This window comes from Nelumbo nucifera, chromosome 1, assembly GCF_055504915.1.
Source record: "Nelumbo nucifera cultivar China Antique chromosome 1, China Antique-T2T, whole genome shotgun sequence".
NCBI classification, from domain to species: Eukaryota; Viridiplantae; Streptophyta; class Magnoliopsida; order Proteales; family Nelumbonaceae; genus Nelumbo; species Nelumbo nucifera.
In genome coordinates, this window is record NC_142649.1 from 65,349,511 (window position 1) to 65,484,101 (window position 134,591).

Here is a 134,591-nt window from a genome sequence, read left to right on the forward strand (position 1 = left end):
CCAAGGATGAAGAATGCTCTGTTAAATTTGTGCATATAATGCTTGTATAGGATCTTTTAGTCAATTAAAATTGTTTTTCTTGAACAGCAATTAAAATTGGGTTAAATATTTTTAGCATCCTCATTTGCTCAGTTGTGTGCAACCGGCCAATGAGTAACAGTTGACTCTAATTCCCCCCTCTCTCTCTGAGTCCGAATTCAGTTTTCATTCTCCCTAAGTAAGTCTGATTTAAGCTAAAGTGGAATCCTCAATATTAGTTCTCAGCGGGAACACCAGGCATTGCAGCAACAAATAGATGAGAAGTTTCAAGTTAGGTGCATGCCATGTCAGCTTATCTAATATATCCTCAAGAAAAGATATGCTGATGCAAAATCACTTGAAAAAAGGGGTGAGAGAACAGTATCTCCTCAAAAGAAGTTTGTTTTGTATGGTCCTTCGTTGACAAAAAAGAAAAAAAAAAGAAAACCAAGGAATTCACTGATGCTTAATCACCTATTTACCAAAAAGAAAAAACTGAGTTAGGATACGCATCAATATTGATTTTTATTGTAATATCCTCCTTTTGCTAAACCCCCTCCCCTCAAAGAATATACAACTAAGGACAATAAGCTGATAATTCAAGTTACAGTTTTGGCAACTCCAATATCCATGTGGCTTTATGCTTCTCATTTTTCTGAAAAAAATAGTAATGCATCAAGTTCTACAATTGAACTGCTTTACATTTTTGGTATATGAACAAAGAAAAAAGGAATCCGAGAGTCTTCAACTGATATGAAAAACAAGACAAGACTGTGTAAACTATCATGACTTAGTTGGAGATGTCAATCCTCCATATTGTCAATTGATCCCCTGTAAGTTCCTTGGTTTGGACCAGCATGCTTAGCTGATTGAGGGTACCAAAGAGAATCCCTTAACTGTACGACAAAGAACATAATCTTGAATGATCTGAAAGATCAGCATCACCAAAATTAGGAATTACTCCATTTAAGGAGATTTATGAACAATCAACTGCTTTAGTCCTCAACGGAATCCCATGGAGTTGTTTCACGTTGGTCATGGAGAAGCGCAATATCAGGTACCTCCTCTATATCCTTTGAAGGCTGGTAGAAAATAAAATGCAATACAGGATAGTTACCATGGAGAAATGAAGATACAATGAAAACCATTGTGAATCAATGAATATAACTTGGATGGACATGAACGGAGCCATGATTCAGTTGATTAGCAAATGGCATGGCAACCAAGAGGTAACATGTTCAAGTCCAACCTACTCAGCAAGATACAGAAGAATGGAGCTAACACAAACACAAATAAATAATTACCTGCCATAGTTGCAGTAATTTCCATAATAAAAAATTAATGATCATGACCAAACAAAATATCTTGCCTGCCCAAGCACCACATGTGAGGTACCTGTACAAAAATGTATCAAGTACTGCTAGCAATTAGTAAACATCTGACACTTTCTTTCTTTCTTTTTTTTTGAAAGGTAAGGTAAGAATTTATTGAAATAAAGAGAAGGGTACAACTCCTCGAAAAAGAGAGCTCGTTACAGACTCCAGACAGATTGAGAGTGAAGCATATGAAATACATTTTGATGCTTAAAACTCAGGTCTAACTGACAACCAAGATGCAATTTACAAACAGAAATCTGTATCAAGTCATCTATATTTTTTTATCTGTTAAAGAAAATGTGACTATTCCTCTCAGACCAAATGGTCACAATAATAGCCGTAGGTATAGTACTCCAGATCAGCTTCCCTTTTCTCTTAAGGCCCATCAATTTCCAGCAGTAGAGCAAGTCCTCGATGGAACTAGGCATGACCCAGCCGACCCCAGCAGCTTTAAGAAAATGAGCCCAAATCTTTGTAGCAAAGTGGCAGTGGAGAAAGAGGTGGTCACTTATCTCTGGTGCTAATCCACACATCACACAATTCAGATCAGGGATCTACAGCCCTCTCCTATCCAGATTGACTCTTGAAAGACCTTTTTTAAGAGTCAAAACCCACACTAGAAAGTTTGCCTTGGAAGGGCAGATTGGATTCCACACCTGTTTTCTTGGGAAGTCAGCCGCCCCAATCTGACTAAGTTTAGAGGCCATAGACTTAACAGAGAAAAAGCCATCCTTACTCCACTTCTAAATCCACTCATCCTCTAAATTGACTGAGATGCTTTGTCTTTGTAGAACTTGCATGAACTCCCCACAAATGGTTCCAGCTCCCAGTCGAAAAGATTTCTCCTAAATAAAGAACTCCAGGAGATAGAATTACCACTTAAATCATAGGAATCAGAAACTGAGATATCTTGGTCTGCAGCACACCGATAAAGCAGGGGAAAGGCTTCTGCAAGAGGGGTCTCCATGCACCAAGGGTCCTTCCAGAACTTGTCTGTTCCCTCTACCAATTTTGAAATCTAAACCAAAAGATTAATTCCTTTCCAAAGAGAACCCCAGTTCTGTAGAGGGTCCAAAGACATCCAATCACCCCAATCCACCCCAAACTTAGATGCAATTAGTCTCCTCCACCAAGCATTCCTCTCAGTTCCAAACCTCCACAACTATTTACTAAGAAGAGCAGTACTAAAAGTTTTTAATTTCCTTAAACCCAAGCCTCCTTCCTCTAGAGGCAAGCACACCTGGTCCCACTTCACAAGATGAATTTTCTTTTCGTCTTCCCACCCCCTCCAAAGGAAATTCCTCTGAAGTGTCACTCTACCACCAGCCGATAGGTATTTGGCCTTCCAAGAAGCCAACTTCCTTTCCATCCTTTCAATCACAGGTTCCAGATCGACACAGAATTACATTTAGATCCAAGGGGGAGCCCCAGATATTTTCCTTGGAGATAGCTAACCTGACAAGCCAACACTTCAGCCAAGGATTCCAGGTTATCAACCTGGCCAACTGGGAAGACAACTCTTTTTCCCAAATTTACTTTCAGCCCAGTCACTACTTCAAACCAGCAAAGAATACCAAGCATCACTTCCAACTGATTGGCTGCAACGTCAATAAAGCAAAGAGTGTCATCGGCAAACTGAAGCATATGAACCGTTTCCCCTCTCGGGCAAATTTCAAAACCATCCCAAAAACCTTCAGAGGCAGCTAGCTTACTGAATTGAGTGAGCACTTCCATCTGACAAACGAAAAGTAAGGGAGAGAACGGATCCCCCTGTCTAATTCCTCTGGAGCTCGCAAAGAAGCCCGCCACGTCCATTAATGAGGGCAGATAATTTTGGAGAGATGACACATACCTTTATCCAGTTCCTCCACTTTTGACCAAAATTCATCCTTGCCAAGACAACCCAAACATCTCCAGTTGACATGGTTACAAGCCTTCTCAATATCCAGTTTACATATCAGACCAGGTTTTCCATCCCTCCTTCTAGAGTCAATCAACTCGTTTGCAATCAAGACACTGTCCAACGTTTGTCTGCCAGGGACAAAAGCACACTGATTCTTGGAAATTACACTTGATAGAACTTTCTTAGGAATGAGAGAAATAAAAGTATTATTTAGGCTTCTCTGTAGGGATGCTGATCTGTGAAAGTTCTGAAACACATTCAGCAGATCTTGCTTTATAAAATCCCAGCATTTCAAGTAGAACATATTAGTCAAACCATCTGGTCCAGGAGACTTCTCTGACTCCAGACTTCAGATTGCTTCCTTAATCTCCTCCTCAGTGAAAGGTCTTTCTAAGAAGGAACTCTGCTCATCTGACAGTCTCTTGAAAGGAGTATGCAAAGGAAGAGGTCTAAAAGTCCAAGGCTCTTTATATAAGTTTTTATAAAAGGCTGTAGCAATGGCCTTGATATCTGCATCTGTTTCTCTTATTTTTCCTTCACATTCTAGTTTGCTGATCTCATTGAATCTAGATCGAACATTTGCCATTTTATGAAAAAAACTTGTGTTCCTATCCCCTACCTTCAGCCATGCGGTTTTGGCCCTCTGCCTCCAACTTATCTCATACTTGTAGGCAATTTTATCATAGGTTGCCTTTGCCATATCTCTCTTCAGCCTCATATCTTGAGAAATGGGACCCACCTCTTCTGCTCTATCAATTTCCTCAATTAAGCTTAAACAGGCCTTTTTTTCTGTCTCCAGAGACAGCTTGTTTTCCAGCTTCCATACTTTGACCTTCTCTTTAATTGCCCCCAGTTTTTTTTGCCAATCTATGGGAACTCGACCCAGTCACTTGGCACTCATTCCAGGCCCCTTTTAGCAATGGAATGAAACCCTCTTCTTCATACCAGGCATTTTCAAATTTAAAGGGAATCTTTTTCTTTTCTTGAGGGCCACAGATCAGTTGAATAGGACAGTGGTCTGAAACAGGCCTTGCAAGAGCAACTTGTCTGAATTCTGGGAAAATGTCACCCCATCCTGACGATACAAGAAATCTGTAGGTCTAACCAGAACAGGAGTCTCCTGATTATTGGACCAAGTAAACTGAGCACCAACCAAAGTTAAGTCCATCAGATCAAAACTGTTCATAAACTCAGCAAACATATTCATCAATCTTTTTTTTTTTTTATCAGTAACAGAATCAACTCATTAATGATAAAAGGATAGGTACAAGGCAGGGGAGATAAACTCTCTTAACTCCCCCAAAATTAAAATATAGAGATTACATGTAAGCCCAGAACAATTGATTTCTTCCCACCCCTTGTTTAGCTAGTACATCTGCAAATGAATTAGCGCTCCTCTTTACCCATTGAAGCCTCACTGTCATGTCTCGGGTCCACCATTTAAAGAATCTCTTCTTGTTTAGGTAATTCCACATTCTGCTTTCCTCTTTCTGCAACCAATCTATTAACAGTTTCAAGTCTCCCTCAATAATTAACCTCTTAAGTTGAGCTCCTTTGCCTTTTTGACACCTTCTAAAACAGCTAGAATCAGAGAGAGTCTCCTTCCCCAATTGGACCTGAGAACATAGCAATAATCTCACCCTCCTCATTCCTAAAGACCCCTCCAATGTCTGAAGGGCCAGGGTTTCCTTCGCTGCTACCATCAAAGTTTAGCTTTAAAAACCTATGAGTTGGAACATTCCATAATGGACGAAGAACATTCTTCTTGGGAGCTAACCAAACCACTTCTTTCCAATTATTCAGCAAAGTTGTTGTGGATACATCTTCAAATAGCTTCAAAGATTTTACCCATTGCAGCACCCTTGTGGTGATTAGTTCAATTAGTGCCCCTTGAGACCTTTCCTTGTCGTTAAAAATTCTGTTATTCCTTTCCTCCCAAACTGTCCAACAGACTGCTGCCCTTGTACTTCTCCATAACACCTTTCCCCTCTTCTTTGTCCAACTGCCAACAGCAGAGTCAAAGAGACCTTGAACATCTGGTGGGGGAGTCCATCTGCAACCATACAAAGAGAAAAACCATTCCCAAATAGAAGACACAAAAGAACGGGAAACTAATAAATGATAGTGGGACTCACTATCAACTTTACAAAGAACACACCAATTAGGAGATAAAGACCAAAAAGGCTTCTTCCTTTGAAGGAGATCGCCAGTGTTAATCCATCCCAAATAGGCTTCCCAACAGAAAGCCCCAATTCTAGGAGGAATTGATTTACCCCAAATTTCCTTAACTGGAAATGTTTGCCCAACATTATCAAAATCCAGAGTTAAAACATTGAAAAATGAGGCACAAGAAAAAAGCCCAGAAGGGGAGGGAGTCCAAATACGTAAATCCAACTTTGAAAGGTCCAAGCAAAGCCTTGTAATAAATGCGGAAGAGACAAAAGGCTGTTTAGATCTGAGCCCCTAGTTCCCCTTCTAAAACCCAAATCCCACGTAAGCTCAAGACCCTCAACGGGGAATGGAGGAAGGTGGAAACTGGTTCATTTTTGTAACCAGACAAGGCAAAGAGAGAGGGGAAACGATCTTTTAAAGATAAATCCCCCACCTACATGTGTTCCCAAAATTTTACCAAATTCCCAGAACAAAGATTATATTGGATAAGATGAAGGAATGAAGGAAGGACGGCATGGCCATGTATAGATTTCCATGGAGAGGCACTGGTAGCTCGAGCAAATACTCCCGCATCCCAGCCTTCAACCGTCAACCCATGTATACTGACAATCACCTTGGCCCACAACCTCTCCTTTTCTATTGGTAGCCTCCACAACCACTTCCCTAACAAAGCCACATTTCTTTTCTGAATATTACCAATTCCTAGACCTCCAGAGTTCATACTTTTGGTTACAATTTCCCAATTAACCATGATCTTTTCTTTCCTCCCCGGGCTCCCACAAAAAGTCCCTAATTGTTTTTTCTAGGCTCTTGGAAACCCCAACTGGAATTTTGAACACCGATAAGAAGTAAATAGGTAAATTGGCCAAGGTTGATTTGATTAATGTTATCCTCCTACCCAAGGATAGGTAATTCCTCTTCCACGATGCTAATCTCTTTGATACTCTGTCCACCACCGGGTTCCAAAAGTTTACATTTCTTGGATTGTCTCCCAAGGGGAGTCCCAAGTAACTCATGGGCCAATTTGATATTTCACAACCCAAGATAGTTGCACAGCCTGACATTTCTCTTTCATCCATATTCACTCCGACCCACAACTCTTTCCAAAATTGATTTTTAGGTTTGACATTTGCTCAAAAAGTTGGAGGAGACTCTCTTAGGGCTTAAATTCTTGCAGCCCTGGAAGGTATCCAAAGAGCAAGAGATTTGAACATTAGATGTTTGGTCCTTGAAGGTGACTCAGAGGTGGTGATTAGGTGGCTAAAGGAAGAAGACAGCGGTTTGTGGAGTTATAACAATGAGAAGAAAAAATTCAAATGGCTGAGTAGGGATATTGTGTTGCATTACAGCTGGTGAAGAGGACTGCTAACTCAGTTGCTGATGGGTTAGCCAAGCAAGGGGTGAATAGGGAATCTTTATTTTGGGCTAACTTTTGACTTTCTTCCAATGTATTTTTCTGGTGAGGAGTTAAGACATTTTACCTCCCCCCTTTGTACCTATTGTTTCACATAGTTTCATATCATTAATAAAGTTTCTTATTACAGATCAAAGAAAAAAAATGCATATTTCCCACCCAGCTAAGATCACCTCCTTCACATAATAAAATTATGTCATCAACAAATTGCAAGTGTGTGATAGGCACACTATCCCTTCCCACTCTCCATCCTTTTGCCATCCCTCTAGAATCTGCTTTTTGGATTAGTCTCTCCAGGACATTGGCTACCAAGGTAAAAAAAAGGGGGAAAGAGGGTTACCCTGCCTAATCCCTCTCAACGCTGGTAAGTGATCAACTACAGTTCCATTCACCAGGATTGAATAGTGACAAGTCTTCAAACATCCCCGAATCCAAGACGTTTCACCAGGTTCCTGATCATCTTCCACTTTAGGGTAAAAACACCCCACACTTGCACCCCACCAGTCCAATAGCACACAAGATCTCCAAAATGACCACGACCCATTTCTGAGGACCCACGCTGCTTCAGATCTAGAGGGAAGGATAAAGAGAAAAAGATCATCCACCAGATTTTTCACACTTACCCCTCCCACTTCTCTCCACATCTTAGTAACCCAAAGATCTACTTGTGAAAAATTTGTCCCCTTTGGAAATCTTCCGACCAAACAATTTTGCAGGAAGTGTCTTCTTGCCTCTACTCTCGCCTACTCCGTATTAACAACCCAATGACCATCGACTTTCATCAGGTCTGAATACCCAAACTCCGGCCATGCTCCTGCTGCCGCTGCTTTGCTGTAAGGAAACTCCTTTCTTACTCTTGAATCCACCCTCCCCTCTTGTACCAATTATCAGTTTCCCACCTTTTCGGACCTTTTCGACGATTTTTGGCGAACCCTCCTCTATGCATTTTTCCCTCATTAGAACAACACCCTCTTTTCAAACCTTCACATCAGATGAGAAGTTTGTAACTATTCTCTTGTAGCCAGCTTTCTTCAGTTGAAAGTTCATCCATCTCAGTAACATCTAACACTTTCTTACATATTTGCTGCTAGTCTTCCCTAGAAATCAAGATATACAGTTTTAATTGGTTATGAGCTAAATTAACTAATACAAATACAAAGGGTAGAGATGTTCCGTATTGCCTAATTGAAATTGAAAATCTAAGTGCAACCACCCATCATTTCTTCAAAACTATGCTCTGCATCACATCTAGAATTTCCTAGTGATCCATAAATCTAATCAATGACTAGCTAAATGTTGGTTGAGATAGTCACAACCAAGGTTCAAAGTATCAGGTTTGTTGTATCATATCTTTTGACTCTCTCGATGCACCTATTTAAAGGAGTCTTAGAAATGTTCTTTTAATAAATAAAGTATATAAAATATTATAGTTTTAGGAGATTTTGAAAAAAGAAACTAAGAAAATGTAAAGGCAGAAGGTTCAATGTATCGATACACCCCTTCCACCGTATTGGGGTGTATCAGTACTTTGAACCTTGGTCACAACTAGTATTGGAATGAACTAAATTGCCAAGAAATGTCCATTGCATGGACCACTGCCTTTAACATTTTCTTAACCACCAAAACAATGCAAAATGTTTAAATTGAAAAGACACAGCCCATTAACCTCAACACGTAATAATAATATGAAATGAGGTTTGATAGGTTAAATGACAGTTTAGAGGGTTCATCCATAAAAGACCTAGAAGTTTGGTTATTGCGCAAGACATTGCCACATTTAGCACTAGGATTGTAGGGATGTATATATTCTACCATCCTGGTTGGGTTCGGGTGGACAAGAGTAAATTTGTACTAGGCCTTGTTCTTTTACTTGTGTTCTTTTGTTGGAAAGTGTTTTCCCTCTGTTACCATTTTTACCCTTGGGTTTTGTATGTTGGTAGCAGCATTTTAGTCCCACTACACGTTGGGTAGCTTCTTTCCTCCAAGGGAAAGTGATTTACCCACCTGGGAGAAGGGTAAAACTAACCTGAGGAAGTGGCCCAAAATTCATCTGAGGGAAAATGCATTTTCTGTGGGCCCTACAGTTCTCTCTAAAAAACGTGGGGAAGTTGGTCAACTTCCCCTTTGACCAAATTTCCCCATCTTGTTCCCAACAAAAGAATGGGGCCTTATAGTAGCATACGCATAATTGCAATGTCTTGTTGCTTCAACTTGTAATTTTATTTTTATCTAATTAAGATTATCTATTGAAGTATACCGTGAAAGGCGCTCTAAAAGATCCTCAGTGGGGCATCTCAATGCACGGTCATATACAACTTCTGTTCTCCTGGCAACATCATGCCAACTGTACAAACTTTTCATCTGACAGCAGAAACACAATACAGTTAAGCACTATACATGTCAAAATAAAGAGGGGGGGGACCTATTGTTGTCCTGAAAAACTACTTACACGAAGGTGCATCACTTGTGGATCAATCTTTGGAAGTATGTGTATTGCCTTCTTAATTGCCTTAACCATATCACTGGGTCTTGGCTCTGCAAGGACAATCATGTCATCTGGTAGAACCTGACCAGGGCCCCCAAAAGAAAAGGGTTAAACTATAGAATGCTTTAAGTCCATAAGGATGACAATGAAATCATGCCTGTTTTGGAATTTGACACACAAACTTTGTCTACAGTTAGCTATAGACCATAAACTGAACCAATAGAAGTCAGTAACCAAATGAACAAGGCAGAGGGAAAAAACAGCATCAGGGTGCATACTTCTGGTACACCTCCTACTCGTGTACTGACAGTTAACAATCCGCAACTAGCAGCCTCCAATATAGCTATACAAAATGCTTCTGTCAAAGAACTGCAAAAGATAATAACAAGAAGATCAAACATATCATCAAACAAGTAGCTTTTCTTAAGGCTGTCTAACAGTGAAACATCTCCACAAATGGATACTGCATGCTTGCACACATTCAAATGTAGTAGATACAATTTAATGTAGCATGTGCATCTAACATTCACATATATGCATCTATTTGTATACCATATAGAAAATTAATAGGCATGGAATTTCCTACCATGAAGCAACTCTCCCCAATGGACGCCCTACTACATTCTACTAATGATAGGGCATCTTGTCGCCTAGGTGATGGGTTTTTTAAAATAAAAAATATATAAATCGTAGGGTAGATCTATAGGTTTCATACTTTCAGTAATAAGTAGTGGTCTTTAAGTAATTACCATAATTCTCATGAAATAAGTATAAACCCCACATCAAAAGATAGAAAATCAACATATTTATGTGAAGAAAAATAAGAAAGGAAATAAAACATACAAAACATAAGGGTTGAGAAGAAGAAACTAGTATAAGAATAATAATATTAATACTATAAACCCACAATATGAATAATTTAGTTTAATAATATCTATTATACTACTATTAATAACATAAAATAAAAATATAAAAATATTGTCTGGTATCTTACATATAAATATGTAGGCATTTGGGTGATGTGGCCCTCCAAGAATGCCTTATCGCCTAGGCGTCACCTTGATAACTATGCCACCTCTTGAATAGAGATACCAATAGAGTGAGATAATCAAGCAACAACCCCGCTTGGTCCCAGTGGAACGGGTTTTTGTAACTAACCCACCTGGCCCAAGTAGGAGAGGTTTTGGTATGCCCCTAAACAAGTGTCCTGTTGTGAATGTAAAACATCAATCTGTGATGGTTCAGGTTTGCTTCAGGTCATGATGTATCACATATTCACATTCTTAGATTACCATGCTCTATGCATTCCAAGTGTTTTTCCCATTACTTTTTTAATTCTCTTTCTTCCAGCCTCTTATCACACCCCACTTCATGTCCTAACACCACCCCATCCTACTCTATTCACAAGTGGACAGTGTTGCTGGATGCAGACACAGGGATCGGAATTGGAATTGGAATCTGATGCATGTCCAGGAGTCCAACCTGGTGAACCAAGAAAGTAAGATTCCTAGACATGTCTCACATAAATAATAATTTTGTCATATATATTAATTATTATATTTTTGATGTTTTTCTTAAAATTCATAGAACTATATAAGTATAACAACTCAAATAGTAAAATTTCAATTTTGATTTTTTTATCAAAAAAATAGTTAGATTTCAATTTACAATTGACAAGTTAAGCTCAAAGGAACCAAAGGTTTGCCATGTGGTCATACTAGTTATTGTCATTGTTTTCCCATTGGAAAAGGTCCAATAAAGAATGGTTATTAAGTTATTGCATAAATTGGCAAAATACAAATACTAGAGTCCCCCGTTGGACAGGTTAAATGGTTAGACCTTTGTTACAATAGAAGCATTTAAAGTGAGGATTTGTAACTTTGAAGAATCAATGCGGCAGGCATTTTGGTAAATCTGACTGATCTGTATTGTAGCTGAGTCCAACACATATTTTGCAGAGTTGGATATAATTCTACTCATTGACAGGTGTCAACTTGTGAGTCCCCTCCAAAGGCGGGGTGTCCATGCAAACTAGGGTGCGTCTAGTTGAGGTTGGGCTGTAGCCAATTGGGATTAGGGTGGGCCCGGTTGGGTTAAGCCCAACCAGTACAAACTACAAAGCCTAGTAGTTGAGATCATTAGTCTTAAATGGACAGAAGACCAAGAATCAAAAAATAACAATATGATCATATGACACCATGAGGAAAATGGACTGCATGTTTCCTATGATACTGCAAGGAAAGCATTAGATAGAAAAGTAATGATCATAACCTAAGATTCCCAAAATGCACAAAAAAGGGCCATCTTGATCCCAGTTATCAAAGGTGGACTGGATAAGGACCTAACCTTTGCCATTTGTTTAGCAAGGTTATCGTTCTCAGACTTCAACCTCTCTTGTCACACTTGTTAGCCCAAAATTTTACCATTGCACCAAGCAACGGTCCCTGATTCCCGAATGCATAAATACACTACACATACCCTTATCATCATGGTACAATATCAAAACTTGCGCTGGAAACCACAAGAGTACTATACAAGTTCCAACCTCTCAATACATGGGGACCATTACTTTTTTTTAGATAGATTCAATTTTGTGGATCACTGCATGTTTTCCAAAATCCCAATAAAGGAAGAGTAGAATCTGTTGAATTAAAAAATATAAAAGAAAAGTAGTTTCTTGAAAATAGAAGGAAGAGAGAAGGAGAAGAAGAGAAGTTGGAAAGAAAAGAGAGTAATGATTTGGCCGCTCCCTTCACTTATCATTTATACTAAAATAATAGAACAGTACAAAGACAACTATGCCCTTATAGGGCGGCAAAACATAAAACAGCATATACAACACTCAAAAACATAATAAAATTTGGACTCACATAACTAATGTGGTCCCCACCTCCTATCTAACAACTAACATAAAACATCTACTCAAAAAAACATCATAAAACTCATTAATCTTCAACACTCCCCCTCAAGTTGGGAGTAAATGTCACACATTCCCAACTTGCGTAGATCATGTTCAAGCTTGTTCTTTGCCACCCCTTTAGTGAGAACATCAGCCAGCTGCAACTCTGAAGAGACATAAGGAAAACAAACTTCTTCGGTTGTTACCCTTTCTCTTATAAAGTGTCTATCAACTTCAATGTGTTTTGTCTTATCATGCTGAATTGGATTGTGAGCAATATTGATTGCAGCCTAATTGTGACAGTATAACATCATAGGTTCCTCTGCTTTCACCCCAATCTCACTCAAAAGAGATCTTAACCCAAAGAAGTTCTGAGACACCATGAGCCATGGATCTATACTCAACCTCTGCACTTGACCTTGCCACAACCGCTTGCTTCTTACTCTTCTAGGAGATCAAGTTTCCACCTACAAAGGTACACACTCCTGATGTAGACCTCCTGTCATCTAAGCATCCTGCCCAGTCTGCATCTGTATAGGATTCTAGCTTCAGATTCTCATGATTTGAGAAAATAATGCCTCTGCCAGGGTGCTTTTTCATATATGCAAGTATTCTCTCAATAGCTTCCCAGTGCTGAACCCGAGGTGCATGCATGTATTGACTCACAATACTGACACCATAAGAAATATTTGGTCGTGTCATACACAAATACAGCAATTGACCCACCATTCTTTAATATCTCCCCACATCCTTTACCAACTCACCACCCACACCATTAATTATGTGATTTGGATCAATAGGAGTGTCTGCTGGTTTGGTCCCCAGTTTCCCAGTCTCCCACAGTAGGTCAAGTACATACTTTCTCTATGAAATGAAGATCCCATGCTTGGATCTTGCAACTTCAATCCCTAAGAAGTATTTGATCTCACCAAGATCTTTGATATCAAATTCTTGCTGCAATGATTTTTTGAGATCATCAATCTCCTCCAGATCATTTCCTGTCACCACTATATCACCCACATACTCAATCAGAATTGACACCAGAGCATCTCTCATTTTCACAAAGAGGGTGTGATCAGACTGTGTCTGTGTGTATCCAAAACGAATGAGTGCCCCTCTGAACCTGTCAAACCAAGCCCTAGGTGACTGTTTTAGTCCATACAGAGATTTTCTGAGTCTGCGCACCTTTCCTTTACCAACATTTTCATAAAAGCCTGTTGGAATGTCCATATATACCTCCTCCTGTAAATCATCATTGAGGAAGGCATTTTTGACATCAAGCTGGAACAAGGGCCATGAATAGGTGGATACTAGAGATAAAAGGATACAAACTGAACTCATCCTAGCTACTGGTGCAGAGGTTTCTAGATAATCAACACCATAGGTCTGAGTATACTCTTTTGCTACCAACCTTGCCTTGTACATCTCTATCTTGCCATCGGCCTTATACTTCACTATGAATACCCATCTATATCCGACTATCTCCTTGTTTGGGGGGAGATCAACTATTTCCCAAGTTTGGTTTTTGACCAAAGCATCCATCTCATCTTGCATGATTGTTTTCCACTCAGGTTTGGAGAGAGCCTCAGTAACATTCCTGGGTATAGACACAGAATCCAAGGAAGAAAGAAAAGCATAGTAGGAGGGTGATAAGGCACTGTAGGAAAAATGATGTGAAATGCAGTGGGTTGTACACTTTCTCTTCCCCTTACGAAGTGCAATGGGAAGATCAATGTCAGTGGGATCAGCTGCAACAATAGTGTTACGGACAGAAACATTATCATCGGAAAATATAGCAGGCTCAGGCTCAAGAGGAATACCTGGAACTGTATCTGTCGAATCTAGAGTTTCAGAAGGACTAACAGAGAGTGGTGTGGGCTGAGGATGTGTGGAGTCAACCATCATCTGTCGGTGTTGATATTTCTGTGAGGTTGCCCGTAGTGGCTCAGGTAATGAAACTGGAGGTGCAGATGCTGGCTGAACTGATGGAGGCACCATAGAAACAGGAAGAGGAACAGATTGAGTTCTCCCCCCAAAACTCTCCTCCTAAAGAAAACCACATTAGAAGAAGAATGCGGATTCAAAGAAGGTAACATCTATAATGACAAATCTGCCCCTCGACACTAGGTCATAACAGCAATGCCCCTTTTGGTTCTGGGCGTACCCAAGAAAAACACATTTCTTGGCCTTAGGATCCAATTTCTTGCGACAATGGCCAAGAATATGAACAAAAGAAACATAACCAAAAACCCTCAGAGGTATATGAAATATCTCTCCATTTGGAAAAAGAAGGCTAAATGGCACCTTAAACCCCAAAGTCCGTGAAGGAACACGGTTAATCAAATGCACGGCTGTAAGAATTGCATCTCCCCAGAACTGCACAGGAACTGAAGCACACACCATAAGACTCCTTGCCACCTCCACAATGTATCGGTTTTTCCTCTCAACAACTCCATTCTGTTGCGGTGTATATGCACAACTACTCTGATGAACTACACCATCTTCTAAGAGATACGTGATCAGGTCTTTCTCAAAGTACTCTCTGGCATTATCTGATCTAAAAGCCTTAGTTCTCAGTCCAAATTGTGTGAGAACCATCTGGTAGAATTGTCTTACATTTATTCTGATTTTTTTCTTATTTTTAATTCCGATTTATTATAAATTCTAATATATTTATTTCACACTAGTAAATAAAAATACATTTATTCTGATTTTTTAAATATTAAAGTTATAATACATTATATTTTATTATAAATTTAATAAACTGATTCTCCCCCTTTTTTAGTATTAAGATTCTAATAAATTCTGATTTCTTGTAAAACTTAATGAATTTATTCTGATTTTTAATACTAAATTTATAATAAATTATGATTTAGTATAAAATTTAATAAATTTAATACTAAATTTATAATACATTACATTTTATTGTTGTAAAACATTATTCTATTGTTGTACGTTAGTTGACATGTCTGTCGACATAATAGGAAAAATTGTCTTTTTCTTGGTTATTTGGACCGATTTGGTTGACATTTCCGAAATATAGGAAATGTCGACCAAAATAGTGTAATTTTTATATTACCACTCATTTTCATGTCGGTGAGCCTCGACACCGACATATGTCGGGCGACATTAGCGAAGTGTCGTGACATTTGAAACCATGCATTGCCTCTTGTATGGAGAATAACAACAAGATCAATCAATGAGGAAGTCATATGTACCTTTAGGCCAATATGTATAGGTTACATAACCAAATATTTTATCGAGAACCTCATTAATGCATAAAATTTTGCCACTCTGTCTGGATCTAATAAATATCATTACTAATTTCACTATTATCAAATAAGAAGGTTCCAAAAAGAAATCCAAACAGGCCTTGAATTACAATGGTATCATGTGAAATATCACTTAAGTTTCTTTTTTTTTTTTTTTTGATAATGGTGGAATTTTTCAAGAAGCCAAATTTCTACGAAAGTGAAGTTCAATAAGTGAAAGGAGAGTTAACATAAAGGAAACATTCCATTACTTTACCTGTTTAAGAATATATGACCAGAAATTAGGACAGACCGTACTTGAGCATGGGGAACAGCTCCCAACATTTCAACTCGATCCTGAAGTGAGTTCTTTTCTCTCATTTCTTCAATCCGCACTCTTTTTGGCCCATCACCTCCAATTATGAAACGGACCTTGACACAATTTTTAAAGTGAGACACTATGGGATACAAAGGTTTCCATTAGTGTCAACCATTAAATTGTTTCTTTCCAACAGAATATCTTCATGAAAAAGTAGAATATAACAACAAAAAACAAGTAATTAGAACTACTAAGTAAGTTCCAAGTAAACCTAGGCAAAATAAATGACATAGAACATTGGACTTTGCAACCTTGCGTCCTTGCCTCTACAATATCAGTACATAGGCAACTGGACTAATGGTCCCCAATTAAAGGGCATTGCCCAATGTTGGTCCCAGCTATCTGGGGTCTTGGGAGGGATGTACTGGACACAGTCCTATGTCTTAACCTTTGGCACTTTTTTTTTGCACAAAGTGGCTGCTCTCATACTTGAACTCTCATTTTCATGCTTGATGGCACAATAATTTACAACTACACTAAGTAATGGCCCCTATTAAATGGGCCAAAATGTTAATGAGACAAACACTTTAGACAATGAGATTATCTGTATCTAGTTACCATTTGACATGACCCTATCACATCAGGTTCGAGTCAGTATTAATCAAGTTTTGGGTCAGGTTTAGGTTCAGGCTGGCAGTCACCAAATCTGTCCTGTTGGCATGAAAAAACTGTAGACATAGTCTTTGCTAAGAATAATGGTTTGTGTGTGGGACATGTCAGGTTCAGTAAACCTATTATATTTAGTTAGGGCAGGCCAGGTTCAGTTTAGTGCTTTTGGTCGAGGTTGGGTTGAGAAGTCTCAACCAAAATCAACTTGTTGGCATCCTGAATTTTGAAGAGGTGGTTATGCAAAAGAACAAATCATAGATATGATGTCACATTTTTATGTCATATCATTCAACTATAATCCACAACTTGTCACTTTTACATAACATATTATAAATCCAACATTGTACAACAAAAAAGTTAAAACAGAAAGGCAGTCATATGGTTCAAATGACTCACATTTGGGTAAAAGCGGCAAACCTCAGGAATGACTTCAACAAGCAAATCTGCACCCTTCCGGTAAACCAATCGACTTATCACAACTATAACAATTTCATCACAACTGAGTCGTGTTTGGGCAGGTTTGAACATAGCTGTATCCACAGCATTTGGTATTACAAAGACCTTCTCTGGGGGTAATCCTGAACGCAATACTGTATTTTCCTTGCTTGTATGAGAAACACATATTGCCTGATTCACATCTGCCAAAGTAAATTGCAGAACCTTATTCATATGGATGCTTCCTACATCAGCAAATCCATAAAGAGAATGATCAGTAAATACAACTTTGTATCCCATAGTGCGAGCATGCATCAAAGCCTCATGACAAAGAGTTGAGAAGGCTTGATGTCCATGCACCAATGATATCCTTTCACGAATAAGAATTGTCCTTAAAATAGGAAGTGTCCCATAAAATGTCGGTAGCGTGTTCTGCATTAGAAATGGCCTCCACGGTATGTAGTAAACTTTCAAGCCACCAGTCATATATCTTACACCAGAACGATTACCATAGGCATGGGTCATAACCACCACCTGAAAACTATGCTTATAGTGAGAAAACTAGGCATATGCATATCAGACACAAAGTAACTAAAACAGTTACAAAAAGGAAATCTAAAGCTTTTAATCAGTAAGGATCATAAGATTCATAACAGAGTCCACCAACAGCACCTTGTTAACATAAGACATGTAAGATGGTGGCACATTGGATGGCCCCAATACATGAACTTCAATTCTGTATGGTTGTATTCATCATAGTTTTTCAGGGCACCAAGGCGAAGCGAGGCTAGGCGACAGGGGGAAGCCTTGTCGCCTAGTCACCTAGGCAATGAATTTTTTTTTAAGTAAAATACATATATCCTAGGGTAGTTCCCTAGGTTCTATAATCATAGTTCCTAAATAACTATCCATAATTTCCAAATAAAAGTATAAACTTCATGTTAAAGTATAGAAAACCAACATATTCATGAGAAGAAAAGGAGGAAAGACAAGGAAATTGAAAAAATATAGGGGCTGAACCCTTGTTTTTGTTATAGGAAGAAAATGTGTTGATTAGACAAAATTTTAAGTTCTTCCTTACTTATTGGTTAGGTTTTGAAGTCTTTGAGGGTTCAAAACAGAAGTTAGTAATGTCTGTGATGATTAAACCCTAACAAATAAGAAATTAATAAAAAGAAATTAGTATATAAACACACAAAATGAATATTTTAGTTCAATAATGTCTATTTTATAATTATAATCCCCAAAAATTAAAGATATAAAACTATTTTATAACACAACATACAAAACTGTTTGGTGATTAGGCAAGGCGAGCCTCCAAAGGCACCTTGTTGCCTAGGCGTCGCCTTGACAACTATGGTATTCATATATTGCAATTTTTGGATACCATAAAATGAAAATTATCCATAGAATACGTAAACAACAGAAAATAAATTGAGATAGTGAAATGACTGAGAAAGAAACTAAGATGAGCATATCATTTGGAACTTAAGTGTGGTGCTAGGATAATAGAAAGTTGATTTGAGATTGTTTGGCACGAGTTGAAGTAAGGACAAGGCTTCAGGTCATGGGAGATCTGGAAGCTCATTCTTCAAAAGACAATATTATCTAGATAGAGAAGGTCAAGCCACTCCATGTAGGTGGAATAAGACATATGATGAAGATAACAATTATTCTACAATAAATGATATGATCCATAGTAAAGTTAACAGCAACATCTAACCAATAATCACTTTACCATGAACACTTTACAAAAGTTCCCTTGTAAGGAAATGACACCAGACTCGGTCGTCTTTGGCAAACAGTCCAGTCCTAGCTTCTTGAATGCTCTCCCTAACCAATCAGGTATGATTGTCAGTTTATTTGTGGATACTAACCAGTGTGATATGCCTGAAACAGATGTACCAGCATCCCATCCAGAATGTACGACAAAAGTATGCTTAGAGGTGGAAGAAGGGAGAGTTGGGGAAGGCAATCTTGAAGAAAAAAGTAAAGAATTAGATGAAGCTTGGAGACTGATTTGCACAGAGTTTGAGTTACTCAAACAAAATGAAGAATATATGGATGGGTTCAATGAAGTGGTCATGGGTAGGGGAAAGGAAGGGGATGACCCTGTTAGAGGAGAACTTCAGACCTCATTAGTGGAGGTTTTTGGTGAGGGGGATCAGGCTGAAAAGAGTGAACAGGTGGAAACATTCAATAAGAGGAGAGAGGAAAAAAAGAAAAAAGAAAAGAAACAAAGGTCAGAGGTGGAAAGATTAATTTGTGACACAGAAGGGAACTTAGAGTTTAGTGGTAGAGGAGATAGGAGAAAGGGATTGAAGTAAGGAGTTGTGGTTTAAGGTTGAGGGTGTTCTATTGGTTTGTGCCTATGATGATAGTTAGCTGGCATGTTAGGGGTTTAGGGAGTGCAAGGAAAAGGAGGGTGATTAAGGACTTACTTAAAAGGGAAAGGCCTGACATTGTTATGTTGCAAGAAACAAAGTTGTCAGAGCTGGATAGAAGATGGGTGAGGAGTGTGTGGAGGTCTAGAGAAGTAGGATGGATTTCAGCCCCATCTTGGAGAGCCTCAAGGGGGATTGTCACACTTTGGAAAGATGATGTAGTAAAGGTAGTGGAGGAGTTAATAGGGAGATTCTCAGTTTCCATCAAATTTAAGAATGTAGAGGATGACTTCACTTGGGTGTTATACGGTCCCAATAATTATAGAGAAAGGAATGACATGTGGGAGGAACTGTATGCAATTCAAGGTTTATGGGAAGGTCCATGGTGTTTGGGAGGGGATTTTAATGTGATAAGATTTTCTGAAGAAACTAATAACTCCCAACAAACCATCACAACTAGCATGAGAAAGTTTAATAGCTTTATTGCTGATTGTGAGTTAAAGGAGATCCCACTAGTGCAAGCTCGATTTACTTGGTCTAACTTACAGGAAGTGCCCTTGTGGTCGAAGTTGGATAGATTTATCTTTAATGTTGACTGGGAGAACTATTGGGGAAACTTGGTGTCTAGAGCTTTGCCTAGGGTGACCTCGGATCATTGTCCTATAAGAATAGGTGTGGAAGATTTTATCAGTGGACTTAGACCCTTTAGGTTTGAAAACATGTGGCTAACCCACCCGGATTTTGTGAATAAAGTAAAGTTTTGGAGGAATGAAAAATTGAGGGGGACAAAATGGAAAGGGGTAAGATTTCACAAGAAACTACAGAGGATAAGAGTCAAAATAAAAGTTTGGAATAAGGAACATTTTGGAAGATTTGAGGAGCAAAAAGTGAATCTAATCTCTAGGATAGAATAGTTGGATGAAAGAGCGGCTCAATCTAGAATGGAGGGGGAGAGAGTTCTGAGGGAACAGTTGAAGAAGGACCTAGAAGAGGTCCTACTGAGGGAAGAAATAAGCTGGAGGCAAAAATCGAGGCGTAGATGGATTAAAGAAGGTGATGGGAATACTAAGTTTTTTCATGATGTAGCAAATGAGAGGAGGAGAAAAAATTGTGTCTAAGTTAGAGGTATGGAGGGAGGAATTCACTAACCAGGATGATATTGCTATGAAGTTTGTGGAACATTTCAAATTGATTTACAGAAGACCCTTGGAAGAGAGGAGGGAAATCGAAGGGATTGATTGGTCAAGGTTGGAGGAAGATCAGGTTAGGTGGTCGGAAAGAAACTTTAAGGAAGAAGAGATTAGGAAGGCAGTGTTTTTGATGGACAGGTCCAAAGCTCCAGGACCAGATGGTTTTACAACGGCTTTTTACCAGGATTGTTGGGAGGTGATAAAAGATGATCTTTGTGAGGTTTTTAATGAGTTCGCAGAGAAGCATATAGTAAGTCGAGGCATTAATTCCACATTCTTGGCCCTAGTTCCAAAGAAAGATGATGCTGTCCATCCTAAAGATTTTAGGCCAATTAGTTTGGTGACTAGTATTTATAAAATCCTAGCCAAGGTCTTGTCTTTAAGGATTAAAGAAATCCTCCCCTCCATTATTAGTCAGGCTCAAGGGGCTTTCATCCAAGGGCATCAGATAATTGATCAAATTTTGATTGCCAATGAATGTGCGGAAGAGATGAAGAGGTGTAGTTGAATAGTGTAATTGGATGACTGGTTGTGTTAGCTCTTATCACTATTCCATCCTAGTAAACGGGGTGGTGAGGGATTTTTTTTCCATCTAGTAGGGGAATCAGACAAGGGGACCCACTTTCACCCTTCCTCTTTACCTTGGTAGCTGATGTGTTTAGTCGAATTATCACTAGGTCTGATAGGGAAAATGTGATAAAGGGTTGGAGAGTAGGCACAAACCGAATTCCAGTCACTCACCTTCAGTTTGCAGATGACTTAATGATCTTCTGTGAGGGAGGTTTCGGTGAGAAGGTGGAAATTTTGAAAGAATTTATTACAGTTTTTGAAGGAGTCTCTAATTTGAAAATCAATCTAGGAAAAAGCTGCATAGCCGGAGTAAATTTAGTTTTTGAGGAGGTTGAGGTGATTGCAGGTTGTCTTGAATGCTCCATTTCCTCCTGGTCTTTGTCTTACTTAGGGCTTCCGTTGGGAGCAAACCCTAGGGAGAGTAGGTTCTGGACCCCAGTCTTGGAGAAGTTAGAAAAGAGACTAGCTGTTTGGAAGAAAAATTATATCTCTTTGGGTGGGAGGATCACTTTGATAAAAGCTACCCTCATGAATCTACCTACCTATTATCTCTTTGTCTTTAGGATACCGTCTAGGGAAGTGAAGAAGTTGGAAAAATTGATGAGAGATTTTCTGTGGGAACCGGGAGAAGGTAAAAAAGACCATTTAATTAAGTGGGGGTTGTGGGTAGAAGCAAAGAGGAGGGAGGATTAGGGCTCGGGAATGTGCTTAAAAAGAACTCAGCTTTGTTAGGGAAGTGGTTGTGGAGATGGCCTTTGGAGCGGGATAGACTCTGGCACGAAGTCGTGAAGAGTATTCATGGATGTTCAGAGAGTGGTTGGGATGTTGGTGCATCAAGGAGGGCTAACCTAGCCACACCTTGGAAGGCAATTCACAAAGTTCTTCCAAAGTTCCTTAGTTGTGTTAGGTATGATGCTTGTTCAGGTAATTCTATTCAGTTTTGGGAGGACATTTGGGTTGGAGATCTCCCTTTGAAAGCCCTTTTTCCTTCATTGTACTCTGTTTCCTTGTATAAAAATGAGGTGATCTCAAAATTCCTTTCGTCGAATTTATCCTTACCAACTTTGTCTTGGGATTTTGGTTTCCGTAGAGGATTAAGGGATGAGGAAATTGAGTGTTTGTCTACTCTTCTATGTCTCCTTGATAAGGTTTGGTTGGATCCTTGAAACCTGATAAAAGGATTTGGGCCATTCACCCCAAAGGGTCTTTTTCTTGTGGTTCCTTTTTCAAGTTCCTCTGCCAATCTCCCTCTCATCAGAGTTTCCCTTTCAAAGAAGCCTGGTGTAGGCCGGTCCCCCCAAGGTTAGGGCTTTGTGTTGGGAAGTGTGGCATTGTAAAGTAAACACGATGGTCAACCTACAAAAGAGAAGACCCGTCATTTGTATTTCACCAAACTGGTGCATTCTTTGCAGATCTCATGGTGAGGATTGTAATCATCTATTTTTATCTTGTAGTGTCACTGCAGAGCTCTAGGCTTGGCTTCTATCTTCGTTTGGGTCTAGTTGGGATATGCCAACAGAAGTAAGCACAATCTTTAACCCTTTGTTCTTCTCTTGGCCCCATAAAAGAGGAAGGAAAATGTGGAGATGCTCACGAGTAGCATTGTTATGGACAGTATGGGAAGAAAGGAATGCTAGAATCTTCCAAGAAAAAGGAAGAAGCAGTCAAACCTTAAAGGACTGAATTTTATCCAGGTCTTTACATTGGTTAAAGACTCTAGAATTATTTAACCATTTTACTTTTTCTGATTGTTGGAAGGATTGGAAGTTGGTAGAAAGCTGTTCCTCCTCCAAGAGAAGGGCAGTGACTAGCTGGGTCCCCCCTCCTCTTGGTTCTTTGAAGCTTTACTTTGATTGGAGTAGCTAGGGTAATCCAGGTCCCTCTGGGATGGGAGGTGTACTGAAGAATGAGGCTGGAGAGGTTGTCTTAATCTACTCTGGCCCTTTAGGAGTTGGGAACTCTATCCTGGCAGAACTGCTAGCTGCAATACAAGGAATACTTCTTGCAAAAGAAGTGGGCATGGAACAGCTTCTGATTGAAGGAGACTCTAAGACAGTGGTGGACTGGTTAAATAATCCAGAGAATGTCACTTGGGGCTACAAAAATGAGTTAAAGAAATTCAAATGGCTGACAAGAAATATGTCTATAACAGTACAATGGGTTGGGAGATCAACTAATGCTTTTGCTGATGTCTTGGCAAAACAAGGGATAAATAGGGAAATATTGTTATGGGCAAAATTGTAACTATTGTTTTAATTTCAACATTCATGTTTTCTTTGTTGTAGTTTGTGTATTTGCTGTTTGGAGAGGCTGCTCCTCGCGCCTCTAAGGGGATCTTCTTGTATCTATTCATTATTTTAATGGAATTGATGTTATTTATCAAAAAAAATGATATGATCCATAAATAAGGCTTCACAGGAGATCAGGCAGCTCATTCTTAAAAAGAAGATATTACCTAGATAGAACAAAACGAAAGAATAAGAATTGTCAAGCTGGCCCATGTAGGTGGAATAAGGCAGATGAAGAAGATAAGAATTCTTCTACAATGATATGTATAATGCTTACTTCAATCTAATAAGAACCCCAAGGTAGGATAATCTAACAAAAATCTCATAAACAGAATTATTACCAAAAAAAAGAAGAATTAAACAGAACATGTCCATGTCATTGGACAACAGAATCATATTGTCTAACTGCTACCGAGTAAAAGAAGCTAAAGAGCATATATCAATAACCATATATAGTTCCATGACTGATTGGTGCTTTAGCCTGACCTTGTGACCAAGCTTAAGCAGGCACTGTGATAAATAATAAATGTGATTCTCCACACCACCAAAGTTGGGGTAGAAGAAGTCAGACACCATTAATATTCTATGTCTTCTTTGTCCATCCATCGCATCTTTGGATATCAAACACCTGATGAACACAAGAAAGCAATAACTAATAAGTAGAAATGTTCTACAAGAGACATATACAGCTAGGGGTGTCAATTTTGGACTGGATTTGGTCCAATCTGATCCAGTCCAATGCGAGTCCATTACAAATGGACCAGGTCCAATCCAATCCAATGAATATTTTGGACCATTTTGGACCAGTCCAATTCAATGTCTGGACTACCCAATCTGTTCAAATTCATTTTAATTTAGATTGGTTTCAACCCAAACCTGGTCAATTGACACTTATATTCTTGTCTTATATCAATGGACAAGATATTGGCTTAATTAATCCATCCCAATCCAATATAAATTTACTACGGACGGACCAAGTCCAATCCAATCTAATAAATATTTTGGACTGGATTGGTCCAATCCAATATGTCTTGTTGGTCCATCCAATCTGTCCAAATTGATTTTGGATTGTATGGGATCCAGTCCAAAACCGGTCCATTGACACCCTTATATACAGCATCAGCTACTTTTTTATTGATCAGCTATACAGCATCTGCTACTGTGAACAAGAAGAAAAGCCCTAGTAGAAGGATGGTGGTGAGTCAGATAGCATGGTCATAATTGTGTCATTAATCACCAAAAACCTATGAAGTCATGTGTACTCATGGAGTGTTATTTCCACAATCTTTTGATATAACATATTTTTTAATAGTAAAAAGAAAATTTCATTAAATAACAAGAGATGCAGAGCAATGGTGATGAGCTTTCACCAACAAATAAAAATACAAAAGCAAAACTAAAGATTGCATCAATAACCAGCACTCTCCACGATAAGTGGAAATTGCTGAAGATGCAAGTTTATCAGTCAAGCACAACCAATTAGTCATACTATTGAATAATCCCAATCATGAAAGAGAAAGGAAAAAATAAGGGGGAGGGTAAGCAAAGTAGTATGTACCTTAATCAGTGACAACTTCCTAGAAGCATGGCAACCATAGTTTTCAAGGCATCAAGGCGAGGCTAGGCGACCACAGGGCGCCTAGGCGTTGGAATTTTAAAATATTAATTTTCTTGAGTTTTTACTTTATCTATGTTTTTGTAAGCTATTTTATTGGTTTTGTGTGCTAACTAGCAAGCATGTACACTAACTATTAGCTCTATAAATCATTCAAATGAGTATAAAACTATAAATTTCGTATATAGCAAGCATGTACACAGTACACTAACTATACACTAACAAGCAAGCATGTACACTAACTATTAACTGAAAAAATAAATAAATAAGTGCAGTAACTAGAAGGGAGGAGAGGAGTATAGGGGCGGAAGAAGAAGTATAGGGGATTAGGGGCAGGGAGGAGTATAGACCCCTGTTTTTTTTAAAAAAAAAAGGAACTGAGAGTCTGAGACTATCGACTGAGAGCAGTCAGGGGCGGAGCCCCTGTTTTTTCAAAAAAAAAAAAAAAGGACTGAGACTAGGACTAGCAACTGATAACAATCAGGGGCGGAAGAAGAAGAAGAATGAGTGGAGCTGTGGAGGAAGGGAGGAGTATAGGGGCGGAGCCCCTGTTTTTTCGTAATAAAAAGCAAAAAATGACTGAAGCTGGACTGGAAGAAGAAAGAAGAAGAAAAGAATAAGAAGAAGAGAAAAACTTACCTGCTGAAGCAGAGGTGCGATGGAATTGGGCGGGGGGATGAAGTCTTCGGTTCTCCTCCCTCACCAATAACCGAAAAAACCCTTATGCAGGTAACCGAAGAAGAAAGAGAAAAAAAAAATGGCTTTCTATTGTTGTCTTAATAATAAAATAATGATAATATGTAACCGGTTTTATTTTAAAAGAATAAAACATGTATGCGCCTAGTATACAAAATCCGGGGCGTTTGGGCGAGACACCCATGGAAAACCGCTGGTCGCCCGCCTAAGTGTTGCCTGGACAACTATAACGGCAACTGAAACAAGATCACATCTCCGCGCCATAAGGAACCGCCCCAGAACCCCCCACAGCACATTCCTGCCATGTATTGACAACATATACCGGACTGGTACTATCATCGGAAAATGTTTATAATATGCGGCGGATATGAACTCAACTGAAACTTCATTAATCAGTGTCAAGAGAAAGGGAAAACTAAACAAACTGAAAATAAAAGAGGCAGGTTGACTAAAGGGTATTCTTTTGGTAGGTTTTAACAGTATGCGACGTGGGCAAGGATGTATTCGCACGCGACGGGATTCCGTGTGCGCGAGTTTTTGCTTGCAGGAGATCTGCGCTTTGTTCGCACCTGCTAGATGCACAGGATACAATTGGTGTCGGAGTGGTGGAAGGCGGTCTAGAGAATAAGAACAACTTTTAAAAATGAAATGAAATGAAAAAAGAAGGGTCCGGATTCATGAGCTTCACCCGACCCAATCAATTGCTTTTTGTGATGGGTTCAGGCTAGCCCGACCCAAGTTGCATCCCTAACGGATTCAGCATGATGACGGACACAGCTCACCATGGAGGCACGGAACAAGCAAATTGGCTCTTCAGATTTTTTAGGGTTTCCCGCCTTGAAAAAGCTATACGACTCAATTACATCAGTGTGAACCAAATGCATTCTATCTCTATTTGTTTTGTATAAATTTCTCTCAGAATTTAGTTGTTTTTTTATCTCGTGAAGAGTTCGAAGTCTATGAATTTAAGAACACAAACTTCAATTCTCGGACGGCCTATATTCTTTTATGGCGGGAAATCTTCATTCTTTGCCTTCTGCAATCGTTAATTGAAAATAGCCAGGACGTCGCCAAGAATTCTGCTTCATCCTCGTCCGATGACGATAAATTGTGTCCATCCTCGTTGATGGAGAATGATTTGACACGACCCCTTGAGACGATGACATGTGGATCTGACTCAGCATGAGCAACAGCTCAGCACCACAGCCTAACTGCAATTAAGTAACGAGCCCGTAGGATAGTTCGCTATAGGGGAGCTCGCTACAACACGAGCTCAAGGTTCCCCGAGCTACTGAAAGGGAATACTCCAAGACTATCCCAACTCGCGAGCTAGGGTAACCAGCTCGCTCCAACACTTAGGCAGAAAAACTGCCCCAAAGACGATCTTGAGAAGGGTCACCTCAAAATACCCCTACGAGCTCACTACAAAGTAGCTCGCTACGCGACAAGGTAGCTCGCGACTAAGCAACGCAACACTCTCAGGAAGCTTCTATCTGACAATACCATACCCGTCAGACTGCGCCACGTCTCCAGACTAACGGCGCAGCCCCTGCCCATTCAACAGACTACACCCACGTCTCTCGACAGATGGTGGCGTGCCTGTCCTCCCGGGACGTGTCACTCATCCAATTGGGTAGTATCCTGCAACGGTCACCTGCATAGCCCTAGCAGATAACAGCTGCGACAGAAGCCCAGTGGCGGTTACGCTTGATTTGACAATTATGCCCCTATAAAAGCCCCTTTGTCGAAAGGCATGGATCTGATTTTTGGATCTTGAATCATCTTACTTGCTCTCGAGCTAATCTTGAACACTCATTGATCTAGTGCAACCTACACTCTTAGCCTCTTTACACTCTTTACTATTTTTTTCCCAGCGTTCTAACTTAAGCATCGAAGTATTCCCACCGGGCATGTCCCCCGGGAATAGTTCTACATGGTCCAAGTGGCACGAAATTGGAGTGTGCACTATGCTTCGAGTTCGCGACATCCAACAATGAAGCAGAGTACGAAGCATTGATAGCCGGGCTAGCTCTAACCAACGAAGTGAAAGCCAAGCATATCATCATCTGCAGCGATTCCCAGCTCGTGGCCAATCAGGTCACAGGCGAATACGAATCTCGCGAACCAACTATGATTGCCTACTTAGTCAAAGTAAGAGAGGCTCTGCTCAACTTTCCATCACACTTCATCAGGCAAGTATCGAGGTCGGAGAACGCTGAGGCCAACGCCCTGTCCCGGTTAGCTAGCACTTGTGATAACACCATGAGAACCGTGCACATAGAGAGTCTGCCTCGGCCTAGCATTATCGGGGGGGCAGAGGAGGTCGCTCTTGTCATTCAAGCAGAGTCGAGCTGAATTGACCCGCTCGCGAGCTTCCTGCTACATGGGACCCTCCTTTCAGATCGCAATGCCGCCAAAAGGGTAGAGCGCCAGGTGGCCAAATACGTCACGATAGACGAACGGCTGTACCGAAGATTCCTACACGCTCCCCTACCTGCGCTGCTTGTGACCTTCAGAAGCCGAGCTCGTACTCCACGACACTCATGAGGGCCCTCACCCAAAAAGCACTACGACAGGGGTACTACTGGCCAACAATGAAAGCAAACGCTATTGAGCTCGTTAGAAAGTATGACAAGTGCCAGAAGCATGCCAATATCCACCATCAGCCCGCCGCCGACCTCAAGTATCTTACCAGCCTGTGGCCTTTCTTACAATGGGGGATCGATATACTCGAACCGTTTCCACCAGCGACAGACCAGAGGAAGTTCCTAGTGGTACCAGTGGATTATTTCACCAAGTGAGTAGAAGTTGAACCTCTCGTAACGATCACAGCCCGAAACGTCCAGAACTTCTTTTGGAAGAACATAGTGTGCCGTTTCGGGTTACCTCGGGTACTGATTTCTGATAACGGTCAGCAGTTTGAGGATATTAAATTTCAGAATTGGTGCCAAAACATGGGGATCCGACAGAACTTCACTTCAGTCGCACACCCTCAAGCAAACGGTCAAACAGAAGTCACAAACAGAGCTATCCTCCGCGGACTGAAGGCACGGTTAGACTGAGCTAAAGGACTATGGGCGGACGAGCTACCCAATATCCTATGGGCCTACCGAACCACAGAGAAGACCGGCACAGGAGAGACTCCCTTCAACCTCACCTACGGCACCGAAACAGTCATCCCAGCTGAGATCGAGGTTCTCTCGCTACGACTGGAAGCATATGACGACAAGGCAAATGAAGATGAGCTACGTACTAACCTCGACCTACTCGACGAAGTAAGGGACCTCGCATATATCAGGACCGCAACTTACCAACAAAGAGTAGTTCGGTACTATAACGCCAGAGTCAAGAAGTGGAATCTCCGCGTTGGCGACCTGGTCCTTCGTAAAGTTAGGGTACCTGAGCCCGGCGTTGGCAAGCTCGGATCGAATTGGGAATGACCTACCGAGTGAAACGAGTGCTCGGGGAAGGAACGTACGAGCTCGAAACCCTTGAAGGGTAACAAGTACCTTGGGCATGGAATATTGTCAACTTAAGGCAGTATTACCTGTAACTACTGAATAGACCATGAGTAGCTCTCAAAGCCTAAGGGCCAAAATGCCGATTTAACATGACATCGGCGCAATAAGACCCAGTCGCCTCTATGGCATGGGCGAACTACTGAGTAGACCATGTGTCACTCTCAAAGCTTAAGGGCCAAAATGCCAAGCTAACACGACCTCGACACAATAAGACCTAGTCGCCTCTATGGCATGGGCAAACTACTGAGTAGACCAAGTGTTACTCTCAGAGCCTAAGGGCCAAAATGCCGAGCTAACACGACTTCGGCGCAATAAGACCCAGTCGCCTCCATGGCATGGGCAAACTCCAAGGGTAGACTATAAGTTACCCCCTCAGCCTAAGGGCTAAAACACCGAGATAACTAAGACCTCGGCACCGTGAAAGACTTAGCCGCTTCATTGGTAAAGGTGAAGTATGAAGTACCAGAGACGTAAGCAGCTCGGGTCTGAACCTTACGAAGCATAGCTCATCTTAGTACATCGGTTGAACCAAATAAGGAACAACCTACTAACATACAGTTCAGGCATACACGGTAACTACTTCGTGGTATACTATAAAAATGCCTCAAAACACTAAGGGATAGCTCGGGGTAATAATTACCGAAAAATCCTATTTCAGGTTTGTAGCTCTAATAGCTCGAGTGATGAGATCGCTTTGGCAAAAAATAAAAGAGCACACCATACTTAGCAGAAAAAGGAAAAATTTCATTACTATTTCATATATAAAAACCGAGCTAAAAGCTCGGGAAAGTTCAACAAGAAGTAAAAAGGGGCACAACTGCCCAAGAAGAAGATTTTTGAAAACCGGGTTCTGGCACCCGGGAACCACCAAAAGTCAATCAGAAGAATAGAAAAACAGAAGAGCCACCAGCCTCAAGGGTCCACCTCCTCCACCTCGTCCTTTGGGGAGTCAGGCTCCTCCTCCTCTTCCTGGTTCGCCATCTCGGAAGCCAGGCCCTTCATTGTGATGCCGTCGAGGTTGAGCCCAGAGAACTTCTTTCGAGCCAACCAACGGTAGAGCTTGAATCCGGAGCGGTACGAGCTCGAGCCATACTCCACTTGGAGGTCGTGATATTCTTGGGAGTCCTTGAAGTTCCAAACTGCCCTAGCCCGCTCGGCCTCCACCATGGTGTCGAAGTTCCGAGTTCGGTCCAGAAGTGTAGACTCCAAGTCTCGAACCTGCTGGTGAAGGAGCTCCCTCTCCGCTGCCACCCTCGACTCCTCCCTGTAGCGCGCACTCTCCTCAAAAATCCTGGCGATCTGCGCCTCCTGGTCACGGGCGAGCAGATCCTGGGCCTCGCTCCCCTTGCAAGCCTGAAGGATCTCACCTCGGGCCTGGTCGAGCTCGCTTTGGAGCTTCTGGACGTTGGCCCTCTGATTGCGAGCGTCGCCAGAGTGAATGTTGGTCTGGAGGGCCATGGCGTGGATGGTGGAGTTCACCTGCCAACAAGAGACTAAGGTCAGAAAACAGGAAAAGAAAGGAAAGAACGAGAATAAAGAGAAAAGACCACTTACCACTATACAGTGAGAAGCGGCGAGCGCCTTGGGCTCTATCTCCCCCCACCTAGCGACCTCCTCGTGGCATATCGCCCTTTGGCTCTTCCGCCCAATCACGAGGTAATCATTGACACCCTCCTAGTTCCCCACCGGGAACTGCGGGTAGGGGAATGGGTGGGAAGGCCCAGGAGGAAACAACCCTTGCCTTGGGAGAAACAAAGTCTGGTTCAACAGACTCGAACTCAGTGCCCCCAAAAGTGGAAGCTCGGTCAGGACGCGACCTCTTCACCTTACGCTTTTGGTTGCTGGAAAGAAGGCGACGTGCGTCAACACCAGACATGATGGCTGCCAAAAAACCACAAGGTATTAGTCCAGTAAAAAAAAAGAATATATGTGTGTGTGTATTTTTACAAGGCACTACGCGACCTAAAAGGCAACCTACCTGGACTCAGGCCAGCCTGTGCGAAGTTTTCCTCGGTAAAGTAGTCTGAACAAAGAAGGCCTACTGCTGCCCAGGATAGCAGCGTTTTCCAAGTTTCAGGGTCCAACTCAACCCCAGAATTCTGGATGGCAGCCCTCCAAGAAGTTGGGAAGGGCCACCCCTCCAAGAAGTTCGGCACCTCGTGCAAGAGCTTGAAGCCGCAACGGGGAGAAAAGTAGTAGGAACGCCTTTCCGGAGGCGCTTCGGGAGTAGCATTCTTGATGCAGGGAATGGAAGAAAAGATATTAAGATCAAGGGGAAGACAATACTCATAGCACAGAGAAATAGTCCCAACTACATTCCGGATGGCATTGGGATAGAGCTAGTCAATGGTGACGTTGAAATGATTCAACACCTCCACTATTAGAGGGTGCTGAGGAAGACGCAGGGCAGCCTGGAGCTGTTCCTAGAAAATCACTATGTCATTGTGACCATGCTCCCAGGGAAAGTTACCGGAGGGGAGACTGTAGATGAGGTCCCGGGAAGGTTAAAGTAGTGAACTAGAGATCTAAGTCTCTCAGTCGTTATAGAGGAGGGACCGAAGGTGTCGGGCTCTCTGCCCCGAGAAGTAGAAGTCACCTCTTCGGAGGCCTCTCGAGCCTCTGAAGCCTGCTCCCAAGCTCTCCCTGAGCTTGAGGGGGGGCATCCTGGTTGCCGTTCCGGGGATAAACGTGGTACGGATACCCAGACATGATTGACAGAATGAATACTCACTGGAAAAGATGAAACGGTGTGAACAGGAGAAGAGCTTGGGCAGATTAGATGGATGCGCGACCTCAGAATTCGAAGACAAAGCAAGTTAGCACGAAATAAAATGAGGCCTAGGGGGCCCTCCTATTTATAACCACTGTGCCCCTAGATCAACGACCCAAATTGAGACAAATTTGACGTTCCACAGTCAAGCTGACCGCATGCCTTTTGAAACCGGAATGTGACTGACTGCACGTCTCCCTTGATTGAGGTAATGACGGCTGCACGACATCTGGAGTTAAGAGCCGCTTCAGCGTGTTTCTTGGCATTCGAAAAGTCAGAAATCCCCTGATTCCCACGCACACATTTAGTGCGAGCAGTCAATCAAGTTTGAACTTCGGTCAAATCCACCGGTCACACTTCATGAACTCCTCATGCTAAGGTAGCACTCTTAGCCCGAGGAGTGGGGGGCAATTGATGGAGGATGATTTGACTCGACCCCTTGAGACGATGACACGTGGACCTAACTCGGCACGAGCAACAGCTCAGCACCATAGCCTGATTGTGACCAAGTAATGAGCTCGCGGGACAACTTGCTACGTCATAGCTCGCTATAAGGGAGCTCACTACAACGCGAGCTCAAGGTCCCCCGAGCTACCAAAAGGGAATACTCCAAGACTATCCCAGCTCGCGAGCTAGGGTAACCAGCTCGCTCCAACACTTAGGCAGAAAAACTGCCCCAAAGACAATATTGAGAAGGATCACCTCGAAGTACCCCTAGGAGCTCGATACAAAGTAGCTCGCAACAGGATAGCCCGCTATGCGACAGGGTAGCTTGCGACTAAGCAACGCGACACTCTCAGGAAGCTTCTATCTGACAAGACCGTACCCGTCAGACTGCGCCACGTCTCTAGACTGACGACGCAGTCCCTGCCCATTCAACAGACTGCACCTACGTCTCTCAGCAGATGGTGGCGTGCCTGTCCTCCCGGGACGTGTCACTCATCCAATTGGGTAGACCCTGCAACGGTCACCTGCATAGCCCTGGCAGATAACGGCTGCGACAGAAGCCCAGTGGCGGTTACGCCTGATTTGACAAGAACGCCCCTATAAAAGCCCCTTTGTCGAAAGGGATGGATATGATTTTTGGATCTTGAATCATCTTACTTGCTCTCGAGCTAATCTTGAACACTCACTGATCTAGCGCGACCTACACTCTTAGCCTCTTTGCACTCTTTACTATTTTTTCCCCAGCGTTCTAACTTAAGCATCGGAGTATTCCCACCGGGAATTCTTCACCCTCTTCTTCTCAGGTGTCGTCCGTTGCCAATTAAGAGCCAGTTAGGAGTGTCCGGATTGCACAACATCACTCGTATTCTCATAAATGCTTGCAAGAGATGTATTAGCATGCGACGGGATTCCCTGTGCGAGAGTGTTTACTTACAGGAGATCCGCGCTTTGTTCGCACCTGGTAGGCGTGGGTTCATCACTGGATGCACAGAATACAATCGGTGCCGGAGCGGTGGAAGGCGGTCTGAACTCTACAATGTATCATATTCGTAAATCGTAACATCTTTAAAAATCTAATGGATGAAAAAAATGGTCCGGATTCATGAGCTTCAACCCGACCCAATAAACTGCTTTTTGTGATGGGTTCAGGCTAGCCCGACCCAAGTAGAATCCCTAACGGAACGGATTCAACGACGATGACGACGAACACAGCTCGCCACGGCGCAAGCAAATTGGCTGTTCAGATTTTTAAGGGTTTTCCGCCCTAAAAAATGCTATACGACTCAATTACATCAGTGTGAACCAAAATACATTCTATCCCTATTTGTTTTGTATAAATTTCTCTCAGAATCCCGTTGCTTTTTACCTCGTGAAGAGTTCGATGTCGATGAATTTAAGAACAAAAGCTTCAATTCTCGAACGACCTACATTCTTTTATGGCGGGAAGTCTTCATTCTTTGCTTTATGCAATCGTCAACTGAGAATCTCAGCCCGGACGTCGCCAAGAATTCTGCTTCATCCTCGTCTGATGACGATAAATTGCGTCCATCCTCATATTCTCAGAAATGCCTGCAAGTCGAAGTTCCCGGAGGATGAGGTGATAAACGGTAGCGTCTATTTGGATTCTGTGATAAGAGAAAAGGACACCGGGAAAGTGGGAGGCTCTGCCGATGTCAAGTTAGAGTTTTATGAGGTGTTGGTCAAGCGTGGATTTTTGTTAGTCGTTATGGTTTGTGGGGCTTTTGTGATTGGGTGCCAAGGAGTTTTTGCAATGGAAGGGGCTCTGAGTGCGGGTTACAGAACATTTGGACAGGGTGGGATGTTACTTCGGGATGTGTGGCCGAAATTATTACAGGGTTTATGTTTCTTTAAAGAACAAGGCTTGATTTTGGCTGTGCTTTTGGGTCTTTCTGCATTCTTTTCCATGGCGGAGACCTCAATAACGACGCTATGGCCTTGGAAGGTATGCAAGTCGCAACTATGGAGTTAGTATTATTATTTTTTTCGTTGTCCAACTTGGTGTTCATAGATCATGAAACTTGGGCCGTTTTACCACGAGAGAAGTACGGATCCATGCCTGGAAATGTACCTAAGTGCACAAACGCATGATGGAAGCAATGACATTGCTGAGACACTGGTCCCTCCTAGAAATAACAAACAAGAGAAACCTAAAGCTCTTACATTTCTGGTAGTCTAACCAATGAAGCTGTGAATTTAGGAGTTATTGAATATTCTTGGGAGATGATAATGAATTAATGATAGACAAAATCAAATTATGATTAGCCTACTGATCTGGTGGTAATGACATTGCTGAGATGCCAGTGGTTTGGTATGAACTCTTTGACAACTTTATTATTACTTTTTTTTAATGGCATTTGAAGGATCCCATGCATACATATAACTAGATTATAGAAATCATTTCAATGGAATCCCATCTCCTTTTTGGAGTTAAAACCAGCATATTGGTCTGTGATATGCTTTAAGCTTTGGTGAAATCTTCATGATAATACCCATTTGACTTGTGCTCCAAGTCTCCAACTACTCCGATATTCTTTTCACATATTTATTGCAGATATACAAGAGGAAAACCAAGGGAATGGGTGAACCATATATAAAGGCAAAAACAGGAGAAACCATTGGCTCAGATTAATTCAGAAAAACCAGTTGGAAAACAAGAAGTGTTCCTAGTGGAGGAATATAATGCTTTCAGAAATCTTTGTTTTTTCTAATTTCATCCGGTCTGATCTCTTGGTCTTTTTAGTCTTATTTGTCATCCAAGTATTACATGAAGTGCTTAGTGGTTCTTTGGAGGAAGTAGTTTAAAAAAGGGCCATTACCCAAGTCCCAATGTTGATTCCAGCTATCTGGGGTCTTGGGAGGGGTGGATTGAATACAGACCTAAACCTAACCATATGCATTTTTCCTTATGAAGTGGCCAGTCCTAGACTTGAACCTTTATTCTCATGCTTGTCAGCCTGAGATTTTACCATTGCACAAAGAAACTACCCTTCTTTGGAGGAACTTAATAGTGGTTCTTAATATGTATAATTGTATATCATGAAAAGGACATGGAATATATGCCTTTGAAGATTCATAGATATCCCTTCCCCCCATTCTATCTTGGCATCAGAGGAAGTTGGTAATTATGGTACCTGGATGGCTAAGCATGTTCAACATACTCGTATTAAGCACTACTCTATGGTGAATGAATAACTATAAACTTCACTTGGTACCAGCATATTAAACAGTAAATTAATGTTCAATTATCCAAAAACATACTGTGTATTTTGAGAAATGAAATTCTAAATCCATGTTACTCTTACTAGCTGTGTGGGTTTATATATCTAGGCATCTTAGGTCATTAGTAATTCTTACTGTGTTTACCCTGAAATGGACTTCAAGTTGATGGCTTCAAAGATTATTTGGTTCTTCATGTGGAAAAGAGGAAATAATTCCATGAACAGGTTGAAATCACAATGGATAAATCTATATTGGCTTTAGCTACAGTATCATGTTCTGAAACAAATGGAATTGATCACTAGGGGCATGTTTGGTACCATTGCCATTTTCTCAGGAAATGTTATGCCTGGGAAATTGTAAAAGTAGCAGTGGGATCTGTGCACATTTTTTATTATTTTTATGGCAGCTAGGTGCCATTAGGCATCATATAGTCTAAAAAGTAAAAACATTGGCACCATTGCAAGAAACTTCATTTTGGCGTTCCTTGCAAAGGTAGCTTTCACATAACGCGAGGTGTTTAAAAAAGAGTTTTATAAACACCTTAACCAAACAAGAATAGTAGGTGCTTAAAGTATCATGCCTACATGGTGCTAATGTTGCATAAACAGCAATGGTATCAAACAGCTACTAGATATTTTCCTCAGCAAGCAAAAGGGAAAAGCAGGGCTTTATTCTGAACCAAATGATGCAGAAGAAAAAAAAAGAATACTAAGGAAAGAACACAATCAAATTCAGAGAAATGTTTCCAGATGGATGCATTTATGTCATGTAATCACATACAAATATACAATGCCATCAAGCATTGGAAAACTAGTAAAGATTAAGCATCTAATAGCATATCCAATTTGGGGGCCCTGGGCTTGTGGATGGATTTGTATCTAAGGTGAATTAGATCAGTTAGAAGAGTTGGAAGCCATGGTCTTCATTGTATTCCTTTCAATGGCCCCTATTAGAAAGACATTACTAACTCAAAATTCATTGCTTGAATATTTTATTTATTTATGTCAAGGTTTTTCTATTTGTTTGTCTAATAGACGTCTAGCTTCAAGAATCTGGTAATCACATTAATTATCTAAGCTTTGCATCTGTGGTTTTTTAATCAGGTGCGTGAATTGGCTGAGAAAGAGCCTGAAAATGGTGTTTTCAGAATGCTTCGCAGTGATGTTACACGGTTCCTGACAACAATTCTTATTGGCACAACGTACTCCCTTTTAATTTTCATATTGACATTTTTATTAATGAAAATCCTTTGAAATGTTCAACTCAACCTTGGTTTTTTATGGTTGTCTTTATTATATATACTCAGTGTGGTTAACATTGGAGCAACTGCGTTAGTCACAGAGGCAGCAACAGCCATTTTTGGTGAAGCTGGTGTCAGTGCAGCAACTGGAGTTATGACTGTATGTAACCTCTTCTTCTTTTGATTGATGACAACTCAAAATATACAAGTGCATGTTACTAATCAATCACAAAAAAAAGTTTACACTACTAAAATGGATTGAACTTCTGGTGCATGCATTCTTGAATGGACATGGGCAACACTTCTAAATTTGAAGATATTATGAAACTGCTTCCTTTTCCTCCCAAGACTGGTCTTGTGCCTGGTCTTGGGCTTCAGTTTGATGGTCTCTATTTTTGTCAAGCCTTGAGTTTACCATGTTGGAAAAAGTAGGTTGAAAATTTTTGATTAGTCAATGCCTTTCTTATTTACTACTTTTTTTGATAGGTAAATTTTGTTGGTTAAAAAATAAAGTGTAATAGGCAGTTTCTATGCTACTGAAAAGTTATAGCACCTAAGTGTTTTAACTAATAAAAAACCGCTTCTTCTAGAGCAAAAGACAGGGTAAGGATGGTTTAGAAACCTCCAGAAGGCAATGGGGTAAAACTGAACTTTGATGGAAGCTCTTTTGAAAACCTGGGCATGGCAGGAATAGGAGGTGTATTCAGGGACTCTCAAAGCAGGATATTAGCACTATATTCAGAGCCTATTGGAATGGGAGACTCTTTAAATTCTGAACTGATGGTGTTGCTACAGGGTCTAAGATTAGCAAAACAGTTGGGCTATAGACAGGTGGAGGTGGAAGGGGACTCAAAGCTAATTATTTCCTTGGTAAGTTGCAATATACACATCCCCTGGACTCTCAGACATGCATTTAGGGAAGTGGGAAGTATTGCAAAGGACCTTAACGTTGACTTCAAGTGGGTGAGAAGGACAGCAAATGGGATGGCTGATGCCCTTGCCAAACAAGGGGTTTCAAGGCAGCAACTCTTTTGGGCTACTATATAATTCTGTTCTAGAGTTGGGTGGACAGTCCTTTTAATTGAATGTATTAGCTCCATTTATCGTTTTAATAAACTTCTTTTCTGCTGCCAAAAAAAACATTAATAAAAAACTGCTTTTTTATCGGTAAGTTCAAAAGTTGATCCTGGAAGGAAATAGAAAGGGTGGGAGAGAAGACTTGATGCAGAACCACCACCTGTTACAAGAAAGTTGAAGAAGAAAGAAGACAAGAAGAGAAGGAAGAGAGGAAGTTTGAAAGATGAAAGCTTTCTATTTCTCAGAAAACATAATGTCATACAACCCTAACATAATGTGTATTTGTATTTATAAGAAACCTAGAATTGAAAGTTACAATTAAGTCCCTACCAAATATGAAAGTTCACTTTAAACCCCACCAAATATGAAAATTACAAATAGCCCCCTTACTAAGAAGAAATTTTACAATTAAACCCAAATTGTGCATTAATCCAAGTAACTCTAAGCTAATGCCGTCTATGCTTAAAATAAGTACGAATTCTTTGTGGTGCTTCGGTCTCAAAGTGATCTCCATCAATTCTCCTCGGTGGAAAAGAACTCTCCTCAGGAGAGGTAAGGGAATGATACTGCTCCAATATATCTGGGTCTAGGTGATGAAGTTCCTCTTCTAAAATCCAAGTAGCATCGGTGTTAGGGTGGCCTTTCCATTTCACAAGATAACGCTGAAAACCACCTAGCCTGGAGGTGATAACCTCATCTTGGAGAGTACTCTCAATCTGCTCGGCATGTGAAGACTGAACTCGTGGTAGAATGGGTATGGGAACTGAAGGTGAAGCAGTGCTGGTTGTGGGCACACTTGCAGGTAGAGTAGGAGGCTCGAAGGTGCCTTGATAAGGAAACAAATCCTCCACATTGAAAGTTGAGTTAATTCCCATATCCAAAGGTAAATCAAGTTCATATGCATTAGGCCCTATCTTTCAGATGATGCAAAATGGGCCTTTGGCTCGGGCATATAACTTTTTAAAGGAGTATTTTGGATAACGCTCGGGATGCACACGAACCATGACATAATCTCCTTCAGTGAATTCTTGATTTCTGCGATGTGCATTTGCAGCAAGTCTATAGTTTTCATTACTCAAAGCAATTTTTCATTTTATACTGGCATGCAAATCATGGATATGTTGGGCAAAAGAATTAGCAGAAGCAGAAGTACGAGCATCAAGAGGCAAGAGAACAAGGTTGTAGTTGTTCAAGACTGCTATCAGTCTTGAGCACTAATAAATTTCAGGTTCGAAAAAGGAGAAAGAATAGAGGAAGGAGGAGAAAGAGTAGAGAGAGAGAGCAGTAGAACACAAGATTTGAAAGGAAGGACAGAATCACAATCATCTGCCGCCGCCACTTTATTTAATATTTATAGGTTATGCTCATTACATGGAAAGGACAGATCTGCCCTTAGTCTTTACATAACAAATAGAGCAAAATAAGACTGAAACAAATAACAACTGAAACAACTAAATGACCAACAGCTGACCCTAGGAAGACTAGAACACCTTCTACCCTATGAACACAGTGGGACCGTAGCTGTGGGGCCCACATCAGTGTTCTCTACACTCCCCCTCAAGTTGGGAATAAATGTTTATCATTCCCAACTTGGATAGATCCGCCTCTAGCTTCTTCCGTGGTACAACTTTGGTGAGGATATCTGCCAGTTGCATGTTGGAGGTGATGTATGGGAGACACACTTCTTGTGATGAGACCCTCTCTCGTACAAAATGTCGATCAACTTCAATATGTTTAGTTCTGTCATGCTGTAATGGGTTGTGTGCTATATTAATAGCCGCTTGATTATCACAATACAGCATCAGGGGCTTCTCATACTCAATACCCAACTCCTCAAGTAGTGATCTCAGCCAAAGAATTTCAGCCACTCCGTTAGCCATTGACCTGTATTCAGCTTCAGCACTAGATCGGGAGACAACACTTTGTTTCTTACTCCTCCAAGAGACCAAGTTACCCCCCACAAGAGCACAATATCCAGAGGTAGACCTTCTGTCATCAACACTCCCAGCCCAATCGGCATCCGTATAGACCTCCACCTTCATGTGGCCATTGTTCTTGAACAGTATACCTCTACCCGGGCATCTCTTCAAGTATGCTAATATTCTTTCTACTGCTAGAAGGTGCGTGGTTCTAGGAGAATGCATGTACTGACTGACAACACTAACTGCATAACTGATATCTGGCCGAGTGAGGCATAGATATAGGAGCTTTCCCACTAATCGTTGAAACATAACCTTGTCTTCAAGAGGCTCCCCACTCTCTGCACTAATCCTGTGGTTCTATTCAATGGGTGTATCCGCAGGTTTGACACCTAGCTTTCTAGTTTCCACCAACAGATCTAGAACATATTTCCTCTGAGAGACAAAGATCCCCTGTTTAGATCTAGCAACCTCAATACCCAAAAAATACCGTAGTGCACCCAGATCTTTCACCTCAAACTCTTGATGAAGGAGCTGTTTGAGGGACTCAATCTCATGGCTGTCATTTCCTGTCACCACAATATCATCAACATATACTGCAAGTAATGTCAGAGAGGACTCCACCCTCTTGATGAACAGTGTATGATCTGACTGGGCCTGTACATAACCGAACTTCCCAAGGGCTAGTCTGAATCTGTCGAACCAAGCTCTAGGTGACTGCTTCAAACCATACAATGCCTTATTGAGCCAGCAGGACGTTCAACTTTAGGATCTAACCAAGCACAAGAGTGGTCATGCGCTAAAATATCTTTTTCTTGGAAGCAGGACGTTCAACTTATGGAACTTTGAAGAAATTTCTCTCATCTTGATTCATATATGCAATAACCCTATTTCTCTCTCACGGTGAATAACCATGAAAAACCTAGGAAAAAAGAAGAGAGAGAGAGAGAGAGAGGGCAGCGGAAGGTGTGAACTCAAGGTCGAGAAGGAGAATGCTCTTCGTCATCTTCTATTTTTTTCTTGAAGGGCTTCATTGAGTGCTGGTTTGCTGCTCACTGGTTGCAGACACACTCTTCGTCTCTTCGACATTTGAGGAAGCTGAAGTTCATTCGAATGAAATTGAAACCTCAGCCTTAAGTTTATTTAAACTTTAAAGACTTGCTATAGTCCATGATGGTCTATGGAAGCCTATAGACCATCACAATAGCAAGCCCTAAAATGGAATCTTTAAAACACCTTTATATAAACATGTTACAATGCAAGAGGGTCTATTGTAATATTATAGACCCCATAAATGAAAACTTATAAATAGAATCTTTGTTTCACTTTTATTACAGTGGATGGAGGTCTACAATAATAATGTAAACCCTCACTACAAAAGCCACTAAAATGAATAAATAATAAGAAAATTAATATTTGAGATAAAATTACAATATTCATTAGAAAACAAAAATAAAAATCAGAAAATGTTAACTAGTTAGTATTTTTATAAAATTTTTATAAAAAAGAATTAACAAAAAATAAAAACAAAAGAATAAATTAAGTACTTTATAATATAAAACATAAAATATTTTTCAAGTAATAAAATATTAACTAGTTAGTATTTTTAAAATATTTATTAAAATCAGAAAATGTTTATTAAATTTTATAATAAATCATATTCTACATTTAATATAAAAGATCATAATAAATTTATTAAATTTTATACTAAATCATAATTTATTATAAATTTAGTATTAAAAATCATAATAAATTCATTAAGTTTTATAAGAAATCAGAATTTATCATAATCTTAATGCTACAAAAAGGAGAATCAGTTTATTAAATTTATAATAAAACATAATGTATTATAGCTTTAATATTTAAAAAATCAGAATAAATGTATTTCTATTTACTAGTGTGAAATAAATATATTATAATTTATAATAAATCAGAATTAAAAATAAGAAAAGAAAATATCGGATAACCTTGTAAAAACACCAAAATGCATAATAAATGAGTAAATCGTCATTTACTAATTTTGTATTGATCTTAGTTTCTTAGCTTTATATAATGGTTGGGAATAAGATAATAGTCTAGAAATATGTATTAATGCTTTTTTTATCATTTTACAAAATATCATTGCATATTTCCACATATTTCATAATATTTCCACAATGTCTCTAATTTTTACAATATTTCCCCTCAACATTTCTGACATATGTCCTATATTTTGGTAAGCGACATTTCCATCGACATCGACATTTTAAACCTTGCTTTAGAACGACTGTAGACTAATATGTCATCAAAATAGACCACCAAGAATTTTCCAATGAAGGGCCGTAAAATTTGAGTCATAAATCTCATAAAAGTATTAGGTGCATTAGTCAAGCCAAAGGTCATGATTAGCCACTCATAGAGTCCATTTTTTGTTTTAAAAGCAGTCTTCCATTCATCGCCAATTCTAATCCTGTGGGTGGGGGATAAAAAGGCCAGTTTTCAACAAATCTTGCTGTCGACCTCTGGAAGGATCTAACCTAAGTCTTGCTTTTTTATGATTTTACATTCTGTTTAATTACTTGTGCAACCTTTTTTCAAAAAAAAAAAACCTAGATATGAAGGTGTATCTGACGTAACCTTACCCAACTCAAGAGTCAAGATCCGAACTATGGTGGCTTAGGGTGTAGAATATTATACATGGTTGGATTGGACATTGATTGAGCATCTGGGGTTAAGTGGGTCTACATGTTGACTGCCTTTTTGTCTCAAAAGAATGGTGATTTGTATGGAACTCATGTTTTGTCTCCTTGAGTGAATCATTATTAAAATTTGTATCTTGCTGAATGATTTCAGGTTGCTATTTTGCTCCTTACAGAGATTACTCCAAAAAGTATAGCAGTTCACAATGCTACAGAGGTTGCTAGGTTTGTGGTAAGTCTTAACTTTTCACCTTTTTCATGGATTTGAAATAGATTAGTGCTTACACATTTAATGCTAATTGATGTGATTTTTTTGCCACTAAATTCTTCCTTTTAATTGTTGTTTCATGCACTTGATGAGGTTTGTAACCCTTTTTTGACAATTGCATGCATGTCTCTAGGTCAGGCCAGTGGCATGGCTTTCATTAATACTGTATCCTGTGGGAAGAGTTGTAACCTTTCTATCAATGGGAATGCTTAAAATGCTTGGTTTGAAAGGAAGAAGGTATGCTTACTGTTCTTTTGCAGTCTTGATCGGCTGTTGTTTGTCTTTTGTTTGATTGGCTATACCTGTCTTTTTTTCACAAGAAGAAAGAAGTGTGTTTTTATTCTTTAGGGAGTTTATTAATGGCCAATGAAAAAGAACTTTCAAAATTGAACTGTAAGTAAGCGAAGAGAAATTAGAATCTGAATTGTTATTTGATATTGCACCTCGACAATGAAGCATCCAATTAATGTTTCAATAATGGTTTAAGGCTTTCTGTAAAGAGACAAATTCTTTTGTTAATTGACTGTTTGGACATTAAACAGAACAGTACTTCTGTTTGTTGAGGGTCCAAATAGTTCAACCGCCTGGCTAATCTGGTTTTGACTACACTGCTTATTGTGCTAGCATGTTGTGCTTGACAATGAAGCATCCAGTTAATGTTTCAATAATGGTTAAAAGCTTTCTGTAAAGAGACATTTTCTTTTATTAATTGACTGTTTGAGCATTAGACGGAACATTGGTTCTGTTCATTGATGGTCTAAGTAGTTCAACTGCCTGGCTAATCTGGTTTGACAACACTGCTTTTTAGTTTTTATGCTAGCATGTTGTGCACTTGTGCTATACTTTTCCATCTCCCACTGTACAGCTCCACAATGTATATGGGGGCTATCATTTTTTTATGCTTTTAATACAAAGCCTTCCCATGCCTTATTTTATGTGGTAAGATTATTTCCAGCTCTGTATTTTGTATATTCACTTCTGTTTTTAAGTTTTTCATTTTTTTGACTTCAAGTTCAGACCATATTAATTCATTCAACATTCTTAGATCCCCATTTTGGTATTGCCATTGTTTTTCTTTGGTACACTGGTAATAAGATAAAATAAATTATTGATAGAGGTTCTCATACTGTCATTTAACTCCATATCTCATAACAATTCCAGTAGATTTCTTATTACTCTACTTGTGCTACTTGTATCCCAATTTGAACACCTACAGCATGTACAGCCTAACTGTTCCAATGGATGAGGCAATCTGCATATGTATTGCTTGAGTTATGATACCACCGTCTCTACCAGCTTCATCTTTGTTCGGTTCTCCTTATATCCAACCATGCTCTTGGTTAGGTTTAGCCTGCATTGGGGTTCACATCTACTAGGGCGGGCTTTTTTTTGCATGAAGTTGACCTAAAATTGCTTATAGGGTGTGAAGCCAATAGGCAGGCTCTTTTATGTTCTCTCTTTCTTATTGATTGGTAAGTATAATGTTTTTCATTATTATTAAAAGAACAAGATTTTAAAGTTTAAACATCCCCCAGTGATGAGTGTCAATCACTCTGTTGAGGAATTTTCTCACCCTTTAATAATTCCCTACAACAAATTACCCCAAAACATTTGTGCTCTGTTCACCCCCTGATCTATGTATCCAAATGAAACTTGTATTTATTTCAGAATCCAAGGTTATTAGCTCCTTAAGATACCATATGACCAATATTGCCAAGGGATGTCCTTGTTTCATTGTAGTCATTGCACCACTACCATTCCGTCCCTCTCAACCATGATATTCCTCAAGCTTAAAGTCCTTGCCAAGCTTAAGCCATGTAGAAATGCTAACAGCTTCGTCCTGATTGAGTTTCCTATCCCTATAGGTCCATGATATAAAGCCACGGTGCTCCATTGTGATTTATAAAGGCATTTCCTATTCTTTTTTTTTATCAGTAAAAGAAATTTTATTAATGAATTTCAAAGATTACATTCAGATCTGTTTAAAATCCACCCCAAAAGTACATGGTTTCACAGAATTGCCCAGAATAACTGTTGTCTTACTGCCCCTTCACTAGAGTGTCTGCCATTCCAATTGCTGTTCATCTCATCCATTTGAAAAACACTTTTTTTTTTTATCAGCAAAAAACTTTCATTGACAGAGAAATTAAGTTACAATAAATAAAGATTGCAGAGGGACACACTGCAATCTCCAGTAATTAGTTACAATTCTGCCCAGTACAATGAAGATCTATTTGCTCTTTGTTTTGCTAGGGTATCCGCCATCCCATTTGCGTCCCGTTTGACCCAACCAAATTGAGAGTTGAACTTCCTTGCAAGTGTGTCAATTTCTCTGAAGATAAATTTGAGCTTCCTAGGTACTGATGTGATGTTTTTGGCCCAAGAGATGACCAATAGTGAGTCTCCTTCTATTTCTAAGTCTCTTGTTCCTATCTGCTCAGCCATCTTTAGACCTTGAAGTAGGGCTAGAGATTCAGCCTGTATTTAGTCACCAATACCTATTGGTCCTGAGTAGAGTGCCACCACCACAACTAGATGATTTCTAAACACACCCCCTATGTCTGCCCTTCCTGGGTTGCCAAGAGAACTCCCATCAAAGTTCAGTTTTAATTTGTTTAGTGCTGGTGCCTTCCATGCCATGCTTACAAGTACTTTGGGTAAATCTGTTTGTGCTACTTCAGTCCAATTTCTTAGTATCTCATTCGTGGAGTAGTTTCTGAATATCTCCATGGTCTTCACCCAATGTGCAGTTCTGATTTTTATGTTTTCAATAACTTCCTCCTTTGTTTTGCTCTTTTCAGAAAAGATTCTTAGGTTTCTTTCCTCCCATATAGTCCATAATGTAGCTGATCTTACTACCTTCCGTAAGCATTTTCCTCTTTTCTTTTGTTGACACAGGAAAGAGGGGCTGAATAGACTTACCACATCCTGTGGGGGAACCCATCTGCATCCAAAGAGAGAACAAACAACATTCCAAATACCAGAAGGAAAATAGCAGGATAAAAGTAAGTGGGTTAGGGTTTCATCACATCCCAAACAAAGGACACACACATGAGGAGAGAGGCAATTGTTTGGCCTCCTTTTCTGTAGCACATCACAAGTGTTTACCTTCCCTAGGAACACTTCCCAATAGAAAGCTTGTACTTTTGGAGGGATCGGTTTAGACCAGATTTCTCTCACTGGGAAGTTCACCCCCATAGGATCAATGTGAGTGAGCAAATTGAAGAAAGATGCACAGGAAAATAAACCATCAGAAGTTGGGGACCAAACTCTACAATCAGCTATAGATTGGTCCAAGTAGACCTTCTCAAGTGTTGAAATCAAAAGCACTAGAGACTCACACTCATTTTCCCTCAAACCTCTTCTGAAACCAAAATCCCAAGAGATCCCTGAATCTGAAAGCACACCCAGCCTAGCAACAAGTTTCTTTTTATGGTTTGATAAGGAGTAGAGGTCTGGGAATTTGAACATAAGAGGCACTTCTCCAACCCAAAGGTCTTCCCAGAATAAGACTTTGTTACCACAACCGACATCAAACCTGATAAATTGAAGAAAAGTTGGATATACCTCAAAGATTGCCTTCCAAGGAGAAGATGGAGCTGCATTGGGGGCTAGTTTTGCATCCCAGCCGTTATCTACCACAATCTTTCTTCTTCACAAGGGAATCTCCACAGCCATTTCCCTAGAAGGGCCTTGTTTTTCTTTAACAGGTTCCCTATACCTAATCCACCCTGCTCCTTAGGGTAATAGACTTGCTCCCACTTCACTAAATGATCTTTCTTTACATCACCTGGTTCCCACAAAAAGTCTCTCATAATCTTCTCCAACTTCCTAGCTATTTTCACCGGGATCTTGAAGGTGGAAGGGAAATAAGTGGGTAGGTTTGCTTGGGTTGATTTTATCAAGGTGATTCTTCCCCCCAGGGATATATAATTTCTCTTCCACATTGCCAACTTCTTTATGAACATCTCTACCACCGGTTTCCAGAAACTTTCAGCTTTCGGATTCCCACCCAAGGGCATACCTAAGTATTCCAGAGGCCAATTTTTCACTTCACAACCTAGCAGATTTGCCATGGCTTGGATGTCCCCCCCTTCAATGTTGATTCCAGCTACACAACTTTTTCTCTAATTGACTTTCAGTTTGGAGGCCTGTTGAAATTCATCCACCAATCTTTTCAAATTCCTTAAACTAGATTCATCACGGCTTTCACAGAAAATGATTATGTCATCAACAAATTGCAAATGAGACACCGCCACTTCTGATCTACCCATCCTCCAACCTTTAAACTGGTTTTCTTGATCAGCCTTGATGATTTGTCTACTCAAAACCTCAGCCCCAAAGGTGAATAAGAATGGAGATAAGGGATCACCTTGTTTTAGTCCTCTTTTGGCTTGGAAGAAATCCTTTGCTACCCCATTCATCAGAATAGAAAAGTGTGCTGAGCTAATACATTCTTTAATCCACTTCTTCCATCTTTCACCTAGCCCCATCTTTCCATTAAGTTCAACAGGAAGGACCAATTCACCATATCATAAGCTTTTTCTAGGTCCAATTTACAAATCAAATCTTTGCCACCTTGTTTTCTCTTAGCTGCCACACACTCATTTGCCACTAGGATTTGATCCACAATTTGTCTCCCTTCTACAAAAGCTCCTTGGTTCTGAGAGATAACATAGGGCAGTACAGTCTTCAACCTACCAGCCAGGGCTTTAGAAATGATTTTATACAACTACCCACTAGACTTATCGGTCTGTAATCCTTAGGGGTTTTGGCCTCCTTTTTTGGCACTAAAGCAATAAATGTTGCATTTGCTCCAGGCGATAATTTTCCTTCTTGGTAGAACTCCACAAATACATCCATTAATTCATCTTTCAAAATTTCCCAACAATCCTGATAGAAAGCCATTGGAAATCCATCCGGCCCCGGAGCTTTAGATCTATCCATCGAGAATATTGCTTCATGTATCTCCTCAATAGTGAAGGCTCTTTCTAGGAGGTCAACTTCGGACTCTGGCACTCTGTCTCATTGTAAGTCTTCCAATTCTGCAATGTTTTCATAAGAGGATGCTAGGATTGACTTAAAATGATCCACAAAGCATCTTTCAATTTTCTCTTTTGCAATTACTACTCTTCCCTCCACCTCTATACTGGAAATTTGATTTTTCCGTCTCCTCTCATTTGCTAGGGAGTGGAAAAATCTGGTATTTCCACCCCCTCCAGAAGCCATTTACATCTAGATTTTTGCCTCCAAAAAATCTCTTCTTTTCTTAGGATCTCTTCCAATTGCACTTTTAAGTTCCATCTTTCTACTCTATCCTCCAACCCACACTCTTTCCGGGCCTCCTTTTGGTCCACTTCCTCTATTTTTCTGGCTAGTTCCTCGTTTATGTCCTCAAGTTTTCCAAATTCCTCTTTGTTCCACTTCTTGACCTTTTCCTTCAATCTTTTTAGTTTCTTGGAGAACTTCACCACTTTATTTCTAGCCCTAATCCCAACTTCTGACCACCATTCTTTGACCTTTTGCAAAAAATTTGGAACTTCTAGCCACATATTTTCAAATCTAAAAGGTGTGGGGCCTCCAATAAGATTTTCTTAGTAGAGGCTTAAAGGGCAATGATCAGATGTCACTCTAGGTAGAGCTTTCAGTGTCAATGTTCCCCACAACTCTTCCCAATCAATGGAGAAAAGGAATCTGTCCAGTTTTGAGCAAAATTGATTTTCTTGGAGATTTGATCAGGTGAAACAGGCTTGTAACAAGGTAGGTTCTTTTAGTTCTAGGGACTCAATCAAGGAATTGAATTGTCTCATACTAGTTGTTAAGGGCTGGTTGGGGTTGTTTGTCTCATTTGTGTATCTTATTAAATTGAAATCCCCACCCAAATACCACGGACCCTCCCAAATGCCTCTGACTGCAGCTAGCTCTTCCCAGAATGTGTTCCTCTCTTTATATGAATTCGGCCCATACACATTAATCAACACCCACTCCCTTCCATCACTCATCCTCTTGGTTTTTATTGATACTGAGTATTGCCCTATCAATTCCTCCTGATAGTCAACTTCTTCATTCTTCCACATTGTAAGGATCCCATCCAAGGAACCCCACAACGGGGCAAAGGACCAACTTAGACCCCTGCTACTCCAGATACTTCTTATCCACCTGTCCAAATCCGAAAGCTTTGTCTCCTGTATCATGACTATAATTGGTCTCTCTTTTCTTATCACATTCCTAATGATTCTGCTTTTCTTTTCACTTCCTAAACCTCTTAACATTCCAACAAAGCACCTTCTTTATACTCCTTTTTTCCGACCCATACTCATTTTCAATTCCTATTTTCCTCTTTTCTTTTCCCTTTTCCTATTTACAGTCTTCTCATAGGAAACACCACAGGCTAGCCTTTCCACCTCATTCATTCTCTTCTTTCTTTTTTTGTCATCTTTTGCCTCCTTTCTAAGATAGACCTTTCCTTTGGCGAACTTACTTTTGGTTTCTTTTTGTTCCTCTCCTTTTACTTTGGGTGTCTCTCTACAGCCATCTTCTCCCTCATCTAACCGGCAGATTTCCTTTTCCTTTTCCAACGTCCTTCTCCATCTCCACCACATAAATCAAATTCTCCTCGTTTTCTTTTCCTCCTCCTCCACCTTCTTTTACTATCGCACATGGGTCATTATCCGCCACCGGTGACGTTTCAATGGCTAGAACTGCAAAATCCAAAAGCTGAAGCTTACTATAAGGATCAATACCGAAAGAGTTTTGGCAGCAAATTGGGGGCGAAGAAAGAACTGGATTGAGAGGAAGGGGGGAAGAGACCCCTTGATCTTGAATCTGGTTTTCACCGGTTACTCCAAAGACAAACCCTGATGGTTTGGGTTCAGGTACAGTGTCCACCTACGCAGCTGGGGGGAGCTGTTCCTCAAGTGGTTCCGTGGTTGGTTTGCAATGGAAACCCATCTTCACAAAGCTGCAATCCTGTCTTTGTTCTTGATTTGTATCTATTTTCTTTGTACTGGTTCTTATTTTAATAAATTACCTTACCTTTTCAAAAAAAATTGTATCTATTTTCTTCTCTCTCCGCGAATCGCCTATAGGCTTCCCACTTTCCGCAGTAGGGTTACCAACCCCCGAATCCTGTGTCTCCAGAATCTTCGTATCAGCATCTTCAGAGAAGAGCAGTTCAGTTCCAAAAGCTTCAGAGTCTGTGAAGTTGCAGGCCTTTGTCGAGTTTATGCTACCTATACTTGACGGCAAATCTCCATCATCTTCTTCCACATCTCTCAACGCCTCCCAATCTGAGTCCTCTTCAGAGTCCTATTGTAGTGAGGGTTCGACTTCTCAGGTGTCGTGGAGTTATCTTCAGTCGCCAGCCTCCATTGAAGCTTCATTCCAGACACCGACGTCGCTCTAGCAGCCGGAGGAAGAGGAGGGGGGGATTCTGATCTCCGTCTCTGTTTGGGGACGTGACGAACGAACAGGAGCAGTTGGGGACGATGATAGACCACAATCATCATCCCCCAAAGGCGCACAAGAGTTGCACACCTGCTGTTTTAAGAGGTCACGTGACCCTTTATGAATCTTAAAACTTTGCATGAGAGGTTGGGTTGGGTTGTGGGAACCCGGATTAGGCTTTTCATTTTCCTTCTCATACATGGCGCGAGCTGGAAAGCCCAAGGGATTTGGGCATTTGCTCTTGTCCAAGAAATAACCACCTGGGAGTCCCTTCAACTTCTAGATTGTGGAAGCCAATTGTTTTGCAAATTTTGCCCTGCAATAAGCTAACCATTTCAGCTATCAATGCATCCCCATGTTCCAATGGTCCTTAGTACAAGGCCACCACAAATTCTTAAGTCTTTGGATATGTTTGCTGATGTCTCTACAATTATGCTACTGAATAGCTGGCTGGAAGTGGCAAATTCTGCTTCTTTTTCATTACTTGCCTCTCCCTTATGGTCTCCACCAGGCCCAGGGTGTGTAAAATTAAATTTTGATGGCAGTAGTGAAGGTAATCCTAGGCCCTTGGGTGTTGGTGGGGTGTTCAGAGATGAGAATGGAAAGGTGATTGCTTTGTTTTCAGGCCCCATTGGGAATGGTGACTCTCTCAGAGCTGAGATATGTGCTTTAATGGAAGGATTACGAAAAACAAAGAAGCTGAGTATTAATAGGCTAATTGTTGAAGGAGACTCAAAGTGGGTTCTAAGCTGGTTACAGAAGGACAATGGACTGTGGAAATATGCAAATGAAAGAAGGGAAGCTAAATGGTTAACTAGGGGAATGGGGGTTCAGTTTCAATGGGTGAAGAGGACTGCAAATGCTTTTGCAGATACATTGGCAAAACAAGGGGTGGGAAGGGAACATATGTTTTGGGTTGTATTGTAATCCTCTTTTCTTTTTTCTTTTTCAGGAGAGTTAAGCCTCTTTACCTCTTCCTGGATTATTGTAATTTTATTGTCAATTAATAAATTGATTTCTGTTATTGATAAAAAAATTGCGCTTTAGGAAGTTTTGAGCCGAGGGACTCCAAACCATGATTTGCCTCACCTTGACTTGATCTGAGAGTGCCACCTCTTTCCAAGATCTCAAAATATCATTGAGGGAAAAAGGTTGGAAATCCTCCAGAGCTTTCACCCAATGTGCAGCCTTTAATTTGATTAAATCAGTAATTTCCTCATCTGCTTTTATCATTAAAAATTCTTCCATTCCTTTCTTCCCAAATGGTCCCATACCACGACAGCCCTTAATGCTTTCCAAAGAAGTCTTCCTCTTTTCTTTGGTTGTCTCAGGAAGTCAGGATCTAAGAGGTCTGCCACGAGGATTCCACCTGCACCCAAATAGAGAATAAAGATGCTTCCAAATTCAAAGCACAAATGAACAAGATATAAAAATATGAGAAACAAATTCACCACTGTCCTTGCAGAGGAAAGACATATTGGGGAAAGGCTTTTATTTGGCCTTCTTTTCTGCAGTACATCACAGGTGTTAATCTTTCCAAGAAAGACCTCCCAACAAAGGGCCTGAACTTTAGGAGGAATAGGCTTGCTCCAAATTTCTTTCACCGGGAGATAATCCCCCCAAAGTTGGGTTGTAACTGGTAATTGAAAAAAGACACACAAGTGAAAGAGCCTTTCTCGGAAATAGACCACACCCTAGTGTCCTCTCCAGAGTTATCTAGAAAAACTGAATCCAGTCTACCCAAAAGAAGAATGAGGAATTCACATTCCAAATTCCTAAGATCCCTTTTGAACCCAAAATCCTAATTTAAACTTGAGTCAAAGAATACATCAAACTTTGAAATGGTTTCAGATTTATAGTTGGAGAGTGCAAAAAGCAAAGGAAATTGGACATTTAAAGGAGTATCATCCAACCAGAGGTCTTCCCAAAACAATACTTTTAGTCCATTCCCCACATCATATCGAATAAGGTTTAGTAAAAAGGATATACCTTGTGAATTACTTTCCAAGGAGAGACTGAAGTTGCATTGGAAGCTACCTTTGCATTAGTTGAGAAATACACCTGTAGTAATTTAGAAAATATAGGAAAAGAAAGAAAGAAAGGAAGAGAAAGGAGAAGAAACTGGTTTCAGCAGTAGGTTGTGGTAGAAGAAGAGAAGGGAAGAGAGAAAAGAAGAGTTCTAACTTCTCTCTCTAGCCCCTTTGATCTCTTTTATTAACTTAATTCTAAAATTGAGTACAATTACTTGGATGCCCTTAATGGGGCAGCCAACACTAAAGAAATAATTAAAGAAAACAAAAAAGGCCCATAACCAACAAACATAACCTTAAAACACTACTTAAAAGAAATAAAAGACACTAAGGCCCATTCTCACTACACTCCCCCTCAAGCTAAGCATAGATGTCAATCATGCCCAACTTGACAACGAAAGGATTCTGATGCAATGAAAGGAAGGCATACCTCTCACTACACTCCCCCTCAAGCTAAACTGGGTTGTTAGCAATGTAATAGCAAACTTGTTATCACAATACAACATCAGTGGCTTGTCACATGAAACGCACATCTCATCAAGGAGAGATCTAAACCATAACAACTCAGAAACCCTATGGGCCATATCCCATAGCCCATAGCCCATAGCCCATAGCCCATAGCCCTATACTTTGCCTCAACTGAAGATCTAGCAACCATTGACTGCTTTTTACTTTGCCAGGAAACAATATTTCCGGCTACCATAGCACAATAACCTGATGTGGATCTCCTATCATCCACATTTCCTGCCCAATCAGGATCTGTATATGCTTCTACGGTTTTACCTTCTTGTGGCCATGTTTAGCAAATAATATACCCTTCCCTGGGGTTCTCTTAATATAGCATAGCACCCTTTCTGCAACAGCCATATGTGTTTGTCTAGGAGCATGCATGAACTGGTTGATGGAACTCATAGCATATGAAATGTTTGGACGAGCTATACATAGATAAAGAAGTTTCCCCAGTAATCTCTAAAACACTCTCTTGTCAGCTAAAAGTTCTCCACCATTAGTTGAGAGTTTATGATTCACATCAATAGGGGTAGAGGCAGGTTTAACACTAAGTTTTCCAATCTCAGTAAGAAGATCTAGCACATACTTCCGCTAAAAAAATAAAGATACCTTCCTTAGACCTAGAAACCTCAATGCCAAGAAAATACCACAACTCCCCTAAGTTTATGATCTCATATTCAGAATTGAGAAACGTCTTGAGAGCACTAACTTCTTCTGTGTCACTACCAGTATCTTCTACATAAACAATAAGGAATGTCACCAGGGTTCTTCTTCTCTTAACAAAGAGGGTATGATTTTATTGAGTCTAAGTGTAGCCGAATTGAATAAGAGCAGCCCTAAACCTGTCAAACCAAGCACGTGGAGATTGTTTCAGGCCATTGTTAGAATTGTTGGAAGTTGTTAACAGGGGTAGTATTGTCTTTTTCATGTCATTCTTTCTCTCTTATATCTGCTGTAATTTTCCTAAGGGTATTGTAGTCATTTTAGCCTTCGTAGATTGTTAATACAACCTGGGTTGACAGTAAGGAGAAGTGAACATGGTATCCTTTTCTTCCCCTTCTCTTCTCTTTCCCTTCCCTTTCTCTTCCTATCTTCTGCTCTTTCTTTCTTCTATCCTTTTTTTCACTTTTTTCTTACTTTATTAAAGTTGGAGTATGGTATCAGAGCCTTGAGGTCGACTGTACTGTTTGTGGCACTGTTCACGTCCCAACTCTTTAGTGCCCTAGGAATAGAGAAAATTCTCTATTCTTTGTTGGAAAGGAAAGGGACTTAAGAGGACTGATCACCCACTTGGAAAAGAGGCTTTAATGTCTTAAGTTGTAGTGTTGTGTGAGTTGGTGGTGTTTTTCTAAAAGCCCTTTATTGGCAGTTCGAAGAGGGCAGCTTTGTGATGTTTCGAGTTGTGAGGTAGGTGCTTCTCAATGTGTGGTGATTTTGTGGTGGTTTGTGTTGTGGTGACACCTTGTGGTAAGTATGCAATCTTGCCCAAGTGTTTCTAAAGTAGAAGGCTGATGATTCTTGGTGTTTTTCCTAAAGAAAAAGGTGTGTTACAGTAGTTGCATACTAGCTGTTTGACAATTTTCCTAGGTGACAAATCAGTGATCTCCTCTCACTCATGGTTTCATCAAATGGTAGCACTAAACCTATAGTGGATGTGCAATCGGTGAAACTCAATGGTACTAATTATATCCCATGGTCCAAGTCGGTTGAGGTATCTCTCATTGCAAGAGGCAAGTTGAAGTACATCAAGGAGGGTCCATTGAAAAGTGAATCAAAAGGGCACAATGAATGGGTACAAGAGAATGCCCAAATTATGAAATCACTTTGGAATAGTATAGAGAATCACATTAGTGTAAACCTTATGTTTCTAGACACGACCAAGGAGATTTGGGACCATGCCAAGCAATTGTACTCTGGACAAGGCAATGTCACAAGAATTTACTAGTTGTACCAAGACTATTTCTCTCTGCAACAAGGGGATAAAAGTGTTGAAGAATACTATGCTTCTCTAAAATGCTTAACTCAATGTTTATCAACCCCTATCCACTGATTTGAAGACTCAACAAGAACAATGAGAACATCTAGATGTAGCAAGATTTTTATCTGGGTTGATGTCTGAATTTGAACCAGTGCGGGCCCAAATCTTAGGGAGCAGTGATTTTCCATCATTGTCTGAGGTTTTCTCTCGCATAAGGAGAGCTTCAAATCCACATAGTGATTATCCCCCACCTTTAGAGAGATCAGCCATGGTGGTTTCCAGAGGAGGTTTTCCTAGTAGACATATGCGTGGTAGAGGTGGAGGAAATGTGAGGGGTTTTGGCCATGGGAATGGAGGTGCACGAGGAGGTGGTAGAGATTTTGGTGGTGCAAGGGGTGGTGGTGGTCATAGTGGTAGTGGCCGTGGTTCAGCCCATGAGTGCTCACATTGTGGACGAGGTCACACAATCAACTTTTGTTATGATCTTCATGGCCTTCCATCTTCTTGGGCTAACCAAGCAATGGTAGAAGGTGATTTTGGGAGTCTTAGTGTGATTGAATATGCTTCTACTTCCAATGTTGGTAAGGATAAAGACACAATTTCTTTCTCATGTGAGGAGTATGAAAAGCTTCGCCAATCTGCCTCTTCTAATTCTACCACTACTACACTTGTGAAGTCAGGTACTGCTTGTCTTGCTTCTAGTTCTTCACCTTCACCTTAGGGAATTGATTATGGAGCTTCAGACCACATGACTCTCCTCAGATATGTTTGTATCTTTGTCACCACCTTCTACCTCTCAAACCGTTACCTTAGCTGATAGTTCTTCTTCTGCTATTATTGGTACCGGTAATGTGTCTCTTGGTTCTGACCTTAATTTATGCTCTGTTTTTTATGTTTCTAAGTTTCCCTTTAGTCTTTAGTCTGTAAGTAAACTTACTCAAACCCATCATTGTTCAATAACATTTTATCCTTCATATTGTGTCTTTCAGGATCTCAAGACGGGAAAGATGATTGTTGGCGGTTGTGAAATTAGAGGACTATAGTACTATACTACTTGGATGACCATGGTCCTCAGAAGGCTCTGCATTCCTCTCTTACACCACACCAGTGGCATTGCCGTCTTGGTCATCCTTCTCTGCGTGTTTTGAAAAAGCAAGTCCCAACCTTGGAGTCTGTAACTTAAGCTAGATTGTGAGTCATGTCAGTTGAATAAACATCATAGAGTGTCTTTTGTTCCTAGGGATGATAAGAGAGTTCTGAGTCCTTTTGCTTTAGTCCAATCAGATGTTTGGGGTTCTAGTTGTGTGTCATCTAATAATGGATTCAGATATTTTGTAACATTTATTGATGACTATTCAAAAATGACATGGATTTACTTAATGAAAGATCATTCAGAATTCTTCTCTATTTTTCTATCTTTTCATGCTGAGATAAGAAATCGGTTCAGTGTATGCATTAAGGTGTTTCGTTCAGATAATGCCAAGGAATACTTTCATAATAATTTTCAGTCTTGTTTTGACTCTCATGGTATTATACATCAGTCCTCATGTTCACACACTCCTCAACAAAATGGTGTGGCTGAGAGAAAAAATCGCCATGTGATTGAAACTACTCGGGCCTTGTTGATTCAAATGTCAGTTTCTAAAATCTATTGGAGTGATATTCATAAAAAAAAAAAATCTATTGGAGTGATGCAGTTCTCACCTCTTGTTTTCTCATAAACTGTATGCCTTCTTCAGTCCTAGATGGTGAGTCACCTTTCTCTATCTTGTTTACTTCCACCTCGCCTTTCTCTCTTCCTCCTCGTGTGTTTGGTTGTGTGTTTTGTTCACAAATTGGGTCTAGGCCATCAGGCCATGATAAACTTGACTCTAGAGCTATTAGATGTGTTTTTCTTGGTTACTCTTGTACTCAAAAAGGTTACAAATGCTATGATCCTATTTTACGGAAAGCTTTTGTTGCTCCAGATGTTACCTTCTTTGAGAGTTTGCCCTATTTCTCTGGACGTGAACCTTCTCTTTCTATTCCTCTTCTCTCTGAATCTGGTGATGTCTTTATTCCCTTGCCTACTATGGAGGAGCATATTTGATCATCTATTCACAGAGCGTACTCTAGATGTGATAGACAACCAAAATTGTCGCTAGTAGTTGATCCAACTCCAACTTCTGACATGCCACCAGAGTCTTTGTCGTTGACAAATCCACCATCCTCAAATCTTGATCTTCCTATTACCCTTCGTCGAGGTAAGTGTACTTGCACAAATCACTCCTTTTCTTGGTATGTCTCCTTTGCTCACTTGTCTCCTTCACATCAACGTTTCATTTCCCTTCTATCCTCTATTTCTCTACTGTGTTCTCTACAGGAAGCCCTCTCATCTCTTAACTGGAAGAAGGCAATGCATGAAGAATTTCATGCTCTTCAGTCTAATAATACTTGGGATCTCACTTCCTTACCACCTGGGAAGCAAGCTGTTGGTTGTCGATGGGTATATACAGTTAAACACCGTCAAGATGGCAGTATTGAGTGGTTTAAAGCTCCTTTCTTTAGCAGCCCACTTTGGTTGGCTGGCCCCTATTTCAGCTTGATGTCAAAAATGCGTTTCTCCATGGTGATCTTCAAGATGAGGTATATATGGAGCAACCTCCTGGGTATGTTGCTCAGGGGGAGTCAAGAAAGGTGTGTTTATTGAAGAAGGCTATCTATGGGCTGAAGCAATCACTGTGGGCATGGTTTGGTCGTTTTAGTAGTGTGGTGCAAGATTTTGGCTTGAAACAATGCAGTGTTGATCACTCTGTGTTTATTAGAGACTCGTCATATGGGAAGATCGTTCTGGTAGTGTATGTTGATGATATTGTTCTCACTGGCAATGATACACATGGAATTGATGAGTTGAAACAATTCCTATAGCAATACTTTCAAACTAAAGATCTAGGAACCTTAAAGTACTTTATTGGAATTGTGGTAGCTTGATCGAAGTGGGGAATCTCTCTGTCCCAAAGAAAGTATGTTTTAGATATCTTGGATGAAACTGGGTTGTTAGGATCCAAGCTAGTTGAAACTCCCATGGATCCCAATGTGAAGATGATTGATAGTCAGGGGGAGCCATTAGAAGACCCTACAAGATATCGGAGACTAATAGGCAAGTTGATATATCTTACCATCACTAGGCTTGACATCTCCTTTAGAGTTGGAGTCCTCAGTCAATTCATGTAGAATCCAACAACTGCTCATTGGGATGGTGTTATGAGGCTAGGAGTAGCGCTAAAGCTGAATGCAGGGCATTGTCCCATGCTACTTATGAGCTAGTCTGGTTGAAGCATCTTCTGCAGGAGATGAATATCACAATTTGTCAACCCATTAAATTGTCTTGTGACAATCAAGCTACAACACATATTGCCTCTAATCCAGTGTTTCGTGAGAGAGAAAGTGACAAGTGGAGAGGTTGTTAATTGTTACTCACTATGTTAAATTTGAAAACCAAGTAGCTGATATTTTTACTAAAAGTGTGGGTCACTCAAGGATGGACTATATTTGTAACAAGATGGAACTTTATAATATATATGCTCCAACATGAGGGGGAGTGTTAGGATTGTTAGAAGTAGTTAACAGGGGTAGTATTGTCTTTTTCATGTTATTCTTTCTCTCTTATATCTACTGTAATTTTCCTGAGGGTATTATAGTCGTTTCAGCCTTGGTAGAATGTTAATACAACCTAGATCGACAGTAAGGAGAAGTGAACAGATTTCTCCTTTCTAGTCTTCCCTCTTTTCTTCTCCTTCTTTTCTCTTTCCCTTCCTTTTCTCTTCCTATCTTCTTCTCTTTCTTTCTTCTATCATTTTCTTCACTTTTTTCTTACTTTATTAAAGTTGGAACAGCCATAAAGTGATTTCTTCAATCTACACACCTTACCTTGCATCTCGTTGCCATATATACTAAGAGGAAGGGGCTTGTATACCTCTTCAGTGATATCACCATTTGGGAGTGCATTCTTAACATCAAACTGATACAAAGTCCAATCAGAGCTAATTGCTTAGGATAAAAAAACTCTCGCCAAAGTCATTTCAACAACTGGAGAAGAACTCTCAATGTAATCTATCCCATATACCTATGTATATCCTTTAGCAACAAAACGAGCCTTACACCTCTCAATTGACCCACCTGCACGATACTTGATAGTGAAAACCCACTTGCACCCAATAGGTTCCTTCCCAACTTACAAGTCAACAATGTCCAAAGTATTGTTTTTATGAAGGACTTCCATTTCAATCCTCATAGCATCCCTCTATTCTAGTGTGGGCCATGTGGCTAAGGCTTTTGAAATAGACATTGGGATGGGTTGAGAGGAAATGGAGGCTAGAAAGGCATAACAGGATGGGGACAACAAATTGTAGGAAAGGTGTTTGGAAATGCAAGGAAGTATACATTTCCTCTTACTTTTTCTCAAAGCAATGGGTAGGTTAAGGTCTGGAAACGAGGGTTCTGGCGGAGGAGGTGATGGACATGTCCTCTCTTCAGTACTTAGAAGTGCCTAAGATTCAACTGGAGGCATGGGATCAACCTGTGTTTGCCTTAGCCTTTGCCTCTGGTACCACTTCTAGAAAATAGGATGAGTGGTAAAAACTAGAGGACTAGCAGGAGGAGGGGGAGGAGAAGGAATGGAAGACCTCAAAGGAGAGAATCCCTCCATAGGAATGGGGGAAACCGTGGAGGGCTCGACAGAAGACTCAACTAGAGTTAAGCAAATGAAGGAATGAAGAAAACAACTCAAGAGATCTTTCCCCCTTAGATGGGCGATTATAAAAAGGAACTGACTCTGTAAATGTGACATCCATGGAAACAAAATGAGTGCCACTAATGGGATCAAAACAACAATACCCATTCTGTGTGGAGGCATAACCAAGGAAGATACACTTCTGAGCCTTGGGGTTAATCTTCTGTCTCTTAGAACTGGGAATGTGGACATAACAAGTGCAACCAAAGACCCACAGAGGAATGGAGAAAATCTCAACACTAGGAAAGAGGACTGCAAAAGGAGATTTTAACGCCAAGACTCGAGAATGCATGCGGTTAATTAGGTAGGTATTTGTTAAAACTGCATCACCCTAAAACTTCACAAGAACATGAGTAGCAAAAAGGATGCTCCTTGCAACTTCCACAATGTCTATTTTTCATCTCCACTACATTTTGTTGTGGAGTGTGGGCACAAGAACTCTGATGAACAACCCCAATCTTCTCAAGATAGGAGGTAAGGTCCTCAAAATATTCCTTAGCATTGTCCGATCGGAATATTTTGATGCGGGTGTTAAACTGAGTATGTGTTCATGGAAATGTTGCACAAGTTTAGGCATTTCAGCACGAGAGCACATAAGGTAAATCCAAGTATATCATGAAAAATCATCAATAAACAGGATGAAATATCTACAACCACTCATACACGGTAAATGGTAAGGCCCCCACACATCAGAGAACAATATTAAAAGGAACAATCAATCTTTTATTACTTGATGGATAAGTGTTTTACAATGCTTTGAGAATTTACAAGACTCACAATTTAGACTTGATAGACTGATTCCTTTAAATAACTCTAGAAACAATTGACTCAATGAAGAAAAAGACAAATGATCCAGACAACTATGACATAACATAATACGACTAGTGGACTTTGAAAAATAGATAGATCTCTTAGGTTGTACTTGGCTCTACTCAGGCATGTCTAATAGATAGATCTCATTCACCTCATGGCCACTTCTAATCACATTTTGAGGTTTCATGTCCTAAAAAACACAATATCAAGGGAAAATGTCACATTGCAATTTAGGGATTTAGTTAGATTACTAATTGAAAGCAAATTGGTATTTTTAGGTACATGAAGAACTGATGATAAGGTTAGGGCATTAGAGGTCTTAATGTCTCCCTTTCCCGTGATAGGGGCAAGAAATCCATTAGCAAGAGATATCTTATCTTGACCAGAAAGGAGTTGGTAAGAGGTAAATAATTGTGCAATACTGGTCATATGGTCAGAAAACACTAGAATCAATTATCCAAGGGGTTTTATGAGTACTTGAGACAGAAGCATGATGTGTAGTGGCACGAATACCCAAGTGAGCATATGTAGAGGAAGGAATAGTCTCTGAAGGAGCTGTAGCGGTGGACTCCAAATGATTGATTATTTAGCCATACTTCTCATACTCAACCTTGGCGGATGCTAGCTGTTCTCCCATTGACTTCTCTCCATCCTGTCCTTGTTTACCTTGTGAGGTGACTACATTTGCATTTTCACCTTTTTCAGTTTCAAACCTTTTTCCACAATTTTTTCTTGAGTTTGGCAGGAATGAGCTTTGGATGTAACTTCCAACAGGTGTCTTTAGTGTGTTTAGGCTTATTGCAGTATTCACAGATAACATCTTTCTTCCCAGTGTTAACCTTCGACTTCATCCTGATACTGGCATAGTGATCAACCTGCGGCTCGACAGACTGAACCTATCTTCTGCTTTCCTCACTGTTCACCATGGTATACGTTTGAGACAAAGTCACCTCATCCTTTGCTAAAACATTCTGCCTCACAATATCATACTTTGAGTTGAATCTGGTGAGGAACTCAAAGATCTGATTTCTCTCCACCAACTTTTTATATGTTTTTTTTTATAGGTAACAGAAAATATTTCATTATATAAACAGGAATGTATAGGAGATAATACAACTAGGGAGTGAGTACCCCTTAAAGCATGTGTAATCATTAAGTCCTATACAATCAGTCCCTACCCAACCCTTACCCCCAGGATCAGATTAACCTTTTATCCTTAAAACAGTTGAGCCTAAAATATTGTCACTCCTCTCAGGTGCCACCTGATTTTCTTTACCAAGTCTTGGTAGATCCAGGCTGCCTTCTTGTCGTTCTTTAGCCAGCTTACTACTACTTGGTAATCTCCTTCTATTAAAAGCCTTCTGAAATTTATTTTTTCTGCTAGTTGGACTACAAACAGTACAGAAGACAGTTCTGCCTTGGTTGAATCTCCTTGGGCAATAGGGCCCGAAAATAGAGCTAAGATAGCCCCCTCTTTATCCCTGAAAACCTCTATATGCCTGAAGGGCCTGGGTTACCAAAGCAACCACTTTTCTTCTTTTTCAAGATTCAAAATGTTTATGAAATAAATGGCCATAGTACCAAACAATCTCATAATTTAGGGGCTGGAATGCATTAGCAAATTCATCAAGATCCAAAACTATAGTTCAAGAAAGTTGGATACTGTCTACACAATAAGGTATAAAGCTGAGTTTTGATGGGAGTTTAGGTAATCTGGGGCCTTCAGGTGTAGGGGGAGCTTTAAAGAGACAGGGATGGTAAAATCTTGTCTCTTTACTTGGGGCCTATAGGGTTGGGTGACTTGTTAAGAGCTGAGGTGTAAGCTCTACTACAAGGATTGAGATTGGCTAAACAAATGGAACTATGTCAGATTGAAGTGGAAGGGGATTCAAGGATAGTAATGGAATGGAGGCAAGATTGAAATCTGGGAATCTGGACCTATAGGCAAGTCATGACAGAAATATGGGATCTTACAAGGGAAATTGATGTAACTTTCAGATGGGTTAGAAGATCCGCCAATGGTTTGTCTGATGGATTAATGAAACAAGGATCAACAAGGGGTGAACTCTTTTGGGCTGTTTTGTAATAGTGGATTACTTTGTGGGGTCAGTACTCCTCTTTGGAGTGTCTGACGTGTAATTATTTTATGAACTACTGAATGAAAGTTATTTCTGATAAAAAAAGGTTTGATAAGGTGGTAAAGAGGGAGTGAGTGGTTGGAAGAATGATGCACAAGCGAACAAACTAAAAGAGGATGCAGTCCAGATTCTACAGTCAGAAGTGGAAGGATCAAGTGAAACAGATCCAAAGAGCTGATTAGGCCTAAGCCTGCAAGAAATTCATGGTCTCTAAGCCCTCTCCTAAAACTTCTTTTTTATTTTATGTTTTCTCTTATACTTGGGATAGGTAAAGCCTACGAATTTTTGTGTACTCTTCAAATTATTTCTTCTTAATAAAGTCCTGATTACCAATCAAAAAAAGGAAAAAAAAAACAAAAACATAAACCTCACTTTTCAGTGAACCCTACTTTTCCTTCTCTTCTGATATGTCTTTTTTTGCTCCTATTTTGAGCTTGCTTAAATTATTTCTTGAAATCCAATCATGCAATAATGGTGTAAGTTTTGCCTATACTGTGAGAAGTAGCACCTCATGCCTTTCCTTGGGGATGATTGTAATGCCTATACTTACTGATTTTTAATAAAATTTCACTTATCAAAAAAAAAAAAATAAATAATGGTGTAAGCTTTGGGGGCCATAGATTTCTTGTTAAATTGTTATCCATGGGTTACCTAAAGAGGTTTTCTGTTTGTTCATATTGCTTCTGCTGTTTCTTCACGCTCATGACTGCTGTTATGTAGTGAACCATATGTTACTGAAGATGAGTTGAAGTTGATGCTGCGAGGGGCAGAGCTGAGTGGAGCAATTGAGGAGGAAGAACAGGTAATAGGATATTGTATATGAATATTGAATTATTTTGCAGACTTGTGTTTGTGGTCCTTGGTTATGTTTTCTGTGAATTTAGCTTCTGAGCCTGACATTGTTTAATAATTATCTGTGTTTTCTTTTTTTATTATTTTTTTCACTTCCACTGTTAATCCTCTCTTTTCTGCATTAGGCTTGCTAATGTCTGGGATCCTTCATTCCACTCCAGTCTCCAATAACTTCCTAACCTCTCTCAAACTACCTTCATTAAAAACTTTGACTCCTCTCTTATCTTTGTCTTCCAATATCCCAAAGAGGGCCCGAGGATGGTTAGTTAAACCTTCCTACAAAAACTTTGTTGATTGTGGATGCTGAAAATAGGGTACTGATGTTGTAAAAGAAAAAAGAAAAAAATGAAGAGTGTTTTTCGCTTTCTGCAACATATCAGATATGACCCTTCCCCAGGTTCAAGGGTAAAATTTTGGGAAGATCTGTGTTGGGGAGAAACAGCCCTTCTGTCTCTCATTCCATAGATTGCATAAATTGTCAGCTTACAAACATAAATCAATAGCACAAATGGCATAGCTTGAAAATGGAAACCTCTCTTGGAATCTAGATTCTAGGGCTGAAAAGGGGTTGAGAAACTGGAGTCTGTGGGAGCCATTAATCTTCTAAACATTTTTAACTGAGTTGTGTTATCTCCAGCTGATGAGGATGAGTGAATATGAGTGTTATGTATGTGACCAAAAGCTTTAAGACTGTTGGAATTTGTCAAGCAAAGCTATTTAACCTTTAGGATTGTAACATAACACTATGTTTTTGTACCCAACATTGGGCAGATCTAACTCCGGTGGCAGGTAGCCCTTTTCCCAACTGCCCTCACTCCAGTGGTAGGTAGCGTTTTCCACAACAGCTCTCACTCTGGCAGCACCTAGCGCTTACCACAATCGCTCTTGCTTTGGCAACAGGTAGCCCTTTCCTTTTGGTAGCTCTCACTTTGCTCCAGGTAGCCCTTTCAATTATGTCTTTCACTCTACTCTAGGTATCTTTCCTGTGACAGAGCTCACTCTGCTCTAGGTAGCCCATCTCTCGTGTAGTGCTTCTCATGATCAAAATATGCAATGTGGTGGTAGGCTTCGATACCAATTCTTATTTGACCAACATACCAATTCTTATTCGATGCCAAAAGCCTTTGATCAATATACCAATCCTTCCAATGTGTTTAACCTTTAGGACCATAACAGTGGGCTCCCAACACTTGTACTTTTTCCTTTTCTTTTTTACAGCCTTTCACCAAGTCTCTACCCCATCCAACCCCTTCCATTTGAAAAGCTTTATGGTCTGGACTCTCTCCCTCAAAAGATAGGCTTCATAGAAAGCAAAAGAACTGGTGTATATCCCCACTTGTGTGCATGGCATTACACCAGTCAAGTATTTTGGAGTTGTTTGACATGTACTCCTTTAAATCTTGTTCAAAAAGGTGTTATGGCATTACACCAGTCACCAGGAATGCTATCATTTGTGCATTTGGGGTGAGAGAAACACACCATTGTTTGAGCACAAAGAACAGAGCCCACAGAACCTGATTGAACTTATAAAGGTTAAATTGCATTTTGGCACTGATTACTGATGAGTATGAGGGGGTAACAGTGAATGATTTAATGAGAGGGTATAAAATAGCCAAATAGTATCATTGAATTCCTCAAGGTGTTACTAGATTAAATTTTAAAACAAAATTTTGATGGGTGTAGCCTTGGCAGCCCAAGAGCTTCCAGTATTAGGGGAGTGATTAGGAATGAAGAAGGTTGTTGAGAATGCTTGGACAAGGTGTTCTAGTCTTTTCATCATCTTTTGTATTTGGGTACTCAAGTATGGGCTTTCTTGTAATTTTTCTTCCAAGTATAGATAGCTTTTTTGAGGGTGTGAACAGTAACACACACTCCTCTCTTTGATACATTCTTCTTCCTCTTCCTCTCCTTCTTCTTCTTCTCTCTTCTCTTCTACAAACCCTAGAACAACTTGGTATCAAAATGAGGTAGAGGCTCTTAGGAACACTTATTCTACTAATCCTCTCTTGCGAGATGACATGTTGATGTCAGACTACCGTTGGATGGCGTTAATAGTCTGTATAGGTGACGACGACAGTCGATGTCGTCGATGAATCTTACATGATTTTGGTTTGCCTTGATTTTAAAAGTTTTTTGGTACAACTCTTGTGGCTATTTGAAGCTTCTATGATTTTTTGTGGATTTTTCAAGGAGAAAACCACAAAATTCCAGATCTGATGTCGAGCCTCATACAACGAGTTTAAATGGGGTTTTCTGCTGCAAAACCTAGACCATTTGATCGTTTTACATGTTGGGAGTGAAAGGAAGTGGTCCCATAATTTTCTAAGCCCTATACAATTTTTGGGAGATTTTCTTCTCCTTCTATTTTGTTGCCAACCTAGTCTTTTGGCCTCCTCATGTCTCTTAACCGTGTGGTGACCTATTTTCAACTTTTGTTTCCAAATTTGTTTGACTCAGTGTCAAAATTGTGTGTACTCATTGTTAGGATAATATTAATGTGGTGTACTCATTGTCAAAAACCTAGGCACACCCATGAAACCTGTTGCGAATTGAATGGGAAACCGAAATGGGCACAGGAATTGGGTAAGAAATCAGCACAAGAGCCAAGCAAGAAGCCATACCAGAAGAAGTTTACTTCGGCTTACTTAGCAGCTCATGAACATCAGAGTACTTCTTAGGGCTGCCCTCCTTGTTCTGACCCAAAGGAAGATATTATCAATTCCTTCCGTGACCACCTAGAGCAATATGGTAGGGCTCTCCGCAATGCTGATTCTAGACCCACACCTTCTACTTCTTTTGCCTCCTCAGGTAATTCTGCCTTAGCTTTCCATGTGTCTACTGATAACCCGAAATCCCCATGGATCATTGATTATGGTGCATCCAACCACATGACTAGTAAGTCAACCTTGTTTCAAACATATTCTCTTCTCTCAGGCAGAGATAAAGTGAGGATACCAGATGGATCCTTCTCCTCCATTGCTGGTCAAGGGTCTATATCTTTGCCCTTTGGCCTCTCTTTATCTAATGTCCTACATGTTCCAAAATTACCTATTAATTTGTTATCCATTAGTAGTATTACTCATGCTTTGAATTGCTCAGCAACCTTTCTTCCACATTCTTGTGTTTTTCAGGATTTGGCTACCAGGAGGACGATTGGTAGAGGGAACATGGTGGATGGTCTCTATGTGCTAGAGAACAAAGTTGGTCTTACAGTTTTAGAGTCTTTGAGTCTGTCGAATAAGAGTCAAATTATTTTGTGGCACCATCGTTTGGGCCATGTTTCTTTTGAGTCTTTGAAGTTTTTGTTTCCAGAGTTGTTTAAGTCTTTGTCTGTTAGTGATTTTCAGTGTCAAGTGTGCCAACCGAGTAAACATTGTAGAACCTCTTTCCCTTTACGTAATAAAAGATTAGAGTTTCCTTTTCAAATTGTGTATTCAGATGTGTGGGGACCTGTTAATATTCTGACTGAGAATGGTTACAAATATTTTATTTCTTTTGTTGACTTCTCTCGCTACACTTGGATTTACCTTATGCATTCATGGGAGGAAGTTCCTAAACTTGTGAAAGACTTTCAGCGTATGGTTTACACCCAATTTCAATCTGAGATCCGGATCTTCTAATCAGATAATGTCAAGGAATATTTCCATGGAGACCTCACTGATTTCTTTGCCTCCTGTGGCTCTCAACACAGAAGCTCTTGTGCCAAAACCCCACAACAAAATGGGGTTGCAGAAAGGAAAAACTGACATCTCCTTGAAGTTGCTCGAGGATTAATGTTACAGATGAATGTTCCTAAAAGATTTTGGGTGGATGTTGTTCTAACTGCTGCCTATGTCATCAATAGAACACCATCTCGGGTATTGGAATATAGGTCTCCTCATCAGCTCCTTTTCCCTAAAGCTCCTTTGTTTCCTATCCCTATGTGGGTCTTTGGGTGTAAGTGTTTTGTTCATGATCTCTCTCCTACTCGTGGTAAGCTTGATCCCAAAGCTATTGTGTGTATTTTTCTTGGTTATCCGGTATCCCCTTGCTTAGAAAGGATATCGTTGTTTTGACCATGTGTAAAAAAAAATACTGTGTCTCTCTAGATGTCTCTTTCTTTGAAGATGTTCCCTACTTCCCTGTTTCTCCTCAGGGGGAGAGTAGAGTTGAGGAGAAACAGAGTCAGACTCAAATTTTGTTGCCCTCTATTCCTAAGCCTCCTCCATTTCGTGTCTTTCGGAGATTGCGCTACAAAAATCAAGGCCAACAGAGTTCAAAAGCCATAGAGCCATCGGAAACCATGCCACCAATGCCATCAAAATTTCAGGGGCTGGATCCTTCACCCCACCCAGGTACTATTGTTCCAATTGATGTTCCTGAACCTATTGATATTGATACTTCAAGTTGTGATCTAAACCTCCCTATTGCAAAAAGGAAGGGTGCCAGATCATGCACCACAAACCACCCTATATCTCATTTTTTATCTTATGAGAATGTCTCATCTTCCTTTCGTGCTTTTCTATCCTCCATTGATAGTATTCCCCTTCCCAAGAGTGTTGTGGAGGCCTTACTTATTCCTGAGTGGACAAATGCAATGAAAGAAGAGATCAATGCTCTCCACAAGAATGGCATGTGGGAACTGGTAGATCTTCCTAAGGGAAAGGAACCTGTAGGGTGCAAATGGGTCTTCTCTATAAAACATAAGGCAGATGAGTCTGTGGAAAGTTACAAGGCTTGGCTAGTTGCGAAAGGTTTCACACAGGTGCATGGAGTTGATTATGCCGAGACTTTTGCTCCGGTTGCAAAAATGAACTCTATCCGGGTTCTCCTGTCTTTAGCTGCAAATCTTGAATGGGAGCTTCACCAACTTGACATAAAGAATGCCTTCCTGAATGGTGATTTGGAAGAAGAAGTGTATATGACTCAATCCTTTGGTTTCTGTGCTAAGGGAAGTGAACAGAAAGTCTGCAAATTGAAGAAATCTTTGTATGGTCTAAAGCAATCTCCAAGAGCTTGATTTAGCAGGTTTCATAAAGTAGTTCAACAGATGGGTTTTAAGCAGTGCCAATCTGATCACACACTTTTTGCAAGGAGGGAACAAGGAAAAACAACAGCCTTGATTGTCTATGCAGATGATATTGTCATCACTGGAGACTGGGTCTCAGAGATTCATAGGTTAAAAAAATTTCTCGCTACACAATTTGAGGTAAAGAACTTGGGGCACTTGTGTTACTTCTTTGGTATTGAAGTTGCTCACTCTCAGCAAGGCATCTTCGTTTCCCAAAGGAAATACACCCTGGATCTCCTAAAGGATACAAGGCATCTAGGAGCTAAACCAACTGACACACCTATAGATGTTAATCACAAACTTGGGGATTGTAGTGGTGAATTCTTGAAAGATCCAAGGCAGTACCAAAGACTTGTAGGCAAGCTTCTCTACCTATCCATGACCAGGCCTGACATAGCATACGCTGTGGGTGCCCTCAGTCAGTTCATGCATGCACCCAAGGGCACACCTAGAGGCAGCATATAGAGTTCTTAGGTACCTGAAGAAATTTCCAGGGATAGGTTTACTCTTTAAGAAACATGGGCACATGAAAGTAGATGTGTATATTGACGTAGATTGGGCCGGCTGAGTGGATGATAGAAAATCCACCAGCGGATATTGTACCTTTGTTGGTGGAAACCTTGTGACTTGATGAAGCAAAAAACAGAGTGTGGTGGCCAGGTCAAGTGCAGAGGCGGAATACAGGGCTATGTCACATGGAGTTGCAGAGTTACTGGATCAAGAACCTATTGAGTGAGTTAGGATTTCCCTTTGATGATCCTATGTCACTCTATTGTGATAACAAAGCTGCCATCAACATTTCAGCCAACCCAATTCTCCATGATAGAACTAAGCATATTGAAGTGGACAAACATTTCATCAGAGAATTGAGAAGGGGCAAGTGTGCACTCCTACATTAGGTCTGATGAACAACTTGCAGATGTACTTACTAAAGGATTATGTTCACTACGACATTATGATCTTTGTGAGAAGTTGGGGATGATTGACATCTACGCCCCAACTTGAGGGGGGGATGAAATATGTAATATATGCCGTAGAAGGGTATTTTGGTCTTTTTCTTTTTTTTATTTTGTCTTGTTTGCCCTAACATTTAAATAACATTGTTGGGTGCCGCCATCATTAAGAATTTTTGGCTCTCACGTCATTCTTCTTCTCCACCTTCTTCTTCTTCTTCTTCTTCTTCTTCTCCTCTTCTTCTTGCTGAAAACAGAATGTAAAGTTAGTCATTTTTCTAAACAATGTACAACCACATACTTTGCAAGTAGTAAAAGAAGTAATATTGTTTTCCATTTCATTCATACTGATGTTTGGAGCCCATATGCTATCCCTTGCATGGGTGGATATAAATACTTCATTCTCTTCATTGATGACTACAACCAGTATACATGGTTCTACTTGATGAAAAGTTAGGATGAGGGAATGCCAAGGAATACTTTGAAAATCATTTGTGTAGGCTCCTTAAAGATTAGGGAATTATTCACCAAAGTTCATGCAATCATACTCCACAATAAAATGGGGTTGTTGAAAGGAAGAACAAACATGTGGTTGAAGTTGATCGTGGTTTATTGTTTCAAACTCATGTTACCACTCGGTTTTGGGGTGATACTGTTGAGACAATTGTGTATCTCATTAACAAGTTTCCATCAAGGGTCCTTAACCTTTGGTCTCCACGTCAGCTTCTCTTCCTTGATGAACCCTTTTTTAATCTACCCCTCAGGATCTTCGGTTGTGTTTGTTTTGTTCATGATATGAGTCCTACCTAGCATAAATTTGATCCTAAATCAATTAAATGTGTTTTCCTTGGTTACTCTCCAATTCAGAAAGGTTATAGATGTTTTGATCCTCTCTCTGGCAAGAGATATGTTTCTAAGGATTTTACCTTTATGGAGTCCTCTTTTTTCCAGTCATGCCGTCCTTCTCTTCAGGGAAGAATGCAAGTGAAGATTGGACTCCTAACTCCTTTTTGTCATTTGTTCCTATCACTGTTTCTCCTCCTTCCTCCCTTGTAATGATGATATTCATTCCCCTCCTCCTCCTATGTATTGGCCTCAGTCCTGGCAGCAGTTTTTCATTAGGTGTAGTAAGAGAGTGGCTCTTGAATCTGAATGCTCATCACAATCAGATCTCCCAAACTCAGGTACTCTTGAACCTCCTGATAATTTTGTTTTTGATCCTGACCTTGATCTTCCTATTGCCATCCGAAAAGGAAAGAGGGCATGCAACAAGTATGAACTAGAGAGATGGAGGCCCTGATAAAGAACCAGACTTGGGAGATTGTTTCGTGTCCCAAGGATAAGATTCTTGTCGGGTGTAAGTGGGTTTACGCCTTAGTTTTCAAGGTGCCAAGGTGAGGCTAGACAACAGGGGGGCCCCTTGTCACCTAGCTGCCTAGGCATTGCCTAGGCGATGGATTTTTTCAAGTAAAAACATGTATCCTAGGGTAGTTTCCTAGGTTCCATAATCATATGTCCTTGATAAATATCCATAATCTTCATAAGAAAAGTATAAACTTCATGTTAAAGTATGGAAAATCAACATATTCCACAATATTCATTAGAAGAAAAAGAAGAAATAAAAGAAAATTAAAAAAATATAGGGGCTGACTGTTAATTATTGAAGGAGACCAATTAGGAGTTCAGAATTTGCTTATTGAAGGAGATTCCAAAGTCGTTGTTGGGTTGGTTAAAAAATCCAGCTTCAGTTATTTGGTGCTACAGGGATATTATGAGGAAAGCTAATTGGTTTTCAAGGAACATGACTGTTATTTATCAGTGGGTGGGTAGAACAGCTAATACCATAGCGGATGGGTTAGCTAAGCAAGGGGTTTCAAAGGAACATTTATTCTGGGCAGCTCTGTAAACTCTCATCTCCTAGTCTGATGTAATACATTGTTGTTGTTGAGGAGAGGTACCAGCTCGTGCCTCTCCTTGGGCAGGCTGTTTTGTATTCTGATTATTATGAATAAATTATCATTCATTTATCAAAAGAAGAAGAAGAAGAAGAAAATGTTGATTGGACAACATTTTACGTTCTTCCTTACTTATTGGTTTAGGTTTTGAAGTCTTCGAGGGTTCAATACAGCATTTATATTCTTAATATAAAGGTTTTTTATAACACGCTATAGAAAACTGCTTGGCGATTAAGCGAGGCGAGCCTCCAAGGGCGCCTAGTCACCTAGGCGCCTACCTAGGTGTCGCCTTGACAACTATGGTTTACACTCAAACTTATAGCATTGGTTATCTAGAAACCTTTGCTCCAGTTGCTAAAATGAAATCTATTCGTGTGATCATGTCTCTTGCTGTTTATTACTCTTGGCCTTTATTATCAAATGGATGTAAAGTATGCGTTCCTTAATGCGGACTTGCAAGAAGAAGTTTATATGGACTCACTACCTGAAGTAAGCTTTCTAATAGTGAAGGAAAAATTTGCTGCTTGAAGAAGTCCTTGTATGGGTTCAAGCAGTCCCCTAGCTTTCTAACAATGTTGATTGTATATGTTGATGACATTGTTGTGACTAGCGATGACATCACATGTATCTCTCAATTAAAATCCTTCCTTGCTTCAGAATTTGAGATTAAGGATCTTGGTGTTCTCAAATACTTTCTTGGCATTGAAGTTGCAAGATCCAAGAAGGGAATCATTTTCTCACAAAGGAAGTATGTTCTCGACTTGCTCCATGAAGTTGGGAAGTTAGGGTGTAAGCCTGTAGAAACTCTAATTGATCCTAACCACAAGTTGAGTGCTACTAGAGGAGAAGTTCTTCTAGACGAAGGGATATATCGGAGATTAGTGGGTTATCTCCTGTATCTTTTTTTGACTAGACTTGACATATCTTATGTAGTTGCAGTGGTTAGCCAATATATGCATGAACCTAGAACATCTCATATGCAAGCAATCAATAGAATTTTAACTTATCTGAAAGGATGCCCTAGTAAAGGAATGTTGTATTCCAATCATGGCCATCTAAAGATTAAGTTTTACACAGATGTTGATTGGGCAGGGTCCATTGATGATAGAAGATCTACATCTGGTTATTGTGCCTTAGTTGGAGGCAATGCGGTTTCTTGGAGAAGTAAGAAACAATATGTTGTTGCTTATTCTAGTGCTGAGGCAGAGTACAGGGCAATGGCTCATAAAGTGTCTAAACTACTCTAGTTGAAGACCTTATTGCATCCAAGCAAATATTCCAATGAGATTATATTGTGACAACCAAGCAGCCATAAATATTGCTCACAATCCTTGTTTGTTGAAATACAGCAGTAGAAGAAGAAGAAGAAGAAGAAGAAGAGAAGAGAAGAGAAGAAGTTTGTGAATGGGCAGCAATGTGTTCTCAGTCGTCCCTAGAAGCTATTATATATATTCACAGTAAGATGTTACAGGAATAGACTAGAATGCCCCTGGTTAGTGATGGGACACCTAGGCATAATAAAAAAAAACAGGTTTAGGTCTAATAACTAAAGGCCCATAACTGAGTAAAGAACTTACACATAAAAGATAAATAAGCCCACCAACACTTAACGACTCGAACCAACAATCCTGTTCAACATGGTTGTACAAAGCATATTGAAGTGGATAGACACTTTATTAGTGAAAGAATTGTTAGCGGAGAGATTTGCCTTCCATTTGTAAGGTCGGAAGACAAACTAGCTGATTGCCTCACTAAGGGTGTTCACCATCCAAAGTTTGCCAAAAACCTTGTCAAATTAGGCATGATTGCCATGTATGCTCAGCTTGAGGGGGAGTGTTGAGAATGCTTGGACAAGTGTGTTTTAATCTTTTCATCATCTTTTGTATTTGGGCACCCAAGTATGGGCTTTCTTGTAATTTTTCTTCAAAGTATAAATAGCTTTTTTGAGGGTGTGAACAGTAACACACTCTCCTCTCTTTGATACATTCTTCTTCCTCTTCCTCTTCTTCTTCTTCTCTCTTCTCTTCTACAGACCCTAGAACAACAACTAAGGTAATATAACACTTAGCTACTTTGGGCCTTTTGGGGACTGGTATCTTCCTAAGGGTCAAACTGATGGCTGTTATACAAGGTCTAAAATTAGCATCTGAGAATAATTGGGGAAACTTAATTGTTAAGGCTATGTTTGGTTTGAAGGAAAAGGTAGGGAAAGGAAGGGAAATGTAGGGAAACCTTTAAAAACCTTGTATTGGTTTCCCTGCCTTTCCCTTCCTTTCCCTACTTTTTCCTTCAAACCAAACAGCCTAAGGGTGACTGTCAAGTTGTTATCTCTTGGCTGTATACAGAAAAGGTGGATCCATGGAATTGCAGGTTCACTGTTGGGGACTCTCAGTCTTTGGGAGAAGCCTGAAACTGTTCCTGAAGATGGATCACAAAGAGTGCTAATGAGTTGGCTGATGGTTTAGATAAGCCAAGGGTATCAATACATGGTTTAGTTTGGGGTTGCCTGGGAGCTAGAAATGTGATGTAAAGCTTGTCCATAGATTAAAAAGAGTGGAGAATTGTCAGTCTATGGATGTATAGGTCTTTGCTGGCCATCTATTGGACAGCATGGTTTTTCATGAGAATGAATGAATGCATTCTGTTTGACTATGAAAAAAATGCAGAGCACTAGGGCAATGTTAGGGTTTAAAGCTAGGATTTGAGGCTAGGAAGATGGGGATAGGTCTAATAAATAGATTGGGATTGGTAGGGAAGGTTATGGTTTCAAATGGAGGGTTCTAGAGAGAGAGAACATATGCTAAAAAATAAAAATCCTGCACATGCAAGATTTTTCCCTATCTGGTTCCTGCACCTCCTTCACACAAATGTACTGTACACAGTAAAGACATCTAACAACTAAATTGATCATAAACTTCAGCCCAACTGAATGCATTTTTGAAATGATGTTATTAATGTTGATGGAATTCATGATTTCCAAGTACGTGATTTCCTTCACTATGGAAAATGCTTTGTTTCTTGATGATTCTTCTTAGCCTTTGTTACTGCCTTACCCCAACCCTTTTTGTCTGTCTGTGGCTTGACATTGCTCTGGGTTGTCTTGCAGGATATGATTGAAAATGTTTTAGAGATTAAAGATACACATGTGAGGGAGGTAATGACTCCTCTGGTAGATGTAGTTGCAATTGATGCTAGTGCAACTCCTACTGATTTCCACAACTTGTGGGTTACTCATCAATATTCCAGGTATTTTGAACTTCCAATAATGTGCAATATTTGAAATGCTTACTGACTTACCTGGAAATGCTAAGTAATTTGTGGATCTATTTCTAGGGTGCCTGTTTTTGAGCAACGTGTTGACAACATTGTGGGTATTGTATATGCAATGGATCTACTTGATTATGTTCAAAAGGTCAGCTAGTTTCTTTTTCTTTTTTTTTTCTTATCCAGATTATTGACTTTCTAGATGTTTGAGTTTAAATAGCATTTTTTACATGTATTTATGTTTTTGTTATTTGGCTTAACAGTATTCTCATAATGGTTGAAATTATTCTGTTTGGTTTTGAAGGGTGAGCTACTGGAGACTTCCACTGTGAGGGATATCGCACACAAGGCATATTTTGTTCCTGGTAATCCTGAACCTTGACGTCACTTCATAGTTAGAAGTTGCTTTGTGTTATGTCATGCTCTTTATGTCTGTTTTGCTTTATGTGCTTTTTCCAAATTCTTTGGTAGCAAAGCCAGTTTCAGGCTTTCAGCTTGATACACAAAGCAGGGGCAGAGCCAGGGACATTTAACTTTTTGGCATATGGAGTTGGGGGCACAACCCTTGTTACAAGATGGAAAGAAACTAAGCATGCAACTGTTCAAAGATTAAGAAAAAAAGGATTAGAATCATAGTAATGTTTCAAGAGACTAGGCAGACAAGGCCCAATATCAATTATACATGGTTCATTATGAAACTTTAGTAATGTTCTATGCAGGTTTTTTGTTGCTAATAGCCTTGTTTTGGTTGATAGGTTATTAATGGATTTGCAAAGGTATATTAATAGCCCAATATTTCTGTGGTGACTCCATGTAATGTGAAGTTGGAGCCTCTGTTTCAAGGAAACAATTGTCACCGTTATCATAACTGCAGGGCAACTGTATTACAGAGTTTATGGGGCAGAATGAGATTCAAGTGAAACCCTCCAATTACTGACCCTTATCCATAACCTTGGCATTGATGGAAATGGTATGGAGATAGTGGTGCATTGGGTTTAGAATTTCACATTTGTTTCTGATTGCTACTGTGAAGGATTGCTATAACTGACTGCTAAGTCTATAATCCTCACCATCAATCATTTAATTACAGAGGCAAGAGCATTGGTAACATAAGCAGCTAATGTGATATGGTAGAAATTATCCACACCTACTGCTACACTGAAATATGCACTTAGTGTAGGGTCACTTTTTTTATATTATTTAAGAAAAACTAGGTGCTCCCTCAGGACATCCCAATAGTGATAGTTTTGTGGCTGGCTAGGTGTTTTAGTGGTTGGGGAACCATCTTACTAATCTTTTGCTATTTGTTTGTGCTGGTGCATTAGGAAGGACTAAAGAGGAGAACTTCCAAATATTTGAAGACAATCAATCCTATTATCAGTATTGAAGATAGAGAGAATGCTGGGTCATTGGATCTTGATAAAAGATGTACTCGAGTATTTTAGGAGCCGTTCGGTGTTGGATTGTGTAATTTTACTGATAAGTAACAGTGGAAGTTTTATTAATATAATATGAAAGGATGAAATATGTATAAAGGTTGCCTGCAGCCCTATCCTCGTCAGCTTTGAGATGGTTTGGTCATGTGCATATACAACACCTGTTAGAAATGGTGATCTGTTACAAGTTCAAGGGGCTAGAAGAGCTAGGCAGACTGAAAAGGGCTTGGCTGTAGTGAGGCAAGGGGAAGTAGGATCAAAGGATTGGTGTTGAAGGGGGGTTGGATCAAAGGTGATGGAATCTTTGAAAAGAATTTGAGCATTAAAGCCTATTTTTAAGACAAATAAAGAATTAACCCTTTACAGAATTTTGATGAGTTTGAAGATGGTAATGTTGGGAAAGATGGTTCAGATGATGAGGTGATTGTGGATAAGACACATGTAGTTGGGGGGAACAGTTTATTTGGAAAAGGTGGTGGAGGTAGAGGTGGAAGTTCATAAGGCTCTGGGGTTGCATGTTATTGGAGGGGAAGATTTTGCTAGGAAAATGTTCAAAAATTTGGAAGAAAGATTTCCAATACCTGTGACAGATAATGGAATCTCTAGTTTGGGTTCTGAAGGTGGGTCCAGTTGTAAAGGAGAGGAAGAGGTGGTTTCGGTTCCTTTTTTTTTTATTTTTTTGAGAAGAATCTGATTTTGGAGTTGGGAAGAATCAATAATGATCAAAGGGGTCGGAGAGAGGTGAAGAAGCCAAATGCTGTTAGATGTTTCAACAATAAGAAATCTCATAGAACAGCCTTATAGGTTGTTCCTTTTTTATGAAGTAGGAGGTTCCTTTAGAAATCAAGCCAAGCCTTTAGAAAGAAGTAAGAGGTTCCTTTTTTATGTTGGAGATTGAAGAGTTCGTTCTCTTTGGTTTTCTTGTTTTGAATGTTGGTCATTTCTTGTTTCAGTTTAGGGGGGTTAATGGTTGCCTGATATTTTTAATTTTGTGTAAGGGGGTTGGGGTTGGCTGTTGACAGTGAAGCTTTCTTTTTCTTTCTGTCAGGTTACTGCTGGTCACCTTCCTTTGTACTCTTTTTTTCTTTTTTTCTTTCATTATCAAAAAAAAAATATTTAAGCGCCCATAATTTAACAATGGATATGACACTGAGCAGAACAGAATGGCAAAACAGGATTCATGTAGCTGAATCCATTATCTGTATAGATGGTTAAGGTTTAGATGATGCTGATGCTGTATACTTCACCTTCATCTTTTACCTTATTTTTATGAATTTTACTTATGTGCACTTGGACACTTTCAGATTATTGTTTAACCCATTATTTTTAATGATATTTCAGATTCCATGTCTGTCTGGAATTTACTTAGAGAGTTTCGCATCAGAAAGGTTCACATGGCTGTTGTTCTTAATGAATATGGTGGAACTGTAGGAGTAAGTTCATGCCTTTTATGTTTCCTTTTAATGATCCCTACTCTTAAATGACCAAAAAAAAATATCCTTTTCCTCTGAATGATTCTTGAAGAATTAAAACTATTCATGCCACTGGTTATTTGGTTATAAAGTGTTTACTTAATCCATATTTATCCTTAATAATATCAATGTAGATGCATTGCCAAAGGATACTTAGTTCATGTGTGAAGCAAGTATTGACAAAGTTGTGTCAATCTGACACCTGATCTCAACTGATATCTTAGGCTACCACTTTTATACTTCCAGCCATAAGCATCTTTTCTATGACAAGTAGATGAATTGCCTCATTGGGAACTTTCAAACATAATATGGTTATGTTTTAAAAACCTTGGTTTAACTTTCTTCTTGCCATGAAGGGATTTTAAGCTCAGTCTAGACTGATGAACAATATCTAGCTGAAATTGGTTGGTGGATTTGCAATTTTATTTGCTTCAATCATTTTACTTACCCCAGTAGTCGAGTTGGCGACTTGGCATCTCCTCCAGTTTGGAGGTGCAGGATCAAACCTGTGCAACCGCAGGCTCTCCGTGGGCCTTACATGCATCCTGCTCTGCCTCATCCCCAACTCCCCTGTAATGTGTAGTGTGTAATAAAAAAATATTATTTTACTAGCCACGCATTTTTTTTATCAGCAAGGAAAGATTAATTTTATTAATAATTGAGAGGAAAACAGTTACAGGATTACACTAAAACAGATTGAAGCAACCAACGATTTGGAAAAGGCCCTTACAGACTGAAGAATAAAACTTGATTTTAGAGGACTGTAGATGTCAGGATTGATGGTATGTGAAGATTAGGAAGTTGAGGAAAGCTACAATTCTTCTAACCGAAGGAGGAATACAGTGGCTGAATAGCTTTGTGGATGGGGCGCTGTTCTCTGTTAGAAGAGTAGGGTGGAGAAATTAACTAAACTTGGCAGATAGATGATATAGACAGTGTTGCGGTGGAATAGGAAAGGTTGGTATGTAACTATAACAGATTTCTCTGAAGAAGATTGTTGGCAAATGGTTTGCCTGCCAGAAGGGAAGGGAAGCAGCGGCTAGATGAGGATCTTTGAAGAAATGCAAAAGTACCTCTGTTTCATTGCTTCAGAATTTCTGAGAGAGAAGATGATTGAAAAATTTATGGAAGTTGATCACCTTGCAGAAACGGAGAGCTCAGAGTCCAATATGGATGTAGCGATTGCCAGCGATGATCAACAGAAGAAACATGGGTCAATTCTCATTGCTAGCTCACATAATGTGCTAAAGTTGTCAATAGAGATGGAAAATGGTGACTGGGAGAAGAGGTACGCTGTTACAGTAGAGGAAGTGAGAGATTGGAAACCAGTTCTGAACTTAGTGGTGGAAGAATTGAAGATCAAAAACAGTGTCGCCTTTAGGGGTGACCATGAAAAACTGAAAAACCAAACGGAACTGACGAGACCAAAAATTCAGTTAACTGAACAAATCAGTCTGGTATTTTTGAAAAACCAAAGGTATCGGTTCAGTTTCAGTTAACCAATATAAAAAACCGGCAGTTAACCGAACCAACCGGTATACATATATTTATATATTTTTGTACATTATATATATTTTATATTATCCATATACTATAAATGAATATATGCATTATATATATAAATATATGTTTATAATATATAATATATTATTTATTATTTAAAATATAATATTATATATTGCTAGTTTTTTATTATATATTTATATTTATTTATAATATATGTTATAAAAATCAAAAAACTGAAAAACCTAAGAACCGAATGGGTGATTAACCAAACCAATCAACCGGTTAACTGATTGCCTTTGATATGGTTTTGGTTATCAGTTTTCCAAAAACTGGTACTACTGGTTCAGTTTGGAAAATAGGCCCATGGTTCGGTTAACTGAACAATGAGCACTCCTTGTCGCCTTGCTACCATTTAGTAATAATAAGGCTATTGTTGACATAGGAGATGAAGTAGTGGAAGTTTCATCAATAAGAACTGATGTAGGGTTGGGTTTGTTTGAAAGATGTAAGACGTCTCACAATGAGAAAGAGCTTACAGAAGTAAGGACTACTGTAAAGCTAGTAGGGTTGAAGTTCAACCATTGGAAAAGGGATTCAATTGATAGAATAGTATCTACATTAGGTGGATCTCTGGAAAATGGTTTAAAATGTCCCCAATTTCCCTAATATTCCCACGACATATTTCCATTTCCATGGGTAGCGGCACAAAATTTTACTGGAATTGACATTTCCCCAATGAACACTACCAAACTTACGTGGAGTACAAGAGATAGTATCCATGACATATTTCCATTTCACTTCCCTGGGTAGCAAAATGAAATTTTACTAGAATTGACATATTCCCTAGTGAAAACTACAAGTACTATGTGGAGTAAAAGAGAGAGTATTATAACACAAGTTGGTGACAATATTGTAGATATGTGAAGTAACAAGTTATTGTCCACCTAACTTACATGATTACAACTTTGAATCACTACCCGAAACCCTTCCAATCTCTTTTCTGAAATTGGTTTATTTTTCAAATTTCCCATCATATCAATTCACTCAAAGGGTTGCAACTTTAAATTCTCTTTGTTTTTATTGTTCTTAAAGTTTGTATTGTTTTTTTGGTAGAAATCAGCCTCAATAGTAACTGCATGGGTATTTTGGGCATTTTGATGTCCTTTTTTAGAAGATTCTATCAGAGGGGGTCTACTTGCAACTGTATCAGAAAGTTCAGGGGAGGTGATTGCAATAACTAAATTTCAGGGGAGGTTTCAGCAATTTACCCCAAAAAAAAGAGTCATTCCAACAATGTGTTACAACAAGACCTAGAAAAGTTACTGCCTAAGAGTCAGCCATCGCATTTGCAGTCCTTCTGATCCATGTGAAAGAAGCATTGAGTTCCCTTGCTAGGCTTTCAATCTATCTCAGGGAATGTCTATACATCCAAGGAGCATTACCCTGGATGTTAGACAAAGAGATCATCAGTTGAGTCCCCTTCAACCTCCAAATTTTTAAAATCTGCTCGTTTGGCAAGATTTAGGCCAAGTTTGGGAGTGCTTAAATATAAGTGCTTATTCAAAGAAGCACTTAGCTGGAACCACACCATTAAGCACTTATTGATGTTTGGGAAATAAGCCCAAAATAAATGCTTATTGGATAAGCCCAAATTTCCAGTTTTTTTTTTAAGTGCTTAAACAATATTCGAATTTTCTCTACCAAAACGGAAAAACTGTCCCAATTCCAGGCTGAACATCCTGCTCCCAAGCTGCCATACCAGGCTGAATCGGGTTCTGAAGGTACTGCATCTCTCAACAACGGCCTCCATCAAACATCTGTAACCCGAAGAGATTGATAATACTGTATGCTTGGTTGGCTGTGACTCTATCTATAGTACCTCCCTATATATAGAGGTTTGAGTGCATTGTAACAGCCGAACATCCTGCTCCCAAGCTGCTATTACCAGGCTGAATCGGGTTCTGAAGGTGCTGCATCTCTCAACAATGGCCTCCATCAAACACCTGTAACCCAACAAGATCGATGATAGTTGCAGGCTTGGTCGGCTGTGACTCTATCTCTAGTGTGCAGTTTTGTAAAGGCCAATATTCCGGGACAGGGTCTCATGAAATGCCTCCAGGCATGACCAATGAGAGGGCTTTGAAGCTCTGATACCCCTAATCTTCTGGAGTCAAAGTCAATGGAAAATAGCTCATTCTGCTTGAATTAATTTATATGCTGTTGTTCGTGTCAAGTAGATCAATGCATAATTCCTTATCTTGTTGCTTTCTCAGTTCCTTGTTATTTCATTTACTAGTCTTTCTCTCTTTTTATATTTTCCCCTTGTGAACCGGTTACTGACAGCCCTAATCACTGTTTTAAATGTTTCAATTGGGATGGATGCCGTCTCTATGATTTCTGTTTTGGAATTGCCTATTGCATCTCTGTGTTTTGGTGTGATATGTCCAAAAGAAAAGAGTAGCATGGTTATAACCATCGTGTGGCCGACATGAGGATTGCCTATTGCCTATTGCATCTCTCTGTTTTGGAATTGTCTATTGCATCTCTCTGTTTTGGAATTGTCTATTGCATCTCTGTGTTTTACTGTATGCTCAAGAAAGAGGGGAGGATAATGGTGGACGTTGAGGATTACCGGCGGGGAGACTCTTGATGTGATGAGTGACTGAGACGGAGAGGTAGAGGTGGAAGAATGCAGGGAGAAGAAGGGATAAGGATGCATAACTTGTTAAGTGTGGGTTAAAGTCGTCTTTTTGAAAGAAATAAGCGCTTATTGTTGGAAAAGACTACTAAACGCCCAATATGAAATAAGTGCTTATTTTTTAAAATAAGTACTTGAAAAAGCTGGATGCCAAATGCAAATAAGTGCTTATTTGAATAAGCACTTATTTTTAACATAAGCACTCCCAAATTAGTCCCTGAAGAAGTGCTAGTAGCTCAGCCTTTATTGAGTTGCCTCCTATAGGTCCTGAATACATTGCCAACACTTCACTTGTTGAGTCTCTAAAACACACCACAAATTCCTGCCACTCCTGGGTTTCCTATAGAACTCCCAACACTTCACTTGGGTTTCCCCATATTTTCTTTGTTTTTAGAGGAATATACTACTTCCTTCCATACCCGCAATATATCAGCTTCTGAGAAACTTTGGAACAGCTCAAGTGTTTTTACCTAACATGCAATTTTATTAGCCACACATCTATTTACCCAATATATCACCTGTTATTAGAATTCAAATAAAGATTACCTGTTGGGATTTGGGAATAAATAGAATCAATGTGTACTCTTAATAAGTATAAAAGGTAAACTATTTAATCCAAAGGTATCCAGAGAATTGGATTTATTGGTGCATTAGCTGTGGGTTCAAGGAAATGACTTTTGTGACCTGTATGAATAGCTCTCATATTTGCCCTTGATATCTGGATAATGGTCTAAAACCATCAACATAAATAGTGTTTCTGAGTCCACTTACTCAGATATATGGAACTTGCAGACATATCAATTGAAAACTTTTTTTTACTCAAGTGTTGGACCTAACATTCTTAATGCTTCCACCTGGGTTTATTTTAAGTCCTCTTCTGCTTATTATGCATGTCTCATTTCCCGAAACTCATGTTTTTATTTGTTATGGTTGAAGCAGATAGCGACTCTGGAAGATGTTGTTGAAGAAATTGTTGGTGAAATCTTTGATGAGAATGATTCCAAGGTAAATCTTATTGATTCCTTGTTTTTATGCTTCATTTTTTGAATGATTTTATTCTTCAATTTTCAAATAATATTTAGTTTCTCTTTCTCAATAACAACTTTTATGTCAATGTTAATGTTTTCTCAATAGTGGAAAGATGTTTCATTGCATAATGTTTTCTCCTGCATTATATTGATCTTGATTATCAATTATATGGTCTCTAATCATTTGTATTTACTTTTGCTACATAACAGGAAGAGATTCAGAAAAAAACAGGATATGTTGTAATGAGAGCAGAGGGAATATTTGATGTGGATGCAAATACTTCCATTGATCATCTTTCAGAAGATCTAAATGTCAAAATGCCAGAGGTTCACCTTTTTACCTTTTCCAATTTTGATAAGGAATAAAGCTTCTATTTTTATTCTTTAGCCTGTTAATTTTTCCTTTTCTTTTCCCCATGTTCCTCTTTCTTTTACTTTTCCTCTTCCTTTTTTTTTTTTTTTTTGAGAGAGAGGGTAAAGTATATTGAATTGTATTTATGAGGTAATGAGAGGGATGGGATCCCAATACAGTGAGTGATTGTACATCCTCTTTTTTTCATGCAAGAAAACATCGTTTATAAAAGGAAGTTTCATTTAGGGAATAAATAAATAATTAATTAAAATCCTAGATGATGAAGGATATTCTTGCCCATAACTTCACTTGACCTACATCAATATCTCAGTTCGCTCTTTCCATCACCAATCCAGTTTCTGTGTCCTTTAATTTTGATAGGAGTGTTACTGACAATCCAAGACCTTTCTGGGTGGGTGGATGGGAGGTGATGGGTAGTGTTTTCAGAGACCAGAATGGTCTAATATTCTGAGGTCCCATCTATGAAGGACTCTCACTGAGGGAAGAAGTATTAGCCCTACTACAAGGCCTTCAGTTGGTCTATTCCTAGGGCTGGAGGAACTTTATAGTTAAAGGTAACTACCAAGAGGTTTTGGACTGGATGCCTTCAGCAGGACATTGGCAATCCAGATTTTTACTTGAAGAGACTAGGATGGATCTCCAGATCTGCTAATGCCTATGTATGGGGGGGCTCCTGGCCCAGGGGCAGGTCACATCATTGAACCTGGCCTCTTTGATCTTGTGTTTGTGGTCAGCTTCATGCATTTCTATATGTTGATTTATTTTATACCCTACTATTAGGCATGTTCTATAGCATTGGTTCCTTTTCTTTCACTTCTCTGGCCTGATATTCATGCGTTCAAATTCTATACAGTAATTATCATTGGATAGTGGTTGTCAGCAAAATACTACTGATTCCTTGAAAGCAAGGTTTAAAATGTCGATGTTGATGGAAATGTCTCTTATGAAAATATAGGACATAGGTCGGAAATGTCGAGGGGAAATATTGTAAAAATTAGAGACATTGTGGAAATATTATGAAATATGTGGAAATATGCAAAAATATTTTGTAAAATGATAAAAGAAGCATTAATACATATTTCTAGACTATTATCTTATTCCCAACCATTATATAAAGCTAAGAAACTAAGATCAATAACAAATTAGTAAATGGCGATTTACTGATTTATTATGCATTTTGATGTTTTTACAAGGTTATCTGATAATTTCTTTTCTTATTTTTAATTCTGATTTATTATAAATTCTAATATATTTATTTCACACTAGTAAATGGAAATACATTTATTCTGATTTTTTAAATATTAAAGTTATAATACACTATGTTTTATTATAAATTTAATAAACTGATTCACCTTTTTGTAGTATTAAGATTATGATAAATTCTGATTTCTTATAAAACTTAATGAATTTATTATGATTTTTAATACTCAATTTATAATAAATTATGATTTAGTATAAAATTTATTAAATTTATTCTGATTTTTTATATTAAATGTAGAATATTGTTTATTATAAAATTTAATAAACATTTTCTGATTGTAATAAATATTTTAAAAAAGACTAACTAGTTAATATTTTATTACTTGAAAAATATTTTATGTTTTATATAATAAAGTAATTAATTTATTCTTTTTTTTATATTTTGTTAATTCTTTTTATAAATATTTTATTTGAAATATTAAATAGAAATTATTAATGGAATAATCTATATTAATAAACTGTATTATATTAATATAATATACTAATATATTATATTTTTGATGTACATTAGTCGACATCTTGTCAACATAATAGGAAAAACTGTATTTGTTTTGGTTATTTGGACCGATTTGGTCGACATTTCCGAAATATAGGAAATGTTGACCGACTTAATGTAATTTTTATATTACCATCCACTTTCTTGTCGGTGAGCCTCGACATCGACATATGTCGGGCGACATTAGTGACATTTGGTGACATTTGAAACCATGCTTGAAAGAAGATCTGTGTTTGTAATTTTCATTCCAATATAGCATTATGCATTTTGCAGCCATGGAAAGATTAAGCTTTCTCATTACTTATTTGGTAGTTCTCCTTATTCAAAATGAGTTGATCTCTGGGGACCATTTGGATATACAGAACTAGAGATATTATTATTGATCAATCATCTCTAATACATGATTTTAGGCAGTGTAGTGTGTGTTTTTTTTGGTAAGTAAATAGAATTTTATTAATCAAAAGAAATGGACATTACAAGCACCCCTTGGAGAGGCACGAGGTGCTACCTCTCCCATAATAAAAAATAGAAGTTAGAAATTACGACTTAGCCCAAAACAAATGACCCCTAATTCAACCCCTTGCTTAGCTTAGGTGTCTGCCATCACATTAGCTGATCTCCTCATCTATTGCATCCTCAAATTCATATTCTTGTGTTAGAGTTGGCCGAGTAGGGGTAACTTAGTCTTTTTCATTTTACTTTAAGTGGTGACTTGGCAATACTGTTTTATTTTAAATTTCTTGTCCCATACTTAAGTAGGGGCATATTTGACTTTGTACCCTTAATGAATATAATAAAAGGTTATGGTCGACTAGGAGGGTGTAGACTCTCTTGTTCAACAGATTTCTCCTTTCTCCTCCTTTGAGTAGAACTTGTCTGAACCATCAAAGCATGGTATCAGAGCGATAAATACGAAAAAAGAAGGCTGTGATCTCAATGTTTCTGGACCTGCGATCTCTCTTTGTATTTTCTCCTTTATTTCTGGGCTACGATCTGGGTTACACCAAGTAGAAGGCTGTGGCAACCTTTTTGGTGATTTCAGGATTGCCGCAATCTCTATTACAGGTGTTAGGAAGGTGTGGCAGCCCGTTGGTGATTCTCAGATTGCTGTCACCATGAGTGACAGCCCTAGTGTTTGTGTGGTCGCGTGTATGGTGGTTCAGACCCTCTACTGAGCAGTTTCAAGAGGGTTTTCTTCCTTGTTGCAGTTATGGTGGTTGGCTATCAATAGTGGTGTGAGGATTTTTTTTTTTTTTTGAAGGAGATGGCCGAATGGGTCTAAATGTCTGAATGGTGCTATTTTTTTTTTTTTTATGGTGGCTGATTGAAAGAGTGCAGTGAGGTGATGTGTAGACTGCAGTAGTGTTGACTTACAGCAGAAATATTTCTCTTTGGTAGGTGATAATTCAGAAGTAGGAAGTGCAATTGATAGTTACCTGTATTGAGAACACCATGGTAGCAACCAGAGATGGTGATAGTTATTAGAAATCTAGTGTGGTGATCCCCTCTGACTACTTAGGTGTGCAGATGACATCAATTAAACTTAATGGTGAAAATTATGTGCCATGAGCCAAGTCAATGGAAGTTTTTCTCAAGGCCAAGAGGAAGGTGAAACATGTGAAGGAGGATAAACCATCAACTGAATCTCCAGGGTTTGATGATTGAGAACAAGAGGATTCCCAAATCATGACATGGTTATGGAACAATATGGGACCCAAGATAAGTGCAAACTTTATGTTCTTAGATACAGCCAAGGAAATATGGGAACATGTAAAGAAACTTTATTCTAGACAGGACAATACTACGAGAGTATATCAGCTCTATTAGGAGTACTTTAATTTACAACAATGAAGTCAAACCCTTGAAGAGTATTATGCCAGTATGAGGAATGAACTTAATGTCTATCACCCCCTCACTTCAGATGTCAAAATTCAGCAACAACAATGGGAGAAACTTGATCTAACCAAGTTTTTAGTAGGGCTGAAATCAAAATATGAACCAGTTGAGTACAAATATTGGGAAGCTTTGCTCTTCCTACACTTGAGGAAGTATTTGCTCGGCTCCGTAGGATTTCCCTAGGACCCATAGAGAGTACCACAACTTCTGACAGATCAATGTTTGTTGTAGCGAGAGGAGGTGGATGTGGAAATAGAGGGGGAGGACATGCATTTCGAGGAGGCCATGGTAATCCCATGTTTGATCGTGGTAGTGGAAGTGGTGGAGGTTGTGACTCTGGGGGCAGGCCGTGGTAGAGGAAGAGGGCACACTACTAAGAATTGTACATTGTGGCAAGGAAGGACATTCAATTAATTTTTGTTATGATCTACATGGCCCACCTTCCACATGGGCTAACCATGCAGCTGTTGGTAGTGGTTAACTGGTGATGTGAGTTATAATCAACAGACGGATCAAACACACTCTACATCTACATCTGCTTCCGGGAAGGAGATGATAGTGTACCACGAGATTCGTATGAGAGGTTCCTTCAGGCCACTTCACAACAGAACACTGCTACCCTTGCTCATTCAAGTGTGGTTTGTCTGACATCCAAACCTTCTCATTGGATCATTGATTCTGGAGCCTTTGATCACATGATCGGGACTCCAGGTGTGTTCTCTTCCCTCTCTGAAACTTCCACGTCCCAAACTGTTACCCTAGCCAATGGTTTTTCTCCCATTTGTGGTGTTGGTAATGTTGATACTACATCTCTTTCTTTATCCTCTGTTCTATATGTGCCCAAATTTCCATTCAACCTTATGTCTATTAGTAAATTAATTAAGGCCCTTCATTGTTCTATCACTTTTTATCCTTCATCTTCTGTTTCTCAAGATCTCAAGACGGGGAAGAAAATTGGTGGAGGGCATGAAGCTAGTGGATTGTATTATCTTGATGGTGGTGGATCTTCAGTTGCACTTCAGACTTCCCTGACTCCTCTCCAGTGGTACTGTTGGCTGGGACATCCATCTCTCAAAGCTCTCAAGCTACTTGTTCTTTCTTTGAGTCATTTGTCTTCTTTGTAGTGTGAGTCATGTCAATATGGAAAACACCATTGGGTTTCCTTTAGTCCTAGAGTCGATAGTCATATGTTGTGTCCTTTTGCTTTAGTCCATTCAGATGTTTGGGGTCCAATCATAATTGAGTCCTATAATGGTTACAAGTATTCTGTCATTTTCATTGATGATTGTTTAAGGATGACATAGATTTATTTAATGAAAGAAAGAAGTGAGTTGTTTTCTATTTTTCAAAAATTCCATGCTGAAATACGTATGCAATTTGGTGTTCCAATAAAAATTCTTCATTCAGGTAACAACAGTGAATACTTTCATACTTCCTTTCAACAATATTTGGAACAACATGGCATCATTCATCAGACTTCGTGTGCATCCACCCCTCAACAAAATGGGTTGGCTGAATGAAAGAACTGTCATCTTCTTGAGACTACTCGGTCTATCCTTCATCATATGAATGTTCCTAAGCGTTTTTGGAGTGATGTAGTGCTCACAGCTTGTTTCCTCATTAATCGGATGCCCTCATCCATCCTTCATGGTCCGTCTCCCTTTTCAATTTTGTTCCCCACTTTCTCTTCATTTCCATTAACTCCCCGGGTCTTTGGGTGTGTGTGCTTTGTTCACAATCTGGGCACTAGTTTAGACAAGTTGGACACACATTCTATTAAGTGTATCTTTCTTGGCTATTCTCGGACCCAGAAAAGGTATAAGTGTTACAATCCTATCACTCGGAAGCCATTTGTCTATCTTGATGTCACATTTTTTTTGAGTCTATGCCGTTCTTCTCAGGTCGTGTTATGCTTGAGCCTTCACCTCCTCCAGTGCAAATTCCTATTGAACGACCACCGGTCCGGCATGTGTATACTCATCGACAGACACTGGCACCTCCTCCAGCTTCTACCTCATTTGTAGATCCTATAGTTGCTCCTATCCCAGAGTTGCCTACCTCTTCTGACCTAGATCTTCCCATTGCATTGCGGAAAGGTAAACGTAATTGTACCATACAACCCATATCCAATTATGTTTTTGTTTCTCATCTTTCCACTTCACATCGCCAGTTTATTTCTTTGTTGTCCTCTATATCTATTCCCAAGGATGTCCAGCAAGCTCTTATTTCAACGAGGTGGCATCAAGCAATGGAGGAGGAACTCTGTTCTTCAACACAACCACACGTGGGAGCTCACTACTCTTCCTCCAGGTAAACATGTTTTAGGTTGTAAATGGGTGTATACTGCTAAATATTTACTAAATGGTAGTGTGGAACAGTTGAAAGCCCGATTGGTTGCCAAGGGTTACTCTCAATTGTATGGGGTTGATTATACGGAGACCTTCTCTCCTATTGCTAAGATTGGTTTAGTTTGTGTCTTGATTTCCTTTGTAGTTATGTATGATTGGCCTTTATTTCAACTCGACATTAAAAATTCCTTCATCCACGGTGATCTTTTGGAGGAGGTCTACATGGAGCAACCACCAAGGTTTGTTGCTCAGGGGGAGGATGGTAAAGTGTGTAGACTCAAAAAGGCAATTTATGGGCTGATACAGTCTCCTTGTGCTGGCTTTGAGAAGTTCAATGAAGTGGTGAAAGATTTCGAAATGAAACAATGCCAGGTCGATCACTCAGTGTTCAACTATGATTCTAAAGCCGAAAATATTTTATTAGTGGTTTATGTGGATGATATAGTCATAAATGATAGTGACAAACTAGGGATTGAAAGGATAAAGGCCTTCCTGCAAGACCATTACCAAACAAAAGATCTTGGGAAGTTGAAGTACTTCTTGGGTATAGAAGTTGCCAAGTTGAAACAAGGTTTAAATTTGTGCCAAAAAAAATTTCTTGATCTGTTGGAAGAAATAGGGTTGTTAGGTGTTGAACCAGCTGAAACACCCATGAAACCAAATGCTAAGTTGAGCAGTGATGCAGGTGAAATGGTTGATGGTCCTGAAAGATATAGACGACTAGTGGGGAAGCTGAACTACCTAACCATTACTAGACCAAACATCTCCTCTGTCATTAGTGTGGTGAGTCAATTTATGCAAAATCCCCGAATACCTCATTGGGGTGCAGTTCTTAGAATTTTACGGTACTTGAAGGGAGCTCCAGGTCACGGGTCGTTGTATAAGCCAGGAGGAAGTCTTGAGATAGTCGGGTATACATACGCAAATTGGGTAGGCTCAGTGTCTGACAGGAAATCCACTATAGGGTATTGCATGTTTCTTGGAGGAAATCTGGTGACATGGAAAAGTAAGTAGCAAACTGTTGTGGTGAGGAGTAGTGCTGAAGTTGAACACAGGGCCATGGCATATTACCACATGTGAACTAGTATGGTTGAAAAATCTCCTGCAAGAAGTTGGATTCTCAATAAGAAAACCTATGAGATTGTACTGTGATAACCAAGCTGCAATCCACATCTCACATAATCCAATTTTTCATGAGAGGACAAAACATATAGAGGTTGATTGCCATTTTGTAAGGGAGAAAGTCCTTATTGCAGAGATAAGCACTTAGCACGTTAGTTCGGGTGATCAATGGGTAGACTTGTTCACAAAAGGTTTGAGTTCGGGGAGAGTGAACTATATATGTAACAAGCTGGGATTATATGACATATATTCTCTAGCTTGAGAGGAAGTGTTAGAGTTGGCCGTGTAGGGGTAACTTAGTCTTTTTCATTTTACTTTAAGTGTTGACTTGGAAATACTGTTTTATTTTAAATTTCTTGTCCCATACTTATGTAGGGTTTAGACTCTCTTGTTCAACAGGTTTCTCCTTTCTCCTCTCTACCTCTGAACATAACTTGTCTAAGCCATCAAAACATCTTGGTTAGCCACTTAAAAGTAGAGCCCAATACTATTCTCTAGGTCACACACAAGTACCAAAAATTTCTCTCAAACTACCTAAACAATTGAGATTTATAGCATTTATTTGAAAATAACTAGATACTTCAAAATTATTACTCACAAAATGTCCTTAAGATGGCCTCAACTCTCTCAACACCAGTACCTTATAATGTTTCCATATTCCTCTTCTTGCCCATTATTCATGGAAAAGTTTCAACAAAAGGGTTTTGCCACTAGTTCAAGGTCCTTTTTTATGGACAAGTTGTATATTTAAAAATTAACACTATTGCTGTCTATAATTGACTTGCTAAACTGTAATAATACAGTGCTGGGTTTGGGACAGCTATGAACCGTGGTATTGAACATTTGGACAATCTGATGGTTTATTGGATTCCAAGTGGTAGAAATAGGTGGGGTCATATAAGAAAGCTCTCTACATATGTATGTATTGGTATCTACATTTTTCATCCTCTCATATGTTGAGCCTCTGTGCTTAGCATGCTTATAGGCTACTAGATTACATGGGGCCCTTTAAAATGATTTTTCTGGAAGTTATGTCATCAAGTTGTTATCAGGTGCATCACAATCTCCACTAGGGCATATTCGATAGAACTCTAACTGTGAACAAGGTTTGAAATGTCAATGTCGATGGAAATGTCGCTTACCAAAATATAGGACATGTCGGAAATGTCGAGGGGAAATATTGTAAAAATTAGAGACATTGTGGAAATATTATGAAATATTTGGAAATATGCAAAGATATTTTGTAAAATGATAAAAGAAGCATTAATACATATTTCTAGACTATTATCTTATTCCCAACCATTATATAAAGCTAAGAAACTAAGATCAATAACAAATTAGTAAATGACGATTTACTGATTTATTATGCATTTTGATGTTTTTACAAGGTTATCTGATATTTTCTTTTCTTATTTTTAGTTCTGAATTATTATAAATTCTAATATATTTATTTCACACTAGTAAATAGAAATACATTTATTCTGATTTTTTAAATATTAAAGTTATAATACATTATGTTTTATTATTAATTTATTAAACTGATTCTCCTTTTTGTAGTATTAAGATTATGATAAATTCTGATTTCTTATAAAACTTAATGAATTTATTATGATTTTTAATACTAAATTTTTAATAAATTATGATTTAGTATAAAATTTATTCTATTTTTTATATTAAATGTAGAATATGGTTTATTATAAAATTTAATAAACATTTTCTGATTTTAATAAATATTTTAAAAAATACTAACTAGTTAATAATTTATTGCTTGAAAAATATTTTATGTTTTATATTATAAAGTAATTAATTTATTCATTTGTTTTTATATTTTGTTAATTCTTTTTATAATATTTTATTTGAAATATTAATGGAATAATCTATATTAATATACTGTATTATATTAATATAATATACTAATATATTATATTTTTAATGTACATTAGTCGACATCTTGCCGACATAATAGGAAAAACTGTATTTTGTTTTGGTTATTTGGACCGATTTGGTCGACATTTCCGAAATATAGGAAATGCCGACTGACATAGTGTAATTTTTATATTACCATCCAGTTTCATGTCGGTGAGCCTCGACATCGACATATGTCGGGCGACATTAGCGACATTTGGCGACATTTGAAACCATGTCTGAATTTTAGACAGTTTTGGGGGTTTCTTCATATTGCCTCGTAATTGTACAATAAGAACCAGCAGAGGCATAGGGATAAACAGACAAAATAATTGTAATCCTTATTAACTGTCGATCTTGGACAGCCCGGTTGGTTGGCATATTTCTTCATCTTACAACAGTTTCGAATCACTTCTTGCCTTATAGAGTGGCTATGGGTTTTTTACATCTTGAGGCACCATCTTTATGCTTATGTGGTGACAAGAATTTGATGTTTCCTTAACTTTCCAAAATTCTGGACTTGATTTTCTGTTTTGGGTATGATATGTGAGCAGTGTAAAGCATAAGATACATAATTTTAGTTTCAAACAAAGAAGAAAATAGGAGCTTGACAGACAGCCTTTCTAAGCAGGAGGTTTGACTTTGTGTTGCTGATAAGAAAAAAAAAACTAAGAAGAAATATGAGGGGTACAGAAGTAGAGAAAAGAGATCGATAATGGAGCATATATTGAAAAGAGAACAGAACAAGAAATGTTAGTGTAGAGATAGTTAGTAGTGTGTGAGGTTCCAACCCCACACCTATTATAGTTTTAGTAGTGTGTGTGTGTGGTTCCAACCACACTTATTTATTATGCTTTTTATTCCCTTTTATGGTTGGGCCGGCTGGGCCTTGTTTATGTTTATCCTTTTTTTTTTTCTTGTTGGAGTTTAAGTAGGGGTATTAGAATAACTCCTACTATTGTTAGGAGATTAATGATTATAAATATCAATTAAATGGGGCGGCAGAAACACAACAAAAACCCTTCTCTCTTTTCTGAGAAATCTCTCTACGAGTTCTCTTTTCTCCTCTTCTTTTAGTTTTATTTTCTGTTCAAAACCTAAAATTGGTTGCAGTCTTGTACGACCACTTGGTATCGGAGCAAGGATTAAGGCTTCTCATGTGAGTCTGATCCAGCCAACCACATGAGAGTTGCCTAGGGCTGGAAGATTTAGAGGATCCTTTTTTCGGCCGATTCTTGGAGGTTATCAGAAACTGTAGCAGCTGTCCAAAGAGTGGATTGTGTTCTTGATAATCAGGAAGAATCAGAGAAAGATAAAGAGTCCAAGATCAGTTTCTTTATCAAGACTGAAGGTGGCGATCAGAATTTCTAGAGTTATTTTTTGGATCAAGATCAGTGTTTTCAGATTTTTCTGGGTAAGTTTTCATCCTTTCTTGAGTTCGGCAGCAAGGCTAGTTTAATCTGAGAGGTGCGGCTATAAAAAAATCTCTTTTTTATCCTTTTTAGGGTTTTAAGAGAAAACCTTAAAAGAATCCAAGACTGTTATTGTTTCAGATAGGTGGTTAGACTTGCTTCTCTCAATTTAAGTTTGACTTTGCTCTTTGGATGACCCAGTAGAGCAGTTCTTTGTTTCAAGAACTACTTTCGAATCTGATTTCTGCCTACTAATTACTTGTTTCAAGAACTGTTCTTTGTTTCAAGAGCAGTTATTAGTTCCAGACCCAGTAGGCCTACTGTTATAGTGATTAGAAGGTGCTTTTTAATTAACTCCTAACCAAGAATGGGGTTTAAGAACCAAGGGGAAGGTGTTTTTGGGACTGGTGGTTCAGGAAACATGACTGAGAACACTTTTCAGATTACAACTGTTAAGTTTGATGGATCAAACTACTTAGAATGGGCCCAATCACCCATGATGGCCATTGGGGGTAGAGGAAAACTGAACTATTTGTTGGGAGATGTGAAGGAACCCACTAAGGAGGATCCCATTTATGCCAAGTGGGTTCAGGAGAATTATTTGGTGATGACATGGCTGTGCAACTCTATGCAGCCACATATCAGCCGAAACTACTTATGGGCAAAAACAGCTAAGGAAATATGGGATGTTATGAAAGAAACCTACTCCTAGCCCCTTAATGTTGCTAGGGCCTATGAGCTGAAATGTGAGGTTAAAAATCTCAAGCAAGGAGAGAAACAAGTCTCTGTTTATTTTGCAACCTTGAAATCCCTATGGCATGAAATGGACCACCTTGAAACGATTGAACGGGAGAGCTAGAGGATGCACAAACTTACAGAAAACAAATTGAAACAAATAGTGTTTGAGTTCCTGGCTGGTTTGAATTCTGAATATGACATTGTAAGACAACAATTGTTGACAAGAGACAGTGTGATTCTATCACAAGCCTATTCCGTAGTGTACAATGAAGAGACTAGGAGAAAGGTTATGTTGCAACAACAACCTTTCGAATCAGCCTTGGCAGCAGTTAGACCCAAGTCTGGGGATGATAAGGAGAAGGATATGAAGAAGGAAGCTAAGAGGAACCTAGTATGTGAACATTGCAAGAAACCTAAACATACTAACGACACCTGTTGGAAGTTGCATCCTCATCTAGTTCCAACGAAACTCAAAAACAAAAGGGGGAATGCTAATATGGCTGTTAACACTGATAGTACAGCCTCATCAGGCACAAAAGGCACCCCTCTAGACACCCTAGCCGTTGTCTGAGCTGCTCTGACTCAACTGGAAAATGAAGTTGGTAATTCAGCTCCATCTCCCCAGCCATCATCAGCTCCTCCAACCTCAGCTTTTGCTCATTCGGGAAACTGGACCTCAGCTTACCATGCTTCAGCTCCAGGTAATACAGAACATTTTTGGGTAATAGATTCAGGTGCTTCAGACCATATGACCAGTTTATCCACTTTGTTTAGCACCTATTGTTTATCCTTTGGGAGAGACAAAGTTTCTATTGTTGATGGCTCCCTTGTGCAAATCTCTGGCAAGGGAGACATCAGATTGTCTGATGCCATCACCCTTTCCTCAGTTTTGCGTGTTCCCAAGCTTAGTACTAACTTGCTTCAGTTAGTAGTATTACTAAAAATCAAAACTGTTCAGTAACCTTTTACCCTGATCGGTGTGTTTTTCAAGATTTGGAAATGAAGGTGATTAGGATTGGTCGTGAGATGAATGGAGTCTATCTGCTTGAACATCATAGGGGAAGCAGAGTGAAGTTGGAAATTGTTTACCTCTCAATGTTGGAGTAAAATTATACTTTGGCATAACCTCTTAGGTCATTTATCTTTTGGGTCTTTGAAGGGTCTTTTTCCAAACTTATTTGAATCAGTAGTAGAACTGTAGAAGTGTCTAATTTAAAGTGTGAAAGTTGTGAACTCACAAAACATAGTAGATCATTTTATCCTTTGAGTAATAAAAGAAGAAACTTTCCTTTTGAAATTGCACATACCAATGCTTAGGGGCCATATCATACTCCCACCATGGGAGGGTACAGATACTTTTTGTTATTTGTTGATGATTATACCTGTTTCTCATGGGTTTACCTTATGCACTCTCAAGATGAGGTCCCTTCTCTGACCTAGGCTTTCCATCATATGGTTCTAACCCAGTTTGAAACTAAGATCAAAATTCTTAGATCCGATAATGCCCATGAATACTTTGCAAAACCCTTGGCATCCTATCTCCTTGATCATGGGGTCATTCATCTAAGCACCTATCCTCGTACACCTCAACAAAACGGGGTTGATGAGAGAAAAAACAGAAATATCTTAGAGATAGTCAGAAGCATCATGCTCAACTCTAATGTTCCCATACGCTTCTAGGGGGATGCAATCCGTACAACCGTGTACCTTATTAACAGGGTTCCTTCACAGGTTCTAAACATGCAAACTCCATTCAGTCTTCTGTATCCAAATAAGGACCTATTCACTATTCCCCTTAAAACTTTTGGGTGTACTTGTTTTGTTCAAATCCTTGGACCTCATCACTCCAAAATTCATCCCAAAGCTACTAAATGTATTTTCCTTGGATATACACAAAATCAAAAGGGATATTGCTGTTATGAGTCTGTATCAAGGAAGCGTTTTGTGTCCATGAATGTCACCTTTTTTGAGGATGTGCCCTACCATTGTAGGGCTTCTCCTCAGGGGGAGAGTAGTGAGGAAGGGATTTCAATTTCAGCCCCAAAAGTTCCTTTACCTGTCCAAGTTATTGAGGGGGAGAGTTGTAAAGAGGGTGAGGGTTGATTCTCGTGTAACACAGAAATTGGTGGAAGCAGGTTGATTCTCGTGCTCAACAGCAATCTAGGTCAATTCCAACATCTTCTACAGCCCCAGGTCCAAACACTACTACTGCTCCCACAATTGATCCCACTATTACAGATGCACAGCCTTCACCATCAGATGATCTTGATCTTCCAATTGCAATTCATAAAGGAAAGTGTCGTTGCACCTCATCCACTGCCCATTGCATCTCCAAGTTCCTTTCCTATGATTGTCTCTTAGAATCCTATAGAGCTTATCTGGCATCTATTGCTACTATTCCTATACCTAGAAAAGTACAAGAAGCCCTTTTGATACCTGAATGGAAGGAAGCAATGCAAGTAGAGATGGATGCTCTTATTAAGAACAACACATGGGAACTAGTTAACCAACCTGAAGGGAAGAAGCCTATTGGATGCAGATGGGTGTTTATTGTGAAATTAAATGTTGATGGTACTATAGAAAAGTATAAGGCCAAATTGGTTGCAAAGGGATTTACACAAACTTATGGCATAGACTATTACAGAAACCTTTGCAACTGTTGCAAAGATGAACACTATCAGAGTCCTACTATCCATTGTTGCAAACTTCTCATGGCCATTATTTCAGTTGGATGTTAAGAATGCTTTCCTCAACAGAAACTTGCAAGAGGAGGTATACATGGAGTTACCCTCTGATTTTTATAGTATAGAAGCAGGAAAGAAAGTTTACCTTTTGAAGAAGGCCCTGTATGGACCAATGATTTAAAAGGCACGCCTTAGGCGCGCCTAGGCGCACAGGCAAGACGCATTTTAGGGTATGCGCCTCACCTAGGTCCTAGGCGTAGTCCTTTCAAAAGGTGCATGCTTGGTGCGCCGCCTAGGCATGTGCCTGATGCGCCTTGTGCCTCAGCCCAGGTATGCGCCTTGTGCCTCAGCCCAGGTATGCGCCTTTTGAGAATTTGACGCCTTTTTGCCTTTTCTGAACATAGCGGCTGGGCCGGGGGTTCTGCCCCCAGATCCCCATGCTACACTCCTCGAGGCAAGCCTAAACAAGTCCACATTAGGTCTTAAATTCTTAGTTTCCGCTCACTTCACTCGCTCACTGAAGCTCCGAGAACCCCTAATTTGGTAATGTTGTTCATTCATTCATCCTAATGGAATGTCTTCTTAAAAAGCAAGTAAAACTATAAAATCATTATTTTTTGTGTGAAAACTAAGAATTTAAGACCTAACATAGACTTGTTTAGGCTTGCCTCAAGGGGCGTGGCATAAAGGCGACTTGTAGAATCAGGAATCTAATATGTTTTACATTACATTAGCTACGTGAAGTAATGCAATTGAGTGAAAAAAGAGATTAGAGGTTTTAAATGCTTGAAAATGTTTTATATGTTTGATTTTATTTTTAAATTCTCATTTGAATATGCTTTACATAATTATATCTTATGTTTATGTATTTTGATTTTAGATAATAGGTTTTTTAAAACATTATTTTAAAATTTAAGTTTATATTTTTTTATTAATATTATGTTTAGTATTTTTTATTTTTTTGATTTTTTTTTTACTTTTTAGCATTCTTTTATAATTTTGCGCCTTGCTTCAAAAAGGCGTGTACCTTGCCTTGCACCTTGCCCCTCAAGCGCAAATTGACCCCTGTGCCTTTTATGCACCTTGCACTTTTAAAACACTAGTATGGGTTGAAACAATCTTTGAGAGCTTGGTTTGATAGGTTTAGACTGGCTTTGGACAAATTCGGCTACATGTAGGCTCAGTCAGATCACACTCTCTTCTTTAAGAAGATAGATCTTTCCCTGATTCTACTTGCAATCTATGTAGATGACATTGTGATAACAGGGAGTAATGCTTAAAATTGAAGCACTCAAGCAACATCTTCACAAGGAATTTGAAGTGAAAGACCTAGGGGAATTGCACTATTTCCTAGGAATTGAGGTAGCTCGATCTAAGCATGGCATTTTTATCTCTCAAAGGAAGTATGTTCTGGACTTATTGGAAGAAACTGGAAAGCTAGGAGTGAAACCTGTTGATACACCTATTGAGCTTAACCATAAAATAAGTGCAAAAAATGGAGAACTTCTTGAGGACAGGGCTATGTACCAAAATGTTGGTTGAGAAATTTCTTTATCTCTGCGTAACTCGGCCAGATATTTCTTATGTTGTTAGTGTTGTTAGCCAATACATGCATTCTCCTAGGACCACCACCCCCTTAAAGTAGAGAGGATTCTTACCTAGTTAAAGAATGTCCAGGGAGAGGTATACTCTTCAAAGAGTAGTGGTCACATGAAAATAGAAGTGTATACAAATGTGGATTGGGCTCGATGTGTTGATGACAGGAGATCCACCTTTGGATATTGTGCATTTGTGGGGGGAAATCTTGTTTCCTGGAGAAGCAAGAAACAAAATGTTGTTGCTCGCTCAAGTGCAGAAGCAGAATGCAGATCCATGGCCAATGATGTTGCAGAAGTATTATGGCTGAAATCCTTGCTTAATGAGTTGAAGATTGATTATGAGAAGCCTCTGATGCTGTATTGTGCTAATCAAGTTGCAATTAATATTGCCCACAACCCAATACAGCATGACAGGACAAAGCACCTATTATAGTTAGTAGTGTGTGTGAGGGGGAGTGTAGAAATAGTTAGTAGTGTGTGAGGTTCCAACCCCACACCTATTATAGTTTTAGTAGTGTGTGTGTGTGGTTCCAATCACACTTATTTATTATGTTTTTTATTTCCTTTTATAATTGGACCGGCTGGGCCTTGTTTACGTTTATCCTTTTTTTTCTTGTTGGAGTTTAAGTAGGGGTATTAGAATAACTCCTACTATTGTAAGGAGATTAATGATTATAAATATCAATTAAATGGGGCAGCAGAAACACAACAAAAACCCCTCTCTTTTCTGAGAAATCTCTCTACGAGTTCTCTCTTCTCCTCTTCTTCTTTTAGTTTTATTTTCTGTTCAAAACCTAAGACTGGTTGCAGTCTTGTACGACTACTGTTAGTAAGAATAAAATGGGAGAATAAAATACATCTTTTTTCGTGTACTTTTTACTTATTGCTTTGTGCCCAAAGTCCAGAATTCAACGAAATTTCAGTCATAATTTGGTTTCATGCTTTGGAATTCAAGACCCTGCTTGATAGGGTTATCTTCATAACCTGTAGTCTAAACTCTGAAGTGAGACAGTGGTGGTGGATTTTCTGTATTCAATGTATAGCACATTTTCGCATGCATTGATATTGATGCATCAGCATAACGACCAATGAGGGGGCACTTGATGAGCTTTTTCTTCCAAGAGAAAAGAACCTTCCTACTTTTATTTAAAGAAGAATATGCATTTTTCATCCCATGTACAAATACCAGCAGGGTTCACATTTTGTAAGTTGGTGATATGCTTTGAGGTTTCGGGGAGAATAGATATGGAAAAAAAAAGCAAGTAAATTTATTTCCTTCAGAAAGAAACTTCTAAAACGTGTTCAGTGTTCACTCAAGGAGCTTATTTGCTATTTGGTTCCAAATAATAATAAAAAAAAAAACGCAAGGAAAAAACAATGAAGTTTTTTATTCATTTTTTTCTGTTTTTTCATCATCTACTCCATGTACACATTACACAAAATTGAGGGGGAAAGGCAAAGAAAGAAAGCAATTCTCTTCGTTATGGTTCCAAAAGATTTCATATCCCTCCTTTTCATTGCCATGTTGCAGGGCCATCATTATGAAACAGTATCAGGTTTTGTCTGTGAGGCTTTTGGATATATTCCCAGAACAGGTGAGAGTATCAAAGTTGTACTAGAAAAGGCGAACCGAGAGGAAGATGATGAATACAGCAAAGTGGAATCTGACCACCGAGATCAGAAGGAAAAACATCAAATTTTTAAAATGGAGGTAAGGTTTATAATGTCATTGTTTCAAGTTATTTTCAAAGTCATTGCAAGCATGTACTTATTTTCTAATTGTCTTTTTGTTTTTAGTTTAATTAGCATAATCTGAAAGCTAGTTTTGCACATGCAATATTTCTGCAGCACTGTGTTACTTTTCTCTTAACATAATGAGCCAGGTAATGTGAAATGTAGGACTTGGATGAGACACAACTGAGAAAGAAAATCTTTTCTGATTTATCTTATTTTGTTTACAGTCATGAGCTGCTGTTAAAGGTGGATGGATAGACACCTAGACAATTCCTTAGGACTGGGTAATAGCTTCATAGGAAACTAGTATGTGGATTTGGTGGTTGGTTAAATGTGGCAAAAGGTGGCCTAAAACAAGATATAGTCTGGTGCCTGGAATTCTTCACCTTGTTTTGATTGTTTTATTTTTTCCAGGCAATTCATCTAGAAAAGAAAGATAAGCGACCCAATAATGTCTCATATGGCTGTTTGCTTGGTGGATGAAAAACCCCCACAAGTTTGCCCCATCATTATCTATTTTTATCCAAGAGCCTGACACATGGCAAGGCAGAGACTCTCTGAAATCCTTATAGTTTTGTCCCATCATATTCCGTGACGTGATTTCTTTCTTCTTCTCACCACATGAAGATTGCAGGGCTTTTCTTGAGGTAGAGCCTAAGGCTGAGAAAAGAGAAGCCATAATTATGTTTTTGTCTTAGGCCCCATTCAGTAGCACTTAATGCTGAAGTCCTAAAGTGCTCTGTACAAAAAATGGTACTTTAAGAGTGTTCGGTTCACTCTTTTGTCTTCAGCCTTGATGTACTCATCAGTCATCACTACATGTCTTTGCACATGTTTTTATCATTGTTTTCTAAAAATACCCTCAAAACACTTTTCTCCTTTTATGTTCGAAGTCCCCACATAGAATAATAATCTCCTTCTTCCTTCCTCCTTTATTATTAAAAATAATAATAAAATATTAACAAATATTTATAAAATATTCGAAATAATATTAAATATTAAATTATTAATAACACAAGTAATAAAAAATTTTATAATTAATATTTGGCTATTTATCAAATTCTCAATTATTAAACTATTTTTAATAATTAATTATTAGTTATTACATAATCACATAATGTTAATTACTTATTTTTGTTATTAATTATTAATTATTTTTTAATTAATTAATTACTAATTATTTGTTAATTAATTAATTAATAATTATGAAATTTATTGTATACATTAATTATTAAATTCTCAATTCTTTAAAAAATATTTAATTTTTATAAATTCCACTATTTATTAATCATTTTATACTTATTTAATTAATTGTTAATTAGTTTGTTAAACAGTCAAACAAAATTTCTCATATCCAAGTTAAAATAGTCAGATGTCAATTTTCTGAACTCAGCATTCAGATTTTAAAACAACACTCTCTACATTCAGATATCAGCACCAAGAAAAGTTCACAAACTCCAATATACCTCTAAAATTATTAGAGTGCCAGAGGCATTTAGATGTCAGACTTTAGTTTAAACAAACAGGCCCTAAGCCTGTTTGGAGTTTGTGAACAGACCCATGCACAATGAACTCAATACTAAGGGCTTTGGTCACCTTTCAAACCACCAAGAGCAGTGATGAGTATGGATCCCATGGGTATTATATTGATTTTCTTATTTAGTTTTTGGTCATTATCTATAGATTTTAGATGCTTTCAAGTTGGGCAATTTTAGGAAATATTTAAAAATGTTAGATCTTTAGATATATTAGAAAATATGTTTTTCCTTTTAGAAGTCAACATCTCTTCTAATAAATTAGAGAATGAGATATCTGTGAGTAGGTTTGCTTCTTTGTTTGGTGGATTTTTTTTTTTTTTTGATCAGTAACAGATTCTTTGTTTGGTGGATTCCAGACACTCTTAAAGGTTCAGACTCCTTCAAGCTATTAGGTATTGACTCCTAGGGAAGCCTATATAGGTTATTCTATAGATCTATTTAGAATCTGATTTGACTTTGTCCCTGTGCATCATATTTGCATTACAACATTGTGTCTTGTCCTACATTTTCAGTATTGGAGCTTATGGTTGTCTCACAGTTTTCTTACAAAGCGGCAGATCCTCTAGGAAAAGATTCACCAATAACTAGTGTTATTACGTTCTGCCAACAGTAAAATGGCAACTGTATGGTCTCCTGAGCATGTTCATACGGCCCCATATTCCAGTGGAATACAAGATTTCTAATGAAAAAATAAAAGATCTGTGATATTTGCCTTTCCTTATTCTATGTGATGCTTACCATTGTATCTGGAGGTGATATCATGACATCTAGCAGCAGCTCAAGACAAGTATGATGCCATTTCTTCTTGTTCAAGTGGGTTAGGTCTTTCATCTCTATTTGTTTCTTGTACACCTAATCATGGCTTATTATAAGGTCTAAGGCCCCGTTTGGTTTGCAGAAATAGGGGTCTGGAATCAGAATCAGAATGGGCTATTCTGATTCCAACTGTTTGGTTGGGTGGAATCGGAATCCCATTCCCATTCTTGCTGGAATGGCATTCCCCCATTTGAGGGAATGGCCATTCCCTGCCCCTTTGGGAATGAAATCTTATTCCTTCTGATTCCAACTCCCATTCCCATTCCTGTCTGAACCAAACAGACTATGAGAATAGACCATTCCAATTCTGATTCCAAAGGATTTTGATTCCGATTCCGACTGCGAACCAAACGGACCCTAAATTTTGTATCTAATTATTATCTATTAGGGTAAATTGCAGATTACTATCTTGTACTTCAGGGGTAGTGGCAATTACCCCCCTGAACTTTCAGATTCCAACAAAGACCCCCTCTCCGTTGAGTGACGGAAAAGTTAATTTACCAAAATACCCACTCGAGAAACTTCTCTAAAATGGATTTACAACCAAAAAAAAACAAGAAACTTCTATGATAACCTGGAATTTCAGCAAACTCAACATGCAATTAATATCAACTAAGCAAGTAACAAATGGAAACCGGAAATGACACTAAAAAATCGTTGGAAAAAGGGTAATTTGAGGATTTAGAAAAGTTTAAACAGTCACATGAGAATCTTTTTCAAAGTTAGCTGATGGAATGCTAACAGAAGGGGTCTTTGTTGGAATCTGAAAGTTCAAGGGGGTAATTGCCACTACCCCCAAAGTACAGGGTAGTAATCTGTAATTTACCTTATCTATTACTAGAGGTTTCCATATCAATAGCATTTTTTATATCCATGACCCTTGGCCTTGCCCTTAGTTGATTAGCCTAATTCTGAACTGTTGATATTACCTACTAGATAGTCCCTTTATTACTCAAACTTAATTAATGTAATTAAGCTGTTTTCTATTTAATTATTTTAAAACAAAGTTTGGGAATACTTACTGTTGAGCCCTCTGAGTAGTCCCTACTGTTGTCCTTTTCATGGAAGGGTGCTCACTACTTGTTTTTAAGAATTCTTTAAAAAATACAAGGTTCTCCATGATATGAATTCACCAATTTGCCAATTGCTAATAGCATCACTCTTAGTTTTTTTTTTTTGATAATTAAGTACATGGAAGACTTCATCATTCACCATCTATGTCCCTCATTGACTGTTTTTTCTTGGTGTAGCCTACACTAAATTGGTGCTGTAGTCCATACGTGAACAGTCAATGACAATGCTTCAGTTTGTGTAGGATCAGTTCACCTGACTGATACATGATTTTATATTTTTGTTGTGGGATGCAGATATTGGAAGGAAATGCAAGAAAAGTAAGTGCTGTCCGATTTGAAAGGATAAATCATGACAATGCAAAACCGGAGGCCAAGGAAGTTACTCGTTTAGTCCCCAGAATCATGAAAAGGAAATGGACTAGTGGTGGCGAGGAATTTGATAAGAATGACCACGATGATATTCCATTCCGTGAGAGACTAGGGGATGGGCACTCTGATGGCTATGTAATTGCTGAACATGAAGATAATTATGATAATAACAGGAAATAGTAATTACATACTTCCGGCTCTTCCCATTGTTACAGCACTAAAAATAAGCAAAAGAGAACTAAAAAGGAAACTAACATATAAGGTTTGTTTACAGGTGAAGAGAAGTATCAACGTCCGCATCATCAAAACTTTTTGGTGTATCCATTACTGCCCTATCTCTGGGCCATGGGTTGTTTAAGAGTGGGGTCTCAGTGGCCTGGAAATCCACATGACTTGCCTGTGAGTTGAGATGGTTGGGGAGAGAACCTTGAAGAGGCGGGCTATGAGGAAGGATCAAATCAGGGTGGAAGAGCATCCTAGCTTCGTGAGGCATGTTTGGAGCAACCCGTTCAGACTCTGGAGTAAACAGTCTCAGGAGCTCTTTCTCCTCTCTCATTTCCTTCACTCTCTGTAACTGTCTGAATCTCTCTTGCAGGAGAGCAATAGAGGAATGGACGATGGTGGGATCACTACTCTGCCTACCCATTGGAGGGAGAATAATGTTGTAGTGAACCTTGAACTGGTGGGAGTGGGGGAGAGCATTTAAGGAGCCTCAAAGAGCTGCGTCTATATATAGTAATAGATTCTGTCTATTTGCATTAGTTAATGCATTTTGAGTCTGATTGATTCTCTGGATTATTATCTAATAAAGAGAGGAGAATCGGCAGCGGAGTTGCAAAATCCAAGTAGAAAAGGCTATGTTAAGCTAATCTAAGGAGGTTTGGGTTTGGTGGACGTGAGGGGCAGAAAGACTTTTTATGGTAGAAAATGGTGGGAAGGAAAGTCCAAAGAAAGATGGAAGGTAGTGTATGGAGGAGTGTCATTAGAGGAATAAAAGGTTGGGTGATGCTTTGTCGGTTTGTCTCAAAGAACCCTTTTGGCGTTGGAGAAGATGGATACCATTTTCTGGTTAGCTGCTTTGGAGGGATATTGTTTTTCTTTTTCTTTTTTCTTTCCTTCTTTTGCGCTTTATTTTATCCTTTGTGGAGTAAAGAGGAGAGAGAGAGAGGTGAGGTGAGGTGAGGTGAGGTTGCCTACTACCTAGACAAGACAAGGGTTGGAAGAGGGAATAATTTTTGAAGTTGATGATAGTTTTTGCTTGAACCCAAATATGGATGAGAGAGAAAGAGAACCCAGCAGCATCAGGAAGCGCTCCCTCTCCCCAAATCCCAAATCCCAAGTCCCCACCCAACCCCACCACAGGGGGAAAGGGAGGAAGAACCTAGAACGTGCTGGCGCTCCTCTTTAGATGGAGGAGAGAAAAGGAAACCTGCCACAGAAGTCCACCAAAATTCTGTTTTGTCTTTAAGCTGTTGGATTGGAATGGCATGGGGGAGAGAAAGCTGTTGATAGTGCTGCTGCAGCTGCTACTGCTGCTGGAGCTGATGTTGGGTTTGGGAGATGCTTCTCTTTGCAACGCAACATCTCTTCCATTATTTATCTTTTCTTTATTATTGTTTTTTCAACTTTTTGAAAGAGCGGGTTGTGGTCCTTGTGGAGGGAGAGAGAGAGATAGAGGGTTTGTGCGTTTGGCAGGTAAGTTCTGATCAACACTTGGGAGTATCTGGTTGCCGTTAGATACCCGTGGCTCATGCATTGATCTCTTTTATTCCTAGCAAGTGTGTCTATTTTAGTCCTTTGTGTAAACGACACCAACCTCGTGCCAGAAGTTACCAGTTGAAACTTCACTGTTTCGGGGCGTCCTAGTTAGGGAATCCTCCGTGGATCCAGCTGATTGGAATCATCAGAGATGGTCATAATCAATGTATCCACCAACTATAGGCGTTCTACAAAAAGCTACAATAGTAGATTTTTTATATCGCCGTGATTTGTCTATGAGAAACACTCCATTCATGTCAAACCCAGGTCTCTGGGGCCGACCCTTCTAGTGAATTCCTCTTGGAGGATATCTCCTCGCTCAAATTTCACATTTGATTTGATGCATACTCTTCAACCATCTTATCCAGTTAGTCCTCAACCTTTTCGTGTTTCATATTTCATTTACTGAATCCGTGATTGATTGAAACACATCACTCAAAAGTGCTGAGAAATGATCATAAGGAAAGAACGAGACCCAGTGGAAGCATCTTAATCGGAACTTCTGTTGGTTCATCATGGATGGATGGACCTCTCTCTTGACCTTACCACCTTTCAAGTTTCTCAGGTTTTCATCCAAATTCTCCTCAGAATAATCTATGTTTTTATCTTTTGATTTTTTTTTTCTGGATTTTCACACCAAATTGCAAGTTAAGCTATCGATTGGATTGTGTACATTGGCCGCAACGTGGCAGAATTGCATATGCAGCCAGGAAAGAAAATGTTGGAGAGATCACACGAAAAGGAAATGATGGGCAAAAGTGTCGATACAAAACTGCTCCATTGATATTGGTTAGATTGTCTACAACACTTTCTAAAATGAAGTATTAATAAAGTGCTTACCAAAAATGAAACTCTTTTTTGGGCGTGGCCGTGGAGTAGATGTGAGATATGGTCAAAAGTAAAGTGCTTTAGTTTTGCTTGTTTTTTACCCTAAGAAAGATGGGTCTGGATGAGCTGAAGACAACAATTTACAACGCGGGCTGGTCATCCAACCGCGTTGTAACACGTAAGCACCCCACCCCACTTTTAATGTTTGAAGTTAACGAAAGAGAAACTCCCCTCTCCGTTTTTTACATTAGATTGATTTAAAAAGGGTTTTGTCTCTTTAGAAAAATAACAGGGAAGAAGAGGAAGTGGGGTTATTTATTTATTTATTTTATTAATTTAAAATAGGTACTAAATGAAACGGAGAGGGGGGCTTCTCTTCCGTTAACTTCAAACATGAAAAATGGGGTGCTTACGTGTTACAACGCGGTTGAATGACCAGCCCGCGTTGTAAATTGTTGTCTTCAGCTCATCCGGACCCAAGAAAGATATGTTATGAAGATCACCCTACATCCGAAATGGTAACGTTGAATGACTGTTGCGTATACACCGATGATGTTTTATACTGAATCACGAAAGTAATCATTGCTTTTTGAAAATAGAGATGGGTGGAAGAGTGTAAAGTTTTACATCGATGTAGTTTTTATATTAGTTATCCATGTAAAACTTTAGAGCTGATGAGGTTTTACATCAATTATTAATGTAAAACATTACTCGATCCAAATGCACGTAAAAAACAGAATGATCACCGGAGTGGAATTTTATGTCGATAATATTTACACCCTCTTTTCAAATGCTTACAAAACTGAACCGATATAAAATTTACATCGGTTCTTAATTTACATTACATCCAAATGGATTTAAGATTAATCAACCTAAAAGGCTACCTGTCTAAGGAAAACAGAATGATCAGATGAATTTTAACCATCTGATTTGTGAATTGTTTCTGGTGGTAGCTTGAACCATTTATATTTTTGGTTTTGATCTAAGAGGGCACCTCGTAACCTTGTTATATGAATTCGTATGAGCTACTCACAGCACATCCCAACCATGTATAACTCTCACGGGAGATGTTTCTAACATGCTCTGCGGGTTCCAATCTGAACTCGGTTGTGTCATGATTTTTTGTTGTTAAAACTTAAAAGCCTCTCGCTTACCACCACAGAAAAAAGTAACTGGTAGCCAATGAACTAGTAGCATAAAAGTGGGGTATTTATCAAAATTCACATGGAGTTGTGATTGGTTAAAATTATTTTTGGAAAGTAAATATTTCAAAAAACATATATATTATTAGAAACTTCTTGTGGGAAAATTTTAGAAACCATCCAAATGAATCTTCCATGGAGTAGTGAGTCAATAAATAATGGAATCGTTGGTTGGTTCCGTGGCGTGGAACGGTGGATTGATTGGTGGTTATACTTAAACCCCTATGATGAGTCCCAACGTGGATGGTAATGACAGTGGGTTCCAATCTTTTCGGACAATCAGGTAGCCCCACACTATGCACTTGTGATTTGGTGATTAAGGCTTAAGCTTTTGTTTTTTTTTCTTTCTTTTTTTAGAGAGAGAGAAGCCTTTGTGGTTTGACCAATCAGTATGGGGCTACCATTCCTTGCCAACATACTGAATGATTGAATTAATTGGGTGTGGGTGTGCACAGTACGCGTGTGGGATACTATACGTGATGGTGATGGTTGCTGCAGTTCGTTTATTCTCCGTGTGAGCATGCCATCACATTCACACGATTCACACCTCGTCCATCCACAGGCTCGTTTGGCAGGGCTGAGTTGAAGATGAGCTTTCATTAAGCTGTCATGATTCGGTTGCATCTATACTATATTATAAAGCGATTAGGTTTCACTTCAAATCTCTGATTCCCTTTTTTCTTCTCTCTCTAAATCTCTTTCTTTTCTCATTACCCCTTCTTAGCCCTTCCATGTAGCAACGTGGTAGCCCTCTCTTCTACACTAGAGTGCCACTCCAAATCTCTCATGTTTTCAATCACTTAGCCAATCCCTTACTAAAATTTCTCCTAAACTATCTCTCCCATCTAAAATTCTTCCTAAAACACCTCTTAATCTATATTGCCACATGGCAGCCATCTCTTCTTCAGTACAGTTCCTCTCTCTCTCTCTCTCTTTCATTTTACCAATAGGCTCAACCCCCTCCTAAAATTTCCCCTAAACAATACAAATACATACAAAATACACGGTTTTGCAATCTACACATGTATTTGAATTCTTTCCAAACAGAATTGTAAGTACAAACTATATGGATCTTAAAGCTCAGAGGGGTGGAAATTTCAGTGGGTTGATTTTATGAATATTACAAGTGCAACTTTGTGTATTTTTTCAAGAAAAAAGCAGGTACTTTGTATGTAATTCAAAAGTTTGACAATATAAGTACAAACAATATGGATTTTAAAGCTCATGTGGGGAGATTTCAGTGGGTCGATTTTATGTATATTATTGATGTTGTCCGATTTGAGGTGTTCTAAATTGGGGCTACAGTTAGATACTCCTGCCAATTGGATAAGTTCGGGGTAGAAGGACGAAGTCATATACAGAGATCTGCAACCACAGGAAGGGTCAGAGGCCCAAGGAGATATTCCCCAGGTAGGCACTCCGATGCTCAAATTAGTAGGGTAAAAAGGGCTAGCCAGGACGAGCAGGTTGAGACAATTGTTGGTTCCGATCCAAAGAGGTAATGAGTGAAGAGCTCCAAAAAGTCCGCCAAGGTCTTCAAGGGGGGGAGGGGTTCCTCTTAAGAGTCATCTTCCTTGTCTGTGTAGGACACTCCTTCCTAGTCAGCCTCTCCCGTTACGCAGATGATGCTGACACGGCCCAAAGAGGGTGGTCATGGAGATTGCCACATAGCACCCTTAGGCCAGCTCGGCAATCACCCAAACACCACTACTCTAGTTCTGAAGTCAAGAAGTATAGTGCTCAGCTACGGTTGGGCAAAAGAGTCTAAGGTCCTCGGTAGAGGAACTCTATTGTCCTTGAGTTGGCTATCTAGGGTGAGATCGGTTTGATGGGCATGCAAAGTGCAGTAGAAGTCCTACACCGTTGATTTGGATTGATCTGAACCATTGGATGCCTCTATATAAAGGGAGGTGAAGAGCCATTTCACTTTGTCATTTTGGGCGAAAGTGATCATAGGAGCACGAAGGGTGTTAGTCCTCGGCTGGTGTTTCAGGTGTTCCGCGGTGTTATTCTTCGGTAAGATGTCTTCATCTTCCTTCTCGTCTTCTTATTCTTCCTCTTCTTCATCTGACTCTTGTACGTCGGATAGTGAGTCCAAGCCGAGGTCTTACCTTGAGGCCACCACGCTTGTGGTCGGTGAGACTAACGCCCATGGGACCGAGGTCGAGGGGCTTGAGGATGAGGGTACCGTGGTGGAAGAGGCCGAGGTCCTTCGAGAGACCAAAGTCAGGGAAACCAATGAGGCCGAGGTAGACGTAGTAGTGGTGTCCAAAGAGGGGCTCGGAGCCTCTACACAGTTTGATAGCCACTTCACTTCTTCTCCCTGTAGGTTAACACCTGAAGACTTGGCCCGCATTAGAGTCCTTTATTGTATCCCCGAAGAGTACGAGTTGAGGTGTCCCAGCATAGGTGAGAGGGCCACTTCGGCTCGGTCAGGTGAACTTTGTATTTATGAACATAGCCTAATAGTTGGGTTAAGGATCCCTTTGAACGTGGGCATCACGACAATGCTAAGGTGGTACCACGTCCAGCTGATCTAGCTTATGCCAAACTCCTTTAGGTACCTAGCCTGCCTTCTCTGCGGTTGTACAATTCACAACGTGGACATTACCCTACCAATCTTCACGTAGATGTACAGGAGTACACCTTGTCCGCAATGTTAATCGGTGTCGGGATGATGGAGCCCCAGGCAGGTCTATCCTTGCTTAGTATTTGTTTTTTTTCTTTATCTCTTCGATCTCGATTAATTGTTCTTTCTTTGCCAGATATGGTTGTGGTTGATGAGGAAGAGAGGATGAGGCACATGTAGGCCGCTATGCAAAGGAGTGCGGTGGCCCAAGCGGGGGCAGCTCGACAACATCGCCGCTTTGATATGACAACTCCTCGGTCGAATAAGAGGTCGAGACTGGTTGAGGGCAACATGGTTGATGTCGGCTCTGATGGGTCTCCACAACAACGCGTTCGACCGTAGTCTGCGCCTCGAGGAGGTCCCACCTCTTCGGGGAAGAAGGGGTTGAAGTGTACAGGTCAAACAAGAGTGTCAAAGCGCCTCGCTGCTTTGAAGACGTGCCCGAGCAGCTAGCCAAGGGCATTCTATTGCTCGAGATCCGCAAAGAGGCCAACGATTGCACGAGTGGGGTGCTGGAAAGCGGGGCCATCCAGGAGTCTGTCACGGTAAGGCATTTGCACTGCCCTTTCTATTCTTCGGTTTACTTGGTTGTGCTTGTTGACTTTGCATTTTGCAAGTTGTCTGTGCAGTGACAGCGTTGGTCGACAAGATGCACACCCTTCGTCAAATGGTCGAGGCTTGAGAGGGTGAGTTCTCTCGTCTGTAGGCGGAGATGGCCGAACTGAAGCAGGCGACGACGGCCAAGGATGAGGAGCTGTGGCGGTTGAAGTGCTACGTACGTGAGCTCAAGGAGGGTCACGACAAAATGTGGAAGTTAAGAAGGTGGAGGCAAAGCTACGATCCATTAAGGATAAGGCGGTTGCCAACTACGAGGAGTCGGAGGAGTTCCAGATTGCCCTTGACGATTTCGCTACAGACTCCTAGCAAACCGGATTTGCTCATTGCCAAAGGAGGGTCATGCGCAAGCACCCTGAGATTGCCACGTCCATGGATCAATACAATCCCTTTGATGCCAAGGCGCCACCAATTAAGCAGCCTACACCAAATGACAGTGTGGCCACCCCCGAGGAGGTAAACCTTGCAGATAATACGGTTGGCCTAGATTGATGTTCTCTCTTTTTTCTGTTGTACACATCTTGGTATGCCAGGCTAATAATCATTGTATCATCTTTTTGATTAATGGGAGTTTACTCTCTTTTTCAAGCACGTTCTGTGTTGTTTCTCCCTTAAGTCGCTCTGCTTTAGAATTAGGTTGGTCGGTAGGGTCCATAGGCCGTGCTTCTATACTTGTCGTTTGGCGGGTCGGTCATTGAGGGGCTCTACCTCTTCAGAGTCAACCTTCATGGATGGGAAACCCTTGGGCGGGGCGAGGTCTCGATCTTGGTGCTGAGGCCACGATCGCGTGGGCTTGTTCTTATGCTAGTCGGGGTCTCTAACTTGACGATATATGGCCGGGGTCTTTGGCTTCATGGCCTTGGTCTCATATTGGCCGAGGTCTTGGTTTTGACATTGGATGGTCGAGGTCTTCGGCTTTGTGGTCGAGGTCTCATGTTGGCCAAGGTCTTGGGCTTGACGCTAGACGGTCGGGATCTTCGGCTTCATGGCATCGATCTCATGTTGGCCAAGGTCTTGGGCTTGATGTTGGATGGCCGAGGTCTTCGGCTTTGTGGTCTCGGTCTCGTGTTGGCCGAGGTCTTGGGCTTGACGCTAGATGGTCGGGATCTTCATCTTCGTGGCATCGGTTTCATGTTGTCCGAGGTCTTAGTCTTGACGTTGGATGGTTGAGGCCTTCAGATTTGTGGTCTCGGTCTCGTGTTGGCCGAGGTCTTGGGCTTAACACTAGATGGTCGAGGTCTTTTGCTTCATGGCCTCGGTCTCATGTTGGTCAAGGTCTTGGGCTTGACGCTAGATGGTCGGGGCCTTCAACTTCGTGACCTCGGTCTTATGCTAGCTGAGGTGCTTCCAAGCTCTCAACATTGTCGAGGAGCTCAGTGGCACCTAGTCTTGGAGAGTCTTACGCTCTTTGACCAGGCTAGTTGTGGTACTTGGCTAACTCTGCTTCGACTATCAGTCGGCTGGGTGTGCGGAGTTCGATGGTCATCCTCTTGCCGTTGCATCAATATCTCAGCCCGTGATGCATTGAGTGGAGTGGAGTTATGATACATCGGTAACAGGGGGTTCTCGGTCTATGGTCAGCTCGTCTGTCCTGTCTCTTACCTTCTCGATCTGGCTTTCTACCATCATGGTCTCTTCACTTCCAGTTGTGCTGGTCCTCCTCCTCCTTGCACAACACTTGAGATTCTTCAGCATTCATATATTTTTGTGCATGCTTCATGAATGCGACCAGAGTGGGTGGAGGATTCTTCTATAGAGAGAAGCTGAACATTGATGAACACAACCCATTCATGATGGAGGCCACAACTATTGACTAGTTCAGAGCTCGGACTTTAAGGGCTTTGACGTTGAATCTCATCAAATAGTCCCGTAGAGTCTCTCCTCTCTTCTGGTGCACCTACATGAGTCTGGTCGAGGTCTTCCAGTGCCTCTAGTTAGTGGTGAACTGTGCTAGAAGTCGTGTCTCTAGCTGCTTCCATGAGGCTATGGATCGTAGTGGGAGCGAAGCGTACCAAGTTCAAGCAACTCCGTGTAGGGTTAAAATGAAGGCCTTGCACATGAGACCTTCAGATGAGCTGTGCAACATCATTATTGTCTTGAACCCTTTGAAGTGGTCGTTAGGGTCCGAGGTCCCATCATACTTCTTGAATTGAGGTGGCCGCCATCTGGTCGGGGCGAGCTCATCTATAATTTCCTGCACGAAGACAGGCTCTTTGGTGAGATGTTGGATGTAGTGTGGTTCTGCTGATTTGGTTGTTGGAGGGGCCACGTTGCGGTCCGCTTGGTTGCATTCCAATCCGGCTAGTCTTTCTCGTAGGTCTTGGATCTCGTCTTCCCGGTCCACCGGCGCTGCAATCATGGTCTTCTCTACTTTAATAAGCGCATGATGGTCTCAAACCGAGATGGATTCGACTATCGAGATTGGGGACTACTGCAAGTGCTTGCCGATTCGTTCTCGGGCCAGAATCCTGACGCCAGAGTGGCGAGATCTGTTGCGGGCATCGGGTGCACGATGCCGCAATGGGGTGGGAACCGGACTTTTGAGATGGCTAGTAGTGTGCATGATCTGGTTAGGTCCTCTATCGGTCTGCGTGGTGCCTTTTGGGGTCTCAATTTGAGGATCAGCCATGGTAGGTGCCTGCACGACGGTGTGAGTGACTAGGGGAGCCTACACCTGTTGTCCTAGTGTTTCCATCATGGCTAGGATACGGTCGACCTTCTGCTGCATGGCTTGAAACTGGGCAAGGTCAACCATTGTCTGAGGCTAAGGTTCTCAAGGTGGAGACATACGGAACAAATGGGATCCCCAAGGCGGGGAGCGAGCGACAAAGTGGTCTGATGTGTTCCTTGGCGTGGTAGAATTTGGTGTACAATAAGAGGTTAGGGAACTAACTTTTTGTATGGTTCCCACAAACAACACCATCTGATGTTGTCCGACCGGAGGTGTTCTGAACCAAGGCTGCAGTCAGATAGTGGAGTTATTCACTAGGTAGGCACTCCGATGCTCAAGTTAGTGGGATAAAAAGGGTTGGCTAGGACAAGCAAGTTGAGACAATGTTGGTTCCGAGCCAAAGAGATAGTGTGAAGAGGTAGTGAGTGAAGAGCTCTGAAAAGTTCCTTATAGGACAAGCAGGTTGAAACAATGTTGGTTCCAAGCCGAAGAGATAGTGTGAAGAGGTAGTGAGTGAAGAGCTCCAAAAATTTCCTTACCTCGAGCGGGGAATGCCTATTTATAGCTGAATATCCGTGTTCTGGTCGGATAAGGCTTCTAGGGTTGTCGGGATGAGGTTGTCCGCCAAGGTCTTCGGAGGATTCCCTCTTCCCAGGCGGAGTCTGCTTCCTTGTTCGTATAGGACACTCCTTCCTGGTCATGCTCTCCCGTTACGCAATTGATGTTGACGCAACCCAAAGAGGGCGGCCATGGAGACTGCCACGTGGCACCCTTAGGCCAGCTTGGTAATCACCCAAACAATTACAAGTGCAATTTTGTGTATTTTTAAGGAAAACAACAAGTAGTCTATATGTAATTCAAAAGTTCGATAATGTAAGTACAAACAACATGGATCTTAAAGCTTAGGTGAGGTGGAGATTTCAGTGGATCCATTTTATGTTACATTACAAGTGCAATTTTGTGTATTTTTTCAGGAGAACAACAGGTATTTTATCTGTAATTCAAAAGTTTGATGATATAAATATTAATAACATGGATTTTAAAGCTTGAGCAGGGTGGAGATTTTAGTGAGTCACAACTAGCTGATTGATAAGGTCTCCTGTTGGTTGTAGCGAAGACTTGGAATCAAATCTCGCGTGCAACTGGATTGGGGGATGGGTACCCCGTTGTGTAACCCTTCACAAAATATCAAAAACAAAAGGAAACAACTTCAACATTGTGTATTTCCAAGAAAACAAGAGGTACTTTTTATGTAATTCAAAAGTTGGGCATGTAAGTACAAACAATATGGGGGCGGGGTGGAGATTTCATTGGATGGATTTTATGTATACTACAAGTGCAACTTTGTGTATCTTTTAAGAAAACAACGCAACAGGTACTCAATATATATGTAATTCAAAAGTTGGACATGTAAGTACAAACAATATGAATTTAAAGCTTGGGCAGGGTGGAGATTAGAGTGTGTCTCTATTTTATGTGCATTACAAGTGCAACTTTGTGCATGTATTTTCTGAAAAAACAACAGGTATTCTATATGTAATTAATTCAAAAGTTCGACAATATAAGTAAAAGCTCGGCCGGGCAGGGTGGAGATTTCAGTGGGTATGTTATGTACCAAAGACACTATAATATTGCTGGACAAAACTTCAACAGCCTGGGATGTCAACTCTCCCTGCTGGGTGAGGGAAAGGTTTGGCTGTTTAGGAAAAAAACAGCTTCATATGGACGAGGCGTTAGTGACAAAAGAACGTCCTCATGCACAGAGGACTTGCTCAAATTTGAATTTGAATAGAGGGTTCATCTAAAATATGTGCAATCACAATTTTTTTGTTTGCTCTCTTTCCTAGTACCTAAAGATGTGTTGTTGTGCTACTATAGGATCCCCAAAATGCATTAATTCTAAGCCTTTTATATACTTTCTCTGCATTTTAAGTTCTTTATAATAATTCATGAATCTTATGGATTGTGGTTCATTATATGTAGTTGTCTCACTAATTATTCAACTTGAGGGGTTGTTCTAAGTCTTGTAAGCCGAGCAGCTCAGAATTTTGAGTTTAAACACAATTAGGCCTTTCGCTTTTCTAGAAAAATTGAAGTCCTACTATTATTTTTATTTTATTAATAAAAAAGACAAATGAAGAACTAAGTGGGGTAACTTGTTCAATAAGCTTCAAAACAATCCAAGCTCTTTAAAACAAGCTTTTTTCCATTGCATTTGTTCACTTTGCAATGTGCCCGTGTGTAACTAATGTATCATGTAAGGAAACCCTTGTTGACAGCCAAGTACGAGAGTGAACCATTTGATCCGGTCAGTCGAACTGGTGACTCGTGACTTGGAGGCAAAAACGGTTCGGCCTTCAAGTCGATTTTTAAAATATTGGTTGCACCCCTCCACATGGACCCACCAGCTATTTTTCAAATCAGGATCTGTTCCTCACGGAGTGCTACTTACACCGATCGACCTTACAGCCACATCCCACGTTCCATGTAATGGAAGCATCTCCCATGAATAATAAATACTCCTAATGTACAGCCACGACATAGGGTGAAGTGGGCGTGAAGAGCAGATCTGAACTTCTATTTCTGCTATGTGTGATTAGACCATGTAACCAATCCAGCTAGATTGCATCTGCCAAAACTAGCTTGTGTTTGAGACTTAGAGATTTTTTTTACCCAATTGATGATAGGCGCCTTCTCATCTCAAATTCATCCCAACGAATTAGAGCAAAGGGTGGACTACGGAGAGAGCAACATATCTTAAAGCCTCGAAGTTGCCACCCCTCCCAGAAGATTCTTGCGCTATCTCAGACTTCACTAAACTACCTAATTAGCATGCATGACCCCAAAAAAGTACTTTTTTCTTTTTTCTTTCAGAAGTTGGGCACCTGCACAAGATTCCAATAAGAAAATGTTCTATGGGATATGGGATATATAGTCGTAAATATCAGAGTTACACCTATTAGCAACTTAAAAGTTTCACTCTCCTTTTTATTTTTCTATCTTATTCAAACAAAAAAGAAGAAAAAATAATAATATATGATTCATCATCCAAAGAAGAGAGAAGACAAGAGATGTAGTAGTGTAGGTGGGACCGGTCCGGTGTTAGGTTGCATCCTTCCACACATATTGTGGTCGGTGAATCTGCAACAGCTTGTTTGTTTGCACAGCGTCTTTATGGTATTGAGACTGGACATTGTATTCCATATGGATAAAGTGATAGTACTTGAGCTAGAGCTTGCCTTAACAGAATATTGTACAATAATTGTGTAAAGAGAACAAAGAGAAATGAAGTATCAAATCTGGGGACAATTTCGGCAGGGACCGTTTGTCTTTGTGGCCATTCTTTTCTTCTTGGCCTTTTTTCTTATGGCAGTACGTGCAGTATTATCAAATACTTCCATGAACAAAAGTAGCTACCCCTTCTAGGATTCTTCCTTTCTTTCCCCAGGGGTTGGCCCGCTCATTAATTGTTCATTTGCCTCTCTCTCTCTCTTATAATAAGTTACATCCCTGAGGCTGTTTGAACGATTTTGAGACCAGAGAGAAACATCATATCCATATTGGAAAACCCACTATGCATGAGATCCATGCTGAAAACTAAATAAATAAATATCGCTTCTTGTATGAATCACGTACTTTCGCTTTTTCATGGTAACAACACACTTGCTTGTTTTTTGAAAAATTTTGAATGGTGGATGAGGTGGTTTTAACATCCATGGTGTAAAACGGAAGTATATATGTACTTCCATGAATAAGTGAAGTAAAGTTGGAGATGCTGATCTTGTTGTTCATTCTTCACCATGAATAGCTGTAATATGTTGGGCCAAGGTTTAAAAAACTGAACCATTTTGGACTCCATTTTTAACTTAGTGATTCAACCGTCCAGGGGTTAAACAGGTCATCTATGACATAATAATTAATAATAATAATAATAATAATAAAATTACAAGGATTTTTGGCTCTGCAAAAAGCCCAATTTTACACTTAAAGAATTTAAGGGGTCAATTTAGACCTCGAATTTTAGAGAAAAAGGTCAATCGTAGGCAAAAATAGACAACTTTTGTAACGACGTAATTCTTTTACAATGCACCTTGTTGCATTATATGTTGGGTCTGACAGTGTGTTCCACATACTTGTCAAAACTCCCACCCTCGAATACATAATTCAACAAGCCAAATGTGGTTGAATCATCAAACACTTCCCTCAACCCATCACTAATACTCAAATTCGACACCTTGTACAAAATTTTACTCACCTCATACTTCAAATATCCACAATCTTCTACCATCATTAACAATGTCTAATAGGATACATTATCTACATCTATCTTTCTTATGAGCTATCTTTACCTTACTCCCAACATACAACAATCCACCCTTGGTGTGTTCAAATCTTTCTCCAATGAATCATTTCAACTCCATAGACACACCCATGCTCATATTGATTCCTATTTAAAAAAAAAAAACTAATAAGTGATTGATGAAGAAACAAATTCATAATCAAACTTTTCACATACATACATATATATACCTCCTCAGCTCTTGGTCCCTTGTCTCACTCAAATCAGAAAACAATCCCATGTCTTTTCTTTGTTGGCAAGTGATTGAAGGGAGGAGAATGGGAGATGATGTTGGGAGTACGATGGAGGCACTTGATGGAGAAACGGAGGATACGTACAGAGTAATAGACAGTTGGAGAAGAAGAAGATCTAAGGAGACGGTCAAACTAGAGTAGCAGATAATCGAAAAAATTGTCAAAATGTTTAGGGTTTGTTGCTGCTTGGATTAGCTGAAGGCAATAGGGAAAATTCACTCCCAAGTTCCGAAGGCAGGCCGAAGGCTTTGAGGGCTCTGAAGAGGGTAAGCCAATGCTGAAGACTGTAGGCCGAGGTGAGATGCTCCCTTCCGAGTGTGGTAGACGCCAAGGACCGTAGGTCATCGTCTCAGCAACGAGGTTCTTGGAGATCCGAGGTGCTGCAAAACAAGAGGTGTCAGAGGCTCCGGGTGGAGATCCGAGGTGGAAGCTCCAACACTCAAGTTAGTACGAGGTGTAAGGCAGGAGAAGGTACAGACGGGGGGCCTCAATGGTGGTTCTCGGGTGCACTGGGTCCCCAGGAGTAAATGAGAGACTTGTACCAGGATTCTTGGATCTGGATCCCTTGTCAAGGGAGAGTTACCTCATTTTATACTTGAGCGAGCTGGAGGTAGGTGGAGATGAACACACCAGATGAGGGTCGTATGAGGTCAGGCAACAGGTCCTTGCGAGTACGCCTAACTGCCCCATGGTTGGCTCCGTATGAAGGCAGCAGGGCTTTCCCCCTGTTGTGGCTAACGTTGTCAAGCATTAGTGGGCTGGGCCTGGCTAGCCCGCATCACTTGCCCCCCCCCCCCCCCCCACTCAGGAGGCCAAGGCAAGGTCTTGGCTTCGTCTAGTAATGAAGATGATAGTCGGGGTAAGGCCTTGGCTTCGGTCATCAGGAGTAGCGGTCGCTATGTCTTTGGATTCGTCAGCCAAGGGGAATCTTGTAGTGGCGTCGCTTTCACTTCGTGTGCATCTTCCCTCCTCATCGGTTCAGAGATACGTGTGGTGTGGATGCCTCGGCTTAGCAGAGATGTTCCGTATCACGTACAGTCAGGTAACGTCAGGGGTCTACCGTGTGGAGGACGATCACCCAGATAGGTGCACGTTTGTCGAGTTGAGTGGTCCGCCAGGTGGGTCGCGATAGGTAGGCCCTGCGGGTTGCAGCGGGTGAGCCTCGCAGTTCACCTGATGTTGTTTCGTCTTCTGAGGGCGCATGCTGAGAGGTAAGATATGGCTGGTTCGTAGAAGCAAAGGGTTCCCGTGACTGTCAGATTCGTAGTGATCTGAGTTGTTGCTTGGGCATCGTTTCGTCTTCCAAGGACGAGCGCTGTGTCGTGGTTGAATGGTGGAAGCGAAGGTCCCTCAGCCGTCGGATCCAAGGAGATCTAGGCCGTCCATTTTCCTTTAAATAGGGGCCCTAGTGGTGATTTTCCCCATCATTTGAACTTAGACCCCCTTGTTATCGAGTGAACTCAACTCCCAAGCTCTTGATCCTTCAGGACTTTCCCAGGTTCTTCATCCTTCAAGACACTTCGTCTTTACCTCCTTCTGTTTAGGTAATTCACTATGTCGTTCTCAGACTCCGGCCCTGAATGCCACAAATTCCCAAACACATTGGGAGGGAGCTCTCCTGAAACCCCTTCTCCTCTCTCCTCCCTAGGTTCTTTAGCCGTAGCCCCCCTTTGATGGGAGGTGGTCGTACTAAGAGAAAGGGTAACCTCGGGTGGTGTCGAGGGCTGCCGCCGGGGTAATAACACTCCCCATAAAAGCGACACATCGGCGTCGCCGAGGGAGCCCGAAGGGTCTCCTCTCTCCGAGGAGGAAGATGTCATGGAGGTTGTCGCCAGACTGGTGGGAGGGAGTGCTGCCCGAAGGGTGGCTGATGTTGGTGTCCCATGTTCGGAGTTTGACAATTCCTTGGATGTGGGCCAGGTCAAATCCTTGGCGAGGAGGTTCCACATACCGCGGTCCTATGATCTTAGGGTCCCCGAAGCAGGTGATCGGCCATGGACCCCCGAGGAGGGGGAAATTTGTGTCTACCAGCATTTTTTAGAGTTTGGCCTTAGGTTTCCCCTCCCTTCCTTAATCTCTGAGTTGATGAAGTGGTACGATATCACTATTGGTCAACTCGTCCCCAATGCCCTTAGGACCATCGTAGCAATGTTAGTATGGGCTCAGCTTCGGGGTGTGGAGCTAACGTTGAGGATGTTTCGCGCCATGTTTGCGTCGAGGAAGCACACTTCCGAGGCCAACATGTATTACTTCCACCCTCGAAGAGGGAAGCTGGTGCACAACCCCTTGTCCATTCAAGGGTGAAAGGACAAGTTCTTCTATGTCTCCTGCCCCGAAGGCTAGAGGTTCAGGTCTGACTGGGGGAGGCCTACGTAGTCGTCGAGAGATGTCCCCCTCCGCTCCAAGACAAAGAAGTTGTAGCCATAGCTCATCTGCTAGTGGTGGGGACATTCCAAGCGAAACCGTTGGTGGAGGAGGAAGTCCCCCTAGTCTTCGTTGGGATTAGCCCTGCCACCCTCGGTAGGAGAGGTTTTGTAGTTACTTAGTATGTCTTCCACGTCTTTGCCTCGGGCTCGTCCTTATCTAGGGGAACCGAGACGAGGTCCTCGGCCGGTTGACCTCAGCTCGCCGGCTCCTCCCTGAGGTCAAGGCCCTCAAGTAGCAAGGCTTCTTTATTCTTGCCCTTCAGCGCCGCCACATAGCACTGGCGGGCGACCCGCTAATCTCCCCGAATGACTCTGACACCATGCTCGGTTGGGAATTTGAGGGCGAGGTGGTAGGAAAACATGGCAGATCGCAGCGCGTGAAGGGTCGGTCTCCCCATGATTGTGTTGTAAAGAGAGTCAATCCTTACGACAAGGAACTTCGTCATCCTCGTCACCTGCCGAGGCTCGGTTCCTACCGTGATTGGTAGGGTGATCTTTCCTTTTGGCCTAACAACATTGCCGGAGGAGCCGACCAGTGGGACGTTAGTAGGATGAAGACACTCTGGCACTATCTTCATCTTTTCAAAAGCTTCATAGAAGAGGATGTCTTCTGAAGAGCCACTATCAACGAGAATCCTTTTAACTAGGAAGTTTGCTACTACGGCCAAAATCACCAACGCGTCATCATGGGGGACTGCAATCCCATTAAGGTCCTCGTCCATAAAGGTGAGGTCCTCATGCTACTTTGGCCTCTTGGGGGCTCGCCTTTGGACATTCAACTACCTGGTGTAGGCCTTGCGGGCCAAAGCCGAGGCTCCACCCGAGGCCGAGCCCCCGACGATGACGCTGGTGACTCTAGTGTCCTACTGGTGCTGCTGCTATTGTTGTTGTTGTTGTTATTGCTATTGCTATTGCTGCTGGTAGGATGAAGCGCCGGCTTCACCTTTGACGAACTGCTTCAAGTATCTGCGGCAGATGAGGGACTCTATTTCATTCTTCAACTCATAGTAGTCCTCGGTGTTGTGGCCGATGTTGCAGTGAAACTTGCAGTACATTTTGGGGTTCCCCCTCTTGGGGTTCCTCTTTATCTTTTCTGGCCACTTCACAAACTTTTCCTCGCCTATTTGCATCAGGATCTAGGTCCGAGAGGAGTTGAGTGGTGTGTACTAGCTATAAGCCGTGGCCGAGGCCGACGACTTCCTTTATCTTTGCCACCATCACTGCGGCGATCTTCATTCTTTCTTTTCTTTCTGGAGGGCCCACCGTTGCGTTCGGTCTCCTTCTCCTAGTGGTCCCCGGCCGAAGCTTCCTCGGCCGCAATGTACTTTTGGGCCTTTTTGAGGAATTCTAGCTTCGTCTTCGGTGGGGTCTTGGTGACCAAACACTTGAGGGCGGAGCCAGCTCGGAGTCCGTTGATGGCGGAATGCATTGAGACCATAGGGTTGAGGTCCCTGACCTCGAGCTCTTCTTTTTTAAAGGGGTCGATGTAAGACCACAAGCTTTCGCCTGGCTTCTGTTTAATGGACATGAGCGAGACGACACTCTTCTGGCACTACCTGCTACTGATGAAGCGGGCGAGGAACATATTGGCGAACTACTCCCATGAACTGATTGACCTCGGGGGGAGGTTGGAGAACCAGCAGCGTGCTGCCCCCTTGAAGGTGGCTTGAAAAGTTCGGCACGTCAAGGCGTTAGGATACCCATAGAGTATCATGAGTGCTTGAAAACTCTCTAGATGGTCGTCAGGGTCTGAGGAGCCATCGTACATCTCCAAAGTAGGAGCCTTGAAGTGTGGGGGGAGAGGCTCCGAAATGATTTCTGGGGTGCCCGCCATCGTCCTTAGGAACCTCCCTCAGGCGGTGGTGGTGCTGCTTTGAAGGCTGGTGACTGTCTTCGGATTGAGCAGGCACTTCTTTCCTTCAGATGGGAGGTCGAACATTCCTTCGAGGTGAACTAGGGGGTCGACTATTGCCTGACTCTGATGGCTTGGCCAACAAGTTGTTGCTCTGGCCGAGGGCAGGGGGCTCGACGTGCTCACGTCAGCCCTGGTCTTCTGACACCCTAGTGGGGCAGTCTCCTTGAGAGGGACCTCATGCTCGGGAGTAGACTTTTTCCACGCGCTGAGTGAGGCAGTTCAAATGATCAAGGACAACCTGAAATTGCTCATAGGTGATCAGGTTCTGGTTATTCCTAGTTCTTCGCGCCATGACTTTCAAACTTAGGAGGGCTTAGAGATTTATATATTTTTTGTTCTTAAGGAATCATCCTAGCAACGGTTCCCACAGACGGTGCCAATTGTTGCTGCTCGGATTAGTCGAGGGCATCGGGGTAAATTCACTCCCAAGTTCCGAAGGCAGGTTGAAGGCTTTGAGGGCTCTGAAGAGGGTAAGTTGAGGCTGAAGACTATAGGTGAGATGCTCCCTTCCGAGTGCGGTAGAAGCCGGGGACTATAGGTCATCGTCTCGGTAATGAGGTTCCTAGAGATCCGAGGTGCTGCAAAATAAGAGGTGTCAGAGGCCCCGGGTGGAGACCCGAGGTGGAAGCTCCGATGCTCAAGTTAGTACGAGGTGTAGATGGGGCCTCAATGGTGGTACTTGGGTGCACTGGATCCCTAGGAGTAAATGCTAAAGAAGAGTTACCTCATATTTATACTTGAGCGAATTGGAGGTAGGTGGAGATGAACGCACCAGATGAGGGTCGTACAAGGTCAGGCAACAAGTCCTTGCAAGTACGCCTAACTGTCCTGCGGTTGGCTCCGTACGAAGGCAATAGGGCTTCCCCCCTAGTGTGGCTGGCGCTGTCAGGTGTTAGTGGACTGGGCAATGGGCTGGGCTTGGCTAGCCCGCATCAAGGTCGAAAAGTGAGCTTAATTCAAAAGGGGTGGCGTGTACTCGAAAATGGTCGAGAGTTGAACCCACCGATGAAGTCATATGTTGAATGAGCATGCCATGTCATCATTTTTTACACCTGTCCCTTAAAATACTCCCATCCTACCCCATAAACAACACTCCCCTTGAATTGGGAATCTTTCCCCCTTGACAATGACCGGAGCAGTACTAACCCATGGATTTCTGAGGGCGACTGAACTAAAATTACCCAAAAATATGTTTTGGAAAATTCTTTTTATGGCCCTTCATCGTTCACTCCCTCGGTCTATCTCTAAGTTCTCATTCAAAGAAAGAACTGAAACCCCTTCATCAATGATCATTCGGCCCCCTCTGTTTCTCCCTGAGTTTTCGTCCGAAAAAAAATGAAAAATGAAAGATAAAAGACTATGCCTTTTTCCATTTACTCTGCGTGAAATAATGGATGCTTAGAAACCAAAATCTATGTTAGCTCCTATCTCTCTGAATTCCTAATTAAGAGAAGAAACAATGGAGTGAAAAGTTCATATTTTGGCAACTGCTATGGTGTGAATTAGAATTGAAGAAGGTAGAATGTTAAGGTTTTTTAATTTCAACCTACGAACCGCTTGGATCAACCGTTCAATGCTTTTTTTTTTATTACGGTTCAGGGCAAAAATGAAACCAATGATATGATTGGATAATTAATTAGTCAAACAGTTTGACCATCCAGATCAACAATGAGTTCAAATCAGCTCCTTACAAGACTGCAGCTCATAACGTCCTACAGTACATCCCCGTCATGTATTAGAAATATCTCTCCATGATAATACCAAGAATGATAATATCATCATCAAGAGATTTTCTATGGGACATTATGGGAGACAGTCTTGTGGGGGCTGATTCGGTCTCGTCAACAACAGTTTTAAAACCTTGGATTGAGTATCTGATTTGAGGAACTGCACCAGCCCCAAACACGTCCCTTGGTCCCTTCAACTTTGAAGAACTGTTCAATCCGTGGTTTTAAAAGGTGATGAGTCGAAAGCAAACAACCTTATGGGGTGCTAAGAGGCTATAGCCTCAAGTTGTGTGAGGCATACATCTCACTGCCTCACGCCTCAAACTGTGTGAGGCCTATGCCTCGTATAAACAGCACTAGACTAGGAAAAGAACAGGAAACTTACAAATTATTTTAGTTATGATACTCCCCAAAATTCAAGAAGCCTTAATTATTTGGCTGGGTATAAATAAAATAAAACAAATTAAAATTTAAAATCATTCATAATATCACTTTTAACCCATGAATATCTCTTCTTTTTTCTCTTAAATGTACACATTAATAAAATTGCATCTCCACCATATTTCTCAATGTACTACATGTGAGAATGGCATATCCATTCACATGTTTACCCATGACATGTAATAGTAGGAACCAATTTACAAGTTAAAAATAAAATTTATGATTTTATATAAAAATAAGTAATAGCATTTGGGCTTTATTGGTATCAATTCTTTATCCTCAATACAAAACATTCATTATCGTTTAAAAATTAGGTTATATTGGAAGAGTAAAAGAGTATGTAAATCAAGTATAGATCTTTTTGTTTAGTTAAAAAATGTTAAATTGATATGAAATAAGTTAATTGTATTCTTGAATGCATAAAATATTACAAATAATTTTAGTATGTATGTGTAGATTATTTAATTTAAAAAAGAAGAGATTAAAAATGAAATAAAATACAAATTAAAGATTCAAAAGCATAATATTGTATCAATATATATATATATATATATATATAATAAAATGAGCTATAAAAGGAAACAATTTGTGTATGTATACATAAATAACTTGTGTATAGACCTGTTCACAGGCCAGGTTGGGCTGGGTTTGGGCAAGGCTTTGCCTCTTTATCAACAGAAAATGTCCAGGCCCTAGCCCGAGCTCGATCTATACATTAAATGTCTTATTTTTTGTGTAATTTAATAAACTAATATTATATTAATTTGGTAACAATTTAATAAATTAATTCATATTTCCTGAATATTATTATATGTAATAGTACAGGGTCAGGCTCAGGCCCGAGCCGGGCTTATTTGATAAAACCTGAGCCCGGCCTAAAAAATAGTTGGGCCCAGTATTTAAAGCCTGAGCCCGAGCCCATAGGTCTGAAATTTTGTCCAAACCTGAAAAATATCGGATCGAGCTGGCCCATCGGCAAACCACATACTACAGTTCGTCATGACTTTATCTCTTCTTCTTCATACTTCACTTTATCACAGTTCGCCTGCCGAGCGCCAGAGAACGGAGTCTGTTCTCCCTCTCTCAATCTCAGTTCGATCGTTGACCGCCAGGAAGGATTTGGGCTTTTCAGCTTTTGGCTTCATTCTCCCTCACTGAGTCACAATTCGCCCGCCAACCACCATAGTAGCGGTGAGATGCTGAGACCACCATCCTCTCTGTTTCTCCCTCTACTCGGCCACTCCATATTCCAGAATCATTCTTTGCAGTGGCATCATTATTCCAAAATCATTTTGTCATTTGCAAGTTTTGAAATCGATTTATTTGGTGTTGCAGATATTAATACTGATTCCTGATTAGAGATTTCTTGCTTGTAATTGTGTGAATTTCAATCCCTTGTACCGTTTTCATCTAAAGAAATAAAGAAATGGTTCGTTTAAAGCATTCCATGACTCCAACAATGACCATAACATTAAACTTTGAATGAAATTACGAAAGGTTCAAAACAGGTTCAATAAAATAAAATAATTTTTTTATAAGAGAAAACAATATTTAGTGTTTATATTTAAACCAATCTTTAGTGTTTAGAAAACAATCTACTGATGTCATCTTGTAGATATATAGTAGCATCAAACCAACCTTAGTTAAATAAAAAATAAAAAAAGCAAGAGAGTAGTACAGATTTTGGAGTAACAATCAACAGGGTGGGTATGTCGGGGATTACCCGTCCCCAAGTTCAATGGTAGCGGGGCGGGTACATGTCGGGGATTCCCCATACCCAATGGGGCCGGGGATGGGAGTTGAATCTTTACCCCGATACCAAGGTTCAAAAAATCAACATGTATTGGCTCGTATCGGCCGATACGTATCGTATAGGGAGCACCCTGATACGCCCCTACAGAGGGTGTACCAAAGCTTTGACCAGTTCAAGGGGTGGAGGAACCTTAAACCGGCCCCCCTGAACTGGATTTGAAAAAAAAAGTTAAAAAATGTAAAAAAAAAAAAGATTACTGATACTGCCCAATACGCCCCTACTGACATATCGATATTTAGAACCTTGCCCGATACCAAGGACGGGATGGGAACGAGTTAGGGGATTTTAGCCATAGGGCGGGGATGGGGAAGGGATGCCCCGTCCTGTTGCCATTCCTACCAACCCACGAACAGGTCTACTTGTGTATTATATTTATGTATACATAAAAACTAAAAAGTTATGTATATAAAGGTTTAAAATTTCGCAACGTATCGGTCAATACAGTATCTTTAATGACTCTTAAATTTATTTTCTCTCATTTCTTAATATTAGTAACCTTTCATATTCAAATTTAATGACTTTAAATTAATTATCGCATTTAATAACATGCTATTAAAGGCAAATTTAATAGTGCATTTAAGGCAATGTTCAAATTTGAATATGAATTTGACATGCCACTAACTTGCATATTAAAATTCACAAATAGGGCATAAAGGGATTTAAACCTTAGCCATTTATTTGCCACAAGTCCACCATTATGTCATACCACAAGTGTTTGTTATATAAATTTGTATTTTAATTCTTAATTAAATTCGTTTGTTAGTGGATGACTACCAATAAAAGCTAAAATTCATCATTAAAATATATATAATAAATATCAATGTTTAGAGAACTGGGCTGGACATCAACCCAAAAAAGGGAGAGGTTCAATCAAGGTCAATTTGTGATAACGTAATATATATATATATATACACACACAATATTATAAATTATATATTGGATTCTAATATATTCAAATTATATTACTGTATTATTTTATAACATATATTTCTTATTTTAATTTCAATTTTTTATAAGGCACCTATATCGAAAAGTTACCCAAAATAAAAACAAAAGTCACCACAATAGGATATCTCAATAAAAAGTTATTGCCTTTAAAAGTTTGCATTAATGTGCTAAAACAATTTAAAATAAATAAATCAGTTGTTTTTTTCTAAAACCATGACTGATTCACTAGTTTTCGAGTTTGACTAGTCGGATCAGCAATTTTGGCAAATTTTTAACCCAATCTAATTATGATCCAACCAATCCAATAGGCCAATCGGTCCTATTTTCTAAAAAATGGTAAATATTAACACAAATTATATTGATTCTTTAAATAATATGGTATGCATGCATATACAAACATTTTAATTCTTTCACATTTTTCAATAGTTTCCAATTATGTCTCAATATTTCACACTTTGTATAAATCACTGAAATATGGATTTTTATGTTTAAATAGCTTATTTATAATGATATAAAACTCATATTTATTGTAGTTAACATAGGATTTTAGAATTTATATGAGTTTCTTAGTGTATCCATGTGTATCTTAATTTTTTGTCTGTATCCATGCATATTTTAAGCGTATTTCAATATGTCTCTTAAAATTATCTCTCCGATACACATTGTATTTTCGATACTTTAAACCTTGCTTGAACACTTCGCCTCTTTTAACTTTTTTTTTTTTTTTGAGGGGGGGGTGAGGGGGTGTCTCAACCTTGGCTTAACTTGAACCACCCAAATCACACCTCTAATGTAATGAAGTGTCTTTTCGGATTTCAATTTTCAAAGAAAAAATTCGTTAAGAAAAGAAAATAACGAAAAAATTGCCATGCATACAAATCTAGTTTATCTCACACAGACGGGGGCTTCTGTTTGGTATTATTGGTGTTTTGGCCAGTTATACTAGAAACACAAATACCACAGTGTTGAGACTTTGCAAAACTGATACTCAAAACAGTATCTAACCAATGGGTCAAATGATTCGCATGTTTAAACTAATGGGTCGTTGATCATTGACCAAGTCAACAGATTTTTGGCTTTTAAAGTGGATTTGAAATGAAACGGAATAACGGGAACAATCGAACCGTCCAGTTCGAAGATGGTTTGCAAAACAATCCAACATTGATACAATAAATACCATCAAGAGAATCAGTCTGATCAGGTAGGCACACATGGTGAGCACACTTCAAAAATTTTTTTTGACACCTTTCCCTTAAAATACCACAACTAAAAACTAAAAACAATTTTGATACAATTGTCAAAATATTTATTAAGTGCTCGTTGAATATGCTTATGATGCTATGCTTACTGGTAATTTCTTAGAAGCTTCTTTTTCTAGGTAAAGGGCTTAGAAGCTACTTGAAATTTTGTATTATCCTGCTCATTGATTTCACCATTATTTTCAAAACAATTTTAACTGAAATTGTCAATTTGTTTTCTTTCATTTGGTAGAGGGACACATCATGGATTGGGTTGGTTCAGGCTTTCTGGGCCAATTGGTCCTGAACCTGATCCAACCCAAGGTCAAATCCCAAGTTCGCCAACCCAAGCTTGGCCCCGAGATTTTTTGATGGGCAAGCCTGGCCCAAGTTAAACCCAATACAGCTGCTATATATTAGGACTTGGATGGTTATAGGATAAAACATGAAAAATACAAATATTATTTTGGGGGCGTTCTTTTTTCGAAGTTGAGAGGAGGAATTTGGTCAATGGGATTTTAGTTCCTATCAACCAAGAATCCTATGTTCTTTTTTCAGATTTATATGGGGACCAGGGGAAAGTTTATTTTCCTGGGTATCACTATCCCGATAAGTGATACACATTTCTTAAGTGGATAAATAACTTCCCCACCTAGGGAGAAAGTTGTTAATACTTGAATGGGACAAAAATGCCCATTTTAATAATGAATTTTTATGGCTAAAATGGTCATTACCTTCTTTACATGAGAAATTAAAGTATATGAGTAAATGCATTTACCCGGGTAAGTGTTTTCCAGGAAAAACTTATCCAAATAACTCTATTTACTTGGATAAATAACTTACCGAAAAATAAACAGGGTCTTTATATACATTCTCAATCAGAGTTTCTGTCGTAGATTTAACCTTGCTTTGTCCCGCTTTGTGCTCCAGCTATACTGGGTTAAGTCAGGATATTGTATATTTTCTAAGGGCACTGAAAATATTCTTTCTTTTTTGTAGATTTTTTTCATGGAGTGAAAAAAATTGTCATTTATTTATTTTTGAGAGAGAGAGAAAGTAAAGTGAAAAAAATTCCGGCATTAGTATCACCATTAGAGCCCAATCTTGCTTTTTTGCTCTCTATCTGTGCAGATATTGACTGCTTTGCAAATCCAACTCAAAAATGGGGCAATTTTTACTAGTAAGGCTAAGGGTCCGTTTGGTTTGTAGTTAGAATCGGAATTGGAATCGAAATCGGAATGATCCATTTCCATAGTCTGTTTGGTTTAAACATGATTGAGAGTGGGAATTAAAATCAGCAGGAATGAAATTTCATTCTCAAGGGAGGGGCAGGGAATGGCCATTCCCTCAAATGGGGGAATGCCATTCAAGCAGGAATTGGAATGTAATTCCGATTCCAATTCCAGACCCCTAGTCCTGCAAACCAAATAGACTCTAAATAAACAAATTCACTCACCAAATCTACAGCTAGAGCTAGATATAAGTATTCCGTAGAAAGAAAGAAAGAAAGAAAGAAAGAAGCACAATTTTAACGAGGCTGAATATTATATACTCCAAGTGTTACAATCAAAGTTGGGAATCAGTTTCCAGGGACAAAGTTTGTAGCATAAGCCCATGCATTGTTGGAAGCGGGATCGGCGAGGTGATCGAACAGGTTCTCAATTGGGCCCTTTCCAGTGACGATAGCCTGAACGAAGAATCCGAACATGGAGAACATAGCCAGCCGTCCGTTCTTGATCTCCTTCACCTTCAACTCCGCGAAAGCGTCGGGGTCATCCGCCAACCCCAGTGGGTCGAAGGCTCCACCTGGGTAGATTTTGTCCAGGCCTTCACCAAGTGGGCCCCCACCTACTCTGTATCCCTCTACGAAGCCCATCAGTACAACCTGGAAAGCCCATATTGCAAGGATGCTCTGGGCGTGGACTAGGTTGGGGTTGCCAAGGTAGTCCAGCCCACCCTCCGAGAAGATCTGGGCCCCCGCTTTGAACCACACCGCCTCACCGAACTTGACTCCGTTCTTCTCCAGGATTTCAGGGAAGACGCATCCCAGTGCGCCCAGCATGGCCCATCGGGCGTGGATGACCTCCAGCTCACGGTTCCTGGCGAATGTCTCTGGGTCAGCTGACAATCCGGCTGTATCCCATCCGTAGTCACCGGGGAATTCGCCGGTCAGGTACGATGGGGTTTGCTCCGAGAATGGGCCCAAGTACTTTGGGCGGTCCGGCCCGTACCTATAAATTTGTTCAATTCAAATTCAATGCCGATCAGATCATCACCATTCACCGGTAAATGGAAACAAACACATGAAAATTAAGAAGAAGAAGAAGAACATGGGCCGCCGGTAATTACCATATGCTCTGGGGAGCACTCTTTACGGTGCGGCGCATCGAGACGCGACCTCCGGAGACGCCGACTTTCCGGACAAGCTCATTTTGCTGCTTCAAAGCGGTCTGGCCGGCAAAGGCTGACTGTTGGATTGCCGAGGTTGCCATGACTGTAATAATGTACAAGAGCTTGTTGGGATTTGTGAGATAGGAAGAGGGAATGAGAAGGGAGTAGTTTAAGAAAAGGAGAGGAGGGAGATGTTGTGGATGAGGATATCTTATATCTACACGTCAGCGCTATCCTATTGGTTCTCTTTTCGTCCTGGAATCTGGATTTCCTTATAGCAAAATCGAGTTAAAATCACAACGTCCCACAGCACATCCTTGCTGTGTATGTGTATTGGAAATATTTCTTGATGATGACATCACTATTTCTAATAAAGATAAAAACAATCTAGTGGAGGGCTGATTTGGTCTCAGCAAAAAATCACCCAAAGGCCAGTGTTGAGCCACGTAGGCATTAGAAGATGTTGTTTAGGATTAGGGAATGGCCCACGGCGACAGCGCTTCGCACCTCACCTCGTCCATGGGGTTATTGATTGGGTAATGGATACCGGGTATTTGGTTTAACTTTCAAGGGCTCAGGGCTCAGGGCTCAGGGCTCAGATATGGGCCGTGAAGCTAACATGTCTGCTTTGCTATGAAAAGTACAAAGAATTTCAAAGCATTACCGGTTGCAAAATGAGAAACCACTACGTTTAATGGAGCCGTATAAAAATTAAAGGAGGATTTTGTTCACATCGGCTATGACTACGGTTGCAGCTAGCACTTCCTTGCAACTTTCCAATACTGACAAAAATAAAAGATGGAGATGTCAAGATGTTGAGTTTTCAGAAAGGACTGGTGTTTGTGTTTCCATGTTTAATTGGGCCATCTAAGGGATGGAGGGAACATGTGACAGAGACCACCCTCTTCAAAGAGTCATCTCCTTTTTTTTATAAGAGGGTATATTATGAGGCCATTTTGAGGAAACAGGGACCGAAATTCTTAAAACCCATTAGCCAGCCATACGTAAAATGGCAGGGTTGTCTTCTGAAATCTGATGACTCACAAACTAAGCACCACGTTGGCAGTTTCTTTTGACACAGTGGGCCAAATATCTCAGTTTCTCCACTGATGCCGGTAAAATTGGAATCCAGATTTATGTCACATGCTCACAGCAATCTCATTGCACATCATACCCGTGCATTGAAACATTTCCCATTAATGATAAAATACAAGTACAGTACAGAAGATGTTCCCTGTTCCTCACACAGGGAGACATCGGCTTCAGTCAGTGCAACGCTTGTTCCAACAGTTTTTACAGCGTGTTGCTTCAAGAACATCTCTATATTCCCAATACAAGACTATAATGATTATTTGAATGGACTTTGGACCTGACTGAATCCAATTTATATTAAAAATATCATTCATAAATAATAATACATAAGTACCAAAGATGTTGTCAATACACGGTGGAATGTGCCTATAAAGTCAGTGTGAGGAGCAGATCTGGTCTCTCCCAACGCATAGCTGAAAATGACGTTAAGGAGCAATCTGGCTTGGTGAAATTAGAATGTGCCTGTAAACTGAATGCTTTTCACTAACACGAGTAGAATGGGGATTGACACATGGAAGTGGAATTAGGATTTATTACTCGCACCAACCTCACAGAACGTTGCAGTCGTGCTTTGGGAACATCTCCCAATGATAATTTAGAAGAAGGGAGATGTTCCAGATATACGGCTCCAAATGCCTGTGATGTTTCATGGGTGATGTGGCTTTGTTCCCTCTTTTATTTAATAGAAGTTTTTATTCCAAACGGATCATGCAGTAAGGATATGATCTCTTCCGACTTCCAGCTAGATGTGCAAATCGGGTCATGCCACCTGCGGTTCGGTCTGGCCCAACCCAATGGTTCACGGGTTGTGTTACGATACGACACGATTGTATTGGTCGTGCTAGGCTTAGGGTTTTTGATCCGTGGGCCAGGCCAGGTTGGCATGATTTTGAGCCGACCCAGTCTGGCCTGATGGTTCATGATTTGTGTCAGCATTATTTTCTTTGTTAGATTTTTTAGTTTTTCAAATTGTTCCCAAAGCGAGCAAATCCCAAAGGAAAGTTAGCAACAAAAAAAAAAAGTCTAGGCCTTTCTAGCCCAATTTTGCCCAAGCCTAAGGCTCGGCCCATAGCCTAGCCTAACACCGCTTAGGCCCACGATAAAGCCTACAACCCACCCAAGTCAGGCCCACAACATGACCTACAGCCCGCCCAACACAGGCCCGCATAGGCTCAAGCCGTGGAGCGAGCCAGGCCAACCCCCCGAAGTATCCTAGGGAAGGGAATCATGGCCCACAGTTTGCACAGGCCGCATGTGAGCATTACCGTGCTGGCCCAGCACAACCCATTTTACACCTCTACTTCCAGCTAAATTTGTCATAATTGGGTTTGAATCCACATCAACTCCATGCTTCGGCTAATCTTTTTTTAATAAGAGTAATCCAATAAAATTCATTAAGGAGGGAAGAGAGCACTGTAATTGGCATCAAAGAACAGATGAAACCAAGTAGCAAAATGTGAACAAGTGAAATGGGCACTTGCCAGCAACATAACAACTTTTGAGATCCTGTGTGCTAGAGTGTTAGTAGTGCGACAAATGTGTTTGAAATCGAACTAAGGGCCTATTCGTTTCCTCTTAACTCTTATCTCTTAAGAGGAATCTTTTAACTTTAAGAAAAAATGGTTGTTCATTTCCTCTTATCTCTTATTTCTTAAAGTGCAATCGTACAACTTTTTATTTTTCAATGATACCTCAAAAAAGACAAACAAAAACTCTCATGCATGGGGTCAAAATGGATATTTGATAATTTTCAGAATTTAGAACAACATTCTCTTCATTCAGAATTTAAAGGAAAGAAAAGTTCACCAATACCAATATACCTCTTAATGTAATTATTGCACTTTCAGATGTCAATCTTCAGAGCAAACGAATAGGCTCTGAGTGTCCCAAGCAATCTAACGAGAATATTGGGTAAAGGTGGATTCGAGTTGAGCTAAGCCGAATAGTATGAGGCTCGAACTTGGCTCGCCTAGGAAGTATAAGGCTCAAGCTCGAGCTCGAGCTTGGTTCAAGCTAAAACCTTGACCTCGATCTTGGCTCAAGTTAAAACCTCATAAGCTCGAACTCGATTTGAAAAAAGAATATAAAATATTTTTTTATTTGATATTTATTAAATAAGAATTATATATATATATACATATATATATATATATATATAATCTAGGCTCGAACTTGAACTCGATTGAAACCAAGCCGAT

General features: G+C 40.0%; 3 protein-coding genes across 12 annotated transcripts; 1 reads left to right on the forward strand and 2 right to left on the reverse strand.

Annotated features, from left to right (window-relative positions):
- Window positions 1-588: 588 nt before the first annotated feature.
- On the reverse strand, window positions 589-26,298 carry SETH2 (UDP-Glycosyltransferase superfamily protein). 9 transcript variants are annotated; one of them, XM_088898971.1, is made up of 10 exons: window positions 25,628-26,298; window positions 24,932-25,012; window positions 23,860-24,001; window positions 16,903-17,475; window positions 15,796-15,950; window positions 9,647-9,737; window positions 9,333-9,449; window positions 9,141-9,244; window positions 1,323-1,413; window positions 589-1,100 (listed from the first exon to the last, which is right to left on the reverse strand). In XM_088898971.1, exons 3-10 carry the CDS (start codon window positions 23,977-23,979, stop codon window positions 1,014-1,016), a joined length of 1,338 nt encoding a protein of 445 aa, XP_088755097.1. In that variant the 5' UTR covers window positions 23,980-24,001; window positions 24,932-25,012; window positions 25,628-26,298; the 3' UTR covers window positions 589-1,013. The 9 variants fall into 9 exon arrangements, 8 of the variants coding, with proteins under 8 accessions (XP_088755097.1, XP_010252712.1, XP_088755106.1 ...); XM_010254410.3 differs by lacking the exon at window positions 24,932-25,012 and having other exon boundaries at window positions 25,628-26,297; XR_016082889.1 differs by lacking the exons at window positions 24,932-25,012; window positions 25,628-26,298 and having other exon boundaries at window positions 9,333-9,418; window positions 23,860-24,925.
- A 7,358-nt stretch (window positions 26,299-33,656) lies between these two features.
- LOC104594211 (putative DUF21 domain-containing protein At3g13070, chloroplastic) lies at window positions 33,657-104,296 on the forward strand. Of its 2 annotated transcripts, XM_010254409.3 has the most exons (15): window positions 33,657-34,385; window positions 36,766-36,863; window positions 36,969-37,062; window positions 42,731-42,808; window positions 42,978-43,081; window positions 63,251-63,332; window positions 74,447-74,586; window positions 74,674-74,752; window positions 74,909-74,969; window positions 77,382-77,473; window positions 82,656-82,721; window positions 82,955-83,071; window positions 100,108-100,287; window positions 102,205-102,240; window positions 102,361-102,661. In XM_010254409.3, the coding sequence occupies exons 1-14, from the start codon at window positions 33,804-33,806 to the stop codon at window positions 102,238-102,240; spliced, it is 1,809 nt and encodes a 602-aa protein (XP_010252711.1). In that variant the 5' UTR covers window positions 33,657-33,803; the 3' UTR covers window positions 102,361-102,661. The 2 variants fall into 2 exon arrangements, with proteins under 2 accessions (XP_010252711.1, XP_010252709.1); XM_010254407.3 differs by lacking the exons at window positions 102,205-102,240; window positions 102,361-102,661 and adding an exon at window positions 104,032-104,296.
- Window positions 104,297-130,415: 26,119 nt separating this feature from the next.
- On the reverse strand, window positions 130,416-131,483 carry LOC104594210 (chlorophyll a-b binding protein 151, chloroplastic-like). Its single transcript, XM_010254406.2, has 2 exons — window positions 131,260-131,483; window positions 130,416-131,141 (listed from the first exon to the last, which is right to left on the reverse strand). Exons 1-2 carry the CDS (start codon window positions 131,400-131,402, stop codon window positions 130,490-130,492), a joined length of 795 nt encoding a protein of 264 aa, XP_010252708.1. The 5' UTR covers window positions 131,403-131,483; the 3' UTR covers window positions 130,416-130,489.
- Between the last annotated feature and the right edge of the window lie 3,108 nt (window positions 131,484-134,591).

Excerpts from the sequence above, each read along its gene's own strand:
- SETH2 (XM_088898957.1), bottom strand. The coding sequence starts at position 24,123 with ATGGACTCGCATTGGACTGGATCAGATTGGACCAAATCCAGTCCAAAA. Across the intron at positions 15,951-16,902 it reads TTTGCCGCTTTTACCCAAAT|GTCCGTTTCATAATTGGAGG; the intron begins GTGAGTCATTTG and ends AATTGTGTCAAG. Across the intron at positions 1,101-1,322 it reads AATTACTGCAACTATGGCAG|CCTTCAAAGGATATAGAGGA; the intron begins GTAATTATTTAT and ends ATTTTCTACCAG.
- LOC104594211 (XM_010254407.3), top strand. The coding sequence starts at position 33,804 with ATGTCGATGAATTTAAGAACAAAAGCTTCAATTCTCGAACGACCTACA. Across the intron at positions 37,063-42,730 it reads CAGCAACTGGAGTTATGACT|GTTGCTATTTTGCTCCTTAC; the intron begins GTATGTAACCTC and ends GAATGATTTCAG. Across the intron at positions 74,753-74,908 it reads TACTTGATTATGTTCAAAAG|GGTGAGCTACTGGAGACTTC; the intron begins GTCAGCTAGTTT and ends TTGGTTTTGAAG.
- LOC104594210 (XM_010254406.2), bottom strand. The coding sequence starts at position 131,402 with ATGGCAACCTCGGCAATCCAACAGTCAGCCTTTGCCGGCCAGACCGCT. Across the intron at positions 131,142-131,259 it reads AGTGCTCCCCAGAGCATATG|GTACGGGCCGGACCGCCCAA; the intron begins GTAATTACCGGC and ends ACAAATTTATAG.